Raw genomic sequence first — 121,896 nt, 5'->3', positions numbered from 1 at the left:
GCAGATTAGGGCCTTATGGACCACCATTATGCCTCCGCAGTTTATAACTCTGTTAAACAGGATTTAGAATAGGAGTCTTATGACACCTCCGCTCCTCCCCACTCGTTTGGTTTCCTCTCCGGGACAAGAGAGCGGCCTGTTGGACGAAGGGGAAGGGGTAGGGACAGGGGCGAGGAGAGGGGTAGAGCTGGGGCAGGGCTAGGGAATAGAGGCAGGGCTAGGGAATAGAGGCAGGGCTAGGGAAAAGGGGCAGGGGAGGGAGCAGAGGGCAGATGATAAGCTATCTCGCTACAACACCTGGATTGAACATTGTGAGCCACCATACCGTGACTATATAAACTTCTGGTGAAGGACTGGATCACTGGGTGTGCCTCACATGAGTTTTATCAGCTCACCTCATCTTCCTTCTGTGTGTCCGTCTCGTTCCAGGGCTTTGTTGACTTAGGTGTGTGAGCCGGTGTGCGTTCCGCTGGACCTCCACTCTCCGTCACCATGCACCCCCGGAGGGCTGAGGAGGGTCCGGCCCCGCAGAGCCCACCCCAGGCCCAGTAGCCCGCCGCCAGGGGGCCCTGACGGATGGCCTCCTTGCCCTGGTGTGAGGCAGCGCCGTGCATCCTCCCCACCTTGCCCTCGGCCCTCGGTGCCGCCCGGCCCGCGGCAGTGTGATGAAGACAGCCAGCCGGACCCAGACGCGCCGCAACAGCAGCAGCCCCCCCCCGCACGTCCAGATGAGGCGCTACCGCCCCGCCGGGGTCTACCCCTTCCTCTTCCCCACGGTCATCAGCTCGCTGGGGCGGCCTCCCGCGCCGTCCAGGCTGCACGTCCAGCTGCCTTCCAGCAGCAGCACGCCATCGCCTGCAGGTCAGCTACTCCCAACGCCGCTCTGCTTTGTGGGATTGTAATCCCTTGGTTGCTTGTGTGAAGAAGCACGGTGGTGGCTTCTTGTTTTCACACTTCAGAAGGGCACCAACACCGCTGCTAAGTTAGACTTATCTATACAAATAATGTTCCTGTGATTTATTGAATCAGTAATCAATACTCCAAAAATACCTACAACACTGTACACACACCCACACTGTTAACCCTTCAGCTCAGTCCCAGCATACTTCAGCACTACTGCAGACTGTTTGTTCTGCCTAATGGGCTCATCAATACATATATGATGTATATTGTCAGACCATCGCTCTTATTAACATTTGAAGGGTTTGCAATCAATTTCAGGCAGCCAGGCTAAAGTTCTTGTGTATGAGTGAGCAAGCAGATGGCCTTGTCCAAATAGATCAAGGAATGTGTGTTTCGGTCAGACCCTGTTTTTTTATATCCTGCATTACAGCCTCTATTCTGGGCCTCTCTGATTGGTGGCCCCTCATCTGTGAGGTATTGTCGATACGGACAGATGAATAATAGATTTGGAATAGATTTCTTTTCTGCCCAACACGTCCCTGTGAATGCTCTGCAGAAAAATAACTAGGGGATTCTGTTTCAAGAGTTCAGGGTAGAAGGGAGAGGAAGGAGAGGAGAATGGGGTTTATGGGTACGTGGGTAGGGGTTTGTTAGTCAATCACACCGAATCTAGCAATAACCATCTCAGCAGATAATACAGATATAGACTTGGGTGTGGAGCTGATTATGTCTCACACAGTAATTGGCCTCCGGGTGTTTTTACCCTGCACCGCTGTCATATTTTGACAACGTCCCAGGGTTCCGTTATCTATTTAGCTGTGTGGTGCTGTTCCCCCCCCCCCCCCCCCCGTATACCCCAACCCCCCTCCCCCTAATAAAAATAAATACATTCTCATGAAATCCACCTGTCAGGTTCACCCCGGGGGGAGTTCTGGCTTCCCATGCCCAGGGAGGAGCTGCTCTGAGGCAGCCTGAACTGGAGTCTCTCTGGGGGGGTGTGGAGCTCCGTGGCACTCGTTTGTGAAGTGCAAAGACAGACAGCACAGAGACGGCAGTGCCAGGGCAATTACACTCAGGTGTTAGAGCTGCTTTGTTTACATGTTGCTGTTTCTCTCACTTGGTCTCGGCCGTGGGTGATGCCGTCTCCACGCGTAGCTGAGAGAAAAGTAAGACGTGAACGTCACCTGAACGCTTCGCTCTTTAAAAGCGTTTTCATTTCGATTTGAGACATCGTGTTCTTGCCAAGCTAACCTGAGAATGATGGTGAAGACTATGAAGCATCCCTTTTGCTGATTTTTCTGTTGCTCTATTGAGCCTCAAACTGAGCCCTGTTTCCATTGAGTTCACAGCATGTTGGTGTTTTTTTTGAAGCTGATAATGGAGCTAATATACTAAGCAAACTACTTTGAACGAGTGTGTTGAAGATGGTGTGAAAAGAGAACTGGTGAAAATATATTTCTTTAGTAGCTTAAATGCAGATGGACAGTTAATGCTGTTATTGAGTATATACCATAAAAGCTGTTACAGAAGAAACTGTTCCTCTCATCTCCTTACCCAAGAGTTGGAGTTCACCTTCTTTGTTACACACAGCCTGCATACAGTGCTGTCGCGTTGGGATCTCCATTGACCCAGTCAAGATCAGAGATGCTCTGCGAACAGGGAAGGTGTGTGTGTGAGAATGTACACACACACACACACGCACACACACACGTGTTGTCAATGGTGAAATGTACTATGGCGATAGTTAACACAATGGATGGATGGGTCTCTGTACAGACAGAAGAAAAGAGAGATGTGGTTCCCTGCATGTCAAGGTCTTATTCCTGGTTCCTGCCTTCCCTAACCATCTATCATCTCCACATCTGTCAGAAACTTTCCAGTGGCTCCTCGCCTGTCATCCTTCTTTCACTTCATCCCCCCTCTCCGTCCGTCTGGCAGCCAGGAGGAGGGTTACCTGTGCTCTCCACCTGCCAGAACGCTACCTGTACATGACCCTGCGGAGGCTTAGCACAGCTTTTATCTGACAGCCAGAATGCTGATACTTCCTCATCTATCATAAAAAAACGCTCAGAGCAACATTCCTTTTCTGTGTCCTGGAAATGAAATCTCTCAATTGACAGATAACTTTGAGGATCTTATTTACTTTTATTAAAAACTTGTGAAAAAGTGTGAAACATAGCAGGCTGATATTTTTATGGTCCTACAAAATTCGTTTGCCATGGAGGCATACAAATATTTACACAAATATTTACACTGTCTTAATTTTTTTTGCTCTTTGTTGATTAACTAGAACACACTAAGATACTGAGATACTTTTTTTTTTGCTGCACACAGCAAACTATAACTGGGTTGTCATGGTTCCCATTACATTGTTTTAAGATGACTTGTGTGGCGACAGACAGGACTCAATCTGTTTGTCTTCAATGTTCTGCAAGTAGATTATTCAAAGAGAGATTTAGCATATTTAGCATAACGTGGTTGTCTAACCAGTCAAGTCTAGGAGTTCCGGGTGAACTAATATTTGATCAAATTAACAAATATTGCGTGCAAGGCATAATGGTAGTACATAGTTCAATTATAATTGTTTCCGTCTTTTCAACTGTGACAAAGGCTCAACATTGTTATTGAATCACTTTCACGCTCACCAAGGCCTTTGAACAAGGGCTTTCTTGTGTTGTCGACAGAGAGAAATTATCAAGTAAAGCAACCATGAAGATACTGAACTATTCACTGAACAAACAACAAAATAACATTCTTTAGACTTTTATATTTCAAAATTTTCAAAAATGTCTGAATGTCGACCCTGGGCTGCACTCTGTGATCTCCGTCATAGACTTCAGACACACACACACACAAACCCCTATTAATTCTCATGTTTCCTTTTCTAGTCCCTTCTCCTGCAGTGTTTGATGTTGCCTGTTACTTCGTTAGTTGTTCACAGAATCTTGGCATCCGTGGCAGAGTAGTTAGGTCACGTGTGGTCTGCATCTCTGGCAGAGTGTGAATAATGCAGCGTGCACTCATTACACCATGTGCTAACCCTCTGAATTGAAAATCAATGTGCACACAAGTGGCTGGCAAATGAATGTGTGCTACATGTCACTCTACATGGAGAGAGGTGTGTAGGTGTGTGTGACCGGGCAGGGGGGGGGGGGGGGGCGGGTTGGAAGCTCTAATCACTTTTCATGTAAACAACATACACCCACCATGAGTTCCGCTAATATCCACCCCCCAAAATTCAATGATAATCCTATAATAATCTTCTCTCCTCCACTGCCTGGAATCAGTGCTCTGAGATTTTTTGCGTTCAACCTTTCAGTGCACCCTCTACTACAGTTCACTCACAGTTCACTCATGGCCAGGGGTTTCCTAAATATTCCTCACCGCTGCAAATACTCTGCGAAGAGCTCTACGCTCCTTCACTAGGCAAAGTATGTTTATTCCATGCTCCACATTTTGATCTGTTTTGAATGGGTGTGTCTGATTTTATTCTTGAACTGTGCCACATAACAATTTTCTATGATAACTCTGCATCTGGGAGTGTTCAGAGTCTGTTTTACCCTAGGGGTACACAGCTTCGTCTCCTGCCTTGATGGCTCGCATAAACACACACACACACATAAATGCATGTACGGTCACAAACACATGCATGTATGCACTCACACGCACGCACACATACACACACACACACTTGCTGGGACTCTCACAAACACACACACATCAACACACACACACACATGCATGCACATACTCGGACTTGCAAACACACACACACACACACATCTGGCACACATCTGGAGTTGGCTAATGAGGGGCTTCAGTCTCTGAGGCCCCTACTCTCTGAGGTTGGCCATCAATCCTCTCCAATTCACGAGCCGTCTGGAGACATGAGCTTCATCAGCTCGTCAACAAACTCCAAATACCGTCGATGCTGAGATGACAACATGGCAAAGCCGGGGAAGACAAAGTGAAAAACAAAGTGAAAGGTTTCACCTCGAGGGCACAACGTGCTCCCACTCCCCCCTTCAAAACAAATCACTTTTTTGTGTGTGTGGGGGGGGGTGGCAGGGACTTTTGAATGATGGTGCTTTGATTACGGAGCTTAGCTGTTGTCCCAGGCCCCCCTCGGCCCTCTGGGCGAGGACAGGGGGCCGTGCAGGCTTCTGATCAGGAGAATGTTGCCGAGGAGGAAGTCGCCTGTGTCTATCCATGTATATGGAAAACCATTGTTAATTCCACGGCTGTAACACGGACCACTAGTTAAACCTGTCTATGAACAAACAAGTGCATCTCTCTGTAACACAGACACCAGTATCAGATCATTAGTCCTCTCTGTGTCAGTCTAAGAAAGCCTGGAGCTGGCGCTAATGTAAAGGCCTTCCCTGCCCACGCTCACACTGCTCTCTCCATGGTTGCCACACATAAATCAAGAAAATGGCCTCTTTTGTACGTTCATTAATAGGCACAACATGCGTCCATACAAAACCACGACTATTCTTTGAATGGACTTTGATTGAAAGCCAGCCTTTTTAACGGTAGCATTCTTATTCTCTCCCTGTAGCAGCTTGTCTGGCTGTCCCGGGTTTAATTTATTACCCCTTGAAGATGAGACAATGAAAAAGCAGTTCTCAGCGCCCTGTTTGCTCTGAGAGGCCCGTAGCTACAAAGCAGGCCGGAGAGCATCTCTTTGTTTGGGAGATCCACGGCGATGCAGATCGCTTTAAAGATCACACTTTTTTTTTCGGTGGTGGTGGGTGGTATGGGAGTGGAGTGGAGGAGGGGTTGGTGGGTGGGTGGACTTGGAGCGGGGGAGGAGTCCCAGCCCAACCATGGGGGTAGATTTCATAAGCGGGGGGAAGTGTGAGTAGCGAGAGAAGGGGTGGAGCCACAGGCAGCAAGGGGGGGGGGGGAGAAGAGTCAAACACAGGACACGGTGAACTTGTGGTCCACGCCGCAGAGAATTGATTCTGTATCTTCTGTTTCCATTAACATGTCTGCGTCGTTCCTTTGTGGATGCGAGGCTCTTTGAACATTCTTTTGAAATATCCTGGCGGTTTGATTAGTAGCTGTCACACAGCTGCCCTTGTCATCCCTATTTGGTGCTGTGGAAGTGGTTAAGACTCACGCAACCACAAATAGAACCTGGTCAATGTGAAGGAATGAAGGAAAGAAAAGCTCGGTTTAGAAGGAAGCTGTTTTCACACTCACTATTTTCCCCGCATTTGATCTGGCCTCGGAAAGGGAGAAAGGAAAAAGGCTGAGAAATGAGCTGCGGCCCCAAATCTCTCCTCGCAAAGGAGATCCTGAATGCTGCACGGTGCGTTGAGACCTACAGTAATGTGTGGGACTGAGAGGAGAGCTCCCGCCTGCGCTCAGAGATAAGTAGGCAAGATCTCCAGCCTCAATTACAGAGAGGAAGAGGCATTCACTCTGCTTAATGTGTTGCGCGCAGTCATGCAAAACAGCCCGCACTCCAGAACACACACTCTGCACCCAGACACAGCGCGCGCACAGTGTAGCCTTATGTGCTCGCTGCCGAATCTTCCACAAGTGAATCAGTCATATACCGTCATCTGTCCCCGTACGCTGGGTGTGTGAAAGAGGCCGGTTCCCACAGACAGCCTGAGCTTCTCTGTCTCTCCTGTGATCAGTCACGGTATGGCACACATACTGAGGCACTGTGTGTGTGTGTGTGTGTGTGTGTACCCCAACTGTGGTCCATAGCTAGCATGCAATGCTGGGCCTTTTGTGTACCACCCGGCTATATATATAGCCCCCAGCCACATCACGGCTCATCAATCAGATGCCTGTGTGTGCTCAGCAAGCATGTGGCTAGCGTGGTGGTGTGCTCTGAAGGTAGAGGGCCTGATAGAGGTGGCTTTATCTCCTCGACGGACAGAGCATAGAGGCTTCTTTCTTAGGGGCCTGTACTTCTGCTAGGAGGCTGGAGGGCCCACCATATCCACGAGCACGCACAAGCCATGAACAGATCCCTCTAATTGAGGGCGTTTTTCTTGGGGTCAGGCCAGCAGACTGGCGAGCTGTTTTAGTTTTGAGAGGCTTCAACAAAAGGTTATTTCTGCTCGCGGCTCTTCTCTGGTGGAGGGGGACGGGGCCGCCGTGTTTCTGTGCGGCGATGCAGGGATGCGGGCCTTTTGAAAAGCGCACCGCTGGCGAGGGGTCGTGGAGGCCCGTGCTGCTCTGAGGTCAGATAATGGCTACATGGATGCAGCAGCGCTGCATAGAAACAAAAACTAAAGACAAAGGGGAACGATGGATATCTCGATGGCGGCAATTTCAGTGATTTCACTGTCGTGAATTTGAAGCACTGGCAAGGACATCTGTTACTCCATGCAGGGCTTTACAAGCAGGTTGGAGCTAATTGAGTTGGTTTCTGTTTTGAGTGCCAGCACAACTTCAAATGAAATTCTGAAGGAAAAATTGAAATACTTCTCATTCACAAATGGCTGCTTGGTGGGTTCAAGGTGTTTTTAGAGAGTTTGGTGAAGTGAATGGATCTTAAAGAATCTCATAGCCACATTTTAAATGGCATATTTGAAAAGTTGTATGTTCCATTTAGTCTTTTTCCTCATCTTTTTGCTTCTCTTTGTCACTCTCTCTCTTTATCTCCCTTTCTCTGGCCCCATCTCTGGCTAGAGTACTATCAGCCACAGACAAAGACATGACCCAGTGCCCTAAACCAACTCTGCAGTGAGAAAGCACTAACAACACATTTACTGGGTCGATTGCTTAACCTGCAGAAGTCATGGGCGGAAGTTGAAAGCACGACCCTTTCACATCCAGGGTTCTGTGAGTAGAGTGATATCAACCAGGAGAGAGAGGGAGAGAGAGGGAGAGAGAGGGAGAGAGGAGGAGAGAGAGGAGGAGAGAGAGGGAGAGAGAGGGAGAGAGAGGGAGAGAGAGGGAGAGAGAGGGAGAGAGAGGGAGAGAGAGGGAGAGAGAGGGAGAGAGAGGGAGAGAGGAGGAGAGAGGGAGAGAGAGGGAGAGAGAGGGGGAGAGGGGGACAGGGGGAGAGAGAGGGAGAGGACAAGCAGTTGAAAGTGGAGGAGTACTGTAGGGATTGGGGGATAAAAGAAACTGACTGAAGGCCTTTTTTTACACAGAGATCCCGCAATATGGCTGTTAAGGAGACCCCTCTTTGTGGTGGCTTTGTTTGTTTACACTGTGACTGAACCAAACAAATGTGGCGTGCTGTCCCCCCGTGTGGGGTTTTAAATAGCGTGCCGTCCCTCTCTCGCTCGCTCTCTCTCTGTCTCCCTCCTTCTCACTTTCCCCGTTCTGGCGTTCTGGAATCCGAGGCGTGACGTCAGCATCGGCCTCTAGTGTGTGCAGTCCCACCATGCCGGCTCTCTCTTCTACACCGACGTTGATGCAGCTCCTCTGCTGCCAATACAACAATGACCCCCCCACACACACACACAATCCGTGTTTGTACCTTTTATACAGAACTAGAAGGCGGCGTAAAGGTGCAACATTCCCTCCTTGAACAGGCTGTGCAAAAGGGGCTAGAAACTCCAGTACTGGGATGTGAGTGGGTGGGGGGGTGGAGTGTTGAACAGAGACAAAGAGCGAGAGATAAAGACAGAGAGAGGAGACAAAAGAAAACGGGAGAGTGAGCGGAGAGCAGATTCAGTGGGGGAAGAAGCGTTTTTCCCTGCCCCTCCCCTCCCTTCACCTCCCCTACTCTGGTCTGGTCCGAGCAGGGCACCGGGGTAGGGTCATAGTTGGCCCACAGGAAGGCCCTCCTGCATGCCTGTCCTCTGGGTGACCCCTCCTCCAGGCTCCTCAGAGGGGTGCAGGACTTATTGGGTAATCAGCTCCTGTCAGCACCTTGGTTATGCTGCATGAACTCAATCCAATGACTTGAATGGGAATTCTAATGGCACCTGATGAAAAGTAAGTTTGCTGTAAAAAAAAAAAAAAAAAAGACAAAAAATTGAAACATCCAGCTAAGATATTTGGGAGGCGTTTCCTAGTTCCAACTTCCTGGTACATATTTTGTTTAGGTTCAGCGCGTCAGAATAGTGGTACTGCAGACTGTCTCCATCCGCTCTCTTTCTCTGTCTTTGTCAGCCCTCTCCCTCTCCTCCTATTGCCGTGTGGACGGTCATTGTCCTGCCCGCCTGCCTGCAGTGTGTCAGAGGCTCTCCCCGTTCCCTTCAGGACGGTGAGAGTCCTAGTGAGAGAAAACAGCCCAGGACGAGCACCAATGAAATGTATTGATTTTCTGGCACCAGCCTGCCTAGATTAAGAAATGCCAATAGCAGGATTCCACCCTGACTCTGGTTCATGTTAAGTTCACTTGTCATTTTCTATAATTCAGATAAAATCAAGATGCTTAACCATGATGTAGTTACACTGCCTCGGCTGCCCTGGGGCTTTGTGATTGAATTAGGAGCCTGTGTTCTGCCGTTATGTACTGGACTAACCAGGCTGAAGGATGCATAACACTTAATGGGAGAAAACGTAGTACTTTTCTCAAAGGGTAATTATTAAAAACCTACACCGTCCCTGTTCACAAATCAAGCCATTAGAACTCTCTGAATGTCCTATAATAGCAGTTGTAATTGTTATTTTTATTTGGATGCTTGAACGATGTGATCGTTTATAGTCAACAGCAGAGGAGCTGCAGTGCGATATAAAAAAAAAAAAATCTGTACCGTTTTCTGTCAAAGTCTCTCTCTCTCCTTTGTGTGCTTGTGTGAGAGTGTTAATGTACACATCTACGTGTGTGTGTGTGTGCATGAGGGGCCAGGAGAGCACGTTTGAGATGGCCATCAATAGTAAGAGTGCGGAGGGAGAGATTATGGGACTTTGTGTTCTAATCTCTGTAAAATCACAGGCCTCTGGGGTGAGGTGGGGAGATAGCCGAGCAGCTCTGTGATCAGACAGGCTGGAGCTCACCATGTGAAACCGCCTGAACGCCGGTAATCCCTCCTCGAGCCACAGAGAAGCCGGCCTAGCGGATGGGTAGCTCTCATCAGCCACGCAGCAACCGGGAGGGAGGGGCAGCCCGTCTTGTAAGGACAGGTCAGGACTGGTGGGTGTGAGGGCGGGCGGGCGAGTTTTGGGGCGGCTGCTGTGGAAGGAATGTTGATCTCCGGACTTTTTTGTTGACACTTGGTGCTGACAGGAGAGTGATGATGTGGCTTTGCCCTCTGTCGTCTAGCAACAGAACCAAGGTTTACTGTGTTATTCACAAAATAATAGACCGGTTAACTGCTTTGAACGGGTTTCCTGTTCTGTGAGCTCAACATTTTGGTGAAAAACTAAACATGATCTCTACGCCCCCACCTTTCTCAATGCTTCATCCATCCTAAGACACACACACTAACTTACAAATGAGCCCAAACTACCGCCACACTTGGTACTGTAGGTGGGAGAAGAGTAAACAAAAGGAGCGATCACATTAAAACACTTAGACTGGTTCTGCATCGACCCAGATTTCCAACAGGGGAGTCGTTGCTGTAGGTACTTATGCTGTTAGCTGTAAATGAGCATCCATTATTGCCTGCTAGTTTGTAATGGTTCCCTCCTCCATAGCCCTGGCCTGCGCTACTGCACGTCTGGAATGAGTCAAGATCGCCCACACAGTCGATGTTCATTAGCTTTTGTCCTAAGACAAATGTTCACTGTAAATATTCTGATCATAACATGGGAAGGTCCATTGTCTTCGTGAACTCTTTGTTCACAATCACGTTTCTATCTCTCCTCAGTCCAAGGAGTCCATTGTATAGCGGGACCAATAATGTAATTTGTGATGCAAGCATTATTAGTGGAATTCTATAGCTTTTTTCGGATTAGTGAATCCCATGTCAGTGAATGGTTTAGGAAGGAAGACTCAATTAGTTGTATAAGAAACGTTGGTCATGGCGTATACGGTTCCACTCACACCGTCTCTTTGCCAGTAACCCCAACTGAGACACAGTCTCAACATTGTGGCGATACACATTCCCCCTCATTTCCCCCACACGTTAATAAATAGATGTAGACAGACACAAACACCTTTACAAATTTACCGTTAACGATCTCTGTTAACTCACCTTTTATTTTCTGTTGTTTGAAACAAGGTGTTTCACGCTGCAAAAAAAACAACTTTACTTTTTCAAAGAACTGTCAAGGAATTCAAATGGGATCCTCCACATAAGGTGAAAAGGTCAACTAGAATTGCTAAATATAATTCTGAAAAGGATGTTCAATTGTTCCCTTGGTGACTGAACTTAGCTCGAGAACATTCAAAGCTACTTGGAGCGCACACACACAAGCTTTGGGGATACTTTTTTCAAAGGATGAATTTGGTTTGTGTTTTCTGCATGCAGGGTTTTTCTTGGTGTACTCAGCCAGTCACTCCCAACTTTGTTCACCTGGAACTCATTTAATACTGCCTAGTGAGTGAAGGTTTGTCTTCAGAGTATGTCAGAGAGTGGAGAAGAATGTGAATACAAAAAGAAAAAATACTTTACTTTTGTGCAATGAGAAAGCATTGCTGATAAAGACAAGCAATTGTACAACAACTTGGGTTTGGTTAGCTTTACTTTCTCTGTTTCCAAAACACACATTAGGTCAATTGTTTGAATAAATTCATTAAACAATATATAATCAAATTCCCTAAACATTTGAGACTATACAAATGAATGGGGTTGTTTTCTGCGTTCAGGCAATGAAGGGTGTGGAAACAACGAGTCAGTCTATATTGAGTGGTGGCTTTGCTTTATATTAACTGTTGTTGATTGAGGTACAGGATTCAGTACAGGATTCTGGAAATGTATGAGCAAATGATGATTCCTATTGAAGACTGGGAGAAGCTGGGTTCACTGCAAGTCCTTCTGAAAAATAATCCTAGCTTTTGTCATGCAAGCTCAATTAAATTACATGTGGGCTGAGTGCATGTGCAGATAAGAAATTGTTGTTCAAACTATATAAAAACCATGGAGGAATTAACAAGTTCTATAAAACAGAATCTTCCTATTTATTTGTTACTGAAAGTAAAATTAAAAAATTATGTTAAAGATGCTTGAGGCTGCAGACTATACATTAGGAGTTGTATACACCTCCAAGCATTGACCATGCAAAACTAAACATAAAGATGGCCGAAAGCTGTCTGACCAGTGTGACGCTCTTTAAAGAAAAAAAAGTCAAGCTTTGTCCGGCCTTATTAAATGATCAGCTGTATACTTTTAGCATCACGGGCCGGTGCCTTTGGGCAGTGGCTGCCAAGAGCTGCAGGGCATCGATGCCAAAAGGGGCTTATCTTGATGGACGGGTTCATTATCACCTTCTAATTACAGGTGTATATCCAGGTGTATTCATTACCTGCATGGACTGGCTAATCGGGGTGCGGGACGAGGGGGCGGCGGGAGGGGGGGCTACTGTTACAGTGGGTGAGCAGCGGGGGTCAGGTGGTGTACGTGGGGGGGCTCGGGTACCTTTTCAGCTCGGTTGTCGGTCCTGCTGCAGTATTCATGAGCTCCGTGGGGATAGTTCTCCCCTCAGTGAACAAGCACATCTCTCTCTCTCTCTCTCTCTCTCTCTCTCTCTCTCTCTCTCTCTCTCTCTCTCTCTCTCTCTCTCTCTCTCTCTCTCTCTCTCTCTCTCTCTCTCTCTCTCTCTCTCTCTCTCTCTCTCTCTCTCTCTCTCTCTCTCTCTCTCTCTTTCTCTCTGAAACATCATGTTCATACAAGGACCACCATATCATTCTATTGCAACAAGAAGAGTCAGACAATTTGGACAGGTTACAGAATAGCTGTAACCTGTAGTTTGTCAGATTTGTTTCACGTAATGTGCACCTACCAGTATGACAGCTGTTACTGATAGTTTGGTATTGTAACTGGAGGCTCTGTATCAGTTTCTAGGAATTGACCCTCTTAACATGGCCTGCTGCTGACTTAACGTGTTTGTATCTTACAAGCAATAAACATGCCAGGTAGAACATGTAATCAGTGCTAAAGTTCCCATGGAGTGCAGAGCGTACATGCAGAGCATATGAGCATTAACAAACAAAAAACAAAGGTGTTATAAATTTACATTTGGTCATTTAGCAGACGCTCTTATCCAGAGCGTCATTTTGAAGATGTTAAGATCAGTTCACTATTGACATTTTCTTCTTCATGTTGAAGGACAGCTGTTAACAGCTGTTAATTTGTCTAGTAGAGAACGACCCTTCCACATTAATAACTTATCTTCCTTCTCAATGTCAAATCAGCTTCTTAGTTGGGCTTACTACTGTAACAATATTCACCTTAACGGAAGTATAGCTCAGTAGTAACATGGCAAATTGTTCCTCCTGCCGACCTGGTAACCAGGAAGTGATCTATTTTTTGGAACATCAGCTGAAAGCCTGCGGGTTGTGGCCTGGACAAGAGTTTGGAGCCCATGCAGGGCTGTAATGGGCTGTTTACTCAGTCGTGGTGAGGGGCAGACTCCTACTGCTCCTATCCTGTGACAGAGAGATGGAAAGAGAGAGTGAATGGTGGGAGGGAGTGTGTGTGTGTGTGTGTGTGTGTGTGTGTGTGTGTGTGTGTGTGTGTGTGTGTGTGTGTGTGTGTGTGTGTGTGTGTGTGTGTGAGAGAGACAGAGAGAAAGAGAGAGAGAGAAAGGAATTTCTGCCAACTAGTGTATTTCAGGTAAAGTGTAAATTTATTTGGGATTAATTGGAGCTGTGACTGAATTATAGGCTACTGTATGATTATTAACCCTGGTGTGTGAAACCTGAATTGCCTTTCTGCAGCAAGTTATTCAGTTGCTTGATACTGAAACGTAACACATGCATTAAACCTGAAAGGGTAATAACATAGTAAGATGATGATAATTAGTATGATAGTAACACATCTTAAAGGCTATTTAGGCGTGTGCTAATGTCTATTACCGTTCTGATTGAGAACTTTAGAATACATTTGTGTTGTTGTTTTCATGCAATAATCAACATTTTAATAAATTTACTGTTCATGTTCGTGATAGGGAAGCATTGAGGAGCGATATGCTACCATACTATTCTACACTTCAAGTCATGAAGTGCTGAGTTTAATGCGCACATTTTTACATCGAAAATCCTACGATGGCGAGGCATGCTCAAAAAAATTGGGAAAAACGTTCGTTGTAACTGAATTCTTCTTTTGTTTAACTTTTTGAATTATTTTTCATAATTGCAAGCGAACACTGCCGTAAGAAACACGAATATAAAACTTGAATAAACTGCTGTAAATTGTAGGTAAAACGGGCAAAATCCCGCTTCGTGGGATACATTAAAGATATTTCGAAATTGAAGAAAACTGTTTTGCTTAAGGAAATGTGTTTCTTACTAAATAAAGGGACGTTCTCAGAAGCGTTTCTCTTTTCTGCCTCACTCCCGCTGCAGAAGTGCTGGTGGTTTTGAGGCTGTGTGAGAATCCTGGGACTTGGTGATGTCAGACTGGTTGGGTCATTTGAAGGTTAGCAGCCTCGGAAGGGTTCATAGAAAGTTCACTCGCATATATTAGGCAATTCAATCTTTCATTCTCTGTGACAAAACTAGTAGGAAATGAGCTGCGTGGAGGCAGGATAACCAATTCGTCATCGAAAGGGAGATGTGGTTTTAAATGCGATCTATGATATTTATAAAATAATATTTCAATACCGCGGGCTCGAGCGAGGACTCTCTTGTGTTTGTAAACCTACGGGACGGCAGTGGACAACGTTTCGCGATAAACACGTTGGGATATTACGGAGGTGACTGGCTGACACACCTATCATCACAATAACTTGACAACGCAGTAAAATGGCAAATTACCATTTGGATCAATTTCAAGCTTTTAACAGGGGTGTCTGTCATTATTCATGATTCTACACAAGGAAGAATTGCCTACGAAGATATACGTGCCAAAAAAGGGACAGACTTTGATGGAGTTCTGTGGACTTATGTTTGCAGTTCTTATTCATGCTAAAGGACAAAACATATAAGAGTATACAGTTGCAAAGATCCATCATGTTTGACTGTATGGATGTGCTTGCCGTGAGTCCAGGACAAATGCTGGATTTCTACACTTCGGGTCCCTCTTCGTGTATGCTGCAGGAAAAGGCATTGAAAGCATGCTTCAGCGGACTGACTCAAAGAGATTGGCAGCATCGCCGGAGCGCTCAGTGTAGGTTCAGCCTTTAGTTGTTCAATTGTTTTCTAAATGTAGCCTATATAGGCTAAAGCATGCCTTAATACCATTGGTACAAAACTCCAGTCGGAGTAGATATCGATAAATAACAGGTTACTATCCATGCCACAGGTGTTTCCCACACTTGTCTTATGTCGATATTATTCATCTAGGGCTAAATGTTTAGGCTGAATAAGTGTTTCTTAAATTAGACTAGGATATTGCTTAATTTGCGATTTATGAAAATATTGCAATTTCTGACAAGCACACACAAGTTGAAGACCCTTCCATCCTATTTATTGCTCATTAAATCATGATAATGTGCTAGAAAAGATGTCTGTCACCCAGTGTAGTAGGCTAGTTAGTGTCACTCGTTTAGGTAGGCTACTGGCCTGCCAAGCATAATTAAAATGCACACTGTACAGAGTACAATTAAAACAACTTGAGGGCTTGATCCGACCAATTGAAGCAGCTCACTTACAAGCAAACTAGATCTTACTTAAAGAATCCCTAACAGAACCATATTTTATCCACCGGGTCATAAATTCTGTCCATTGAAGCAGTCTTAACTTACTGATGTAGCCTATGTTCTTTATCTGATTGCATGACCCACACCAGACTAAGGAATGCAAAGAGTAAACACAGGCTGCGCTTTGACACCTCCACCCCAGCACGAGAGATGACAGGGGGCGGCCAGTCACCTAGACCTCGGAGAAGTCCGCGAGTCCGATAGGACGCTCATTTAGATAAATGTCCAGTCGACATTTCAACCGTTAGCTGGCTACAAATGTTAGACTTCAAATCAATCTCTGCATTTTAAACTAGTCACATTAGACGGTTTCTTTTTTATGGAAAGACTAATGGCTTCCATTCATATCCCCTCACAAGTTGCTAAACTGCAACTCATACCGTTTCAGATGGTTAATATGGAAATAGTTGGCTTATCTGTGTTTGTCTGAGCCTTCGCTTATTGTGAAAGCGCGATATCCAAGCACCTGAAGTGTTTGTTTAGCCCTATCCCCTCCTGTTCCGTGATTTATTTTGAAAATATAACGACGGAGTAAAGATAAGCTTAAGCGCTGTCTCACTGGCACTTCCCGGGACATGTTTGCTCGAGGGGCACACATTAGTCTTGAGGGTTTCTTATCAGTGAAGGTAAAGTGGAAAAGGTTGCTACTAGAAGTTCCTCAATCCATTTGCTCTTTACACAAGCAATTTGTTTGATCAAACCGTTTTTCTGGATCATTGTGTCAAAGCTTAGATTTTGTTAGGCTATTTATGTTTTTCTGGTCATAAATGTATTGACAGAACTCGGTGTTAACCAATTCATCAAATACAAAATAATCTAATCGGTAACCCCACAGCAGGGGTGACAATGATTGGTATGATAAACGATATAATTATAGATGCTAAATATAATAACAATATAAAAATAGATCTAGTGATGAAAAGAATCACAAGGTTTGTTTTAGTTCAAGTTCATTATAGTTTCAAGTAGGCTACAACAACAATGTCAAAACATTTGTTTATTGATTTGCTTTGGTTTTAGAAAAAAACTGTAATAATCTTACAAATTGTGTCATTTCAGGCATTAACATATTTACACAAGTGCATTTTTGAGGTGACACAGTAATCCAAAGACTCGTGAGAATGGTGGGCTGAGTTCCTGCATATCTTTGCTGGGATCATATTCGAAAACACAGTTTCCCTGTTAACTCATTTCAGCATGTGTGTTGCTTAAGCAACCAGGAATAATTAAATCATCTTCGGCATTAAAATAAATGACACTGTAATTAAAAATGACACCTAGGTGCCTTTGATTTGCAATTCAGTGCAATTAGAAAATCACTGCCATTAAAAGTAGAGTGCAAATTAGGCTGATAAAAAGACTGAATTCATCAACCAGGCAGTGGATCAGAACAAGATAAAGTTGATTGGAGTTTATTTCTGTATGCTGGTTCACACACATACACATTAGCCTTTTGTGCCATTGTGCTGGAAACCTTTTGCCCTCTCATGTTTGAATAAAGCACAGTATGAATTAGACTTTGATTTGAAAAGCTTCCTGAGCGAGTTCATTGAAATGTTGCCTTATTACATTATTTATTCAGGATAATGGAAAGCCCCTGGGAATTAATTAGCTACATTGTCAGTGAAAGCTTCCCCAACACACTTCTCCTTTTTGGTTGAGATGTTCATTTGGAATGATCAGGATTGTACCAAATTGTAAGGTGTGTTTTTACTGAGAAAATAACCCCCTGTCCATTGTGCCCGAATCATATAATTTGCTCTTGTCACCACCTCAAACATTATCCATGCAGGTTTGACAAAGCTGGGACGAAATCATTTCTATGATGGTATGTTTTGTCACATAGATAATTGTTGTTATTGTTGTTTCAAAGAGACATGGCACGTAGGAGTCTTGTGTTTGTTTACTTAAGCATGTAAGACAGTGCAGTATGTGGTCAGTATGGTGTGCCAGAGATAATTCCCTTTGATTATAATATGTATGCACACACTTGCTTAAAAAATGAGAGCTTAATATTGGCAGTTACACTGGCTGCCCATGAGACTGCATGTCTTCTCACAGTCATTTGAGGTCCACTCTTTGATACAAACAAATCGACAAGATTACAGCATAATATAGTGTTCAGTGTATGTTTGTGATATAGGCTAATTGGAGGGTCTCTGTCTTCAAGGCCATTGGCACAGCTTGCTCACAAAGTTAATTTTGCGTGCCTGCAAAACGACAGCTTAGTGGGATAGGGGGGTGGTGGTGATGGGTGGGGGTGGTAAAAGCTGTGTACAACTTTGAAAGGAGAGGAAGCTGTCTGATGACAGGCCATGCTTCATCTGCATGAAGTGCAGTTGTCTGAACTCCCACTCTTGTGTCAGGAATGTGGGGAGCGTTGGACCGGCTCCTCACAGCACCGGTGCAGTGCCACAGCACGACCACAACTGTCGTGTGAGTGGCGTTGTCTAGAGATTCTCCTCATGGCTTGAGTTGCGGCAAAACAGTGGTAAACCGTATGTCGAGGACTGAAAAATTCCTCCTTTTTTCATGATTCAGTTGATGGTGATGTTGTGTCTGGTTTCTGGTGCTGATAAATAAGAAATATTTGAATTTGATGAATTTTCCAACCTTCAAATAATCCTTCTGCTGAAGTGTGTTATTGGTCCTCTGCAAGACACTCTCGTTTAGGCAGACTTTCCTTACACTGTTGGCTGACTCACCCAGTGTGGAGCTTAGGAAAGAGCAGACTTGACATGTTCTAACAACTTCAGAGCTTTCGTCAGGATCAAATTACCACTTAAAGTTCTGGCTGGGGAGCATAAAATCATAACACAGGCCAGCTTGAAAGGCAACAATTTCCAAGGATAAAAAAAAAAAAAACTATCAAATTTCCCTACTTCCCACTGGAACTCTCCATCCCCCTTCTTTCCCTCTCTTCTTCCCTCTTCGCTCTCTCTTTCTTTTACAACTCATAGTTCCCCACTCTGTCTTTATTAGAGCTTTGAAGTTGGAGCGCACCTGTTGTGCTTGTGCTACATGGAGTTTAGAAGAGATGGGTGCCCTGCGACCCGCCCCCAGCGCAAGTTTGACCTCTCAGCAGAAGTCATATTGGGGTCACGGGGGTTGTAGAGAGGTTAAGGGAAGGGAGCAGTGCTGAGAGTGGTGCTATTTCTCTGAGGGACCCAGTTTCATCCAGCTCTGGTACTCTGATTCAGGCTTTTTCCCCATGTCTTGATCAGTTGAAACATTATACTTTGATGTTATCTTTCGGTGATGTGGCCAGTTTTATGCACAACGTGTCCCCTGAAGCTGTTCAGAAGCCCCCCCCCCCCCACACACACACACACACACACACTTCAACTCCCACCACCCTATAGATTTTACCAAGCCAGTTCCCTTCCTGAGAAGGAACTTTTTTTAGGTGAAATCTTCAAAAACATTTAGTTTTCGGTTTGATGACTGTTTTTCATTGTCCTTTTTTTTCTTTCTTTAAGTGTTTAAGGGGCTTATGTATATCCATCACAATCAAATGTGTAGAGTCTGCGAGTGCTGAGGAAAGCTGGTTCTAATTTGGTGTACTCTGGGTGAACTCTGACGTTTCCTCTGACTCTGGGCCTCGTGGATGTGAGCTATGTGCTCTCCGCTCCTGCAGAGAAGCCGGAGGAAGAGGGAGAAAAACACTTCCAGACTGGATAAACTGTCAGCTGAGTCCAGGAGGGGGACTGTATCCAATGATCCCAACGTTTCAGTGCAATAAACCCCTAATCCTCCAGTACTGTGCCCACCGTTCCACACCCATATCACCACAGCCGCCCCTCGGACCAGACCAAATACACAAATAGCCTGGGGAATAGCATTTCTCGCTGCCCTCCTCTCTTTCTCTCCTCTTTCCTCCCTCTCTCTCCCTCTCACGCTCTTTCACTAACTCCCACTTCACATGCACTCTATCCCTTCTGCTCCTGGTCTCTTACCTGCTCTTCTCCTCCTGGTCTCTTACCTGCTCTTGCGCCTCCATGTGTGTCCTTGTCAGTTTTGGGGGTTTCTAAGCAGATTGTGGAATTCAGAGACAACTGCTCTTCTGTGATTAGTCGCTTAAAGCCGCTTTGACCCAATTCGGTGCCATTGCGATATCATTGTGTTCAATTGCGTGCGGTGTGTGGAACAGAGAACAGACCCTGCCTCAGGTCCCTTGCCATCTGTGTGTCCCGCAGACCATAAGGGATAAGGAGGACTGTGATCTTTTGCCATGTCACTGGCCATAAGTCAGAGTGGAAAAGGTGGACAGGAGGTGTTTCCCCGCAGGATAGGGGCTGAACAGACCCCTACAGAGCCTGCCTGGGTCGCTTCTCCTCGCACAAGCATACGCACACACACGTTGCACACACACGCAGACATCACACACACACACACACACACACATCCGAGTGTTCATGCCCCTTTAGTTATGCTGGACTTGACAAATCAGGAGTTTTGTTTTCACTCCCCACTTTCCCTCCCTGTAAATTCAGAAAAAATGCTTTCAACAAGGTGTGTTTGACCCCCCCTGGCAGGTTCAGCTGGGGGCTAAGAGTTCAGGAGGAGAAACCATCAGACATTTTTCTCTGTCTTCTCTAACCCGCGTTGAGCCGTGCGCCTGTCTGTGGCTGCCCTTCGTGCTTGTAGCGGTGCTGTGTGTGTGTATGTTAACATGCAGGGAAGTTGACTCTGACACGTCCAGGTTTAATCACTCGGAAAATGGAAAAAAGGTCCCTTGCGCCCCACAGGCGATACAGCACAGCCTCTCTCTCTCTCTCTCTCTCTCTCTCTCTCTCTCTCTCACACACACACACACATACTCTCAAAGTGGCAAGGGATGCATCTTCTGTGCCCCATCTGTCTGCAGGTGTCCACAGCGCCTCTTAGAAGCAGCCATGAGTTTCAAATAGGCAGCGGCCAAGCGAACTGTACGCCTGCATGGTGAAATAGGTTGAAGGCAATACCCCTCTCTCCCCTGTGTAGCTATCCAGCCGTCTCAAACGCTCCGAGGGTAGATCAGTTACATGAAGGTTTTTTTTTTTTTTTTTACCAGGCAGGTACAGGAGTATAGTGCTCCATGCCACCTGGGAAGTGTAATATACATTTGTGTTGTGGCTCAGTGGTTACGCCAGGAACCCTGTTTTGTGAACACGGAACACCTTGTTTTACATACTACAGATGATTCCCTTGCGTGGGTTTATAAAACTGGATGAAACCCCCTGTGGAGGGACAGTCTCTTCATATGATTCCAACGGGCTCCAAGCTCACTCTGCTCCCTGCTAGGCACATCAGAGGGAAAACATTTTTTTGGGGCAATGAGATGAACAGCTAACTGACCAGATATAAATGTCTGTCTCATTCAATTAAATCCGGTTCAAGTCAAGTCACTGGAAGTGTCTTTTCATTCTTTTTGCTTTAGAAATCCATCATTTTACCTTCAAATGACTGACTGGACAAGAATGCTTTTTATAATGGCTCGGTTTCATTTGAATGAACAAGCTATCCTGACCTTCGTCCAACAACAAGAACACTCAAACAAAGAGACATGCACACTAACACTTCAATCTTCCCTCTCAGCCATATGGTTCTCCCCTGCATAACACAACCATTTTGCGGTCAAACCTTAATGTTTGGTTGAATCAACAGCCTTTGAGGTTCAATCTAGTAGCAGATTAGATGTAACCACCGGGGGAAGGGAAGGGGTTGCATGGAGTTGGCCTCTAATTATGTGTAACTAAGTTTGCTCTGATGAAGTACGGAAGAATGTAATCCAATGAGTCAACCTGCTGGAAGGACTGTGCCGATCGATGGAAGGGGGACAGGGATAGGACAGCACTCTAGGAAATTGAAAAGAGAACCCACAGTACCTTGTTTGACCCAGACATTCCACTGTGCATTAAAGTGCACCCAAATAGGGCCACAGGTGGGCTTCCCAGAAAATCATTAAGTATGAATGCATACGCATGTGTGTTTCATTTGGAAATGACACAAAGGCCTCGGCCCCATGGCCGCGCATGTACGCAAACCGGAAAAAATATATTCTCGTTTGTAGCAAACAGGGGAAAAAAACGTTGATTCTCAAAACCACAATTTGCCCATGGTCTATTGTCTCGGCAGCATGCCCTGACCTCGCCACTGTCCTCCGAGCCTCGCTCACATCTCTCCTGCCTGTTCCCTCCGCAGCCATCGAGACCCAGAGCACCAGCTCTGAGGAGCTTGTCCCCAGCCCGCCATCTCCGCTGCCCCCACCACGAGTCTACAAGCCCTGCTTCGTGTGCCAGGACAAGTCCTCTGGGTACCACTATGGCGTCAGCGCCTGTGAGGGATGCAAGGTAAGCTTCCGGCTGGCGAACTGAAACAGTTTTTCTCTCAGCGCTTGTTAGGAGCTAACCCTTCAAACACAGTCAGGTATCCATAATTACAGACACATGATTAACAAGGAGTCACTGAGGTAATCCGAAATCATATATTGTCCACCGAATTATTTTATATTGGCTAGTAAGATTTAACAAGAAATCAACAACAGATTCAAAGATGAAGCATGTCCTAAGCATTTTAAATGTGTTGTTTCCCTGAATTCATGGCTTGATGGAGACAAAAGAAAACAGAGACTGAAATAACTTCTCTTATGAAGCACAGTATACAAATGTCCATCTCCTGTTGGGCTGCTGTTTTGAGTAGTGCTCAAAACAGAGCACTTGAAGTGCTTGTGATGAACTCATTAATGTCAACCAGTTTGAATGAATGCTTTCAAAGCTGATGCTGAGTAAACAGCAGCAGTCTGGCCATTAAGAAACTCGGAAACACAGTCTTTGACCTGTATGCTGCAGGTATTATGGAAAGTGCACACAGAGACCAATGTTCTACTCTGCTCAGTATGGATGTACTAGTGTTCTGTAGTGCTCTCATTTACCTTCTCTCTCTCTCTCTCTCTCTCTCTCTCTCTCTCTCTCTCTCTCTCTCTCTCTCTCTCTCTCTCTCTCTCTCTCTCTCTCTCTCTCTCTCTCTCTCTGTGTCTTTCTTTCTTTGTTTCTCTCTCTCTCTGTGTCTTTCTTTCTTTGTTTCTCTCTCTCTCTCTCTCTCTCTCTCTCTCTCTCGCTCTCTCTCTCTGTGTCTTTCTTTCTTTGTTTCTCTCTCTCTCTCTCTCTGTCTTTCTTTCTTTCTTTCTTTGTTTCTCTCTCTCCCTGTCTCTCTGTCTCTCTCTCTCTCTCTGTCCTTGTCTCGCTTTATCTCTCTGTCCCCCTCTCTCCATGTGTAATTGAATAGAAGGAATTCCAGAAATCCTTTGGAGTTTTTAGTGAAGGTGGTGATCAGCTCACTCACAGGGGTTCGGGTCAAACTGAGTTCTCCCTGGACAACCAAGGTGGCCATGAATCCAATGATTTAAGCCTTGGCTTATGCCTTCCGTAACCCCTGACCGTTATCCCACAGCCAACCTCCATTGAGTTATAATATGAATATGTACACTGGAGGGGATTTTGAAGGCAAAGCTACTGCAATGAAAACAGAAAACATTGACACATTGCTTGTAAACACCTACTTTCACACACACACACGCATTTGCACAGACACACACTTTTCTAATGATCATTCTCGTCCTATATCATAACGTCCGAACAATAAACAAACTCCTTTTACCCCCTCTTCCCTTCAAGGCACATGCAGGGTCTATACAGACGTCAACGGCTCCCTGACTGCTTGTGAGAACAGGGGGAACGTGAGATGGTTTAATGGCACATATACCCCCTCAGATTGAGGCACAGATGTAAAAACAGCCAAACTCATGTTCGAATAGCTTTTGATTTCTGTGACATCTTGACTTGGAAGGATTAGGCGACGGATTATAGCTTTGACTGTGTCGTGTTTCAGTCTCCATGGCAAAGGCATTGTAGTCCTGGGTGTAAGGGGCCGGGCCCTGCTATTGGACAGGCTCAACGGAGCGTGCTCCCACAGCTGTAGGGTTTTACACACTCTCCTGAGTTTCACTGGAGAGCTCTGTGAATGATCGAATTACACTTGCAAACAAATAAAGCTTAAGTTAATGTGTGTGTGTGTGTGTGTGTGTGTGTGTGTATGTTTGAGCTTTTAGAGATGTTTTATCCTTGCTCCCAGGTCCCCTTCATTTCCATGATCTGACAGAAGAACACACTCTGTTTGAGATGTGTGGAGGGCATGTGATTTGACTTGGTAAAACGGAGAGCAGACATATGGGTCTCCAGAAGCGCATGCATATGCAAAGACAGCCTGCTACCTCCTCGTTCTCAGTCAGGGAGGCCGCAAAGTCAAGATGGCTCTTTTTCAAGGGGCCTTCCAGTGTTCCTGTCTGCCAATGTCACACAGTGTTGGTGTCACCCTCCTTTGTGTCCTACAGTAAAAGTTAGTTTTACGCTAGTCCCTCAGGCTAGTGGGAATATGCCTTGAATATGGTTTCAGTACCATAAAATCCTGAAATAACTATCAAATGGTAAACACTGTGAAACTAACTTGACGATGCTGGCCAAGGGAAGCTTCAGTGACAGTTAGCGAGGCATGAGAGATAGGGAATCAACTCTTGAATGTTGCTTCTTTTCATGTCGATTACAACATTTATAGGAGTGTATACTTTTCAACAAGTGGAGGTTTCATTAAATGGAGACCATTGTAGGTTTCAGAAGCTTAACTACAATGGAAGCCTATTATTACAAGTCTATTGAAAAACTAACAGGCCATAAATTATTTAAATAGGCACAGTTGAAGTAGACTTGAATAAAATAGCTTGTCACAGGCGTGTAGCTGTTCTTTGGCTACCTATGGTCTGGTGGATTTACTTAGAAAAAGTGGAGACAAGCTCTTATCTATCTCTCTTCAGCTGTCAGAAGCAGAATGGAGCTTTGTGGTGGGCTGCCTGGATGAAAGTCAAAGTGTTTAGGACCCAGTATAGTCTTCAAGGCTGTCTCACCTTCATCACGCTCCTGTGTGTTCCAAGTGAGGCCACTTATGAGGGAACTTGGTTTGGCTGGTACAGTATGCTCTTCAACATGTCTCCGTCGCTGCGGGCCGACTGTATCAGCCTGGGAACATCGGAAGCGGAGGGGAGTCACAGCAGTGTGAATAAGGCACAACTGACTGGTGTGAAACATGTGAAACGTGTGGAACAGTAAGAGGTTGTTTGAAAGGCCTGTCAAATTGTGTATCATGTATAGCCAACTAAGACCCACATGACGGTTTTTGAAAATGTTTCAATGAGCGACAAGGATAAAGTATTTTATTACCTTGTCCTTGCTGACAGTTTTTTTGGCAAAACGCCTGGCCCTTCCCTCCTCTTTTTCTTTAGTACTGTGGCGTGGGTATAAAGGGATTTGTTTGACTGAACCAGGTTGACAAGCAGGAGGGAGGAAGGCCACATCTTCTTTGAATCCATTTTAAGAAAATTAATATCGTGATTTTGTGCTGCCTTCTACACACTTCCGCTAAATCTGTGTCTCAAACATCCATACGCCCCCTCCCCCCCACACACTCACACACAAGTGCACATACTCAAACACACTCACACATCACACACACATGGATGTGGCTCACCCAGAGCTGTTAAGCATGCTCCAGTCTCCCAGGACCTTCTCTCCACACCTCTGTGTTATTGTGTTTTTTCGAATACCATTACTTCCTTCTTGCTGTCTGATAAAGATGTGGAATGAATGATTAAAAGCTTAGTTTTGATGACAGTTTAGAGCGTGAAGAGGGAGAGAGAAAGAGGGGAAAGCAAGAAGAGGGAGAGAGAGGGAGATAGAAAACAGAGGGAGAGAGGGAGAGAGAGGGAGAGAGAGGGAGAGAGAGGGAGAGAGAGGGAGAGGGAGAGAGAGGGAGAGAGAGGGAGATAGAAAACAGAGGAAGAAAGAGAGGGAGAGAGAGAGAGAGAGGGAGAGAGAGAGGGAGAGAGGGAGAGAGAGAGAGAGAGAGAGAGGGGTGTTTAGGATCTGTTAGGGCCTCTCTGAGGCTCTGTTCTGCCTGTCATAATAACGTAGACCCCTCCTTCAGTGCAGGACGGAAGCTGCTAACACACAGTCTATAATGTGATTTGTCAACGTTCTACAACATGAAAGCGCCTGAGTTCTAATAGAGGGAGAAATCAAATGGAGAAGGTCAAGTACGCTCCGCACATGGTCGGGTGTGACGGAAAGTGGATCTGATTATCCTAACTGGGCCTGCCTCCCTCTCCTTTGATGGCATTTTCTGCTCAACTGGTGACATTGTTTTGTGTCCCTTCTCTTCATGGCCAACCCCATCTTACGGAAAATGTTTGTATTCTTTCAGATGTTTTTCAGACTGTCTGAAGCGCGGTTGCCTGGGTATGCGAGTGTCTGAATCTCTGTGTGTGCAAACCCATACATGGGTTAGAGAAATATTTGTATTAGTGTGCGTTTGGTTCTTTTTCCTGAGGTGGGAAAAGTGTGATCTGATTCACAGTGAGGTGTGGACTGTTTGCTTTTGTCCTGAGAGGAGTGTGCCGTAGACTGGGTCCTGTTGCATGTGTGGAGATAATGACTCTCAGACAGTCAAACAAGGCTCTTTATCATGACACCCACTAGGCAAACAAATGTAAACAGTTGAGAGCGTGTTGAACTGGAACAAGTGAAATGGGTGCGAAAATCTCTGTACCTTTTCACACCAATGAGGTCATAAATGGTGCAGTTGATGACTTTTACAGTTTCCCACCTAAGTGTGTTTTCAAATCCCAATTTTAACCTTATGAACTGTGTCACAGTAATATTTCAGGTATGTCCGACGAGTTATTTAAATAATTTCTGCTGTTGGCATCACTAGATGTACTAGTTGTACTAGATGGTACTAGAGGTAAAGACGTACACTCATATAAAGGATAATGTGTGCTTGGAGAGTGTCTTTATGTAAAGTAGTTGCAAACTGTGTCATTCATCCTGTCAGTCGGCTGTTATTATCAGTGTTTGGCCTAGTTAATGGGTGGGGTGGGTCAGCCCATCGATCCTAGACTACCTTTGTGAGAGCGAGCTGTCAAAGATGGCTGTTGAGAGACAACCCCTTACCCCCACCCTTTCCCCCTCAGCCCCCACACGCAGGTCCCTGCGTGGCTGAGGTGAAAACTCACAGCTCAATGGAGACAGACCGTCTGAAGAAGACTGGAGTTACAGTGGAGCGTTTGTGGGTCGGAGGGAGATTCGAAACCCATCGGGGGGGGCCCTCTTCATTCTCTCCACCATCCTGTCTTTCTTCTCTCTCTTTCAGTCTCTTTCCCTCGCTCTCGCTCGCTCCCTCTGTCTCTGATTCCATTCAGGGCAGGCGAGGTGAGTCACCCGCTCCTTTGAAAAGCTTCTGACGGCCTCTCGCTCGCCCTCTCCCTCTTCGCCCTTCCCACCGTATCCCTCATCCCTCCTTCTCTCTCGCTTCGCTTAGCCGGCCCATCTGTGGTTTTCGGGCTCTCCGATGTGCAGATAAGAACTGGTCGGGTTGCGGTGCTGTTTGTTTCCGGATTGGAGAGTCAAGAAAGAGAGGGAAAAATGTGGAGAAAGGAGGATGGATGGATGGCGCTTCTCATCCCTGTTGTGCACTGTTGTGCAGGACCCATTTGACTGCAGCTCTCCAGGGCCTGTACCTCTTATGTGTGTGTCTTATCTGTTGGGGTTTCACGTTCACCACGGCAACAAAGCCGGTCTTTGTGTGGGACGGGCTCCTTTTTTGCTCTCTTATTTACTCTGTCTTTTCAATGGTACCCAGCCTCGGTCGTCACCTCTCCCATGTTCAACAGAGGAACACAGCTCACACAAAGGGTGAACCGCAACCCTCTTCCCCTCCGCTCCCGTAACACAACCTCCATCCTTCCCTCCCTCACTCTTTCCCTCTCGTACCTTTGCCCATGCCCCCCACCCTCTTTGATTGGTGTGTTTCGCCTCTCCAGTGAACTGCAGGTGTAAGTAATAGCCTGGCTAAATTGCACCCCAGCCCAACCCCCGTCTCTTGCTCGTTTTTCTAGATCCCCCCCCCCCCCTTTCCCTTCCCGGGGGGGGGGGGGTCTCCAGTGTCCTCTCCACTTTCCACCACGGCGATAAGATGTCCGCGCGATTAAGAGCGAAAGCTAATCCGCTTCTCTGCCCCTCTGCCCGTACTGAATGCTCAGGCAACACAAAACGCCACAGTTGAGGGGGGGGGGAGGGGGGGGGCAGGGGATGGACAGAGGGTGGGTGGGGGGCGGTGGAGCGTCGAGGGGGCGAGGCCGAGGGGAAGGTGGTTGGGTTGTGGCTGAATAATTGATGGGAAGCGGCACTTTCGTTTTTTAATCTGTAAACGAGAAGGCCTGAGCTGCCCCGGCCGGCGCGGTGACACCCTATCCCTCCCCCATTAAGATAACAAGATGGTGGATAACGATCCCTGATAAGATGCAGTTTATCAGGCGTGGGGGGTGGGGATGGGTGGGGGGGGTGTATGGGAAAGTGTCCAGGGGAAGTGACCCTGTCGGTCTCCCAGGTGGATCAGCCCATGTCCCGGGAGGCCTCGTAGAGGTGTGGGGGGTGGAGGCAGGTGGTGGAGGGTTGATGGGGGGGGGGTGGTATAGTAGGGTTTCAGGTGATCTTGCCCTTAACATTACATCTTGCCAGGGTCTTATCTGGCAAACAGTTTCAGAAACGGATGAGATCTGTCCAGGTCGTGGCAGCGCTAGCCTTGGTAGGAGACAACCATCTGTGTCCCCACAGCCAACTGAGGATTTTATCCTCCATTTTTACGCCAACATGCCCCAATCGCCAACGCTAAGGTACACACAGTGCTCCACTCAAGGGGGTCCTTTAATACTGGGTTGCAAGCTGGAAATGAGAAAACAAGCAGCTCGCAAGCGGGAGAATATCACAGAAGGTCTGCAGTCGAGAGTATGGGGGAAGGAATAAAGAGAGGGAGAGAAGATGGTGAGAGCAGAGGAATGGAGATAGAGGAGGAGGAGGGGTGGAGAGAGACAGAGAGAGACAGAGAGAGACAGAGAGAGACAGAGAGAGACAGAGAGAGACAGAGAGAGACAGAGAGGTGATAAAGTATCTGTGGCTCTATGTCATCACAGACAGTGATAGCTTTTCCTAAGAGGCCCCACATAGATGAAGGGTCTTAGAGTGGACTGCTGCTAAGAAATAGTTTCAGAAAGACTCAATCCTCTATCGCTGTCTCTCACACTCTTTTTCCTTCTCTCTTTCACCCCGCCTCTCTCTCTCTCTTTCTCTCTCTCATTTTATCACTCTCTCTCTCACTCTCTGTCTGTCTCTAATTCGCTCTCTTGTACTTTCCGTCTCTCTCCCTCTCTCTATCTGCTTCTTAATTGACAAGCAGTCTTTTGTGTCCCCACATACTTGGAACCTGGATATATTTGATGCACATAATCACACGCTGCTTCTGGGCCAGCTGGTCTGATATGAACAGGGTTAAACTACCTCAGTGTCCTTGGATCCTTCATCCAACCTGAACACATCTCTCACACACACACACTCAACACACACACACAGCTCCAAGGGCGTCCGCCCTGTCCTCCAGATATTGGGCGTCCATCCTGATTGGTCATCCAGGTTTGAGCAGGATAACTGCCTGCCTGGCCTTGGGTGCTGCAGCCATGCACCACGGCACCATGCACGGCAGCATGCAGAGATGCCCGGCAACGGCCGTCAATCACTGCTAAGAGGAGATGTATAAGAATTCGCTCATCTTACCTCAGCCAGGATAAAGGCCTCTATTAAGAAAATGAGTGATGCCCAGCTGGGGGAGGTGACCTCGGAACGGTCACATGCTGTCAGGGCTGCGACGGGATTGGCTGGTGGATGTGTTGTCCGTGGCGCCGAGGGGGCGGTTCTGCGTTTGACGGATGCGGGAGGCAGGGCCCAGATGGGCTCCAGAGTCAGCCGTTTCAGCCCTGTGATCTAATCTGTTACCCATCATGCACTCTGCTCCTCTAATGAAAACGCAAGGTCCCATCAGTCACAAACGCATATGGGAAATGGAAATGTAAGCCACCCCCCCCTTCACACACACACATACACACACACAATAACCCTCTCCACAGATCTCCTCAGGCAGAGAGATGGACGTCTGTAAATATGTGCAAAGGGCCTGAATGATGGATGATCATAGCTCAGTACCCCAGAGCAAAATCTAATGAATCACAACTGAAACATCTTAAAAGAAGCTGGCTCTTTCTTTGCTAACCTAGCATCTTTCATCCTCCTCAGTGTTGCTGAAACTTCACAGACAACCCCTGTTCAGTTTTTTAAAACTCTAAATCTGATCTGAAAAGCGTGTAGTGTGCTGTGAATTCTGTATAATTCTTCTTCCGTACAGTCATAAATTATTGTACCGTGGAAAGTCACTTCATAATAGTAAATTAGATTACGGGCTGGTCTTGCCATCATTCTGAACGTTCTATAAAAGATATTTACTCACTGTGTGTCTCTTGAGGGGAGCGGAATAAATGTGTAGTTATCATGTGTTCACACTATGGTTGAACCAACCATCAATACTCCTGAGTGATGAATCTTGTAATAATACAAAAGGTGCCTATGGTAAAAGTTGGAAGTAGAAAAAAATAAATTATATATATATATATATATATATATATATATATATATATATATATATATATATAATACAAATTGAGAAAAGGAGTTCTGGCTTTGGACGCCTTTGGTCCTCTAGTTCTGTATGAGGGAGTTGTAAGAAGCTGAAAGTCACCTTGACAAATACAGAGCCCTTATTCCCCACACTCACCAGAACCAAAGCACAGAAACTCATACTCCCATACTGCACCATTCTCTGTAGGTCCTGATCCACTTAGGTGTCCCTGTGTTGTGTGTTCCAGTCCATTCTCATGAGGACCCTGCCTCGTAGCCTAACCCACCTTCCTTTGACGTTTTCCCCCCATAAAGAGCTGCCAGAACCCTCACCTACCCCCCCCCCCCCCCGTTACCCAGGACACAAGGCAGAATACATCTAGCATAACACCTTCACAAGCTCATAGAGGACGATTGAGTCTGACAGGATTACTAGGACTGCATACACTAAATGGGCTTTTGAAGTGGTGTAGCTGCAGAAGATTCAGACCGAATGAGATCAGAACAATGACGATCTAACTCTTCCTCTTCCTGTTCAGCCTTTCCCCTTCCACCCCTCCCCAATGTCACTCTCCCTAACTCTCCCCTTTTCTCTCTCCCTCAAAGGGTTTTTTCCGCAGAAGCATCCAGAAGAACATGGTGTACACGTGTCACAGGGACAAGAACTGCATCATCAACAAGGTGACGAGGAACCGCTGTCAGTACTGCCGCCTGCAGAAATGCTTCGCAGTGGGAATGTCCAAAGAGTGTGAGTCTCAATCCCTAATCCCACACTAATCCCAGCCACACCGCTTCCTAGTCCCCCCGCTTTCCCAGTCACATGGGACTGTCTCCAGTGTGTCCAATCCAACAGTGTCCCGCTCAGGCAGTTTGGGCTGTGGATTAAGTCATTTTCTTTTAATTATATGGCATTTACATGGTGTGTCGACTGACTGTGTGTGTGTGTGTGTGTGTGTGTGTGTGTGTGTGTGTGTGTGTGTGTGTGTGTGTGTGTGTGTGTGTGTGTGTGTGTGTGTGTGTGTGTGTGTGTGTGTGTGTGTGTGGTTGTTATTATGCTCTACAGTATCCATGTGGGATGACAGAATATTGCTCTTGAGATGCTGGCCCTCATCAGTTTCTCTGTGCTGGCCCTCAGAGACAAACCCATACAGACCCAACACAGTGTATACGATTATACAGTAAACTCCGAACTGTTAATTAAGACCCTTTCTAGAGCTGACCTGGAGAGGAAAGGGCCCCAAGCTGGGCCCTTAGGGTTTCTGAAATCTAATTAAAATGTGTCAGATGAGTTTTAATACGTTTTAATTATATTTCTATTTTTTTTACACAAATGTACAGATTTTGTATAGTCACATACTTCATGACAATGTAAATACTTGTTTGTACTTATACTTCGCAAGTATACTTTAAGGGCAGCATTTTGAAAAATCTAATACAGTATCTTGCCATCATAGAACATAGTGGCCTCTTGTGTACAAACTGCAAGGGCTGTCCTCCAAACACAGCATCATGAGAATAGAGTGTTCCATTTCTCTCCAGAGCAGGAGTCACTTGCTAATGTCCAAAATGCTCATGTTGCTCCATTCCATTGTTAGCCACAGGAACAGTTTGCATTTCACAGGTTATTGGCGCCTTTTGATTGCATCAGCAGTTATCGCCCAGGTCCACTTCACACTCCATTAGGCCCGAGGCCAGAGACCATTTATTTCCTTTTGTTGCTGTTCTTTTTTCCCCTCCTCTCCCCCACTGGTAAAAGCAGAACATAGGAGGTGATGTCTTAATACCCCCCCCCCCCCCCGACCCCCACTGGGCTGTGAGCTAGAGAGCCTCCCGTCACGGGTGGGGGGTCATTATGTTGTGTCCCTAACTTCTCCAACCTTCTGTAAGAAGAGGGAATGGAATGCTCTGGAGGGCTGCTGATGGGTTGTCATGTGCAGATATCTGCTGATAACTACTGAAAACAAAGGAACGAATTGTGTGTTAAGAGTGTGTGTGTTAGGTGTGTGTGTGTCTTGGGTGTGTGTGTGTGTTTGGTGTGTGTGCGTGTCCAGCTGCTCCGTTAACTATTCCTATCATCTCTCTCATACGCGGCCATGAGGCCCTGAGCCTCATGAGATCTGATATGACCCAGAATGTATCTGCTGTAAACTGTGAAGGAGGGTGGCTGTCTGTATGTGTCCGTGTGTGTGTGTGTGTGTAAGAGGAGGGGACCGTAAAGACAAAGCTCCATGCATCTGGCCTGACTCATCTGTGTGTCTCCCATCCCTGGCTTCTGCTGTGCTCTCTGGACTGGCGCCAGCCCAGTGTGGAATGCCAGAGGGGGACAGGGAAGTGGGGAGCTGTCATCACAGCCTGGAGCCTGCTCTGCTGTGCACGACTGTCATCACAGCCTGGAGCCTGCTCTGCTGTGCACTGCTCCCTCCCCTGCTCTCTGACATCACATGCAGGACTCAGGAAGACCGAAGGACCGCTGATAATTTCGACTCTCTGACTGGTGTCTGACACACACACATTCTTTTTCACTCTTTTTGTCACATGCACACAATCTCTCCTTCTCTTTCTATCTCACACACACCCGCATGCATGCATGCATTTACACACGCACGCCAAAATATATGCATTTTCACCATACACACAGACACAGAAAACAAACAAACGAACACCCAATCATGCATTTAAACCACGCACACCGCTGTCCTCTGACCAGAGCCAGTCGTCTGGACGGGAGCCAGCTCACCACGGCTAGTTGTATCACTATCACTCTCCCGCCGCAAGGTCATCTTGTCAGCGTGCAGGTGTCCCGTCTGACAGCCATCCCGACAGGGCCATTAGGTTAAACCCTCTCCACGGCCGCCGGCACAACAGAATTATGCATCGTTTCGCGAGACACACCTGGCTTCCGTTGGAAGCAGTCACACAATGTGTTATGGAGACTCGGCTTCTGCTGGAACGCACGCCATTCAGAAATATCGTGTTTATTTACTGGTGCATCTGTCGGAGAGCGCCGAGCACAGATGGCCGGCCCTCGCATGCTCGGGGAAACGGCGTCCGCCACCATCCACGCCGTCTGCTGCAGAATTTCCCTTCCCGAGCATCCATCGTCATCCCCGCAATCGCCGGAGAATCAGCAGACCAGTAAAGTGTCTGGAGGATACTCCACAGCAGCCAGGGAGGGAGGGAGGGGGAGAGAGAGAGGGAGAGGGAGGGAGGGAGGGAGGGAGGGAGAGGGAGGGAGGGAGGGGGAGGGGGGGGAGGGGGGGAGGGGGAGGGGGAGGGGGAGGGGGAGGGGGAGGGAGGGAGGGAGGGAGGGAGGGAGGGAGGGGGGGGGGGAGGGGGAGGGAGGGAGGGGGAGGGGGAGGGGGAGGGAGGGAGGGAGGGAGGGAGGGAGGGAGGGAGGGAGGGAGGGAGGGAGGGAGGGAGGGAGGGAGGGAGGGAGGGAGGGAGGGAGGGGGAGGGGGAGGGGGAGGGGGAGGGGGCTCTACATTTCTCGTGTCCTCGAAATGCCTGCCGTCGAGAGCGGCGGCGACGGACTCGAGTGTCGTCTTTAAACGGCCACTCGGAGCAGAGCTCGACGGCCCTCCACAGCAACACTTGACGACTCGAGGGTGTTTGTGTTCTGAATGGATTCATACGCGTTTTTGTCGGTGTAAAAACCCTTGGTGGTTTCAGACAAGTCCGGACATGCAAATACAAATTATTTTGTGCGAATTTAAATTGAGAGGGTCAAAAAAAAGCAGAGCCTCTCATTGGGATGTTAGGAGCTGTTTTCCTGGGTAGAAAGTCATCAAGATTAGATCCCTGTGCTACTTACATTCACCCCCCCCCCCTCTTTCCGTCTCTGGGAATTAAAAAGCCATCTATTTTCACGGCCTCTTGTCCGATGCATCATTTAGATGTGTCTGCTGGCAGTGACACTCATTTTCTTGGAGTGCAGGGGTAATTGATCGCCCCGGGGGCGTGTGGCCGTCACGTCCCTCTCTTCCTAAATCATGTCCCTCGGCTCACTAGCCTCCTGAGCCACCACCCACCACCCAGCCTTCTATCCAGCTAGCCAGGCACAGTGTGTACCCCATCCTGACAGGTGACCCCCCCCCCTCACCATCTGTGTGTATTTGTGTTTGTTGTTTCTTTAGTGTGTGTTTTATCTGTCTCTGTGTGTGTGTACAAGCCAAGGGGATCCGTCACAGTTTCCAGCTTAGCCCCTACACCGTGATCACCGGCCTTTACCGCTGACGCCAGTGACCCATGTCCTCCAGCAGCTCTTCCCTCCCAGCGAGCCCAGGAGAGGCTCGACGGAGGCCTGCTCTCCCAGCCCGAGGAGCTCCGCTTAGCCAGGCCTCCTCCCCCCCAGCCTGGCCAGCACTGGGCCATGCACTGTTCACATGGAAGGTGAACCCAAAGCTCCACATTTATCTGTGGCCCTGCGGGATCCCAAAACAAGGCTCATGCGTCCTTGTGTGTTATTTTTCTCTATGGTTATCTTCTCAAACGAGGTCCACACAGGCCAAAACAGATGGCGTCCTCAAGAGATGTAAGTGGTTCGCATGCCCCTCAGTCCCCCCCAGAGGGCCCGGAGCGGTCGTCCTTCAGTAGTTTACTGGCTCCGACGTGAATCCCTCAGCGACCTTCTGCTGTGTCTCAGACCTCGGCGCGGCAGCCTGGGCTTACGGAAGACAAGCACAAATAGAGCACAGCCATCAGCCCTGGCCTGTGTCTCATACCCTCATACAGGAACAGCACACACCCACACACACACCCACAGCGCCCTGCGAACGATTCATCTGTGCCTCTTCCTGTGCTGTTAGTGTCGTGGTTCCTCCGTGTTTTCAGGGTTGCCGCTCCGTAAGCGCTTGTGTCGGCGGTGCTTCCACCGCCTCCTTTAAAGAGGTCAGAGTTGACGTGCACTGTGCCGTTGCAGCCCCTCCCTGACAGTGCAATCCCTCCCACCGCTCGGGTCCTGGCGGAGTCATTAGTTGAATCACTATCATCGGGGCTTCGTTTAAATGACCTTACGCACGGATCACGGTGAAAGGCTCTCATTCAGGGTCGGTTATCTACACGGGATCCACATACAGGCCTGACACATCTAGGTCAAGATACAATATGGATTGTTTAATCGCCTGAGTGGTGATGTCACCGCCCTTCCACGGTGACACTAATCCACGCAGAGGTACCCCAGCCCCACCCTGCCAACCAAAACACACGCCTTCCTCGCCTTCCGTAGAGGCCCTTATCCACCTAGCCATTAGGGTGATTGAGTTGACAGTTGTGGGGGATTAAATGCTTATAAAGGGTACTGACAGAACAGTGGACAGGATTCACAGACTGTGGAGCCATATGCAGAGACCATAAACTCCTGGTGGCACACCTCGGCTAAGTCCTCATGGGCTTGTTGTGGTCTAGGAAGTCTGTGCACATTGTCAGTGGTATTGTATGTGTATTGTGTTTATTTATACAGTTTGACCTTCTCAGGCTTTATATGGGACGAGGTTATCCAAACGGGATTATCCCGGTTGTGCCTTCAAAGGCCTACTCCAGAGGCATCACACCCTTTTATAAAGTTCTTACATTTTTCCTATTCTGTATCTAGGCCAGTGCTTATAAAAGCGCTCATGAATATATTTCTCTATACGTAGTTTTATTTCATCTTCTTTTAAGGTTCTGCACGCCAGCTTTGTTCTGTGAATATGAAAGGGTTGCTCGTTGTAAACTAGGGCAGAGGAAGATGCGCGTGTTGTCTTGTGTACCCAGGCTGCGAGGAACTCCCTTGGGGGTTCGTGGCACAGTCAGCGGCCCCCAGACCTGGATCTGACGGGGGTGACTGGGGCTGATCACAGGCCGTCGATGTAGCGATGGCACTCTGTCAGTTCCGGAGCCCAAAGAACCCGGTTACCCTCTGCCCGTCTCTGAAGCCCCCGGGAGGAGAGTTCCTCTGAGAGGGGTTTCTGTGGAGTACCAGAGGACTTTTGGGTCTTTGGTTGTGCCCTGACCCATACCTCAGTGCTTCGGGCTGTCCCACCAAGGAATGTCTGCTGTGTGTGTTTGTCTGGGGCTGAATGTGTCCTTGGTTCTTTCATTCGCAGGTAGGAGATGAACATGTTTCGGAAGAGCAAAGTTAAAGTGTTTGTTGGCCTTCTGATGGTTACAGGTCCCCCCACTTTCTAACAAGGACTAAAAAATAATACCTGTATTTTTTCTGCCTTTAGTTGAGTTCTGATGTATCATTTGTCTGACCTGTTTGAACTGAGGATGTTTTAACATGGCCTTCATGTGAATAGATTTGAATATATATGAGTATCTCATTATGTGAATCCTATTGAATAGACATTTAATAGACAGAGGCACTCAAGGTATCATTGACAATGTACTTGAAGGGCAACTCAGTGAAAGTTTGCAGACCACACAAGTGAAAGCCAGTCTAAATTGTTCCAATGGCTGTCTGCAAACACTGATATTAGCCCTGACATGAGACCAGTCCGTGTATCCATGTGTCAAGAGATGGGTTTTTCCTTGAGAATTCAGAGACATCGTTGACACATAACACCCTTCTTTCATCTTCTCTTCGTCCCCCAGCCGTTCGGAACGACAGAAACAAGAAGAAGAAGGAGAGCCCCAAGGCGGAGCTGGCCGACAGCTACGAGATGACAGCCGAGCTGGAGACCATCATAGAGAAGATCCGCAAGGCTCACCAGGAGACCTTTCCTTCTCTCTGTCAGCTGGGCAAATACACCACGGTGAGACCTCAGCCATGGAACACACGCACGCAAACACATGCATCTGTACACGCACCAAGCAGGTACATGCCCACACATGTACCCAACCCACGTACATGCTAACACTCGACACGACAGATTCCCCTGTAGTAATACACACCGTGGACACTAAATGCTTTGTATGCAGGGATTCAGTTAATGAGCTTCAGACCTGATCGAGGTATTGGCGTACGATCACGTGGAAGTCTCCTGATACCTGATCTGACCACTCAACCCAACTCAACAACCTCCGTTTGACCCCTCTGACCCCTCTGACGGCAGAATGTGTATTTGTTGGATTCCTGCCCGCTAAAGTAACTCTGACTGGAGACTGCACAGATAATCAATGTCATCTACTGTATTCCAAATCCCCCCCTAATACAGGTGGGGCACTCCATTATGAGACCACCTCGCAGCAAATCCTCAATATCGAACTCCACGTTTTCACTCCTTTACACCCCCATTCATGTGAAAACTGAAATCAGACATCCTAGCAAGCTGATCTGAACCATCCGTATTTGAAACGGTGCCCCCACAAGCGTTCAAGCCGTTCTTAGCACTGAGCTACTCCCCGAACCACCTACAGCGTGAACCTCGACGGGCCACTGAATCAAACAGAGTCCCGATGCGCAGCATGTCCACCATGAGGAGACAGACTCAGACAATCTGCTAAAGATCACACTCTGGGCTGGCTCCGTTTGTTTACGCCTGCGTCTCACATGTTGCCACACGCTAAGGAGAAGCGACATGAGAGGGGGCGACTGCGGGTGGGAGAGCCAAGACATCAAACATGAACCCCGGGGAAGTGTCAGCGCCCGGCTGGGTGTGCCTTCACAGGAGCGCGGGCCATCATCACGCCAGCCCCAGAGACTCCTCCCATCCTGCCGCCTCGGCGAAGTGGGATCCTTGCAGGCTGATCCACCCAGCTTGCGTCATGATCTGCTTCCGCCGCTGCATCGGTATCAAAGGCGGGGGGGTTGGCGTTGACGGGTGCCGGGGCTTAGTTGATTACTGTAAACGCCTGTCACTCTGAAGACTTTGTCCTCCTTCCCTTTTCAGCAAGCGTCATAGTTGATTTGGAAATGGACCCCCCCTCCAGCCCTAAGACAAGACTGCTGTCCTTTACCCCCTCACCATCCTCCCCTGCTCTTTCCGCCTGGTCGGGCGCCTGCTACCAGTCAGGCAGGGTGCACGCAGGGCTGTTTCTCCGCCGTGGGATGGCCTCAGATCAGGTTGTCAACTGTGAGGTCTCCGCAGAACAGAACACCTACAGTGAGACAGCCTCAAACCAAGTGTTCTACAGGGCCACAGCCTCAGACAAGGCCTGGCTCCTCTGACTGACGCCTCTCGACATTCATATGGTCGAGCTGCTTTCCCGGGCTGACCTTGGTATCAGTGGGCAGGATGGAGGCAGGACATGTAGCTGTAACAGCTTTCCTGTGCTTGGAGGGGTCCTTGACGATGTGAAAGATCGACGAAAAAACATGAGCGAAAAGTCTCTGGAGCAAATACCTGTGTCTGACATGTACTTGCCCACGGCAGGATAGACTGACATGGAGATAGACTGCCATGCTGCATAACTTTGCTGGGCAGTGTTTTGGGAGGCTTTGACAGGTAAATAGTCAGGAAATGGAGTGTGATTGACAGCTCGATAGCAGGTGGAGATAGCGGAGCTTGCGATTGACAGGTAGGCAAGGCAGACTTTTGTTTTTAGACTGACTTGCATATAGATAGCGCTCAACGTGAGGTAGCAGTGATTGACACAAAGAGTCTATTGTCGGGAATACTTTGGAGCATGGGCGGGGAGATGTGTGTTAGTAATGATGTGGTACACACACACACACACACACACTCCACTACCCTCCCCTTGTCTGCTGGATTAAACAAGTCTCATGACGGATGTCAGGCATGTAGCCTTTGCAAGGGCTGTGTGCGGTTTTAAACAGTCCAACTGTGTAAATAAGGAAACGTTCCTTTTTTTTAGCTGTGATTTTCACAGTTATTTGCTCAGTTCATTTATTTCAAGATAGATAGCCAGATTGTAGTGAAATTGAAGCGAAGCTAAATCGAGGTAGTAAACATTTGCTCAATTCTAGGGGGGGTTTATCGTGTGTTCAGATAACAACATCTCCTTTTTGAATTTGATGTGAGCAACAAACAGCTCGTCTCACCTCGCCACCATCTCACCCGTCAGACCCTCATTTCAACTAATAGAGCCTTTGAGTTGGAGATCGTAACCAAGAGGAAATATATTTGCACAAAGGAAGCCCCAGTCCTGACAGGAGCCAATGTGTGCTAGCAGCTAGACTGTAGTCCCCCCCTGATAAAGCCTTAATCTGGATCAGTGGTAATTATGCTTGCTCACCGACTGTGAGAAGTTCCTCATTATTACAAGCAATTGGTTCCTGACTTGCCTTTTGAGTCCTCCGCACAGGAAACACAAGAGGAGCGCACTCGCCCCTAGATTAGGTTAAAGCTCCAATTATGCGGTGAAATATTCAAATCCTAGTCTGCAGTGATTTAGGAGTTCATTGCTGGGTGAGGGGAGATAGGCGGGTGAGTGAGAGGGCTTAGTTTGACAATGAATAACGCTTCATTGACAGTGATGATGATGAAGAACGACCCCGGCAGTTTAAAAGACAAAATATAACATAAGGGATTTGTGGCCCTCGCCTCAAGGAGGTGTCTGCTGTGTGGATGAGCCGCTGGATATTAGCCATATTAGAGCCATACTCTGCTGTCATCATTCCTCACAGGTAGCTTACTGGTGTGTTTGTTTTCTCTCTCTCTCTCTATCTCTATCTCTCTCTCTTTCTCTGCATGTCCACACACCCAGCCATAGCACCCTGGTGATGAACTAAGCTGCTCTCGTTTCTACATTGGCAGCTTATTTTATAATGTTGCAACTTGTCTAATTTGTTTGGATAAATGCTCTTAAATGAAATTAGAATTCCCCGGCCACTTCCTTGTTTCACTCTATTGAATTATGGGACTCGGGTAATTGACTGAGATTGGAAGGTGGGGGTGGTAGGATGGGGGAGGGAGGGAGGGATAACAGTGAAACGTCCCCCTCCCTCCCTCCTTCCCTGCCTCCTCCTCTCTCCTTCCCTCCCTCTGCCCAGGGGAGACACAAGACGAGTGACTTTAATATCACAGCCCCTCAACGCACGCACACACCCCCCCCTCCCCCTCTCCCCCTCCCCCTCCCCCCTCCGTCGCCACCTCTCCCCCATCACAGGAGGCGTCTGTCAGGAGAATGTGCGTCCGCAGCGGCGCAGTGGCTGCTGCTGCTCGTTGCCAGTGATTTAAGCTCGGCCCTAATGCGCCTCTCACTTAACCCCAGATCATATTTAGTGATCTCTCGCTCCGCGTCTCTGTCTATCTTCCTATCTCTGTCTCTCTCTCTCTGTACTTCTCTCTCTCTCTCGGCCAGACAATGGATTGTTTTCTCCAGTGTCCAGGCTCCCTGCTAACGGCTAACCGCTGGCGCTAACAGCCCCAGGGGATGGATGCTGCGCGGAGCACAATGGGCCGTCTATATGGGCGGCCATTACAATGAGCTGTGTTGTGCTTGAGGGAGATGCTCTCTTCAAGCTCTTCAGACTATAAAGAGCCGGTGACCGGGTGAATATGTCTCTGTTTGTCTGACTGGAGACAGTCAGCTGGAGAGATGGCAGGGCTCACATCCAGGAATTTGTATTTGTCAGACGTCAAAGGAAAAAGCTGTGTCTCCGTGTTCTTTGACCTGCAGCTGACGGTGTCCCGGTTTGGGGACAGAACAGAGAAACATAGTTCAGCCTGCGTTGTCCTGTGGCCCTCGTCACCATTAAGGCCCTGTTTAGCAGAGGCAATCCAGTACAAACAGTATAAAAGGAAACCAAACGCATGCAAACGCATACATATTTATTTCTGTTCCCCCATTGGGGCTAACAAGAGTAGCATGTCTTACCACAGCCTGCGTGTGATTGCCTGTGTGCATGTGTTATGGAGGGAAGGAGAGAGAGACTGGGAGAGAGAGAGAAAGTGATAAAGAGAGAGTAATAGACAGAGGGAGAGAGCGAGGAATGGACAGAGGAAGAGAGAGAGAGAGAGTACGTGTGTGCCCTTGCTATGAACACATGGGGAGGCCCAGTCAGCCTGAACAGATGGGCCATTTCATGTAAACTAACGGAAAACAAACAAACGCTCATCAGCTGCTCCATCCACAGGCTTGCTGAGCAGACAGCCCCAGATCCAGCGCACCATGAGTCACATAGGCCCTGCATAATGGAGCCACTTCCCCATATGATGCTTCCTCGCTCCCGCTCTCTCTTTTCCTCTCTCCCATTGCCTCTTTTGTCTTCCCTCCCTCCCTCCCTCCCTCCCTCTTTCTCTGCCCGACTGAATCTCTCGCTTATCTCTAACGCCAAGCCTCTCTCATCTCTCATTCCCACATTCTGTCCATCCTCCCCTGGTTCCACAGATCTGCTCAGGGTTTTTTCATCTCGTCTGCTGAGTTTGGACTTTCCCTGGCCTTCTAATGCCGCTCTCTTTCACCAAAGACAAACTGCTGATGATGGTGGCCTGAAGAATAACTGTGAATATTAATACAGTATTTAGAGATGATCTGACTGTCAATACGTGGGAGAGACATAAATCCTCACAGAATGTAAAGCGGGAGTTGCTGTCACGTCCGGGCGGCAGAACTTCTGGAGTCTTTTGAACAACTTTATAACAAGGGCATGGAGAAAGATGTTTACCCACCCACATCTCACCTCTCCTGAGACAGGCACTGTGGTATTTTTGGGCCCGTTGAGCCCTCTCTTTCTCTCAACTTCTTTCTCTCTCTCTCTCTCTCTCTCTCTCTCTCTCTCTCTCTCTCTCTCTCTCTCTCTCTCTCTCTCTCTCTCTCTCTCTCTCTCTCTCTCTCTCTCTCTCTCTCTCTCTCTCTCTCTCTCTCTCTCTCTCTCTCTCTCTCTCTCTCTCTCTCTCTCTCTCTCTCTCTCTCTCTCTCTCTCTCTCTCTCTCTCTCTCTCCTCCCTCCTCTCTTTCAATCATATATCTCTCCCCTCTCTCTGTTTATGTCTCGCTCTCATGCCCCCCCCCCTCTCTCCCTCCATCTCTTCCTGTCTGAGTTTGCATAGGGTCTGGCCCATACAGATAGTTTGGCTCTTTTTAATGGTGCCTTTCACTTCAAAGCCCGCAGCGCTACCTGTCACAACTCCAGTGCTGATTCCTATCATGGCGGAGACATCCCACTCAAAATCACTCATTACTGCAGCCAGCCCCAGCCTCACAGCCTCTTCTGCTGTGCTGTGCTCAGTGTATTTACACTAACTATTTCCACAGTGCTCCCCAGCTGCAGTCTTCTGGAGCTGGTATTCTTTATATAAGTTTGACACATATGGAGCAGGGAGATGGGGGAGTGTGTGGGTGAGGGGGGATCATTAGCAGCTCTCAGTGTCTGATGCCATCACCCGCCCCTTCGCCTAACATAATCTCTCTCCCCTCTCTGTCTGTGTGTGCGAATGCATGCGTGTGTGTGTGTGCGTGTGTTACAGAACTCGAGTGCAGACCACCGCGTGCGGCTGGACCTGGGCCTCTGGGACAAGTTCAGTGAGCTGGCCACCAAGTGCATTATCAAAATCGTGGAGTTTGCCAAACGAGTGCCTGGCTTCACCGGTCTGACCATCGCTGACCAGATCACGCTGCTCAAAGCTGCTTGCCTGGACATTCTGGTGGGTGAACAACACTTGAGCACAATTATCTCTGTTGTGAATTACATGTAATTCAGTCGTCCGTCATGTTTAGTGTGTTCGAATCTCTTTTAAATGCATTTGGGCGCTTCAGCAGTTAGACAGTCAATAAGCTCAAACCTGATGGGAATTGGCTTCACCTCAGATCCACCTCTCTTGGATCTTATTGGACGTCTCTCTCAGCCAGCCAATGGGAGATCGGGTCAATTGATCCCTGCGGTCGATCCTTGTGTAGATTAATTGATCTTTACGTAGCCATCTGTGAACAGATCACTGACTCTGGGACATTTCTCAGCTTTTAACTTGGTTTGGGATGGACTGAGCATAGTTCTTCTTGTTTCTGTATATTTTCTGTCTGAAACAGTGTGTGTTTTGTTGGAGCAGGCAGTACAGTAGTTAATGAACTGCCGGCAGCTGAGCGTCTGTTTGTTTGTTTGTATGTTTGGGTGTTGTTGAGGAGCGACTTACTAATGTTGTCCCGGTAATGAGACGGAAAAGAGAAGCGGCTGTTTCTCTTCCTCCACCCTCCCTCCTTTCCTACCTCCCCCTCTCCCCATGCCCACCATCTCTCTCCCTGCTTCTCTCTTCCCCATCTCCTCTCTCTCTCTCTCTCTAACGCTCTCTCTAACTCTCTCTCTCTAACTCTCTCTCTCTAACTCTCTCTCTCTAACTCTCTCTCTCTCTCTCTCTCTCTATCTCTGGGATCTCATGTATGCAGAGCTGAAGCAAAGTTTCCAGACCCAGGAGAGGCATGATTTGATTAGCCCTTCTCAGGGAGGGAGGGAGGGAGGGAGGGAGGGAGGGAGGGAGGGAGGGAGGGAGGGAGGGAGGGAGGGAGGGAGGGAGGGAGGGAGGGAGGGAGGGAGGGAGGGAGGGAGGGAGGGAGGGAGGGAGGGAGGGAGGGAGGGAGGGAGGGAGGGAGGGAGGGAGGGAGGGAGGGAGGGAGGGAGGGACGGAGGGACGGACGGAGGGAGGGACGGACGGACACCGAGAGGGAGGGAGGGACGGAGGGACGGACGGACGGACGGACACACACCGAGAGAGACAGAGAGAGGGGTGGAGCAGGACCAGGATTGACTCCACCTCCATGGGCGATCCCCCCCAGTGCCCTGTCTCAAGCCCACATCATGTGCACTTATCTCCTGCTGCACTCCTCATAGCTGGGGCCCCCAGCACTCTGGCTGACCTGAGAAGGCCCTTCCCTTATCTTGTTTTGTGTCCTATCTCTTTCTTTCTCTCTCTGTCTCTGTCTCTCTGTCTCTGTCTCTCTCTGTCTCTCTCTCTCTATCTATCTCTCTCTCTCTCTCTTTCTCTCTCTGTGTCTGTCTCTCTCTCTCTCTCTCTCTCTCTCTCTATATATATATATATATATATATATATATATATAATCTCCCTCTCTTCTCTCTCTCACTCTCCCCTTCCTTTCTTGTCCCTCTCTCCGTTTCGAGGTATTTGTTTTGAGCTGCTGTGGTTTTGGGCTTTGTCCTCTGATGGTATTACTTTCCGGACTTATTAAAGCACGCAGGCCTGGATGACAAAGCTATGTATCAGAGAAAACAGGGCCTGTTATTATCTCTCTTTGCGTGTGTGTGCATGTATGTGTGTGCTTGGACCAAAATATAGGTTTGCTCTATGATTAGATATGGGGATTTGCTGTAATAGTAGTTGTATTTGTAGTGCTGATGTGGTATTGTCAAAAGTGACAAGCCTCTGGAATTGAACTCTCGGAAGCACCAAGGTGAGAAGTTGAAGACCTGCAGAGATGACTCTGACAGACACACACTGACAGAATTCTATAGTGAAGGGCATGGCTGGCCTATTGTGCTGCGGAGCTGGATTTAAGTTGTGAGAGGGAGGATCAAACGTGTGTATGTGTGTGTGCTAATGTGCTGTTGTGTGTGTGTGTGCGTGTGTGTGTGTGTGTGCGTGTGCAATGCCGGGCCTGGCCAGCCGGTGTGAGTCACCGCCAACAGTCATGTATTATTCTGTTTCATGTTGCGGACGCGCCTGCCACTCACTGTCAGCGCCAGCCCACTCAACCGGCTTCAAAGAGCGCTATAGGCATCACATCCACCAGTCTGCCTCTTCATTAGACTGTCTGTTTCTCCTTCTCACAGACACAAACTAGGAAACAAGTGATAACTCAAAGGTGACTTAGACCTGTACCAGTGGGCAGCACTTCTCTTCAAACTTCCTCCACAGGTTGTTTTGTGTTTCCGGATCCAGATTTGACAGTTGCAGCGTCAACTTTTGTCTTCCATTTCCCTTCCGGAAAACGACCCACTCTCTCCTCCTCGTCCTTGCTCCCACCTCGCAGATCCTGCGCATCTGCACGCGCTACACCCCGGACCAGGACACCATGACCTTCTCAGACGGGCTGACCCTCAACCGGACCCAGATGCACAACGCCGGCTTCGGCCCCCTCACAGACCTGGTGTTCACCTTCGCCAACCAGCTGCTGCCCATCGAGATGGACGACACGGAGACAGGCCTCCTCAGTGCCATCTGTCTCATCTCCGGAGGTGGGCACTGGGGGGCACTTTGCGCGGGGGGGGGGGGGGGGGGGGTTGTGTGTGTGTGTGTGTGGGGGGGGGGTAAAGAGAATAGAAGTAGTAGTTACAATAGATGTTTTGGAACAGCTGTGCCTGACAGTGAATATGAAGGGCAGTCTGATGGTTCACTTCAACACTTCGAGCTTTAAATGTACTCACACACACGACAATCATGATTTTATTATACACACAGGGCTTATAGTAATACAGTCTTAAACAAGTGTCTACCAAGGAGCTGTTCAGTAAATAAGGACTTGTAAGAAAGGCAGATAAGAACCATTGTGAAACCAGGAGGGAGGAGTCTGGATTCCGGTCAAACTAAGGTCACTCTCTATGAGACACGATTATATACAGGGAGCTGACAAGGTGTGTGTGAGACATGATCTGTGTGTGAGAAGGGGTGTGAGATGTGGTGTGTTTGAGATGTGGTGTGTGTGTGTCTGTCTGTGTGTGTGTGTCTTAGCGTCCCTGCCTGTAAAAGTACGTTGTTTTCCTGCTCCTCTCACAGGAAATGAATCTTTTTTTTCCCTTCTTCTTCTGAATGTTTCTCAAGGATACCCAAAGGCATAAGCAACTCATCAGAGCCTGTGCAGATTATTATAGCTCCCCCCCCCCCACACACACCACCACCTCCATTCCTCTGTCTCTACGAGGTGTGTCACTGGTGCATCAGGGCTAAGTTTCCATTCCGAGGCGTGAATCCCCAGAGCCTTGCCAAATATGACATGCTCTTGCGTAATCCAGGAGAGCGTGGCTCTGTGACTCCCCCTGGAATCCCACTCTGTGGCTGGGAGGAGCCAGGGTCTGCAACAGCATGAGCTGATGAGTTGTACAGACACATCAATGTACACACGTGCACACACCCACACGTATGTGCACATGCGCGCACACACAGTGCCACCCTTTGGCCACGAGAGGCACTTCAGGCGTCAGGAATGAAACGACCCAGGTTATCAATAATAACGTGCTTGACTTTGTTTTCGTTTCTAACCAGCTCGCGTTCACAGTAAAAAAAACAATCCTGCAGGTATGATATAGTTGTATAACAGTTTCTGATGATTTCTTCTATGATGTGTGTGTGTGTGTGTGTGTGTGTGTGTGGCTTCAGACCGACAGGACTTGGAGGAGCCCTCCAAGGTGGACCAGCTGCAGGAGCCTCTGCTGGAGGCCCTGAAGATCTACGTGAGGAAGAGGAGGCCCAGCAAGCCCCACATGTTCCCCAAGACCCTCATGAAGATCACCGACCTCCGCAGCATCAGCGCTAAAGGTAGCCCGCCTGCAGTCTCTCTGCACACATGCACATACATGAACACGCACCTCCCTACCTACACAGACAGTACATGTGGACCCAGTAATGCGTAAGAACGACCCTCAAGCTGACCGCGGTCAACTGGACCCTTGAGAGTATTGCGACTTGGTACCTACAGTAGATAAGACGCGTGGTTTTCCATGTGCGCTCTGGCAGGTGCGGAGCGTGTCATCTCGCTGAAGATGGAGATCCCAGGCTCCATGCCGCCGCTCATCCAGGAGATGCTGGAGAACTCCGAGGGCCAGGACGGCCAGAGCGGCGGCAGCCCCGAGGACGGCGAGGCCAGCCCCGACAAGGACAGCCCCAAGGAGGAGGCGGACGAGGAGGACAAGGAGGACAAGGCGGACAAGTGTCCCAAGCCCTCCCCGGAGTCACCTGGGTCATCCGACAGCGAGGAGGCCACAGCCACCCCTAGTGAGGAACCCTAGGGACCCCCCTCCCCCCCTCCAGGGGCCTCCCAGACTCTCTGACATTCCTTTGCACAGAAAAGAAAGAGGGTAGACAGCCGGTAAAGGTGGACCCTCCTCTCCCTCTCTCCCTGTACCCTGAACCTCGGCAACTCACCTTTGCTTACTCTTACGTTATCCTCTCCCTCTTTCTCTTGTTTTCTCTCTCTAAAAAAAAAGACAACACAGAGGCCTAGAAGGACCAGTGCTTTGTGTATAAATCCTGAACTGAGCTCTTCTTGATGTTGTGTCTCTGGGACTGGGGTGTGGCGGGTTTGACCCTTACGGCCACCTGTACAGTGATACTCCTCAGGTCTATGTAAATGACTACCTGCATGATCGGACTCGGGAGTTTGATAAGTGGATTTAATCTCTCTCATTCTTTCAATCTTTCATATCGTTGGCATACATTGTACATACCATTGTATGGTTAGACCTCTTTTTTTATGATGAATTTTGTGGTGCTTTTTTCCATTGTCTTAAATATTATCGTTTGAGGCGATACATTGAGGTTTCAAGAGGGGCAATTGGAAGTCCTTTACAAACTGTTATATAGAATGTTCTTGCATATAGACCGTATGGAAGTCTAATATTTTCTATATGTTCCTATATTTAAATCTTTTTTGTTTTTGTCTTTTATATATCTCTTCTGTTCATGTTTGTACATGAATGAGTCTACATTCACACAGTCAGAATGCAAGGCTTCCCTCCTGCATAAGCAGCAGAACCTTCTCTGCTGTTTCCTCAAAGAAGGGAAGCCCAACTGACAGCCATAGATACAACCTTGCAAAACTGAATCTGACCTTTTACAACTGTTCAGGCCTAAATAAACACAACAAAATCCACCTTGCAGAAAATTACATCACCAGATGAAGAATGTTTTAATCCAAAGATTAAACTCGGTGGAGTCAGTTTAGGTGGAAATGACCGTAGCTTGCTCAATGAGGTCTCCTAAGACTGAATTGATGTGGTGAAATGAATTCTGCACTATGTGCTACTTCAATATGCCAGGCAGGTTCAGTCTAATGAAGGTGTATCTGTGGCTGAAAGCTTCTACAAGCAACTGGGTAAAGCAAAGCGCACATGGGCTCTAGGACATACCTTCAGACGGAGCTCTATGTCTAGAACTTCTATCCCTCCTTTACATAAGTGTCTTTTTATTTTTTACGGTTGAACGCGGGACATTGCAATCCTTAATACATATTCATGACCGAACCGCTTTGTCGGGAAGATTGTACACTAATGTTATCTCTCCTAGTAGATTGGGAAAGATCCACTACAAGCAGTGTGATATTTTTTGCCTTGCTTCTCACGACTGACCACAGTGATGCTAAGGAGATTTCTGATATCCCTCCGCCTCTAAGGACAGGGCAGTATGGCAGGCACGTTGCCTCCCCTTAGGAAAGTAGATCCGACTGGGCCCTTTATCTCAGGGAGTCGGGGGACTCCACTTAACGCCTCGCACTGACCACAATGGTCCTCCTGATATTAATGTCATAGAAAAGCTGCTTTTCTCCAGAGACAAAGTCACAGATTATATTTAACACAAAGAGTTTTAAACCCTCAACTAGAAATCTAAATTTTTAGAAACAGGACCTCTTAAGCCTGTTAGTATCCTTTGTGGTTGGAAGACAAGGGCTGTGTTTCAAATGTTGACCAGTGGATCTGCTGTTGGGCACCATGGGGGGAATTCTTATCGTAGCACTTATACTGTAATTGATGAACCTTGTATGCTATTAAGGCTGAGTGATGCCAACGTGGTGATGATTTGAGGTTAAAAAACGTTCTTTTTACATGAAACCTCACACTCTCAGACAAAAGATAAAGCTATAAGCTAGAGCCACAAAATTAACCCACCACAAGGGAAATGAAGGCTACCACACCTCTGGACCCCTAGAGATGGCCCGCTACCTTCTGCTCAAACTTATCTCCATCTCCAACATGGAAATACATATCATAAGGGAAAACACAACCGTTTCAGTTTCTTTTACCATGTTTGAATGTGAAAATGTTCAAGGAATTGCATAGAAGTGATATGCAGTGTTTAAGGACTACATCTTTTGAAGCAGCTTTTTATCTGTAACTCATGACATCTCAAAAAAAAGGAAAAAGCGCTCTCTCTCGCTGTCGCTGTCTACCTGAGAGACTGGGAGTAGAGCTGGAACAGTGTGTCTATGAAGCTGGAAAACCTTCATGGCCAATGAATGTCCACCCCCCCCCCCACTCCGAGTATCCAGCCAGAAGGTCGCCTGGACTCCGAGGGAGAATTGATCCATTCCACGAGAGAAAAACAAAACAAAAAACATGCTGAATTATTACTCAAGGTTTCATTTTATCTTCTGTTGAATGTCGTACCGATGTAACTGTAATATTGACTATCTCGCTGCGGACATGTTGTGCTGTTGCGTTCCGGTCTGCAGCTCCGTGGCAACGCTGCGCCAGCTGGCCCTTCAGAGCGTCATTTCATAGCCACATCCTCCGGCGGTGGAGTGGGCGTCACGCCCGGGCGTCCACTCCACACGGGTCAGGACATGAGGAACCAGCAGGGGCCACAGTCCCCCAGGTGGGGATGACCAGTCATCTCAGGCCCGAGCCCTGGCTTGTCAAGCTCCCCGCTGGGTCATCTCCCACCACAACAGAGCTGCTTTCCCTCTGGCGCCGGGAAGCCAAGACGCTGTCGCCATTCAATCAAACTCAATCAAAATGGCCGCAGTCTGGTTATGGCTAAGCAGAGTGACTCATTGAAACTAGAAGGGCGCAGAATAGGAACGTCAACCTCGGACTTACTATCTCGAAAGCAGCTCTGTTGTAGGATCTGTTCCAAAGGTTTTGTCGGTCAGTAAACATCACAGGATCTCTCTGGTCGCCTTTCTTCACCAGTCTTGGTAAACCTCACCGTCATATGCAGTGTTGTAAAGTTGTTGTGTTATGAGACATGATCAAATATGGTTGAGTTTTTTTTTCTTTTTCTTATTGGACATGGAGGTTGTGGGGCAGTAGGCTCTATGGCAACTACTGTCCCAGAAGCCCCTTCTCTGCCCTGGAGGGAACCGTCCTTAAAGATGGCAGTGAGGCTCTGCGGTTTGAGCTATCCGTTCCATTCTACATTTTCAATATTGTCTTTGTTTGTGCATTAACAATGCTTTTTATGTTCATATAATGTTTAACTTTACCATGAACTGCCCTGGCAAAGTAATAAAAAATATATATTTATTTTAAAATACAAAAGGTGTTGATGTGTTTTGAGTTGAGATGCCCAGACTGTAGGGTTACTGCTGTCCCATAACCCTGAAGGTGGACCTCAGCATCGCAGAAACGGCTTAATTTGAGGACATTCCGAGGACCCAAGGACAAGAAAGTAATTTACAATTAATTGTTTACTTCCAAGTTCATTGTCAAAAAGGTACATAGGTCTCTTACTTTTAATAGTTAAAATGTGCTAAAGCACAGCAATCTAAAGTTCTAAAAGCCGCTTAGGACAAATACATACCATTTCAATGAGAATAAAAAAAAAAAAAAAAAAAACGGTATATGTATAATAAAAAGTGTAAAACAACTACACAGTATAAAGCATTGAACGTCACCAGTTAAGGAAAAATAAAATGAAGGGAGTGTTGGTAATGTACAAAAGTCTGCGTAGAGGCAGGAGGGGAGGGAACGACACAAACGGGAGTGTCTATGTGGCCGTGGACGTCTAATCGAACATGTCGTACTGGTCCTCGTCTTCGTCCCCGGATTCGGCAAAGTACTTGACCTCCTTCTTGGCGCGGCCCGAGCGGTCCCGGGAGGCTGCGTCCGACAGGCTGAAGCTGTCCACGTCCTCCTCGTCTGATAGGGCGGGCCGGGTCGGGGCTGCCTTCTTCGACTTCTACACACAGACAGACACAGGGCTTTCAGTCACAACATAAACCGTCCCTGGCCGGTAAGTATGCGCCCACAGGAAACAAAGACTCACGCTGACTTTGCTGGTGGGGGCTTTGCCAGCCTTCTTCATGGGACTGTAGTCGTCCTCCCCTGAGCCAGACGGCTTCCTCTTCCTCCCCCTGCCTTTACCTGCGTGGGCCAACATTCACAGGTTACACTCACAGTCACTACCCCAGGAGCTCCGCCCCCCCATCCCCCCCATCCCCCCAGCAGACCCCCAGGCCCTGGCTGTACCTTTGAGTGCTGGTGCAGACTGCTTCTTGGAGCCTGTGTCTGAGTCAGAGTCCCACACAGATTTGTCGGGCTTCTTTGCTTTGGGCGCCGGTGCTTTCCTGGGTTTGGGAGCTGCCTCTGATGGCTTCTTGGCTGTGGCACAAATAACCAATAATAGTGAGCAACGTAGATTTCAGACAAAGAAACTGGGGGAAAAACGAGGTTCCCACATTTCTCTCAGGTTCACAGACATAACCGTGAGCCATATCTACTACGTTCCATATCCCAGCCCTAGTGCTGCTTGGTGTGTGCGTGTTGGGCGCCCTCTAGTGGTTCCTAGGCCTTACCTTTCTTAGCTGGGGCAGGTTTGTCGAAGGCGGAGCTGCTGGAGTAGGAGGAGAAGATGGGTCCGTCTGCGTCCTCGTCGCTGTCAAACTTTGGACCGTCTGGGAAACAAAGTCAACCGTCATTCCCTGGAGACCATCAGGTAACAGACTGAAATAAACGGGTTTCAAATTTGACCGGCAACATTGCGCCGTCTACCGAGGCGGACCGTTAAAAACATCCCGTTTTTTTTATTCTACATTTCTCACGGCCTCACAGCGAGTGACATCACCACCTCCAAAAATACACCGGTGTTTTTCAGTCAAGGAGACGAGCGTCATACTAACCACTGTCATTGCTCTTTTCAGAGAACGCCGATTTGGAGAAGATGTCTGCCTCTTTGTTTTTCTTTGCAGCAGAAATAGACCTTGAGGGAGATGGGAACACGGCACAGTGAGTCACACAGTACCAAGTGCCATCTAATGGAGCCGTAAACAAAATAATAGCAGCAGTAGCAAAGTGGTATTTCTGATGAGTCTTTGTGGGACCCTTGGCCTGATGGACTAGGTTAGGGCGCGGGCAGGGGGAGCGGGTCGTCTTACGTCACGGTGGAGTGTTTGGGAGGCGGGTAGACGTCCTCCTCTTCGTCCTCGTCCTCGTCGTCGTAGCGACTCTTTGTCCCCTCGGACGCAGCAAAGCTGTCTTTGAAGGACTGGACGGGCGAGGAGGCCGCTTCGTCCTCCCCGTTCTCGTCCGCGTCCTCGTCTTCCTCCTCTGAGAAGTCGAAGGTGTACTTGGGCTTGGCGGCTGGTAAGGGGGCACAAAGTGGACCATCAGATGGACTGGCTTTTCAGTCGGATCCCAGTGATCTGGGGCGGGATCAAACCGATGGAATAATCCATCTTCTATTGCATGGGGGTTGCATCATGCTGCTGTATCCGGCCCCATCGAGCCAGCGTCAGCCTGGCTGTCAGACTGATAAAACCCAGAATAGGTTTTCAAGTGATTGTGACCCCAGGCGCTGAAGCAGAGAGGGCTGAGCAGAGGAGGCTAATTCAATGATGCATCAGCGCTCTGGGATGAGTTGTGTGTGGGGTATGGGCGTGGCGTGGTGAAGAGTACCTGATGCCCTCTGGGACTTGGTGTCTCTGGGAATGACCACAGGCTCACTATCCTCTATGTCGCTGTCGGACTTGGACTCATCCTCGGACCAGGGGTTGCGCTTCTTCACCTTCTTGGCGGGGGTTCCTTTGGGGGTTGCTGGTTTCCTGGGAGCCCTGGGGGCGCCTGCCAGGACAAGGAAACAAACCATCGAGCGATGGTATTAAACTTCAAATCAGAGACTGTGCAGTGCTTTCTTGTCCAAGTGTGTGTGTTCATCTAGTAGTGAGGTCATCTAGTAGTGAGGTCATCCAGTAGTGAGTTCAGGAGGGTCAATGGTGTGGCTACAGGAGGACCAACTAACCTGGCTCCTTCTTCTCCCTCTCCTTCTTGACGCGTGGGACCTTGGGCTTGGTGGAGCCGCTGGTGGAGTTGAGGGAGTTCTCCCCCGTGCCCCCCTCGGCTCCCAGGCCTGCCGTCTCATCATCAAACTCCATCTTCACCACCAGGTCAGAGTCGCCCTGGAACGCAGACCCAACACTGTTCACAACACATCCTTCACTTCCACAGTGAGGGGAGCAGTGTCTGGTCCAGGGGGAGATAAGAAGTCGGGGCCTAACTGTAGGTGGTGGAGTTTGTGACTGATGCTCACATTGATTTATTTTGGAAGAAATGTATATTTAACAGATATAATTTAGATTAAACTGCTGGGACAATTCCAATGTACCTTGTACATGTACAATGTACAAAAAACAAAAACTAGAAATTTGCACTGGAACAATTCGGGTCTATCTGGTGCTAACCCATAGCCCAGCCTTACCTTCTTCTTGCGGTTGGTCATCTTTTTGCAAGCGTCGGCCTTCATGGCCTGGGTGATGGTGGGCTCCACCCTGCGGCCGTAGGGCGAGGGCAGGGTCTCCTCCAGGTGCATCTTCTTCACCTTGGGCTTGCCCACCTTGCCCTTCACCAGCTTCACGCCCTTTCCTGAGCTCTGGTCCTCTCGTTCCTGGGCCTCCACGCGCTGGCCAGGGAAAACGGCACGCGCACGGTCACAACCAAAACATCCTTTCTAACTTCTTCTGTAAGAAGAGACTAACTTGGAAGCTATGATCAAAACGGGGGTGTCTCTCCATGAGATGGAGAGGGGCAGAACTCACGTCCAGCTCCTCCACGAACACAGCCAGGTCGCCCTTCCACAGGTCGTCTGGAGACTTCCTCTGCAGGTCACCCAGCTCCGATTTCTGGGGGAACAAACACACGCGTGAGGACAGCGTCCCATGCCCGGACGTCGTCGCTAGGTCAGGCGGCATCCTCATCCATTCTCCCAGCTGATAAACGTCTCACTTAAAGTGACGTGACTGTTCATAACACCGTAGACAGCATCTACCACACGTCACGCTGAGAGGCTGAAAGGGCGTCCGTCTCTTTAAAAAGGGAGCCGTGTGGAGGGGGGCTACCTTGTGGTCCCTCTGCTTGAGGAGCTCGTCCACCTTCTCCTTGGACAGGCACCACAGGGGCATGTTGAGGATGTAGTTGAAGTTGGGTCCCGACGTGGAGCCAGAGTCCACCGAGCTGTCGCTGTCGTTCCCGTCGCGCTCGTCCTCCTCCAGCGCCTGACGCACACACACGCACACACACGCGGAACATCACAGGGTCCAATCAGAACTCAGAACACAGGATGGTCGCGCCGTCTCTGCAAATCACTTGGCTGAATACTGGACTGGAGTAGCAGAGGGGTAAAACCTCAGGTGTTCATCAGATACTGGGGATGTATATTTCAATGTATGTATATCAATGTTTCATATCTGCTGGACCCCCCTTGGACATTGTACTCTCCCCCTATAGAAGCACCTTTTCCTGGGCCTTAGTCCAGGCAACCACCGGGTCCGACTCGTAGCCTTTCTGAACCAGCATTCTGATCAGCTCTCGTTTCGACTTGTTCTCTGCGGGTACACAAAACGTTAACACGTCAGTCCCACGCCAATCATCTCGGGACACATCTTGGAAGGGCTCCAGCGTCATTGACACACAGCCCTGACGTTGTCCTCACCAATTGAAATCCTTCCTTCAATCTTCTCCAGAACGAATCGCGCCTGATTGGACAGTTTGGCTGCTTCGGCCCCGAGGCTGCCGACCAGCCAGTCTTTTCTGAGTCTGTAGTACTGCAGCCGGAGCTCAAAGAACTCCTTCAGAATGTCCTGGACGGAGTCGTACCTCTTCAGACAGCCCATGTGGTCGAACAACACCTACAGGGAAAATGATAGTCTTCATTAGGAATGTTGACATCTGCACTAAGAGTCTTTTCACCAAGTCAGGCCGAAATTGAACAATAATAATCTGTGTGTGTGTGTGTGTGTGTGTGTGTGTGTGTGGCTTGATCATCTTGAGAGCCGAGCAGCGTGCGAAGTACAAAATGGGCCAGGTGTATTGCTGGTTGTGGCAGTGCGTGCGTGCATCCAAACAACTTCATAGCAGTTCGCGAGAAATCCAATCTATATGCTGCCATACTGAGCTGCATTATGCACCTGGCACTACATCGGGATCAATAACTAGGCCGACTACACTGTACAGACCAAAGCACAGCACTGCAGCTGTGAGGACACGGAGGTGTGGAGCGTGGGCTTGACGAGGTACGTGCCATGGAGTTGCAGGTGAGGCTGGACTGCAGCTTGAAGACCTTGTGGAGGCCGGCAGCCTCTGCCTGGGCCAGCTTCTCCTCAGACATGCGCACCACAAACTTGACGGTGGAGTCGGTGTGGTACTCCTTGTAGTCGTTGATGAGGGCGGGGGTCTTCTCTGTCCCTTGCAGCATGGGCTCCAGGACAGACTCCTTATAGGCCTGGAGACACAGGGGTCACAATTGGAGGAAGGGGGAGGTCAGGGGTGAACACGGTGGATAAGACGCATGCATGTAATCTGCAGTGAACGGTGACGGGATATCATACGGTCAGCCTACCTGTGTCCAGGTGCGCACTGGGAGCTCGGTGATCTCGATGGTGTTCTTGTCCAGGACCGACACCTCCCCGCTGACCATGAACTGGTTCTGGCCCAACTCGTGAATAACGCCTTTGAAGTTCTTATAGCTAGGGAGCTTCAGGAGAACAGAGACAATTAGAGGGAGTGAGGCGGAGGTTCCTACAGATTCGTCAAGGCAGATGACTGTATTTCGTGGGTCTTTTCATCCAAAGGCGTGTTGATGGAGGATGTGTACCATTGGCAGGGGGTCCTGGTGGCTGAGCATGCGGTAGATGTTGTTGACGATCTCGCGCACGTCGTAGTTTGGGATCTTGCAGGCCCAGCCTGTCCCGATGCCCTCAGCTCCGTTCACCAGCACCATGGGGATGATGGGAATGTACCACTCTGGCTCCACCTTCTGGTTGTCATCGTACAGGAACTTCAGCAGGCTGGAGTCCAGAGGCGGGAACAGCAGCTTGGCTAAGGGACTGAAGGAGAAACGGAGAAAACAAGAAAACAAAACTAAGGTAGATAAGGATATAAATGGGTATATAAAACGGAGGGGGAAAAAAAAACTAAAAACGTCAAAACTTCCTCACACATGAATCTAACAGTGACCTCACCTGAGCATGGTGAAGATGTAACGAGGGCTGGCAGCGTCCTTGCCCCCGTTGATGCGGGTCCCAAACTGGCCCAGAGGCTGCAGGATGTTGGCGTTGTTGCTGCCCACAAAGTTCTGCGCCAAGTTCACGATGGTCATCATCAGGGCTTGCTGATTGGACAACAACGACATGCACAAGGGGGGGGTATCATGAGGTCCGTCGAGAGCTTTGAGGACTCCCCACAGTCAAACACCCACGCGGCGCTGTCCGCTCCCACAGCAGCCAGTGCTGAGGGAGGGAGCGTGTGGAAGGTGACAGTACCTCTCCATGGTGGTAGGCAGACATCTCGGCCACGGAGCCGGCCAGCTGGGCCACCTTCACCTCCCTCTTGTCGTTCCTCTTCAGGCAGGTGAACAGCACCTTCCTCTGGCCCGGCTTCAGCCCTGCACGTACACCAACACGCGCACAGTTCATACACGTGACGGCATCAACAGTAGACCGCAGCACACACACATATTGTACACACACGAAACCATGGACATCAAGGGTATAGTCGAAAGTTCAGTGTGCAGGGTTTTCCTTTTTTTGTTGGTGCGTTTGTTTCCTATGACACTTCAAAGGCACGTCTCAACAAACAAGCAGAGCAAACACTACAAAGAGCAGCGAGGCGTCCTGGGAGCTGGCGGAGGATACGCACCGTCAACTAAGGACGGGATGGATCTCTCGTTGTCGGAGTTGGAGAAGAGGATCAGCTCTTTGTTGATGAAGTCATTGTAGGATAGATGCCTTGTTTGGGTCCCATAGAGGTATTGCTGGAATAAAAGATAACAAAAAGCACAACTTGAATCAGACACCGCTACGAAGTTGTTTTTATCAGTGTTTTGTCTGAACAGACTCACATGGGACAAACGTGTCTGCTACATAGCAACAACAAACAGCACGGTGGTAAGACAACGTCAACAAAACTGGGGCGATTGGATTGTTATTTGGGTGATTAACATCTCAACGCTCGTATCTGGGGAACGCTACACGCGTCACCAAATGCAAGCGGATCAAAAGGAAAAGGCCCCTGGTCCTACGCCCTGAACGTGTGGTCCAAGAAAATCCCCCCAGAGAAGACGGCACAGGAACATCTCAACAGAAGCATCTCCACACAAACGCCGTCAGCCTTGTGTCATCCCTGCCCCCGCCCCACCTCAGCCCCCGCCCCCGCCCCAGCCCCAGCCCCCCACCTCAGCCCCCGCCCCAGCCCCAGCCCCCCACCTCAGCCCCCGCCCCCACCTCAGCCCCCGCCCCAGCCCCAGCCCCCCACCTCAGCCCCCGCCCCAGCCCCAGCCCCCCACCCCAGCCCCCCACCTCAGCCCCCGCCCCAGCCCCAGCCCCCCACCTCAGCCCCCGCCCCAGCCCCAGCCCCCCACCTCAGCCCCAGCCCCCGCCCCACCTCAGGCAGGCCGTGCATCCTCCTCTGACGCCTGTCCTCCATGAAGTTGGTCAGCCACTCCTTCCTGTCGTCTGTCTTCTTCTTACTGAAGGCCTGCGGGAGACAACACAGGTCAGGGGAGCCGGACGTGTCGGGCTCATCTACCCTAAACCAGGGCCCCAGAAATGGACACGCAGGTCTGGATGTCGTGGAGGGAGAGGGAGGTCTCTCACCAGCGTGATGGCAGCATCGTCCTCGTTCCCCATGTATCGGAACATGATCCGATGCTTCTCCATGTCTGCAAAGTACTCTTTGGCCTCTTTGCTCGTGCTTGTACCCAAACCTGGAGCACAAGAGGAAACACGTCAGGTGATGCACGTCGAAACCCACCAATAGCTCTGGGTCGGCTGTATGGTGAGAACACTCGTTTGAACGTTTCCTGTATGGGCGGGGAACTAACCTTTGTAGTACTTTATATGCCAGGTTTTGAAGTTGTCTGTCTGTTTCTTCCACTCATCAAACTCAGGAATACTGTAGAAGGAGAACTCTTGCTTATTCTTGTTCACCTGCATGGGAAAAGAGAATTAGCGGAAACCTCGAGACAAGCCCAAAGACGCCCTTAAAGAATGACGCGCGTCTTGGTGGAAACCAGTGATCGTGTCCGTGATTGGGTGTTACCTTGACGATGGGTGTGATGAACTCCTCCAAGAAGGTGTGCTTCAGCAGAGACGGCCAGTTGTGGTGGAAGAAGTTGATCAGCAGACCTTTGATATGGGAGCCGTCTTGATCCTGTCAGGAGGGGTCAAAGGAAACAACATGATCCTTCTGGACGACAGACTGAGGAAGTGAGAAGGACAAGAGGAGTGTTGAAGTGATGGGGTGCTGGACCTGATCGGTCATGATCATGATCTTGCCGTAGCGTAGCGTCCTCAGGGACTCTGGGTCTTCGTAACTCTTCTTGTACTGGAGCCCCACGATCTTGATGATGTTGTTGATCTCAGCGTTCTCCATGATCTGGGAATAGAAGGCCAAATATCTGTGTATGGGGGGGGTAATGATACCTTAAGCTGTTGACGCTCACTTAAATGGGGGGGGGGGCTGAGGTATATGTTGCTCTTTACTCTAGTAAAGCATAACTTATCACATCAATAAGACTGTGCCATCTAACTTTCACAGCTTTGACAGCACTGCCACACTGTGGACACTGTATGCTGGTGTTGTGGTGGGGACATTACTGTATGCTGGTGTTGTGGGGGACATTACAGTATGCTGGTGTTGTGGGGGGACATTACTGTATGCTGGTGTTGTGGGGGGACATTACTGTATGCTGGTGTTGTGGTGGGGACATTACTGTATGCTGGTGTTGTGGGGGGACATTACTGTATGCTGGTGTTGTGGTGGGACATTACTGTATGCTGGTGTTGTGGGGGGACATTACTGTATGCTGGTGTTGTGGTGGGGACATTACTGTATGCTGGTGTTGTGGTGGGGACATTACTGTATGCTGGTGTTGTGGGGGGACATTACTGTATTCTGGTGTTGTGGGGGGACATTACTGTATGCTGGTGTTGTGGTGGGGACATTACTGTATGCTGGTGTTGTGGTGGGGACATTACTGTATGCTGGTGTTGTGGGGGGACATTACTGTATGCTGGTGTTGTGGGGGGACATTACTGTATGCTGGTGTTGTGGGGGGGACATTACTGTATGCTGGTGTTGTGGTGGGGACATTACTGTATGCTGGTGTTGTGGGGGGGACATTACTGTATGCTGGTGTTGTGGGGGGACATTACTGTATGCTGGTGTTGTGGGGGGACATTACTGTATGCTGGTATTGTGGTGGGGTGATGGTCGCACACCTGCTTGTGGGTGGCCTCTCGGACGTTCAAGATCTTTCCTCTGAGGGGGAAGACTCCGTAGCGGTCTCGTCCAATCACGCCCAGGCCCGAGACGGCCAGAGACTTGGCTGAGTCCCCCTCTGTCAGGATCAGCGTGCACTCAGACGAGTGTTTCCCACCTGGGCCACAAACACACACAACACTTTCAGATTGCACTGTTTGGAATCTTACCACACCGTAGCTTCCCACCCCCCAATGTTTGTCCACAGGACGTTACTTTATGGATGAAATAACCAGGTAGAAACAGGCCAAGTCAGACCTCAAACTAACACTCATTTAGAGGAGAAGGAAGTTGAGTATTACTCACCAGCATCGTTGGCGTCATCCAGTTTGGGGATTCCTTTGATCTTGCTGTGCTTCACAGAGGAGCACTTCTTGTTCAGTTGAGTCTGGGCCTTAAACTTCACCCAGTTCAAGATGCTCTCCACTATTCCACAGTTGGTAGCCTGGGGGAAACATGAAGGCTTAAATGACACTCCATTCGTTGTTCGGGTCAGGTTAAATAATTAACAGCTGAAGTAAAGAAGGTTGTGAAGGTCGGTGGCGGAAGATAGCCTTACCGCCCTAATGAACTTGTCGGACAGGGGACATTTGGAGCCAAAGCTCTTGGTCTGCAGGGTCATGTTCTCCTTGGTCTGGGAGTCGAAGGTGGGGTTCTCGATCAGCGCATTCACAAACACCCAGATATGGTTCTTCACCTGGATGGGACAAAACGGGAGTGAGTACCACACTGACAAAAGACCGCAATCAAACAGTTCTTGCAGTGTAAGAAGTATCAAATGCTAGAGGATAATGTTTCCATCACATTCTAGAGGAGAGGCTTCACCTGGAAGGGTTTCACCGTAACTCCAGCTTTGTTCTTTTTCTTCACCACTTCAATCAGCTTGGCAACGATTTGGTCCACCACATAGTCAATGTGCCGGCCACCCTGGAGAAACACAATATTACATGAGAACACAAACAATTCGACAAATGAAGTGACAACCTTTGTACCGCAGAAAACATGTGCATTTGCACATGCAGGAAGGGTTTCCTGGGCAGAGTGTCTACCTACCTTTGTGGTGGCGATGCTGTTGACGAAGCTGATCTGCTGGAAGCCCTTCTCGCTCATGGTGAGACACACCTCCCAGCGCTCGTTCACAGCCTCGTTCACCACCTTCAGGGCCACGCCCGTCTCGTCCAGCTTGTCCTTCACATACAGGTCCACGTAGCTGCGGAACCCCGTCACCTGGGAGACACCCGCAGGGCCCAGTTAGCGTACGGCGGGCAAACCTGTGACTCCGAGGGACCGAGAGGGGTTACACTTACAGGCAGTTTCTTCCCATTGAGCATGACCTTGACACCCTTGCAGGAGCCGGCGATGTCGTAGGCCCTCCGGGTGACCAGGGCCACTATGTCTTTGTCCAGCTTGTCCATCTTGAATTTGGACAAGTCCGGCTGGAACGTGACACAAGTGAAATCCTCCCCGTCAAAGAACTTGATTTTGGGGTCGGCTGTCTTGGTCATGTTGTTCTGCCAAGTCTGGTGGAGAGCGAGAGAGAGAGAGACAGAGTGTGTTTATGTGACCATGACACACTCAGCATCTGGGGAATGCTAGGACAATGAGATTAACTCTCGGATGTAAGAGGGAAATGATCACATGAACATTCGGGAGATTGGGAGTGATTAATGGCAGGTCACAGAAATAGCCAACATGCCCAGAGGAGATCCTTTCTGGCCAGGACACGACAGAGACCACACCCGACTGTGATAATCAATATGCTACTTACCCGGCTCCTACACTTCACAAATGACCCTACAAGACAGCAACTGATGCTAAGCTGTTTGAGAACACTACAAAGCATGTCAAAGAGTCACTGATTGAGATCAGACACTGTAGCGTGTGTGCTGGGTGTATGTGTACCTGCTTGAAGCTGTGTTTGTACTCTTTACAGGCGGTTTCCACTGAAAACTTTGTGCTGAAGATGTTGCAGAGTTTAGCACCATAGCCGTTCCTCCCACCTGAAAGCAAAATCACCATGGGTCAAGTTTGAGTGGCTGTACTTTGGCTTTCAAAACAGGGACATGCAGCAGAATACGATCCTTCCTTCAAGGAAAACCCATCAACCAGACCACTCAATATAATTTTGTGAAATATGGCTCCTGGTTTGGCTGACCTGTGACCTTCTTCTCCTCGTCGTCGTAGTTGCTGGAGGTGAGGAGGTGTCCGAAGATGAGAGCGGGGACGTACATCTTCTCGTCCTTGTGTTCCACCACGGGGATTCCTTTTCCATTGTTCCAGATGGAAATGGTGTTGGACTCACTGCGGAGGACAAGGGGGAACAGTAGGATGGACGCGAATGAATGAACTACACCTCCACTTCACTCACAATCGAAATAACCACCCGCAATTTTACGGCGACACCACATGCGTCGCAGACACTGTGATATCGCGATGACAGGACTATCATTAAAATGCATACAACAAATATGCCAAGCTTCTGATGAGTTAGTGTGTGGAGACGGTCTTTCGTATTCATAGGCGGCCGTGTTAATGGCAGCCCTTGGGGAGGTGGGGTCAGTGATGTCACAGGCCGTGCAGAGCGACTGCAAGTCGGAGCAGGCCTCCCGCAGAGAAGCCTGTGAAGGACGCTGGGGCGGCTTCAGCAGGCGGCTGGGGATGCAGCCAGCGTAGGTGAACAGCATGTGGAACGAGGACTGCATTCCAGAGCAGCCTCATTAAAGCGCTCCGAGACCCATCAGCTCTCCACGGCCTGTCTCCTCCCCCTCTCTCTCCCTCTCTCGCAGTGTCCTCACCCTCCATCTCCTTCACAGTCTCCTCACTTTCTATCTTTCTCCATCTCTTTCTCTCTCTCTCTCTCTCTCTCTCTCTCTCTGTGTGTATGTCCCCGGTATCTTTACTAAGCCTTCCACACACCCCCGCAACTTACGGATCGATTGTAATCTTTATGGTGGACATGTTCTTGTCCCGTTGTTTGTTGTCTGCCGCGTTCACTGTGGGAGAAAAAACAGCAATGTCAAAATAAGAAAGTGTGTGCTAACAGGAACCGTAATCAGGATCAGTTCTTAATGGTCTAGTTTGAGCCTGTCAGTAGTGGCTTTCTGTTGTAGTTGTGAACAGACCCTGTGTGGATCTACTTTATGAGTTTAGGCTCATCTCCTCTGTATTACATGGACGTGGTCTGAATATCTGTGCAGGAAAGTGAGTTTAATCACTATATTACTGCAATAAGAACGCAAAGATATCCCAGAAGTATGTCGGACATAATATTTTTTGCATTGGCAAGGGGCGAACCCAACATGAGTTGTTGTTTTGTAGAGTCCTTTGTTAAGTATTAACGAGGCAGGTAAGTAGCATAATGACATTGGTCCCTGAATACTTCATCAGTGGACCATACAAACAAAACATTTCCCAGGCCCTGCCAGAGACAGGGATGCTGGTATTAATCAGATCCAGTCACATCCCATAAGACTACACTGAGACAACTCTCTATTCTATCCAAATGACTGTGGAGCAGCTGCCTAAACAGCACACAGGAGCAGGCTCATAAAGCAGGGCGCCAATTTCACACACAGGCCCCTTCGGACCGTTCAACTGCATAAGTGCAAAGTCAACAAACAGGTTGTACTCATTGACACTTTTTGAACGTTAAATTTCCAAAAATAAAACACTCACCCAGGATTTCATCAAAGATTTTGTATAATCCGGGCACATATGTTATTTCTCGCTGGTTCATTCCGACGTCTTCATCGAAAACCCACATTTGCTGAAAAAGGCAGAGAACAGGCATATTCAGAGCAGGCTTATTGAAATCTTCCTGAATGTCATCTGGGACGATACTGGGGAGCCATGTAAGGACCACATGCATGTGTCCAAGCCTACCTGAGTGACAGGTTCCACAGAGCCGATGTAGGTGTCTGGGCGGAGCAGGATGTGCTCCAGCTGGGTCTTCTTCTGGTACACCCGTTCCACGGATATCTTCTTGGAACTGTCCTTCTTGCTGCTCTCATTCTTGCCACCCTCGCCCCTGCCGTTGGCCTCCTCTTTTTTGGCGGCATTGTTCTTTTCAAAGAGGGTCTGTTATTAGACACATGCGCACAACTTTTGTTAAAAAACACTAAAGGTGAATTTCTGAACTCTGTGGCAGTTGATAAGCAGAGCTACCAACAGGATTGACGACCACTCCTCTCTATGGATTGGTTTGCTGCCTGGCTGAGAGGATGAAACGTGTTTAGCGTTTTCAATGTACCAGCTCAGTTGTCGCCAAAGATAAGTGTCTAATTTAAAAAGACCCTGGTCAGGCTGAATTTTTTATTGGTGCGACTTTAAAAATGATTTACAGTATACCTGTATTCAGTTAGGCCATCTGTTTTTAAGTTCACTAGTTCGGAGGAATGCACCTTATACCTACAGAAGCCACATTGCCTGAACCATGAGACTAAAAGCATTTCGTGTGTCTGAATGGACAGAAAAATGTATCCTTGATCCATTACGGTAGCAAGACAGTGCCTTCCACAACCTCAATTGCTCGTACATATGCGTGGCCAGCTGGCCTATTGTTATCGGTTAGGAGAAAAGTGACAGACAGAGGGGCACTAAATAAATTGTGCTAACGCGGAGGACGCCTGAACTGCCACTGAGTAAAGTGAGTAGTTACTTTGAACACTGATAATGACAAAGCTTTTTTTTAAACATGTCACTATACCTTATATATATTGTGAATTAGAGATGGAAAGACTCAGCTCAGCTATAATTCCTTGATAGATCCCAGTATAGTAGCTATCTAATATAACAAAGAACTTTTAGCAGCTTGCGGAATCTGAATTCGCTTCAGTTTAGCTACATTCCTCACTGAAAAGCAGTCACTATTTCTCAATACAAGATGAAATAGGTGATCACATAATTGAAATTTGTGATCAAATAACTCATGATCACGACAGCTAGCTAGCTAATTGGCAAATGTTTTACTCAGCCTGTACAAAATCATAAATTAATCCCATTGGCTTGTAATGGCCGGTGTAGCGCTGGCTACAGTAGCGTTGAGCTAGCAAGGCTACGAAGCTAACAGACAACACTATCACATCCCACACTGTCTTGTGCATCTTTCTGACTGAATATATCGGTTACTGATAAAGAGTCCAGTCCATTAACACTGCATTAAACATCGTAACTTACCACCCAAGTCAGACCCCCGCTTCCTGCTGCGCCGTTGGACATCGTCCTTTTGTGTCTCACTAGATTTTCGAGATGTACGCCTTTACCTTGCAAAAATTACTTCAGGTCCGGCGAAAAATGTGTCCATAAATTTCGCAATTCTCTCAAATACACAATCCCATTTAGATGTGTTTATTTGTTTATGTTCTTCATCGGTCCCTTCAAGAAATCTTCATATGGCATCAAAACACTGCCAACAAGCAGGGGAGTTAGATCGCGGCTATTGTTAAAATCGACAAGCGGTGGCACACTGTAGGCCTAAACTTCTAACAAAGGCAAAGCTTGCATCCTCTAAGTATTAAGTATAAATACTGTACAAAATTAAAACATTAAATACTTCATATTGTACAAAAACAAATACGCTACTGTACAAATAAATGCCCTAATAACGCAGGTTCACTTCAGTAGTTATATTTTCATTCAGAAACAATACGCCGGTTCAAGCCTCCTTTTGGCTCCACCATCAGAAGTCCGCACGGTCGGCGACAATCCCCTTCGCCGAACGGACCAATCTCGAGCCTCATTTTGAGAGGCGCCGGTAAATAAGCCAATAGGAAAATAGATCTGTGGCTGTACTTGCAGTGTGTAAACGGCAGTCCTCAAGACACTGCAATCATTTGTTACTTTGTTTCGTCCCATCATGAAACGCTTTTAACTTGAACCCATTGAACTAGTAAAAATGACCTTTATTGCACATTGGGTAAACGAAGAGAAAGGATATATTTTATGTCATGGATGGCGCTATTTTAAGTGAATTTGAGGTATCATGCACCACACATGCAAGGTCACCATTAGACACTGCTTAGTGGTGTATAATAACATGATAAAAGACACCATGAATTATAACAGCTGACGACGCCATATCATTATGTTTCGTCATTATTGTCTTTTGTCCATTTTACTTGATACATGATTTTACAAGATGCGTTTGTCTGTGGCTTATAACATAAGTTAGGAATGACCCTGGGTCATGCCGTTTACCATTACTGGCATATATAAGTTAAAACCAAGCAGCATTATTTTTAATTGATCATACCTACAACTAATACATTCTACACAAAGACCACATAAATATTCTGGTATAAGTGTTGCAAAAATAACCTATACATCCACAAAAAGAAAAACAGTTTCAGACTATAAACTAAGTCTCCACCATCAAGCATTCTCTAGGTCTATGAGGATTTCAAAGGAGGATTCCTCCAGCTCCTTCAAACTCCGTCTGAACAGCTGGGTGTGTTGCCATGACGACTCTCCTTCCCCGCCACTGAGCTCTGCTTCCACGACCAGTTCGGTAGAGCCGGAGAGACTTGCAACCGAAAGCATCTCACCGTCTGCGTGTTCAAATGAGTGAGTGAGAGAGATTCTGTCTGCTCTGACAATCCGACAGCACTTTTCCTTTGAACTATCGAGTGGTAATGGCACCCCCACCAATGAAGGATGGGATTCCAGGCACCCTTCCCCCGAGACTCATCCTGTAGCTCTGTCATTCATCTGCCAATCACATTCTAAAAGCCCTCTCAGCTGGCAGGTATCCTGGCTGTAACACCCCTTACAAAAAAAAACACAGTGATAGCATACCTCCAGAGAACTCTGTGATGTCCTGGCCTGAGCGCAGGCTCCAGCAGACCCTCCCTGAGTGAAAGGTCTGGCTACACGCTCTGACAGAGACCGTCTTTATCTTCATCCCCACTGGGGCACAGTCAAGCTTCCAGCTCACACTTCCTAAGGCAGAGCCCTCCGTTCTAGCGATGTAGACCTGGAAACACAGATCATGCTTACTGACAAAAGCAGAAGATTTGAAGTACACAAAACTACACTCCAACTTATGTTAAGTCAACATCCAAAGGAAGATGAAAACACTTTATATATATATATTCAATGGGTGAAGTCAGAGGACAAATAGTAGATTGAAGATAGAACAAACCATTTGCCAGTCGTTCTCCACCTTCCTGAAAACAGACTCCTTCTTCCACACACCCTTTTCCCAGCCTGGTATGTCTTCGTCGCCATTGGACACCCGGCAATACCGGTCCTTTGTTGCATTGTAGCGGAGGTGGAATATCCTCTCACTCTTCTCTCTCTCAGTGGGAATGAACACAAACCCTTGAGCCTTCGGGACAACAAACATTTTGTAGTGACAAACCCGGTCATACAAGAGAATCTATGCCACAAGGAGAAGAAACAAGTGAATGCTAGCTCTTTGTATCACAGTAACTGACCTGTGGGGGGGGCCTGGCTCCAACTTCTCCTCGGGCTGATCTCCAGGCCAGTGATCCAGAGTTGCGCCCCCCCAGATCTCCTGGTTTGGGGGTCTTAGGAGATATAAACTCCACCAGCTCCACTAGTAGCCTGTCTATCAGCTCCTTCTTCCTGTCTGGGCTAAGGGACAGCTGCTTCTACAGACAAACACAGCCAAATGAGAGAGATTGCAAACAGCGTGAGATGAGCTACACCAACCTTTTTTCTTCATCACCCTATATGCTAACACTGCCATGCCGCTAATTATTGGTGGGGCCGTTTCAATGGTCTCTTGACGCTGGTAGAGACACCAGACATAATGTATCTCCCTATATATAGTGTTAAGATCTCTACTATATCGTACTCCAGAGTGCTGTGTCAGGATGGATCTCAGAGCAAATGTTTGCAGGTGAGGCAGACATACCACAGCATTGAGCCCATTTAAGGTGTGTAGCAGCCAGGGTTCCTGGACCTGAGTCCGCCTTGATAGGACTTCCCGATGCTTACAGGAATACCTCCAGGTCACGTCAACCACCTGCACCAGGCCAAAGGCAGCCATTTCAATAAACATCGACGTGAACCATGAATGCTTTCTTCTTATAAAAAAACAACATGCTTCACGTACCTGGTCCTTTGAGAAAGCAAGAACATAGGACAGTTTCTTCCCCCAGCCAATCTCATACAGTAAAGGCGTGTCACAGGCATTCTCACAGGAGTCACAGTGGAGCCAGCGGTGCTGGGAGATAGAGTACACCTCTGTCCACACATGGTCTGGAATGAACAAAAAGAACTTTCTAGGCACTCCACCAGACGTGGTCAGGCAAACATGTAGCTTTATGTTGGAATGTACAGTACCTGTGCTGTCCCAAATATATCTGGCCTCCAGGCCTATGGCCCTGCAGCACAGGGTGAAACAGTTGGCCCACTCGCCACAGCGACCCCTCCTGGTCTCAAGCAGTTTCTCAGGATTATTATACCTGCAACGATAATGTTACCTGTAGCTCCCAGGCACTGAGACTATATGACACATATACAAAGGCGCAGACTTGCTAAACGGACCTGGGGAACCTGGTGGACAGCTGGCAGGCAGGACAGAAGTGGTTCTCCACACGCTGAGCCCCCCAGCGCAGGTCATCAGCAGACGGGGCTAGAGCCCCAGAGGACTGGGTCTGACCTCCACATCGACTACAGGGAAGGCAGTCGACCCAGGTGAAAAACTCCTGTTTGAACCAGCGAAGCAGCTCCAGAGTCAGTAGGTCATCCTCTCTCAAATTGCACTCTAGAAAAAGGAAAGGTAGGAATCCAGTCAACTTAAAACAAGAAGGAATATCACTGAAGTTCACATTGAAAAAAAGTTACATATAGTGTTCAAATGGACTGTCAGATGGTTTTCAGTTATGTACTAAGCATGGCAACTACGTAAATCAGCTTTTTGTATTCAGCCACAGTTCAGTAAAACTAGTTATACTGGACTGAACAATAGTGGTGGATCTGTGAAGGTTTTACCTGGATCTTCCTGTATGGCCAGCTGTAACTTCTCCTTGGCATTGGAAGACAGCTGCTGGTGTGGTATGCAGGTTTGGGCCTTGATCTGCAGCTCAGGGTTCTCATACAACATTACATGCTGGAAGTTAGCTTGAAGGGTTCTGAGGAAAGTCATACTGTTCTCCTGGCAGAGATAAAGAGAAAATATTGTTTTTAAAGAGAGAGAAACCGAGTGGTCAATCCCACATCACAACAAGAAATGTTGGGACTGAATGACAAATGAGTTCATTCTTGAGACGTAAGCATTACCAAGGATGGTGCTTGTACTGGAGCGGGTGTAGATAGTTGGCTGGGCGCCACGGGGCCACCCTGTGCAGAGGCAGGTGCACTGTTTGTCTGAAGAGATGGAATGGGCTGCCTTGCTCTTAGTCTCTGGTCCCGCTCAGCAGCAATGGTTTCCCGTATTTGCTTTAACTGTTCCACTGACGCAGACTTGGGAAACACCAGGTGAGTTTCAGCCTTGTGAGAGAAGATATTTTGTGAAAAGATTTTAATGTTATTAATGTTTATTTCATTTTAATATTATGTATTGTTAATCTGTCAACCCTATGTTTGACATTATAGTGAATTGGATTGTGAAAATGTATCTATTGGTACTCCGATACAGTTTATGACTGTACGCTACCTCTTCAAACCCCATTTCGAAAAGACATTCCACTGCACCTCTGATGGGCAAAAGTTTAGTGGAGAATGTACGATTTTCAATACGAATGGATCTGTATTTGTCTTCATCAGGATTTCTGCAACGACAGACAAGTCAAAGTTAACTTTATTGTTGTAAAGCCATATGATATAATCATGCATTGATTGACGATTTCTGTAGCAAGAGTCTCTACTAGGTAGCATGCAGAAAAAATTGACGACAGTTCCATAAAAAAGGAAGACGAGTGGTAGCAAGTTTAGCCTGCTAGGTAGCTACAAGCTAACTTTCGAATTTAGAAATAAATTGCACAGATATTACCTAATGATGTTGTCAGCATAAGTTATTAACAACTTAGCGACGTCCAAGAATACTTCGTTAGTATTTTCGCATAACGTGGAGACTCCTTGCGATCCAGCCATACTATCTGAGGTATCTAGTCTAAACGAGAAAAAAAAAGCACAGCTGAAAGTCCCCTCTGACTCAAGCTTCCTGATAAAATACGTAACCAATACGTCACACAAGTCTCCTTGTTTATTATCTACCGGATCTGATGTGTCACATGGCATTGGCCCAATCCTGCGATTTGCGATTGGGCTCAGTGCACCGCGGGCCGGAAAATATAAACTAAACGAATTACTTCAAACGAAGTGGGCTTAAAGCAACGGTGGTTTCAAAGCCTGAATATTTTTAAGTATTTCTGATACGACTGTCACTTAGAATTTGTATTATATTAATCAATAGACAAGTAAAAAAAAACTGTTTAAACAAACTTTTGATTAGTATGAAAACAATTTAGAATGCACCTCTCATTTCAACGTTTCAAAACAGGCAATTCACATTACCAAGGTCTTGCATAATTAAGTGTAGTGTGATCTGAACGTGAGTCAACACCAACTACCACAACGAGTGAAGTCAAAATCGACAATGTGAGTAGAATTACAGACACGTGAGACATCATAGACTTCACAACAAATGTCTGACGTAAGGAAATGTACTTTACACATGGATACCATGTCTTGAGGCCATGTTGTGCTGGTGTCACAGTGACTTTAAACAGTTCAATAAAATAGCTTTCCTCAATATAGCTACCGCTATATATTTGTCTGGCTAGACAGAAATTCACAACAGATATTTGTGTACTGTCGCAAGCTATTGACATTAGCTTATGACTCCTCTTCACCATAGGCTCGACTGAGGAAGCAAAAGACAAAAGATGTTTCTCTCATGTTGGACAAAGCTGCTGTTCACGTCACAGCACACCAGGAGGAAACTTCTGAAAAACAGCACCCGCTCCTTACAACACTTGAGACAATTCACATCTGGCAAGACTCGAAAAGTTGTAATCACTGGCATAGGCCTCGTGTGCCCTCTTGGAACAGGGACTGCAACCGTGTGGGAGCGTTTAATCAGTGGTGCAAGTGGCATTGTTGCTCTTCAATCGGAGGAGTACCGAACTGTCCCATGTAAAGTGGCAGCCATGGTACCCAAAGGAGATGAGGAGTGGCAGTTTAAAGGGGAGAGGTTTGCCACTCGTGGGGAGATCAACAGTATGTCGCCAGCCTCTGTAATGGCACTTGGTGCTGCCCAGCTGGCACTGGAGGACTCTGGTTGGTATCCCAAGAGTCTAGAGGAGCAGTTGAACACGGGTGTAGCTGTGGGCATGGGCATGGTGTCTCTAGAAGAGATCGCCCGTACCTCTGCCACCTTCCAAGCTAAGGGCTACAGCAAAGTCAGTCCCTTCTTTGTCCCCCGCATCCTGGTAAACATGGCCGCCGGCCACATCAGTATAAAACACAAGTTGAAGGGTCCCAACCACGCTGTGTCCACAGCCTGCACCACAGGAGCACACGCTATCGGGGATGCCTCCAGGTTCATTGCCTATGGGGACGCCGTGGCCATGGTTGCTGGGGGCACAGAGGCCTGCATCGGTCCCCTGGCAATTGCAGGCTTCGCCAGAGCACGGGCCCTGGCCACCAAGTGGAACGACAACCCCAGGTTGTCATCGCGGCCGTTTCACCCTGAGAGAGAGGGCTTTGTGATGGGGGAGGGGGCTTCAGTGGTCGTCCTGGAGGAGATGGACCATGCCAAGCAGAGGGGGGCCAGGATCTATGCCGAGGTGCTGGGGTACGGCTTGTCAGGGGACGCCAGCCACATCACTGCACCCACTGCAGATGGAGACGGGGCTTTTAGGTAGCCATTTTTTTCACCACAGAAATACCAGAAGACCCATGCAGTTGTTAGCTAGATATATAACATAGATATCCTTAACTACAAAAAAATATCCTTAACGACAAAAAAAGACAATTAGCCTAACAGTCCATGCAAACACTCAGATTACAGTAAATGATTGGATCCGCGGTTAGGTACTACACGCACGGGATTCTTTGTGTCATGTGTGTGTTGTCTCCACAGGTGCATGTCCGCAGCCCTCCGCAACGCAGGCGTTGATCCTGCAGATGTGACGTACGTGAACGCACACGCTACCTCCACGCCACTGGGGGACGCTGCAGAGAACGCAGCCATCAAGAGACTCTTCCAGCAGCATAGCCGCTCTCTGGCCGTGTCCTCCACCAAGGGAGCTACGGGGCATCTCCTAGGGGCGGCAGGTGCCCTGGAGGCATCCTTCACTGCCCTGGCATGCTACCATGGAGTTCTGCCACCCACGCTAAACCTGGATCACACAGATCCAGAGTTTGACCTGAATTATGTGCCCTGCACGGCTCAGCAGTGGAAGACGAAGGGGCGGCGGATCGCTCTCACAAACTCGTTTGGATTTGGTGGCACAAATGCCTCCCTTTGTCTTGCCAGTGTGTAGAAGAAGAAGGGGGGAAAAAAGCATTTGAGCCCATCCCTTGAATGCTAATGCAAAATTGTTTTGAGACTTGTGGAGACCAGCAGATGGTGCTGGCTCACTGAGAGCTGCTGTTTCACTGTGATAAACTCTAGGTCGTAATGTGTAATTTCTCTGAACTTCCTCTCCACCTGGGGCATTCACATACACTGTAGTCAGATTAGGTCCTCTCAATTCACACTGCAGCCTTGAGGCATAGGTATTATACTGCAGTCAGTTTCAGTTTCGCTATTCACACTGTGCAGCTTTAAAAGCAGTAAGTGAGTGTGTTCTGATGATTCATTGGGTTTTGTGTGACATAGTCATTTATTGTGAGTGACCTGTTGATTAAAAAAATAGTGCAGGTATTAAGTGAGATCTGAGCTATTGATCTGTGGAGTCAGGCCATTTAAGTTACCATGGTAATAACAATAAATGGTCAAAATAAAAAAAACTGAGTTCAGTGATGTGATTGGCAAGGTTAAATAGGGAGAAATAGTGACTCACAATTTTCAAGGAGATGGAGAAGTTATCATGATATTTCAGTATGAGTGACCAACAATCAGTGATTCTCTTTTAAAGAAAAACATCTACAGTCTTATCCATAGGGACACTTGTTTGCGATTGCTCACAGAAAATGTAATATTATTTTGGGAACTATAATTATCCTTGTAGTATTATTCCCCACAGGATGTTAGATGTTGAGTCATGTGGTCTAGGAGGTTGAGTATGTATATACTGTGTGCATGTGTTTGTCTTCCCTCCAAACGACTGGTAAAGTGGTTGATGTGACAAATATGTCAAATCTTTGCATGCATAGATTTATTTTCCATGTAGGTTGCTGACGCATGTAGGCCAGTTTAATGTAAAAACCCTTGAATACTTGTTCAGTCACGACTCTGAGGGATAGCAGATGCAATGTGACACAAGTATGATGAATTGAATGGGAAAGTCTTTTTCTAAAGGCCATTTTTAGGGATGGTGTTTTATTAACTCTTACGGATGTCCTATTCTGTTAATGAAGAAATGAATAATTAATTCTTTTTTTTAATTTGAAATTATTTGACAGGGACAAATGATAATGACATTTCAAGGGGGAGGCTGGGTGTGGAGGAGGGATTGAAAGAGGATAGCCCTGGATCTGCATATTGAAGCTGTCCTGAAGCTTTAGGGACTTTTTTCTGAGATTTTCGATGGACCCAGACTGTAAATTAAAGCTATGTTTCAATGTTCGAAAGCATCTCTCTTAAGGAAAGTTAACACCAAGCCAGTGTCTGCTATTATATTTCATGTAGTCTTCTGAATGATTCCTGTACCATTGGGAAACCACATTGAATGGGGACAGATGGATCCTTTCAATATGTCCCATTGTTGCACATGCATTGTCCTCTGTCCTTGGCACATACAGTAGATGTGGCACTCAGAATTCCTCTGGCCTGTCTGTTCTGTGCCATCGTTTAAGTGGATGGTACTTCATTGATCTGCAACCTCCTTGCACCTCCAGTCAAAACCTCCATTAATCCTCCCCTCCTCCCTGTATACGGTATCCATCATAACTGCCACGCCCAAACCTGGAGTTTTGATCTCCATTAATGACGATGACTTCGATTCATGTCATTTCCTCTTTTTTTTACATCCACGCTCTCCAATTAGGAGACATCCAAGCTGAATTATGCTCACCATGGCAACAGAGTCAGCATGTATTCCCTTTGATATGATCCTGTCCCACAGGGAGCAGGGTTTATCAGCAGACTAAAATTAGAGTGTCTCTTTCCCTCACTGTCTTGGGCATAACTGCATGGCCCTCAATCCAATGGTCTAGTAATGGACTACACAGGAAGGTGTAGATGATCACCAAGAGACACAATCGCTATTGTCATTTACAACCATAACAGCATCGAGCCAATAGGGCTAGAAGGCACTGACATTATACTGAACACATTAACAACAGGGAGCCTGCATTTTTCAGAGGACATTGTTCAGATAGTTACTTCTGTGCTGGTTGGCTTTCCACCCAAATAAACACACACACACACATACTATCACAATATAAGGCCAATATGGTCATTTCCGTTGTTAACTTAATGTTGGGATGTTGACTTCACTCTAGTGTGAGCTACTGTCTTCATAACCTTGGGCAATCTTTAAGCAGGTGCTTTGATAACCACAACCCCTGCCTCCCAACTGATTTTCATTCTTCTACTTTACCTTGAAAGCTAACATTCTCTTCATAAATGGTGATCATAAGTTCCTGTTTGTATGGGTCCCAATGAACACAGAATGAGGATTTACCTTCTTCTTTCTGTCAGTATGCTTCTGTAGTATGTCAAGAGATTTCATATTCATAACCCTTCCGGGTTACTGTCTTCCCTGTAATTAGTGCCCCTATGTGAGGGACGCACAATTGATTTATTGAACCAAAATCATATTTGATGATGTACACTGCTGAGAAAACACAACTGTCTGTTAACATCCCAGCTGAACATCTGGTAGATATCGGCAGCTTGGTAGCCTTTTATCACATTTTCCATCAATAATCAAAAATAATGATATGATCGAAATCTCACCATTCATCATGACCTATATTAATATCATGTAATGGAGATAATACACTACATTGTAAGAGCTACTACGAGCAAAAACCCCAATGTCAGGACATAGAACACAACAGTAATGGAATGTTTGTTTCAGGGATCGCTCAGAGTACTAATTCCATCATCTGCAAACGTTAAGTGCTTTTCTCTGATAAAGACTAGTTCGAGCAGACATAAATATTGTCCATTCCTCTTTGCTGCATGTGTTGCAATTTACATACCTTTTTCAAACAAAATAATCCATACAAAACCCAAGTTACTAAGTGATAGTGGTTTTAGGAGTCTTTGAACAGAAGACCTCTTCCTTTCTAACAGTACCTGTTGATTTGGTTCAACAGACTCTCCAATCCCACATCCATGACCTTTACTCAGTAGCTAGCCCTCTGTCTTGTCATTCTAAACCACCATTCTATTGAACAGCAGAATAAACTGACTGTATGAGCCTGGCAGCTCAGTAAACACCACCTGATTAACCCAAACAAGCAAAACATGCTTGGATTGTAAACCCAATTGAGTAATCGGTTCTGTACGGTAGTGGTATCTATTTTAAACATCTTTCTTATTTCCGCCTCGGATAATTGGCCAGATTGTGGTGAGAAGGCACAGACGAGTTACACTCCAGAGGACTTTCCCATCTGCTTCCCTTTACATGGAACCCCCAGGTCTCCTGAGATGATATGTCATTTATACAGTACAGGCTCACTGACCATCCCCCATGTATGACCTACTCATCACTCTCCTGTGTGGAATTTATATCTTTTCTGTCTCCTCAACAGGTTTGAAAGTTATTTCCATTTCACAAAATAAGACACCTAGTTGTTCATTTTACCCCTAGTTAGGCCAACAGAACCTTCAGAGATTTCACAGATGTTCCCCAGACCAGGTTCTGTAGTTGTCTGCCTGGAACTGTCTATATAAAATGTTATCTACATGTCCTTTGTGTGTGTAGTGAAGAACAGGAGGTACGATTCATGGATGAAGGTTATTTCATTCATCCCTCTTCAGCATTGGTCAAACTGATGTCTCCGTTAGTACAGCAAGCAATTTCCTGTTGAGTAGCACAAACTATATTTGTGCTGCACACATACCTCACAATGACCTGGATGGCTATTCACAGTTACATTATCACACACTGTTGTTGAACTCCCAGTTGTCACTGCATTCCAAATATGAAAACATTGGGGCTGTAAAATTTAAGTAAAATATACACACGTCATTGTTCAGAGCTATTGAACTTCTAAATACTGTAGTCATTCTAAAATTGGACTCAATCAACCTATGTCTGCAGGATAGTGATGAAAGAGGCAGTATAATAAATATTCTTATTGAGTCTTTTGTGAGGCCACTGAATGAGTTAATCTGGATATATTGTCCACACTGTATTGCTGTTATTCATTGTTTGCTCCTGCTACAGCACCAACCATGGCTTCCCTGCTACCCAGAACAGAAAGTTCTTATGGACTCGTTATCTGAGGCCAGTGGACAGAAGATAGCTTTCTACGTCATGGCATGATTAAAGCTTTGTACTGTGCCCCTTGGAAACTGCAGTCCACTTAAAAATGTAACTGTCATTGTGGTTGAGGTCATAGCAGTTCACTGTCTTCTTAATTGCATGAATCTCTGGATCACCAATAATTTCTCCAATGTATATTAGCATCTGCATTTTCTGTTCTTCTCCTACAACAAAAAGTAATAGTCATATTGTTGCGAACCCAAAAAACATCAACAGACATAGAACATGTGACAGAACCATGTCAGGTAAGTAAGAAATAGCCTTCATATCGATTGTATTACTAATCAGAGTCTAAACTTGCAGAGAGTTTGAATAAGTCTGTACACTGCAACTCTTGGACAAAATAACCTCTCAAGATTACCTTGCAGACAATTTATTATGAATGATATGACAATGGATTGGGTTTTGCCATTTTGTGGTAATATGCAGCCGACAGATATGAACCCCATCAGTATCAGTAAAGACAGCATTTTTATGTTTTCAAGGATGAAAAAGCCAAACTTGGGTGAACAAGGCACGTTATAATGAGGAGCGGATGGAAATCCCGACATTTAAAGCACGGGGATGTTAGACAGCCCTGTGCTTTGACAGAGGTGCCATGAGACATGAGTTTCAGAGATGAATGTAGGAGCAGAATCCTTATCCCAGATTTTAAATGAGCCAATAACGTTAAATTCTCCATGTAACAGAGAAAGAAAGTCAGTGGGCTGCTCTTTACCGGCCATGCAAATTAGTAGCTTTTTCTTTAAAGTAATCACTCATAACATGTGAACCTATTTCCTGTTTATCACGGCTATCTAACGTATCATTCTTCCATTACCAGGCTGGCTATTAGACAGAAACCACTTTCTACCAACATTACACTTCACACAATGACAATAGCCTTGGCTCTCAAACTAGATTTCCTGAAAAATACAAAAGTAAACTCATCACAAAACTTTGACTATTTGATAATTTGCCTTGGAGGCAAGAATTACTCAATCAAAGCATACTAATGGGTAACTAACTAACTAACCAACCAACCCTAAAGGGGGGGTTACCACCTAAAGATTCTGCCTTAAAATGTGAAGATTCAAAGATATTAAAAACATTGTGGCCCTTATATTTGTGTTAGGCCAGTTTGGTACTGCTGTTTTCGGACAAGAGCGATGAACAACATTGTTGAACTAGCGTTGAATATTGTTCAACTCCCTCCTCCATTCATCCTTTTTTTTCTTCACCTGGCCAAGCCTCAATCCCATTTCATGTCCACAGTCTGAAATATCCACTGGGTGTTTAGGCCAAACCCACAGCTGTGAAATGAGCCTGCAGTATGAAAGGATGTCAGGTCTTATTAATGCAGGTGAGAAGAGATGAGGGATCCCAGCTGTAGCTGAGGGCGCAGTCAATATAGAGATTATTACTAGATGATATTCAGGGAAAAACCCTGGCCGAATCGACTCTGAAAGATGTCGGCCAAGAAGATAAACTCCATGACTGAGGGTAGCGATTTCCTACATGTCTATAGAGTGGTTCTGAGGGTTTAAGATGTTTCAAGAGTGAGCACACTGCCTCAAATGGATGTCTCGGTGAAATAACCATTTCCACTGATACGATGTAATAGCAATATGCTGATTGTCCATTAAGATGAGATACCACTCTGCCAGGAATTCTGGAGTAAGTCATGGGTTATGTTTTACTGCCAATTCTATTTGATCTTCACTAATGGAATAGATTCAGTCATGGTAGTGAAGCATAGTCATGCATTAGCTAAGTTTGGTTTTGGTTCAAATGCCGCTCCAACTTCAAAATCACAAACACGGAAAAGGGTCTGATAATATCGACACTCTTATGCAGACACATACACACAAACTCACACAAATACACTTACCTACACCTACTGTACATGCCACAAAGCAAATGGTTTGTCCCACAAATTTACATTAAGAATAATTGTCACAAGCCATATGCAATTCCATACATCTTTCTGACATACAATTTATTATTTATTTGCTGTCTCTTATATTTTATTGCAGAGAGGCACTCCAGTTAGTCTGGTGACTCGTGTATTCTATGGCCCAGCGACCCAAAGATGCTGCATAACCTGCAAGATTCTTCACTCCTGGCCAAGATTCTCCTTAGGAAGATCTCGTCTACTCCATGGCCCAGTTACCTGAAGACCTGCAGCCCTCCTCGGGGTAGGGTGACTGAGACACACCAGAGACTCTCTCACAACGTTACAACACCACAGAACAGTTTGAAGTGCCGTTGGTCTGACCAGGTCCTGGACTCTGCAGCTGAAGAACCTGGAGCAGAGGTCACTTCACATAAACAACCTCACATTTGAAAAGTGTCACGCTGTAGACAAATCAAATATTATTCAAGGTAAACTCCCTCCCTCCAGTTAGCATAAAGTAATGGCCTAATTGATGAACTTTACGAAAAAAGGGACAATGCTCCTAATTTCCTGTCCTTGACAGTTGTGCTAAATGTTCCATAAAGCATGGCCTGCCCAGAGGAGAGGAAGGATTACATTGTAAAGTGAGATGGTTGGATAATCATGTCTTCTCACAGGTTTAATTGCTCTTTGAGCTTTGGTACTATTTTAACTTTCTATAATGAATGCACACACGGGAGAGTGTATGGATGTGTGTGTCTATCTGTGTGTGTGTGTGTGTGTGTGTGTGTGTGCACAGTGTGTCCCATTGGTAGGCACTGTACTTTCCTAAGGGAAGTCCTGCCTTTATAAAGCCTTTTCCATGTTGCTTAATGCCTATCCGTTGTATTCTAGACCAAAATATAACCCATTTAATTAACTCTGTGTGTTTCTGTCTTTGGTGACTATCATGAGCTATGCACACAGTCTTTCACTGTTTCAAAACAACATTGAGATAAAGACAAATGGGAGTGTGGTTTAACGAATGTGCCCTGTATGTTATTGACGTAGACACTCTCTAGATACCAGACTGACAAATTGTTCCAGTATGTCTTGTTTATTAAGGGTATCTCCCCACCTTAGTCATCATTATGTGTACACTATGGATTTTCTTTTTTTGTTGCAAAAACATAAAAACATTATGACTCTGAGCACTGCACTGGCAGTAAAATGATGTCATAAACATCTCTTAGGCAACAGCAAAAACAACTCATCCTTAGAGCCCAAACAAGTAGCTACAAAACTAACTGTCCCTCTGTAGTATTTTCATATGCGAGGAGAGTAAAAATGCCAAGCAATGAAAGTATTAGAGCTAATAAAGCATCGGGACTAGGAATACAGATTTGGCTTTAAACACTACAATAACCATATAGGCTATAATCTGAGAAAATGTAGTAATCGTTTCACCTTTTCCTGACTTTTAGTAAGCGCAATAGAAACCCATTTGACTGGCTGGTGTGTAATTAACGGCTCAGTATGCAAACAGTCTTTACAAAGCATAACCTTTTATGGAAAGAAAATAACTTACGACCAGGCAGGCCCTCTTAAGTTAATCACTGGATGATTTGTGCTGGTGTTTCGTATACCCCCACTTCACACTGTGTTCAGGTCTATTAAACACAGAGGGTAGTGTATAAGTAGCAAGGCAATTTATCACATCATAAAAAATGGTGCTGTTTAATTGACGGTCATACACATACGGCCTGTTTGAACATCAGCATGAGTCCAAAGGCTTTAAGCTATACTATAAATGAGAAAGAACAATATTTGTTTAGATAAAAACCTAATTGCAGATTAAAAAAAAGAAAGAACTGTACACAACTATGTCTCAGTGAGTCAAATTCAATCACAGTTCAGTTGGCTTAATTTCTGTATCCCCTAAATTATTGTCCAGAGTCCTAAGTACATCCATTCAAGAGGAAGTGCATCATGGCTAATTCCCCTGGACTGGATTGACTGGAATGAAGACCATGTGGCAGGTCAAGGGCCCCTGTCACAGAACAGCATGACAACTCTACCAGGCAGCAATGTTGGTAACATTGAGGTTGTTTGTTTACACCCCACACCCTCACACTCTAATTTCAAGCCAAACCAATAGTAAAAGAGAAACACACTACAGAAGCTATACCTTTTCTTGTTGATAAAACTAGTACAAATTGGGCTCTTTTGTTCTCTGTGATAGTCTTTTTAAGGCTGACACACTTCATCTACATGCCAGCATCAATACATGGTCATAAAATAAGTTACAACATGCACATTCTAGATGAGCTGTTTCCACACAATACATAGTTGAATGAAAGGGAGGTAAAGGCGTGGATAAATAAAGTGGGCAAATGTTAAAGGATTATCAGTACAATTATTTATAAAGTCACAATTTGGGCAACACCTACGTAAGCTACTTGTCTGGTCTTCCCTGGTTACATTTATGAATATACGCCGCGCTATACAGGGTGAACATCGCGCCGCGCCAGAGCCTGTCTCGCGAACCCCTCCCTTGGCAGACTAGGCACTCCTCTTGTTTGAATAACCAACAAGGACCAACAAGCAATATGACAATGTGAAATCGAACTGCGACTTATCCATATCTTGGCTGGGAGGATACAACTCTTCTGTCGAAAGTAAGACTAAATCAGCTACGTAGTATCAACGTCTGGAATTCGGCTGTCTATGACTGTTTTTTCTGCAGGTGAGGAAACATATGTCGCCTGTTGCTCCGTTCGCTCATACACAGCATAGCCTACGTCTATAATTTCATGCCGGCTCTCTTTCTCTCCCTCTCTCTTTATTTGTATTTAATGTGATGATACAATAGGTTAATTTAACAGTCAAAATATTAAGAATAGACTGTGCGTTTGTTTGTGCAAAATTATACCAGCTAATGCATTAAGAATATTTTATCTGTGGCGGACTGTCACAGCAACTGAATCACCCAAATGGCATATGTTGTTCGTCATGTCTATATTAGCGTCTTTTGTTGTTTATGTCCTTTGATAATGCTATGTATTATATTTTTTTTTACCAATATCAATTGCTCTAGTAAAAAAAAAAAAAAAAATAGTTTCATGGGTGTCAACCATGCAGCAATGAAATAGATAGTACATTGCCTGTATGCGTTTTCCTTGAATAGAACGACAACCAGAGATGCCAGTGCCTCTGCTACACGAGTTCACCTTGGTTACGAGGTGTCTCAGACACCTCAGTCCTTGTGAATGTGATTTAATTCAATGTCCTTATCGACATGGCAAGGAATAACTTAAAGAAGCAACAATGTCCACATGAAAGGAAACTGAGTTGGAGTGAATTGCATTTATATCATTAGTGCACACTCGGGATCTGTGAAGTTCAATGGAATTAGTTCCGTATTAAGTCACATCATTTTTATGAAAAATTATCATGGAACAAGAGTCAATTGCTAACAAATTTCTCATGACTGAAACTCATGTCTGGGTCTGGTTACCCTGCAACTGAAATCATTGACTTTGATGTACAGTAATGCATGGTGCCGTCATTCATACCCAAGGGTCCTTTTATAGCAAGTAGGAATATAAATATACCCCAACCCCTGAAAGACATACTGAGGTGAATGTGGCTTTATCTGGCCTCATCTTGGGTTCACATAACAAAGCATGCATTATCTGGACTTGCTGGGGATGGGTTATGAAGACTGATGGTTTTCCCTGGGTTGACAGGCTCAGCTGTTGAGGATGTTTGCATTTTACATGTCTTCCTCCTCTCCTTACCTTGTGATTCAACCCCTTTGTTGACATTTCTAAGAAGGATAGAAAAAGAACAATAAAAGAATGGAGACACATTTTATACAGTAGCTTTTCAAGTGTTTATGAAGACCTTGCTTGATTATACTAGATTGTGGGCTTCTCCAATATCGTAGAACGATCAAATCTACATTATAATTGCAGACATGTTTTTTTTTTGCATTTGAAAGTCTGTCTTTATAGCATGGTTAATTGTCTGAATTCTGCAATAATGCGCTTTATCAATGCCAGAGATTCCAGGCGAACATGGGTCATTATTCTAAAATAACTGACTGTTTGGTTGGACTCTGGTAGATATGAAAGTCCTCCTAAACCACTAGTGACAGATACATGCCATTTCTGAGGGCTCTTCTATTGATGGATTCATATTCCATGAAGAGGGTCCAATTGACAATTGCACAGGCTTTGCCAGTTGCATTTTTGGACACTTTAATGGACAGTGACTCCCTTTAAACAAAGTATATCACCTCAGTCCAACTGACATACATTATTGTTGGTCACACATGGAGCAGCCCAAGGCATCCCTGTCAGTGAACAGTGTGCACCACATACAAAAGCACAGCGCAGGTTGTAATAAAACCAGTAGAATGACAGTTCCTGAAGCTTAAAAGGTTTTGCCTGTTGGGTTGCAGCTGCCCGTATCACCATGGGGAACAAGGCCTCAGACAACACAGATTCTCCCTGCCTTCTCCTCATAACATGTCCTGCCTTCCTGCCCTCTTCTCACAGCATGAAATGAACAAAGCAGTGAGGGCCAGTAGGGTATCCCAGACACATATGGTAGATAACATCATTCCTCAGTGCAGAGGAAAAGGAAATAGGCATCCATGGACAATCAGTGTATGTCCACTGGTCTGATTCACGGTGACTCTACAGTTGTAATCCAATGGAAAGCTGACTGTGCTGTCCAGAGTTTTAAGGAATTCATATATTATGTCATTTGTCCTTCTCAAATTCTGCGACTAATGTGAAGACATACTATCGGTGATAAAAAGGGACGTTGTGTGTTTCTGTATCGAGTGAGTGGATTCCGATCATACTGTATGTTTTTATTGTTTTTTATTGTATTATTTCATTGTTATACCATTCGAAGGCTGTTTGTAGACCTGACTTGCGTGACAAGAGTATGTGTGAAAGATAGCTGTGAGGGGGAAGTGGCAGAATTGATCAGCCATGTTTAGCACCTCATATGCACGGAGGTGGCTTTTACCAGCATAATACGTTTTGGTTCCTCCGTTGACGTTGTGTAGGATTGTTATGAATGGTAATACAAGTAAACATTACAGTCCTCATCATCTCAAACTGCCTGTCCCTGAGCCATAATGTCAACCTCACCCACTCCTACAGTATTCATCTACATATAATAACGGGTCATTGCTTTGCATGCAAATGTTTCCATGACAATAGATGTTAAAGTTCCTAATAATTGTGCACAGCCCTAAAAATGATGCATGATCTAGGATGCTATTTAAACCTAAGGGTTCACTGATGTTTCTCATCGCATCCATTCACCGACATAACCATACAACGATTTACTCCATGTTCATCTGGGTCTGTCTTGTTTCAGGTAGGGGTACGGAATGATATCATCTGGTCACGCTTTCCTGGTGAGACTGGGAATACTGTGAGAGAGATCTCGTCTCCAGCATGGGGTGTGCATGAGTGGCCAGTGGCTTGTGTTGGGGTCCAGGCCCCTGGCGGGATGCTGACGGCTGGTCGGTATGACTCCGCTGGACCTGTGGTTGTCACGCTCCATTCCCATGTGCCTGCTCCTCCAGAGCCTGCTGCTCATGGCCCTGTGCTTCCACTCGGCCAGCATGTGCCCCAAGGGCTGCACCTGCAAACGTGCCGACCCCCTCCTCCATGGACTCAACGTCACCTGCAGCCAGTCCCGGCTGAAAGAGATCCCCCCAGACCTTCCCTCCGACACCGCCCTCCTCAGACTTGACCACAACCAGATCAGCGCCGTCCCCGACCGCGCCTTCCAGGGCCTCAGGCTGCTGCGGGAGCTCAACCTGTCTTACAATGCTGTGGAAACCCTGGGGGAGGGCTCCTTTGGTGGCGTGGAGGCTACATTACAGCTGCTGGATCTCTCCCACAACCGCATCACTAATGTACACAAGGACGCTTTCGCCCGGCTCAAGGCTCGTGTGCTGGTAGACGATAACCCCTGGCACTGTGACTGTGCACTCCAGCAGGCGCTGGGCGGCATGGCCCACAACCACGAGGCTGCGGCCCGGGTCCTCTGTCGGAGCTCGGAGCTTCGTGACCAAGAGGGACGGCCCTTTCTGGCAGTGGACACGGACCTCTGTAACCTGGCCAAGAGGACCACTGACTACGCCATGCTGGTGACAATGTTTGGCTGGTTTGCCATGGTCATTTCATACGTGGTGTATTATGTTCGTCAAAACCAGGAAGACGCCCGCCGCCACCTTGAGTACCTCAAGTCTCTTCCCAGCAAGCCCAAGAAACCAGACGAGGCAGAAGACATCAGCACAGTTGTGTGACATCACGTAACATGTGACTGCATGAAAAACTAACCCTACATGGGGAGAAAAAATGTGATAGGACCCACATTTCTAGTAATGTTACCAACAGTCTTCTGTCAAACTGTGTTGTGTTTTGTCCTCACTGTGATATGATATGATACAAATAAAATCGGGATACTGGGCAGTACAATATTCTAAACAAATATTTATAAATCGTTGAGATACTTTTTTGATGACTCCAGAGAAATACCCACTTTTAGCATTGACTTTAATCAAAAAAAATTCAAACAAATTAAGTATTGATTCACTTAGGATAATGGCAGGAAATGTATTATCTACGTATCAACGTTTCTAAAATGTGTTAAACTCTGATTTTGGAGTGCTTTAAATTTTTTATCTCAGGTTTGAACTTGTATCTTTTTAAAATCTTAAACATTTTAGAAATATCAAATTCTGGGAAAAATATATTATCGGACAACAACTTTTGTAAGGCATAACCTGCACACTTGTAGGTTACTGTGCACTTCCTCATTAAAATTACTTTTATAAACCATGGGCCCAAACACAATGAAATTACCTTTAATCTCCATATAACAGGGAATGGAATGGTTTACATGCATAATTCATGACCTCACTGATGTTGGCAGCAGAACACTGGTATGATGTACAGTACAATGCACTCCTTCCTTCATTTTGTGAAGTTAACGAACTGTACTGTATGTTCTTGTTGTCTGTAAATGACAAAGCTAATTTGTTGCATCTTTGTTGATGTGGGATGGTCACATGACAAAGCACAGTGGTTTATGGTAGATGTCAAACGTCATCCAAAAGAGTCTGAGGATTAAGTGAACTCTTAGTGTTTGTGGTTATCCAGTCCAAGTCAATGAGAATCAGTAGTGTTAATTGTTACATGTTAGTGCATTTGAAAAACTGAAACACAAGGTGCAGCAGTTTCCTAAGTATTGTTCTGAAGTTCACTTTTACCACAATGCTTCCTGTGAAAGAAATTCAACTTCGCAGATTGAGTTACACCGTAAATTTGTTCACAAACAAAAAATGCTATATTTTCAAATGAGATTGTAGACTGTAATCATTTCAGCTATGAAATATCAACATCCGTATTCCATCCATGTATTCAGTCCTGCAGAGATGCACGCGTCATTTACCTTGCATTTAATAACACTGTGTGTACAGTAATGTTCCAGGCAGAGTATGAAAAGAAAATTGCAGCTGTCATTTTGTAATAGCTTCACAGTTACAAGCTCTGTAAGACACACCCAAAAGAGAGAGAGAGAGAGAGAGAGAGAGAGAGAGAGAGAGAGAGAGAGGACAATCTACGCAAAAGAGGACAATAGAATGAGATGATCACGGGAGATCAAATGAAAAAAGAAGACTTGCTGGATGTCATTTGGCCTTTTTTGGGGATCATACACAAACAATAATTTGAGTATTTCTAGAGCGCAGCTTTTTCGGCTACAATGAAGTCATACATAGGCCTGTGGGATAAGGAGTTTTACACTCCACAATTGTTATGCTTGAAGAGCTACAGACTGTCAGTTGAAGACATGATATGAACATACATAGCTAGAATGCACATAACACAGTGCACATGTAAATAGAAACATTGTAGTCATGTGAATGACTTGAAATCCCTTTAAATAGTTGTTCTTGAATGTGCTGTAGACATTTGCCTTGTCTTGCAGATGAGACCTCAAAATGTCCATGAAGGGTTCAGGGGTTGTCCTTTATTGCATGTTCTGCACACGAAGCACAGTGTAGCCAAGAACTTGAGAGCATTTCTAAGTGCCTGAAATACTTCTCTCACACTCTTTCTTTCCATTCAACCTAACTTCATTTTACTCGCTCCTTCCCGAACATGAAAGCACAGCCTTTTACTGGCAAATGTTCATGCATTTTGGAATCCAATCATGTCCAGGAGGATTTCTCAATCCATCCCACAGAAGAATTACTCAATGAATTTGTTATATTTTATGGCTCTGTAGTACTGAAATTGACCATCATATCATATCACAGCTAAACCTTCTTTCGTAAACATCAAAGCTGCTTTGTGATGGTCTTTTTACCAGTATTATTTTCAGCAGGCAGACGTTACAATGTCTGATGTTTTGAAACGTGATCATATTTAAGACCTGGAACTGACTTCCATTAATACATTGTAAAGGCATGTCATAGAGTAAAGAAAATAAAGGAAATGTGTCAATTATAATTTAATTGTTTTGTTTTTAACTTTGTTTGGGGCATATGATGTCATATCTACACTACGCAAATAAGGATCTACTGTATGAACTCACATAAGGAGATACTTTTCAGGTAGTATGATTTAATTTAGAATGTACAACACCTATCCTGTTATTTGATCATGAGTCCACTGTGATTACAGAAGATAGCAGTTGCTTTATTCAGCAGCTGCATAGCCCTCAGCATTATTGCTTTAATTCATACATTCAGGACAAAAACAATTCATTTTCCGCTTAACACAATGTTTATCTTGGAATAATTCGAAGATTTCGCCTTTTCTTTGTCCTAAAAATTTGCGAATGACCAGTAATATCGGTCACAAAATGCAAAGTACAACATGAATAAGGCATGTCAAGAAAACTGACAATGAGCCAATCTGTGGTGAATTGCAAGGACGACAATGGCGTTTGAAGTGAGACAAGAGGCCGCTTCAAAGGTTTTGCTAAAAGCTCCAATGCTGCCATACATGAGTGCTCAAACAATTACTTGTGTTTTTCCTTGACAGAGGTACATCTATACAATTACCTTCCGCTGTCAGCTGTTAAGGCCTGGCTGCCTGTTATGGATTGTCTCTTGAATTATAAACTGTCACAAGACTAAACTTAGACCTTAGACCTATTTATAACCAAGAGGAGGTTTACCCAGAGTTATGCTTCAAAGTCACTAGAAGGCCCCAAGCACACACATGTAGTAAGCAGTAAAAAAGGTTCGACAGTGAGGAGGTGGGAAATCTCTTCTGGTTTGTTAATTTGTGAACTTGATACAACAGGTATTTTGAGCAACTTGATTACATTATATTTCAAATAAAATATTTTTTAGTTTAAGGATGGACATCAGTTACAAAACAATCTTTAAATTACATTATTTTTTGTAGTCAGTCCTCTATTTAAAATATACTGAACAACATAGCTGCTTGTTTTTCCAGTATACTGTAGCGGAGACAGAGATGACCATAACTTTGCTGCTGTATAAGATCCCCTCTATGAGTTTGTAAAATTGATTACTAATATAAAATAAGAGCAACCGTCGTAGTCGTGTTTTGTGGAGTCTGTCACTTCTGGACAATATTGAATAATATTGAATTAAAAAAGGCTCTCAAGCAGATGATAGCGATGGAATCCAATTTAAAATGCTCTGATCCATCACAGGTTTTTTTTTACTCTTATGGAGTAATATGTTGACTTTGAAATATGACGTTACCATTCGTAAAAATTTGTTTTAGTACAGTTAAACACCAGCATACTAGTTAATATGACCTCTACTGTATGTTAAAATACTAGCATTTACATTACACTTTAATACTTCTTGTTTAAGGTTTAAGACTTCTGTAGCAACAGTTAAATGGAAAAACATGAGCCATCGTCCCTTGCATAACACCATGTTGTGATTGTTTGTTTTTTAGACAGGGCTGGCTGGTCTCCCAGTGCGTTGCTAAGGGGAACATTTCTATGCATAATCACACACACTGTCACTAAAGAGGGGCCAGTGGTCTGGGGGCTCCAGGGGGCGCTCAGGTGCCAGGAGCCAGCAGCCAGCAGCAGGTCCTGTCACTGGTGCTCTTTAAATACCTCTCCTCTGGGCATCGTCTGCCATTCACACAGAGACTCCGTAAGCCTGGTAAGTGACACCATGGCCTCTGGTTACCGTGGCCGCAGCCTCTACAGGGAGAAAGGTTGTCAACGCAGATGCCTACATTTTTTCCACCCTGTTATTTCAACACAGTACCTTCCAACCAGGTGGGATTCCCAGACCCAAGACCTCCTCTTAGTATATGTGGCTGACCATGAGTCGTACAGTCCTGAAATGTTGTAGGAAGTCATAGGAGTTATACTGTGTGTCAAATGTGTTCCTCTATCTATAGACACATTGTAATGGTGGCAAATCAATACAATCCCCATTAGACATTAATTTCAAAAGTATTTTCTTTAGACTATTTCTATGGACCATAAAGTGTAACTGGATTTTTTAGAAAGAGTATATTGCTTTTGACCAGATTGTTATCAGTTGATGGCATGCTGTTAGGTGGCCATGATAACAGTGTATCTTTACTGTTTAAAGATCCAAGGGGAACCTTTTGGGATGATGATGTTATGATGACGTAGTAAGATATGCATAGTCAAAATAGCTAAACTGACAATACCTAATGTCCTTGTCTGCAAATGTAACATTTGGTCATAATCTTGAATGTGAATGTACTGGCATAAGGTTAATTTGGGACATTTTCATTAATGTGAATTGGCAGTAATGTGAGTTTTTAGTAATTAAGTTATCGGTTGTTTTAATTTGTCCCCGAGAATTTGCCCTGAGTTGTGTGTTGCTGTTCCAAACCATGCTCTTTAGTCTGATTTGGGACTGCAACTGATACTTTTACCTCCCGTCTGTAAATTCAGTCAAAAGTAATGACAACACTTTTAAAAACAGTCTCAACATTGCATTGAACCTTTTTTTCATATTGTCAAGGAACAGCCTTGTTTTACTCAATCTTGCAACTAACAGATTAACATGTTAACTTCTTAATGTCATTTTCAAGACAAGTATACAAGTTGCCATTAATCTTACCTTTAATGTTTCCTTTAACGAGACATAAGTTTTATGTCATTCAAAAATATACACCAGTCTCAAACTCAATGACGTCAAGATACGTTGAATTACCTTTAGCAGTCACTTTGTATCATGTAAACACACATTACAGTACCTATGTTTAAACCAGTGCAAGTATTAAAGTGATATCAGTGGATAAAAAAAATTAAACCTCGGGGGAATGTTGGTTGGTGGAATTCTAAGAAACATTGTTTTAATTAGCATGAATAAGCCTTTCAAATAAAAAAGATGAAAGCCGTCACGTAATACGCGGTCAAAGCAGCTCTCCTCGCACCTTATCAGAGCGTTGCAGCCCAGCCTCACTATGTCTGTCAGAGACGTCACTGGGCCATGGGAGGCAGGTAGAGCACTGTGGATTAGCAATATTTACCAACTGGTTATACCTGGCTACAACGTAAGACAGAACCATCCATTCTTGAACTATGACAATGTGATAAAGGAACCAGTTAACCTCTATTGTGTCACAGGCTGGTTCCAAATGTTCCATTTTATGAAATGGGCAGCAGGACATATCTGTTTTTTGGATAAGATAATCCTTTAATAGTCCCACAATGGGGAAATTTGCAAATGAGCCATTCTGCGTTTGCATGCCATCACAACATCATGATACCAAAGGTTTATTAGTTCACTCAAGTATTGCCAATTGACACTAAAAGTAAACATGTATTTGTGCTGTGGATGTTCTCATAGCAACAATCCCATTCCTTTGGGCTGCTGAGAATGAAAAACTTCAGTATCAACTTTTTCAGTTTAGCATTTAGTTTGACACACTTTTCCAAACGTAATATGTCGGACGTCTGCATTAACTGTGAGGATACATGTTTATTCTGAAGAAACTGCCTTATTTCATGCTCAAATGAAAATTGGTATGCACACACGTGCATTTCATATCTATCATGATTACTGGGGATCTTGACATCTCACAAAATGCTGTCTTAAGCAGGAATACATAAGTTTTCTTGTACATTTTCCTCTTGTGGGTTGTCAGAATCATTAAATCGGGATTATAGTCAACTGCACAGTCAATTTCTTCTGAATGAGAGCCTGCTGACCATGAAGATCCTCAACAAGGTACGTGAGTGGAGCCGTTTTTGAGTGGTTTTCACACCCGCCGACTGCAAACACTCGACTGGTTTCTCTCACCCTCTCATGTTCATCTTTGCAACCTCCCGTGGCTCCAGGGGGAAACCAAGAGGTGTGAAACCTCATTAAAATAATTCACTCAACATAGAATCTTGTTATACACTTGTTGCTTTATCTGGCTACAAAAAACATGGCATGCTCAATAAATGTATTTAGCAAAATCCTGTTTAAATGGGACCAATTAGAGAGACATTCCTTCCAGATACCCGCTACAAAATAAAGAGTTACACAGGACAGGAGCAGGACATTTCATAAATTGCATTAAAAAAATCTAAAGGTAAAACTTCAAGGACCCATAAGGTAACAGATGGATGTTGCTGTATAGACAACATTTGGAAAAACTCGTTTTATTTTATTTTTTATACGTAGCTCCAATTGACTCAAAATGTCATACACATGTAGACTTGATGTCTTTCCAGTCCAGAAAGAATCATATCATACAAAATGGCTGAAAGGGGTGTATTTATGTAAAAATCCACTTTGCCTCAATATCCAGGAGCATATTGAATCGGATACAGTATCAAATGAATGGCCGTGTCCAGAAGGCTGACATTTTGTCCGGATATACAGATATACAGTTTCAACAAACTCTCATTCAGAAGCAGCAAAAACCTCTTTTGTGAGTAGCCTTCAGTTGCTTTGACAGCCACTCTCAAATATGGACAAGTTCCATTTACATTTAGCCTTCTGTGTATATATGCGTGATGTGTGTGTGTTGATCGTTAGCTTCCCGACAGACTTTGTTGTTGGTTCCAAAGACCAATATGTAAATTCCAGGGCCACTATTTGTGGAGGAATTCTTCTGTTTGCTTTCATGTGTGATTTAGGCAGCTTGTTAGCAGAAATCCTTAACAACTAAGCAGCAGAATGTTTTGTCAGTTGGCACAGAAATGGCTCAAAAACGTGTCTGGCTATGCAAGGACTTTAGAAACTAAATTCTCATTTAGCTTTTGTTTTATCAAGACACCTCTGCACTCTGGTGACGAGTCTCGTTTCCTCCACTCGATAATTAATTTACCAACAGGAAACAGGGGAATTTTAGTATAATTTACAGTAAATAAAGAGCTTTTACAGGCTTGTTGCCATTCCAATATCTCAAGAAAACTGACAAGGGAGAAGTTATGCTTCTGACATTATCACACCTTTTTCTTTTGACATATTGCCTACTGGAAGTCTGAAGTGTTTGATTTGATTTTGACATCTTTCACAAGCTTAGATGTATTCTTGTAATTGACGCATAGGATAGCACACATGGCTTCTACTGTGGAAGAGTAGACCTGCAGGCAAATACACTGGCTATATGTTAGTGTGAGAGGATGCAGATGACATTACCATAGCATTCTAACGTGTCTGTCTCACATTAAAGAACCATGAAGAGGTGGAAATAAACAGGATCATGCTAAGCTCTGTCTATCCCCGTGTCAGAACTGAGCTGGCTTACATCTATTTCAACAGCATTCCAGACCATGGCTGCACAGGGATAGTTTTTTCAAAGAACCTAAACTACTTTTCAGGTATCTATTCTTCAGTCAGGCCAAGAACCAAGGGGTTAAGAAACAAGGCTCACTGTCAGCAATTTCTTAAGCCCTTAGTAACCTATTTGTGGCTCTACCCACTTCAGATTTTTAGGGATGTGATCTTGATCACATGAAAGCTGAAGCTAGAACTGGTATACAGTACAGCTTTTACTGTACCCCTACCTTTGTACCCATCCCCTGAATTGAAGAAGAGATTAGAAAGATCATGCATCGCACAGAAAAATAAAAAAGTTACATTCTTTTTTAAAGGAGCCAGGAACAGAATACTGGTTATTCAAGGGACACCATTGGGTTTTTAATCACTGTGAGCTCCTCCAGGCCACTGGGATCCAAGATTTTCCTGTAGAGAAATTAAGTGTTGGCGCAAAGAAGTAACCTTTCTGTTTTCAACTCATCTCTCTACTTCTGTGTTTACATGGACGATACCAAGAAGGTTAGCCTCAGGAAAACCAACTGAAAGAATCCCTTAACTATGGATGCGAGAAAAAAAAAAAAAAACACTCTCCAATGAAAATCAATAATGACAACAAGCTTTCAGTGTCCCACCCTGGGGAACTTCAAAGGGATGCAGTTGGAACTGGTAACAGGGAATGAGCAATGCGGCAGTGACAACTGGATTCACATAACAGAGGTATTGCTTTCATGTGAGAACACCAGGCATATTTCTACCCCACAATTCCATTCCATGCAGATAAACGGTAGGTTAATGGTGTCCATATCTGGATAGATCAAGAATATAAAAGTATATATATATATATATATATGGATGCATTGCATCCATTGCAGTGGGTGAGAAAAATAAAGGTTACCAGCATATTTGACACCATGGCAGATAGAAATTGACCAGGCCTGATTGAACTGTAGCGTTTGTACTGTAGTTCATCTCTCAAGAAGCCTGTTTGTAAAAAAAAGATATGTGGCTCTGCGGGAGGGGCAAACCTTTTTTTCATCCTTTTATTAGGGCCTAGGCTGGGTGTATTGCAGTTGACAGGACAGTCTCTGTTGCTTCATTAAGAAAGAAAAAATGTCTGCCGCGCTTCTGCACATTAACATGCTCTGTAGGACTGGAAGGTTCTGGGGGGGACAGGTATCAGAGCTTTCAGTGGTGTGCTCTGGAGCAATGCCCTTTCTTTGACAATATCTTGTTTTAAACATGAGCCTTTCATACATTTCCTAATGAGCTGCAGCTGAGGTGGACAAGCCGCGCCTCTAATAGCACAAAACATTGCACACACACAGGTTCATGTTCATGGATGTGTGAATGCACATGTACATGCCTGCTCTGACACTCAAGTTCAAGTTCAAGTTCAAGTTTATTATCATTTACTCATAAACAGCATTTATCAGTAATGAAATTCTTTGTGCTCAATGTCTGTTCAATTTAAAGAATAAATAAATTTAATTCTGGAGAATGGAGAAAAAGGGTAGGAAAAAGAGAAAAAAATTGTAGTGCAAAAAGATTTTTCAAGGACAGTTCAGCATCCTGATGGCATGTGGGTAAAAACTATCCCTGTATCTGCTGGTACGGGATCTTATACTCTTGTATCGCCTTCCAGAAGGCAGGAGGGAGAAATACAAATACATGCATCAGAGTGGACCAAGGATATTGCTTAACTATTTATTGTGTGGGTGACATTGATACCGGTTGAAAAACAAATCAAAGGAGAGTTGCCTATACTCACGTATGTTTTCCAGCTAATAATAGGCCCACACTGACACCTTGGTTCTAGGCTTGTTTGTGTGTTTGGCTTGCATTCAAGACAGATTAACAGTCTCCCTTTGAAGAAGACTATGGTGTGAAAATATTAGCCAGAGCAGGTCTATGGAGAGATTTGATAGAAAGCAGTCAACATCACACTTGCTGGGAATGGATAAGGTTTATGACTCTAACAATGGCCGCCTGCAGGAGGGCCTATTTCCAGCCCCACATTTAAATGTGTTGCTGTCACTGTTCATTCCTACAATGGTGGCAGTTAATTTATTCCTAACACTGACATCTTGTGTGTGTTGCATGCCATAGCTAACACATACAAATATATATTTTAGTAGGGTCTGCTAACAATTTCTTTTTTAATTGTTTAAAAAAAACTAATATCAAATTGTCACTTAATGGTTTTATGGGTGTGGCACGTAATCAATCACATGATCTGTGTAATTAGTCCTCTTAGACCAGACTTTGACAATTTAGCCACAGTGTTTTTGTTCATCAAAGAGCAGCGACACACCTGGGGCTCACAAAATCAGTATCCAGATCTCCTTCGTACCAAATATGTGAAGCGACATTTTCATTCCCTGCTGTGCCACATTCAATTTGATCTATTTGCCTGGTAGGGGGTGTCAGGGGTGTTTTGAACTGTACCTGTTTTCCAATATACCTCCATTGCATTGGTGCTCCCTGCAAGATGCTATTGGTTGTGGATTTATATATATATTATATTTTTTAGGGGAAAGAGGGCAACATTTGTACTGACAAGAAGCTTATTTTTCTGCCAAAGCCACTGTCTGTATTATTTGTATTTTCTGTCATTTTCAAAGATGACAACCAGAGTACTCATAAATGTTTTGACCTACAACTTGTTTGTAGTGCTATAATATAACAGTGGTGTTGTGTTGTAAAAATCAATGACTACTCTGTTAGTCAAAATAAATGTGTAATGGAGATGACTGTTTGATCACTGCAATTGTGTCTTGTAAACCCCTGAGGGTTGGGCACCTTAGGATGACACGAAAAAAAAGAATCAACCAATACGCGTGAGTATTATCCATGGGGGGTTGACTCAAATAGGTTTTGGCGTTACGTTATACATGTATATGATTTGAAATACCACATCTTTAGCATATAATTGTCCCATGTGGTTAAGTGATCATGTCCACCGACAGATGGCACAATTGTCTATATTATTGCTCACAAATGTGCGCTTTATCGTATGTTAATGTTTTTTAACCACACATTTCGCTTTGTTTTTCATGTATCCCAAACCAATTCAGATATGTAAATGTTTTCCTAATGTGAGAATCAGTTTGTTTTGCATTGTTTAATATGTTTTTACCTAGGACATAACGTTATTTATCTATATGCTATACATTTGTTGGATTGCTGCATTGCTGTTTGCAATTTGAAATAAATAAACCAGTTCGCACTTAACGATGGCTAAACTCCCTGTCTGGTCTGTAGAGCGAGTCTGGTTACCTCTTTACCATAGACTGTATGCTCTTTACTCATCCCACTTCTTCCACGCCATGACGCCAGAGAATCTCGCGATGAATTACTGATTCGTTCCATGGTTATTCACCAAGGGGACCATACGCATTTTTCTCTGACCTACTTGCATTAGCTAGACCGTAAACATTTCTGCCATTACGCGAAATAAGTTGCGTAGCTACATTATTGAGTTTAGTTGACTTCTGTGAGTTTGTGAGGGAATGTCGAACGGGGAAAGATCGGTTGAGGTAGCTGGGAACGGCAACATAATGGGTGAGTCTAGCTTTTTTGGCTTAACGCATCAACTAAGTAGTGGAAGTTTAGTTTTGTGTCCTATCTGGAGAGTTAACTAGCTAACATGTTTCTTTTTATGTTTTTATATTTGGTCCAAAGCAAAACATTTTTGGTGATCACTTGAAAATTAACGACCAGAAATCTTCCCGAATGAGGTCCAGAAGTTGGCTAGCTAACTAGTACTGCCAGCAACCTACGCTAGGCTAGCTTGCTATCCAGCGTCGAGCTGATGCATTTCCTGTGTTTAAATTTCTTTTTTTAAATCGCAGTTAAGACTGCTCAATAAATATTAGCTAATGAATGTTGCATGTGTGCTCAGTCACCGAGCTAACAGTCCAACGATGTTGCTGTCATTTCTAATTATTATTAATTGGTAGATTATACTACCTAAGTAAGCCAGCTTGCGTAAATACTACTGACTGTTTTAACTTGATTCAAGCCTCACACGAAAGTAACCCCCCACATTCGATACGTTTTTCTTTGTTGCAGACATTCTAAACATCCATTCAATTTTGCTTACTTTGATCTGATTGTCATCATTAACAGTAACAGCAAACTTTGGTTAGGTAATGCAAGCTTGTCTTCGGTACAAAAACATTCTCAATCAGCCTATGTAATGAATCTCAAAATCTCTATGCTAGCTAGGTGGGGTTCTATGACATTGCTTTTGTTCAAATATTAGAGCACCGTGTCTACCAAGTTAAACCAGTTGAAATGTATTCCAATAGTCAAGTGTCATAAATGACGTTATCAATAATGAATAAGATGACCTATGTTTAATTGGGGCCAAATGACGTTAATGCTCCTTGCTCAATGAATTATTACTCTTGAATTGATCACATGGATGTCCTGAATTAATATTAGAGACTGTAGATCAAACTCTCATCCTCATGGAAGAGTAAACTGCTAACCAGCTAGGTCGCTACATAAAACATGACATTTACAAAAGCTTCAGACACAACTACACAGAGCCATGATGACAACCTTTTTTATAGGGCCTAATTTAAACCAATTTCCCTCTAAATGGAATCCATGAAATGTTTCCCAGTGTACTTACATGTCACCTACAGCGACACAGCATCGACCTACAGATGACACGTCTTTCAACACTCGGATGATGTCAGTGATGACACAACCGAGTCCTTGGCAGTTAGCCTAGTTCAGGTGCCAACCTCTTTCAGGGTCTGAGCAGAGAGGGAGGGAGGGTGGGGGGGGGGGGGTGCGCAATTACCATTATTGGTGAGACAAGAGAAAGATGGAGGGAGAGAGTGCACTGTGAATTGTGTACTTAAGAGGAAAGCCTGTTGAACTAGCAGCATAGCTTGACACCATGGGGGTCGTGGGATGGGTCAGTCTTTCCTCTGAGTTGAAAGCATGGTGAGATCTGGAGCTTCTGATGTATTCCAGCTCGTCACTCTGCTCCTGGTTCTACCCGGGGCTTAGTTTGACACGCCTCCTTCTAACCTCATACCCTCCAAAGCAGACAAGCGTCTAACCACATCTCTTCCTGCAGTTTACCCACAGCTGAATAACAACCTCAAATAAAAGGCTGGACGTGTTTTTAGCCAACACCGTGACGGTGCTGAGGTAGTCAACATGGATGCCTATCATGGTGTCTGTTGAATTGAATTGCCTGTCTGGAAGCTCATTCTGGCCTTGACGATGGTATTTCAAATATTTCAAGGGTGTTGCCTGCAATATGGCCTGACTTCCTTAAGTCGTTTAATGCTATGGTTCAGTGTGCGTAAGGAAACATAGGGTTTGGACATTGTTTTTGGCTCTTGGAGTGAATTTTTAAACCTTTTACCTCTGTAAGCATATAGAGAATAGCCTACATGAGAGACAGAATCAGTGTAGAATAGCGTGTCAAGAGTGTGGTTAGGACATTAAATGGGACAAATGACTGTGTACGTGACAGGTCTATCCTTCAAAAGATCAGCACTCCCTCACCAGAAACAGCAACAGTAGGAACTAGGAAGTACTCTAAAGTGTATGCAAATGCTTGGTAGACTTGTCTCACACTTACTCTACCCATGAGCTAATATACTTAGCTGCCATTTTATCTGAGAATGTGGCAACAGTAGTGAGCAACAGTCATGGTTTAATGGCTGTCATGATGACATTGTCAAGTAGCTTTCTTCCTGTCTCTGTGTAAACTGTGTCCGTGGCCCGAGCTACAGTGGGCTTCAGATGGCAAGCAGATGATTTTTTTTCCGTCTGTGAACTGAATGCATTGTGTGGCTGACTCTACACTTCTGTGATGACTGCTATCCTATTCAGGGGAAGACCCATTCTCTGGGCTTTTCATGTCAGTTTACTGGCGGCCTAAGAGCAGTTAAAGAGACGGAGGGTTCCAACTGGATTTCCAGACTTGCATAGTTTAACAAATTCTCTCATTTAGATCCAACAAATAACTCAATAAATCATAGTCTCGCTTCTCTTCAAATAGATTTGAACATACTTAAAAAGAATGGAGAGTTTTAGTGCTCATCCTATGGTTATGAATTGAAATGTGTGGATTGTGCGTTGTTTGTTGTGTCTAATGTAAGCCTTGTCTCTGTCTTTCTCTATCATGTACGCTTGCCTTCTGGGGACTGTCATTCTCCCCATCAAACTACGTGACCTGCACTGCCAACAATACAGCTGTAAGTACTATCCTTGACTGCATCACTGCCCTGAACCTCTGGGCTATGGGTTTGTTGCGACTCACTGGGACAGAAATGATGCAGGATACATTTGGCCCACTTTAGCCCCAGTTTGTTGGGGACTTGATCCACCTGTCAGTTTAGAATGTTTTGACTGGCCAATAATATTACAGCTGCTGCAACACTACCTGTCCCTCAAGGGTCTGCCTATTAGTGGCCAGTTCCTTTTGTTTTGTCTCGTTACCGGTCTGCCATTTGTGAAAAGCATTAACTGTGTTTGGTTTCGGTCTACAGCAACAGAAGAACCTGGAGGGTTATGTTGGCTTTGCAAATCTTCCCAACCAAGTTTACAGAAAGTCGGTGAAAAGAGGCTTTGAGTTCACTCTCATGGTCGTGGGTGAGTTGTTTTTTGTGGCCTGTTTTTATGTTATGTCCCCCTGAGACAAAAAGGATATTCATTTTTGAAAAGGAAAGTAGACGTTTTTACTGCCCTGTAGAAGCAGTTTTAATGTTATTGCATGAATCCTTGAAATCTGTGTGAAAAATGTGCGATTGTCAGTCAGAAAAGAGTTGAAAAAAATGTTGTGTACACATCTGCACCAATATGTGGATACGTATCAGTCTGCCCCCACTTCACTGTCATGTGTCCAGCTATATTACATTTCATAGGGCCGTCATGGCGGACCAATGGCAGCTGGCTGCCTAAATGCATTAGCCATGGGTTTTAGTCAAATAGGAGGACAACTTGCACGTAAAGTGAGAGTCTGGGAAACAAATGTTTGCCTTTATGCAACTGCCTGCCACAATCTGTACCATGGAATGCGTTTCGTTGTGTCAGCATGTTCTTGGTGTGCGTCATGTCAGACTAAAGTGTGTGTTTTAGACTGTGAGTGTGTATGTCTGCAACATTTAGATTGTTAGGAGTTTCCTGCAATTCCGTCCCCGAGGCGAGTGCCGGGATACAAAGACATGGCAGTTAGACCTGCCATTTTCTTCCCTGAAAGCTCTGCACAGACACCTGGGCAGGAAGTGGCTGGTCTACAAATGTCCCTGCCCTGTGATGTCATTTTCCTGTCCCCTTTGCCAGTGGTCAGCCGGCCTGTGCCCACCTGCCTCTGGGGAGGGGGGAGGGGGGAGGACTGGCATTCCAGCCCAGTCTGTCTGATCTCAGCACACTGATGTGGTCCCACCCTGGAGTTTCCCCCACTCTCTCTCTCTCTCTCTCTCTCGCACTCTCTCTCTCTCTCTCTCTCTCTCTCGCACTCTCTCTCTCTCTCTCTCTCTCTCTCTCTCTCTCTCTCTCTCGTTGTCTCTTGTTTTCTCTCTCTTTTACTCCCTCTCTCTTTTACTCTCTGTCTTGTCTCTTTCTCAGGAAAAAGGCTGTTAGAGCTGTTAGATGGCAATTTTGCCTGTAGCATGTCATTAGAATTGCAGGGTAATTGGTAAAGTTGATCTCATGTCATGCCGAGAGAGATGCAGCTTCAGATCATTTGCTGTCGGCACTGTGGTGTGCACTCGCGTCCTGTGTGTTTGTGTGTGTGTTAAAGGTGGGGGAAGTGTGTATTTTTGCGAGGTTTTATGCAGTGTTCCTGTTTGCGATTGGGAAGTATGCACAGAGGTCCCAGGTCTGATGCTTGGCAGACGACGGACATTTACCCAAACACTTTGGCTAGTAAAGGTCAGTGCTTGGCAATGATTTACACGTCTACAAGAACTGATCTTGATGCTGGCTGGAGGAAGCTCATTGTGTTTGGCCTCACTTTATCCAAACATTTATGAATACAGTGCTCTGCCTCTTGCCCCCATTGCCCAAGAATGCACCCCCATATAAAGAAGATGGCTGCTAAAATTCCAGGGATTTGACTCTCTCCATCTTTAAAATAAATGGATTTGACAGATATGTACAGACACCTTTTTCACGTGTTAGACTTGTTTTATTGGCTTTTAACCCCTTTTTGAGGGAAAGTCCCCACAAAGTGAGCTCTCTTTCAAGACGTACCCACAAGGTAAAAAACGGAGAAAGCTGAATGATTGCCTTGCCTCTTACTATGCAGAATTCCCCCTTTCTCACAACAGAACAAGACGCTTTTCATTTCAGCCGTGTGTTTTATTTTTTGTGTGTATGTTGCTGTGCTAGCACAGTCAAATGAATTAACATGGAGCTATCTCTCTCCCCCTGTAAGCTAAACTTTCCTTGCTTCCCCCCTCCACTAGCCCCTCGCATGTAGTGGGAAGTTGCTTTGAAAAAGCCCCCACGGTTTACACAGCTGCTGGATATTTCCTTTAAAGGAAGTGTGCTGGCCGCTGAGCGGGCCAAGGCAGAGGGCCCTGGCGAGTTCCTCACAGCCCAGAGAACTGCCCCTCACAGCGCAGAGAACTGCCCCTCACAGCCCAGAGAACTGCCCCTCACAGCCCAGAGAACTGCCCCTCACAGCCCAGAGAACTGCCCCTGACAGCCCAGAGAACTGCCCCTGACAGCCCAGAGAACTGCCCCTGACAGCCCAGAGAACTGCCCCTCAAGGTTCGCGTAAAACTGAATCATTTTACCCGTTACATTCATAGCTATGGTTACATAGTTAACGCTTTGTAGCCTTGGAGATCAATCGGAGAAACTGACTGTTTAAAATGTTCAATATGTGACGACAACAGCGCCAGTAGAAATTTCTCCTGGTAGGCGACACTTCCAAGCGACGGTTAAGTGTCGACCGTGACGTCATTTCTGTCGGCGACCTTTTCAAAAGTGTCTGCGACCTAAGTATAAATTGGGCTTAAGTCACTGCATTGATTGCCTTCTTTGATTGCATAATGTAACACTGAATGCAAGAAATAGGTGAAATCTGTGTGTTAATTCAATTCATTGAGATCACAGATGTGACCTGGCTGCAGCTTTTCGAAAACCTGATTCAACTTGCTTTTAAAAACTAGTCGATTAGTCGCATGCAACAAAGAGCACTGGAATAGATTCCATCCTCAGGCTGTCCATGAAGTGTGAATCCGTCAAATGGGATTGGACAATCCCCATACATTTGTTCTAGGTAAAGGGTCATTCTGGTGGGCGTGGAGCTGTAGTCAGAAATCAGAGCTCTTCCACTGTGGGCTGCACGCTGTCTGGGTCTCACTGTTGGCTGCCATTACATTTGGGAATGCCGAGATGCTTCCTGTTTTGCATGCATGTGATCCCAGACCTGAATGGACTGCGTGTGAATCTGGTCTGGTGTTCTTCTGGCCTCCCAGCAGGAGGGAGGTTGTGATGGCTCTTCTCTCCTGAGGACGGGGCCTGTTCTCCTCCCCATGGTTCTCCAGGTTCCTGGTCTGCTTCACTGACACCCCACCCAGAGCAGAGCATCCCCCCGTAGCCGCTTGGCCCTGTCATTCTGTCAGCTCTTGTAGTTTTCCTAATTCAAGCTGACATTTTAAGGCGAGAGTATTTCTCCCGCTGTTTTCACAAGACCACCACCCTCTCGTTCCACGGCAGAATTCAACTGGAGAACCAGCCCGAATCCTGATTCCCTCAGGCGAAAAGGGAAAAAGGAGAAATATCCAGACAGAAATGGGCCTCGGATTTCTCGCGCAGACCAGCTAAGACAGCTCAAACGTTTCCGTTTTGATTGTGAGGTCAGTGTGGCTCTCGCCCCGTGGAAAATATTTACGATTTTGAAAGGGCGTGTTGAGCGAAGCTCTTTTTCAGTAGGAGAGGCAGAGCCACTGAGAAAGAGAGAGAAAAAGCCTCTTTTGTGTGGCTGTGTTTTTTTCCTCTTGTCGTCGTTTTCCCCAGTGGCTCTCTTAATTGGCAGTGGTGGTGGAGTCAGGGCAAGGCTGCTCTCTCTCAAAGGTCAGGATCTACCCTGCGCAGCGCTGGGGCGCGCTCAGTGCCAGGCCCAGCGCAGGCCCGCCTCTCCCCTCCACACTGCTGCCTTTGTTCAGGCGCCTCATTGGCCCCCCACTCCCCGCCGTTGCCATGCACACTGCCGGTGGTGTTGGGTTACCACGGCTGCACACAAGGAGCCACCTGGGATTGTTCTCCGTGGCTGCCCTGACAATGCTGCTCTGGCACGCTGTGGAAATGGAGCCTATAGTGGATGGAATGCTCTCAGCTGAAAGCACATGCGCATTCTCGAGTCAATCGAAGCAAACTCCTGGATGGAAACCCTCTGGTTCCAGTCCCAGCCATGTTCCTGGCCCTCACACAAGGGGTTTTGCGCCTACTGTTTTAGCACGCCCTAGGCTATTCTGAATGTCCTCTGCCCTGGCCTTCTGAAAAAGGATGACTTCCATTCATGTTGGCTAGCTGTGACTGCAGACTGCTACACTGACAGTGAGATCACTGGCTTGTCGCGCATGTTGCCATTAAAACAAAGGATTAGAAGTCGAGCTTAGCGTGAAATACACATTTCAAAGAATCTCTGAACCTCTCTCCCTTTTTTTCGTTTTTCTCTCTCTGTCTCCCTGTCTTCCTCTCTCAGGGGAATCTGGGCTCGGAAAGTCAACGTTGATCAACTCCCTCTTCCTGACAGACTTGTACTCTCCTGAATATCCCGGCCCCTCAAACAGAATCAAGAAGACTGTACAGGTAAGCAATGTCATCTGTTCCTCGATGGTTGTAGCTGTCTGTCCACTGATGCACACCCCTATCTCTGCGGACTGTCAAACAGATGAATACATCTACCCTTCCCATGACAGGAAATCTCCTCTTTTTTCCTTCTTTTTTTTTCTCAGAAGGAAAAATATTTGAACTCGCTAGCCTTTGTAAAAAAAAAAAAATATGAAGACAGTTTTTCTGTTAGTGTGTGCTATGGCCAATTTGTTGGTCCTTTAAGGCCAATGTTCCTCTCTATGGCATCTTTGATGGTGAATCAGCCTACCAGATTAGTGTTAATACTACAGAATCTGAACAGCTTGTACCGTACGTAGGTGGGCTACTGGGGTTTAGGCTTGGGGTGTGTGTGTGGGTGTCTGTTACGGTAAGGTTTGACCCGGCTCAGAAATACCTTCGCCGTGACATTGGCCAGATTAACTGTCAGGGCCCGAGGCTATCGCAGCACAGGTGTGCCCAGACTGGCTTGTTTTCAGATTTCCACGTCTCGTCAGCTCCATTAACTGCTAGCTTGTTGACGTGCTCCTTTGTCTCCTGTTACCATCCCTGTGGAAGACAAAACAACCTGTTCATCTGCCTCAACCATCATTGACTCGAAACCAAAAAGACACACAATACTGTAGTTACATTAGTGTCACAGTATTGAATTCCTCATTTTTTTTTTGGTCAATGACCGTGTTTTACAGCTTCAATTGAATGTTCTGAGAAGGACACATCCTCCTTCTTGAGTCTATACAAGTCGAGGAGATCCTCGAGGTCCCAACCACAGACATTCCTCTGTGTGTATGAAATGGCACGCATGCATCTGGGCAGTGTAAACCAGCCAGGACAGTCCAGTCCAGTAAACAGCCATCCCAGAGCCTCCTAGCCTGGTTAGCAGCGCTGCCAAGCCCCCGTCAGGCTGCAGTATGTGTTCCTTCATCACTCCTGTGGACCAGTTAACTAATCACACCTGACCACAGAGTGACCCTCTGCTCTGCTCAGCCAGGCAGAAGAGCATGACTCCGTTTAGGAAATGGATACCCCCTTCCAGAAAGAACTCCCTGTTGAATCAGTCTGTTTGGACCCGGGTCTCTTAGACGGTCATTGAATAGGCTGCCAGAATGCTTTTCCGTTTTTTTTTTTGTATCTGTGGCGTTTTGGGATTCTGTGGGGCTTTGGTTTTGACGTTATTACTAATATGAATAATTGTTCATATTTTCTACAATTTGTTGATCTGCTCCTCTCTGGGTGACCCGGTTATTGCGTTTTGAAGGATTAACTCAATATCAGTCGGATTAAGTCAGACCAGGGCTGATCTGGCCGCATGGCACCGGTTCAAATTCCAACCAACACTGCACGCCTGGCTGGGTGTGATGAGCCTGGACCCTCTGTCCACCTGATCCCAGTCAGCCCTGGACAGGATCAGGACCCCCCCTTCCCCCCCACCATCTCAAGCTCCTGAGCTCCTCTCTGACTCCACTCCACTTCCCCCATGCCTAGATCTCTCCTCTGCCTGTCGGTCTCCACAGCCTCCCAAGAGGAGGCTCTCCTCCGCTCTCCCTCTTTCCTGCTGGGGCCTGGTCACTGAAGCCGCACTGAGCGTCGGGGGAGAGAGAGAGCGCACAGAGGGAGGCTGGCGGGGGGGAGGGGCATCTTGTGACGCGAAGAGTGAGGGAAGCGAGGCAACACAACCGGATCAGGTGGAGGGGACAGACTTAGGAGTGAGTCGGCGGCCCACGCCGGTTTGCGTGTGTGTGAGAGAGAGCGTGGGCTTCCGACTGAATGAGTCTATATCTGGAGGTGGCTCGAATGTGAAACTAGCCAATGACTGCAGAGGAAAGTGTGTGTGTGTGTGGCATGCATGTGAGCCTGCTGACAGCAGCAGTGATGAACCTCCTGGCTGGAGACAGCCCAGAGCTTGCCAAGACTGCATGCCCAACCGTCTCACCTCCACCACAATATTTCTACCTCTGTGCTCTACAGGACGGCTACTGTAAGCCCTGGATGTGAGACGCTGTTACTGTCCCTCACTCAGTCCTGGAAGACGTCTCCTCCTCATTCACTTCTGAAGATGTTGAGATAGCCTTCTAGCGTTCATCCTTCAAATATGGAACTAATTGCCTGTTTGGCCCCAACACTGTGTAATGTTTAACTGGTTTACATGATGTGCCAGTTTACAATATGTGCAGAGTCTCTCAGCTAAGTGGACGATTTCCCAAGAGACAGACAGGCAGACAGACAGACAGGCAGACAGACGGTCGGAGGGTTAGACATGGAGAGACTGCTGTTGGATACAGCCACATCTCGATGACAGTTGTTCTCAATCACTCTATTTAATGTGTCAAGTATGGCAGGCGGGCCAATGCCCGGCGTTGAAAGCCATAAACAGCCTGTGAGTTGTTTGCGAGTGTGTGTGTGTGTGTGTGTGTGTGAGTGAGCACCTTTGGGACAGGCTGCGCTGGGGCTCTCCTTGCGCCTCCAGCGCTCCAAACAGACCGTTTCCTGTGGTGATTGAGCAGGGGATAAAAACGTGGCTGTCTTTTATCACTGTCCCAGCGGCATGCTTCTGCTCTTCTCCCATCAGGCCGCATCCCTCCACCCACACACACACACACACACACACACACACACCCAAAAGAAGAGAGAGAAACTACTCCTGCTAACACTAGAACACCAGCCCCCACTCAATGGGGGATTTTTCCCCAAACCTTTCATGGTTTTATGTCATACGCCTATCTAGCTAAAATATCTATCGAGCTAATATCTATCCGGCTATTGTCTTTTCTGTTTGTTCGAGGATGTCCAGTGTCCTCTTGGAGGGAGCTGGGTATCGCTGTGCACACGCTCCCTGCTGGGAGGACTGTGGCATGTGTCAACCATGCCTCTAATGAGCGTCACTGCGACGCTCTGCTCACATGCCTATGCAGGGCGTCAGTCAGGTGTCGAGCCCCGCCCAGCTGCAGACAGGTTTTGGGGCGGGGCGGGGGGTAGGACACCACAGTGGAATCCACAGTGTGGGAGTTGCTTGTTTTTCGTGTGCTGTCGGTGCGGTGGTACAAGTTTGAGCAATCGTCTTTTGAGCTTTTGTGTGTGTGTGTGTGTGTGGCGGATGGGGGAAGAGAAGCGTCTAGCCTGGAGGAAGACCAAGGGTCAGGCTGCACCGTGCAGACTGATGCGGTTTACCACAGGCTTGGCGGTGCCAGGCAACCGTGCTGAAGTAGGAACAGGAAGTAGTGCTATTCGAGCGGTTAGCCATCCATGTGTTTGCCGTGACGGGGCGCTGAGCTCCCAGTGTCGCCGTGTCGACGGCTCAGCGGCTTCACTTCGCGTCTGCCTTCTGATCAGCCGCTTCTGTCTGCCCCCTCCTGGGTAAATCTCCTCTAATCTGCAGGGAGCACTGCGACCGCCAGCCGTCTGCTCCGTTTTCACCCACAACCTGGGCCGGGTTACCTGCCCACTACCCGGCTTAAACCGCTATTAAAAGTATAAATTAGATTTGTGTGTGCCGTGTGCGTTAGTTCGATTTCTCCCGCTTGTTTTGGCTGCCGGAGGAAGTGTTATTGCAAAGTATGTCTCCAGACTGCTGATAACGTTGGCCTAGGAGTGCTCCCCAAAGGCAGGCTGGGAACTGGACGTTTCGTGTTTATCCTTGAAGAGCCAGAGGAGGAATATCAAGAATGAATAGTCTAGAATGAATAGTCATTCTTGTGGGTGGTAGGGTGCTGGGGTGGGGTATCCTTTTTTTTTACCCCCTCCTCTCTCCCTTCTCCCCCCCCCCCGCCCCCCTCCCCCCATTTCTCCGGGAACCACAAACTAATTACATTTCAAATAATTGTGGCCGCTTTTGTTTCCAAGTCGTGGCAGAGGGATGGGATGAAACCCAGAGGAATGCATTGTGTAATGAAAAACAGTCCCATAATCCATTTGGAGGTCTGAGGAGGAGGAGGGGGGGGGGGAGGGCCTGATAGGGGTTGAATATGTTCTTGAATGGATGAGCCACGGCTGGAAAGTTGTGTGTGTGTCTGTGTGTTCTACATTGACTAGAGCAGTGTCTGGGGTCTACGTAAGGGTTGACATGTGCTGGACAGGACAGAGTGAATGACTGACCAGGCCGGCCCAACCTTGGCACAGCACCCTGTCCCCCTGTGCCTGAGCCGGCCACAGCAGGGCGGTCACAGGTCACTTCCTCCTCTCTGTGAGCTAATCGCGGTCGCTCACTTTACCAGCATGTCTGAGTTCTGTCTGATTCATCGCAGAGAGGCAGAGAGGCAGAGAGGCAGAGAGGCAGAGAGGCAGAGAGGCAGAGAGGCAGAGAGGCAGAGAGGCAGAGAGGCAGAGAGGCAGAGAGGCAGAGAGGCAGAGAGGCAGAGAGGCAGAGAGGCAGAGAGGCAGAGAGGCAGAGAGGCAGAGAGAACTGAGCAGAGAGAACTGAGCAGAGAGAACTGAGCAGAGAGAACTGAGCAGAGAGAACTGAGCAGAGAGAACTGAGCAGAGAGAACTGAGCAGAGAGAACTGAGCAGAGAGAACTGAGCAGAGAGAACTGAGCAGAGAGAACTGAGCAGAGAGAACTGAGCAGAGAGAACTGAGCAGAGAGAACTGAGCAGAGAGAACTGAGCAGAGAGAACTGAGCAGAGAGAACTGAGCAGAGAGAACTGAGCAGAGAGAAAGAAGAGGGCTGGAGAAAGGAAGGGCGAGAGAGGGACGGAGGGAGGGAGAGTGTACAGTGTACAGAAGGCTTCTTTTACGGGCATCTCGTCCCCCTGGTCTCCAGCTCTGCTTCCCCCAGAGGACCCAACCATCTGTACATGTCTAACTCATACCAGACTGGGAGGGGCTCACACGTTTGACAAGAAGGCCCATGGTATGTTGTTTTTGCCAATTCAGCAAGCCGAGCTTCATGTCAGTTCATCATTCGTTGCTCCCATTCATGCCATTGTAAAAGTGCGCCCCTGCCTTTAGCTTTGAATGACGACGATGGGTGTGTGTCATAGTACACGGACCCTGCTCTGAGAAGCGGCGTTCTCCGGGCCCCATGTGACCTCTTCTGGGACGCTCCGCCCACCCGCAGCCTGGTGTGGGGGTCAAGAGGTCGCGAGGAGGATCACGCCGCTCTGTCTGATGCATTCCTGTGAACCTTTTCAGGAGGTCAGGGGGCTTCTACGGCACTGGAACGTCCTGACTGGAATTCCTACCTTCAGAAACGTTCTAGAATATGATGGATGTCAGGGGGGGGGGGGGGGGTCGTACAGTTTCACACCGACAGGAAAGCAGCACCCAGGAGGGATCCGCCGGCCCGCCGACGCCAGGTGCCTGTCGGTAGGGACGTGTGTCGTCACGCTCGTCAGTAAAAGGCCTGGGTGCATTCCAGACGGCTGATGGATATGAGGGACTCCGGCAGATTTACTGCCTGACATTTTTTTGTTGTTGTCAACTGTGATAATTTCTTCCACTCGACCCGCAGTTTTTGCCTACATTTGGCACTTTTTTAAAGTAGAGCTGAGTGTAGCTTGGTCCTGTGAATAGCCTGGTCGTGTGTGTAGCTTGGTCCTGTGTGTGTAGCTTGGTCCTGTGTGTAGCCTGGTCCTGTGTGTAGCCTGGTCCTGTGTGTAGCCTGGTCCTGTGTGTGTAGCCTGGTCCTGTGTGTAGCCTGGTCCTGTGTGTAGCCTGGTCCTGTGTGTGTAGCCTGGTCCTGTGTGTAGCCTGGTCGTGTGTGTGTAGCCTGGTCCTGTGTGTAGCCTGGTCGTGTGTGTGTGTAGCCTGGTCCTGTGTGTAGCCTGGTCGTGTGTGTAGCTTGGTCCTGTGTGTAGCCTGGTCCTGTGTGTGTGTGTGTAGCCTGGTCCTGTGTGTAGCCTGGTCCTGTGTGTGTGTAGCCTGGTCCTGTGTGTAGCAGGGCTTTGCTGGGGGGAGGCATGCACAGAGCAAGGCTTTAGCCCTGCAGGCAATGTACCAGAGAACCATCCTGCTGCTGGCCTCAAGCCCAGCCTCGCTATCAGCCCAGCCCCAGTATCCAGCCTCATAATGGCCTCAGCCTCAACCCAGACCACGGGCATTCTGTGGCGCAGGCTCAGTTTAGCTGAGGTTACGCTCAAGTGTGGCCTGTCTTTGTCTCTTGGCATCGAGACACTTTCTCCAAATGGTATATAACACCACTCTGTCACAGTCTGCTTTAGCTCGCGTCAGGAGAAAAGAACACAACAGTGTTCACCCACAGCAGCAGACGGTTCCCTGGTGTTTTGGGAGCATATTTGAGGTCTCTTTTATAGAAGGGCGTCTCAGACGAGAGGAACTGGAAGGCTTACTCCCAACAGATCCGCTTGTTTATCTGGCCCACGTGCTCGTCCTGGGTGGAGTCTGAGCGTGCGAGAGGATCCTGTGGGCCGGCTGATTGAATCAAAGCTGCCGCATCATCTGCTGATCACGAGTGCTGGACCCCCCCCCCCCCCATGCTGATTAACGCTCCGGTCGTCCTGGGCCCCTGATCAATGTAGAGGCAGGAGGCTGGAGGCAGCCTCAGGGCTGGAGGCCTGCTGAGGCCCAGGGCTGTCCTTGGGCTGCGGCCTCCAGCAGGACTCGTGGGCCTCTCTCAGCAGAGCTGCTGTGGGATCCTGGGTGTCGTGTACCAAGCAGAAGGATTGTGGGCCTCCTCTGTACTGTGGCTTCTGCACTAAGGAGGTGGAGTCAGGTGGCTGAGCGGTTAGGGAATCGGTCTTGTAATCAGAAGATTGCCGGGTCGATTCCCGGCTGTGCAAAATGACGTTGTGTCCTTGGGCAAGGCACTTCACCCTACTTGCCTCGGGGGAATGTCCCTGTACTTACTGTAAGTCGCTCTGGATAAGAGCGTCTGCTAAATGACTAAATGTAAATGTAAGAACAAATATACAGATCTTGACAATATCTAAATCATTTTGCGTGAAAATTCTCTGAAATAATTTGATATTTAGGCATTTCAAGATCAATATTTCAGTGAAACTTATTTATTTTCTTAAATCAAGTAGCATTAGTTTCTTGAAACATCATGGTCTGTTTTTAACAAGAACTCTTATTGATGATGCATCGTCGAAAAACAAGTCCCTATCGTCCTAACAAGCCTCTCACTGAAATGTTGGTAGGTTATTTTGTCTTATTTTAAGTGTAATGCAATGTTTTTTACTTGAAGCAAGACAAATATATCTGCTAAGATTGAGAGTTGCTGTCGTGTGTGGTCTGCCAAGTGTGCAGGCTGTCCATCTGTTGCTCTGCGTCTGGGTAATACCGTTCCTTGGCATTAACTAGCAACCCCGCAGAACTGCACTGCCACAAACTCCGAATCGTGCACTACTTTTCTTTTCTGCTCCGCTTCCTGTATGTTGCTTTGCATAAAGGCGTCTTCTACGCCAATCCAACTCAAATGGCCCTCGCTCCATGTGAGTTGTCCCAGGTGGAGCAGTCCAAGGTGCTGGTCAAGGAGGGAGGAGTCCAGCTCCTGCTCACCATCGTGGACACGCCAGGGTTCGGCGACGCCGTGGACAACAGCAACTGGTGAGCAGAGATGACCAGGCTTGTAGTTTGAGCCCGTATTGTCTCCCTGAAATCCTTGAGCCGTAGCTGACGCCTGAACCCAGTCGTGAGCTCCCATCTCTCCCCCTTCAGCTGGCAGCCGGTCATCGACCACATCGACAGCAAGTTCGAGGATTACCTCAACGCCGAGTCCAGGGTGAACCGACGCCAGATGCCCGACAACAGAGTCCACTGCTGCCTGTACTTCATCGCCCCCTCTGGACACGGGTAGGTACTGCGGGAACAGACCACGGGAGCGCCTTGTGGTTGTCGGCGGTAGCAGAGCAGGAGTCGGGGCCCCGTCGCCTCAGGCCGCGTTCTGCGCTATGCGGAGCAAGGGTCTGGTCCGTGGGTCACCTGAGGGCCTTATGAAACAGGCCTGACACCATCAGTCACAAGAGGGAGAGGAATGTCACTCACTCGGCATGTGTTTTGCTGTTGTTCCTCCATCATCCCTCTCAGGCCATGAGTCAAGTCAGTCAGTTAGTCACCCCCCCCCCCTCCCCCCCTCCCCGCTGGGGCAGCTAGGTTGGAGGCAGAGGAAACATTAGTATAATCTGCTTCAGCTCCCCAGGCTGGCCCTCTTTGTGTCTTGGCTCCTCTCTGCTCTGTTAACACAGCTGTCCTTGTGGCCCGTCCCCACACCGGACAGCTCTGTGCTCTCCACAACAAAAGCTGCTGTGTGTGTGTGTGTGTGTGTGTGTGTGTGTGTGTGACTGCTGTCTGTGCTCACTCATGAGGACACAGGCGCCGTATGCCTCCATTCACTGCAGCGTCTGTATGTGACCAGAAGACCGGACTGGTTGTGTTACTGTGTATTTGTGTGTGTGTGTGTGTGTGTGTGTGTATGATGCTCGGGAATGTTGTTTCACAAACTCAAGTGGAGCAATAACACACTGAGAACATTTTGAAGGATACAGAATCCTTGACCCCCCCTCTCTCTTCTCAGAGATTTACAGTGTTTGCTGTTTGGTCCAGATGTGCCGTTTGCACTCCTGCCTGCCACTGAAACATGTCTTCCTCTCCAGAAGCCCCTCCAGCCAGGGGGGCCATGCAGAGTTCTAACCCTGCCCCATGCAGCTTCGCTTCAGAGCCAGCAAGCTTAACCTGCTCCCTCAAGCTCTCACTTAACTCAAGTCCCCTCGCTGAAACCTTAAACCGCCTCTCTTTCTTTCTTTTTTTCGGTCTCTCTCTCTTCCTCTTTCTGTCTCTCTCTCTCTCCCCAGACTGAAGCCTCTTGATATAGAGTTCATGAAGCGGTTACATGAAAAAGTCAACATCATCCCGCTCATCGCAAAAGCCGACACAATGACTCCAGAGGAGTGCCAGCAGTTCAAGAAGCAGGTGTGTGTGTGTGTGTGTTTGTGGGGTGGGGGGTAGCTAATGACTAATGGCTAGTGACTAATAGTCTGTGGGTGCCTTCTTTTTTTTACACATCATGTATGCAGTAATAATGATTGCGTGTGCGTGATGAATAAGCACCCTGTTTCCTCTGAATATTGACTGACCTCCAGTGTAAGAATTGATGTTTCTGCTCTGGCCTAAATCAGAGACAACCCCAGAGAGGACGGTGTGTTTGTTAACTCTCCCTCTCCTGTGTGTCTCTCTGTCTCTCTCTCTCTTGTCTCTCTCTTTCTCTCCTGTGTGTCTCTCTGTGTGTCTCTCTCTCTGTCTCTCTCTCTCTCCTGTGTGTCTCTCCTGTCTCTCTCTCCCTGTCCTGTGTGTCCCTCTGTTTCTCTCTCCTGTCTCTCTCTCTGTCCTGTGTGTCTCTCTGTCTCTCTCTCCTGTCTCTCCTGTGTGTGTCTCTCTCTCCTGTGTGTCTCTCTGTCTCTTGCCTCTCTCTCCTGTGTGTCTCTCTGTGTCTCTCTCTCTCTCTCCTGTGTGTCTCTCTCTCTTGTGTGTCTCTCTGTGTAGATTATGAAAGAAATCCAAGAGCACAAAATTAAGATCTACGAGTTCCCGGAGACTGACGATGAGGAGGAGAATAAGTTGGTGAAGAAGATCAAGGTTTGGATCTGACGTGTCAAAATCTGTTCCAAAAAAGATATCTATCTATGGCTGACATCTGTCAGTCCCCAGTTCAGGCTACACTCGAGCGACCGTACCCAGACACATTGATAGGAGGGTTTTAGCAGGAGGTAGAACTAGTACACATTAGCACATGACCTGTGCTGTCCCAGCATGCTTTGCAATTACATTACCGTGCCTCACTTTCTAGGGTGCACGCACACGTCATGTGCAGCATTAGCCAACGGTTTTCAGCCTGTGGAAGAAAAGAATCCCAGGAAAGAAGAGAGACTTAACTCATGTTCTGTCCCCGCTCCTGTGTTTTCAACACGACAGCATTTCATCAATGTCTGGGTGTATGTCTGGCTGTGTGACTATATGAATGTGTAGCGTTGTGGAACGGTGTATTTATATCCCGTGTGTGTGTGTCAGCTGTTCCAACTCTTGTGTTCGTGTATCTCCCACTTTGCAGGATCGTTTACCACTGGCCGTCGTCGGTAGCAACACCATCATCGAGGTCAACGGAAAGCGTGTGCGGGGGAGGCAGTACCCCTGGGGCGTGGCAGAAGGTGAGAGGGCAGAGGTCACAGGCTCTGGCTTGTCCTGACTATTGATGGACACACACACACACACACAGTACCCTCAGGGTGTTCCGCAATAGAGGCTTAGCCTCATCCACTTCTGTGGGTTTCAGTTTGGAGGTCACGTGTTGCTGTGGAGAGAAGCAGTAACTCAAACAGCTGTAGTCCCGCAGTAACATGACCCACTATGGGGGTCATAGTACCCTACACTCGATGAGTACATTGCACGTGGTTGTGTGCTTTGTGTGTGTGTGTGTGTCTTGACTGCATTAGCCTAGCCTTCGTGCTCTTCTGAGGTCACAGAGATAAGATCCGTTTGAACTGCAGCCCCCCCCTTGTACCTGAAGTGAAGCTGACTTGTGACTGATGGAGTCACCTCTGAAGCATGCTGTGTTATCTGGCTGCCCCAACGCTATCTCTCTGTCTGTCTCGCTCTCCCTTCCTCTATCCTTCTCTCGCTCTCCCTCCCTCTATCCTTCTCTCTCTCTCTCTCTCTCTCTCTCTCTCTCTCTCTGTTTCTCTCTCTCTCCCTCTCTCTGTGTCCCCCCCCTCTCTCTCTCTCTGTTTCTCTCTCTCTCTCTCTCTCTGTTTCTCTCTCTCTCTCTCCCTCTCTCTGTGTCCCCCCTCTCTCTCTCTGTGTCTCTTTCTCTCAGGGGGATGTCTGTTTGTGTGTGTCTGACCACCAACCACAGAGCTTATCTCCTGACACAACGACCAAGGAATGCAGGGTTGCAAATGTACAGCCACACTAGTTCATCTTGTATACAGTGTCAGTAATTAGCTAACCATGAAGCAATTTCTAATCAGGAAAAGCGGGACATAAACTAAATACTCAATTGAAACTCAGTTCCGAGTATCCAGTTCTATTACGTTTACTCTCTTTGAGTTTAGAATGTGTAGTTCTGCACTGTTTCGAGTTTAGAATGTGCGGTTTTAAGCAGGCCTCGTCGAACCAGACAGAAGGATTCTCGAACACAGGATGTGAGCATGCTCTTTGATCGTCAGACAGGAAGCTGCAGTAGCGCCTCTGCGAGATGACGTCGTCATCAAACACGACCGCTCCTCTGTCTACCCAGTGAAGGCATCCTGTGTGAGGTCGTCGCACGCTCGCAGACACGTGGCCGGGGCTGATGGCGAGTTGAAATCCTCGAAGGGGCGTTGAGCTGTGTGCTCTAGTCTGATGTAGACGTGCGAGGCTTCACCCAGTCTGACGCAAGCCCAGGTTCCTGTCCTCTCCCCACGACGAGCTGCACGCAAACCCTGAGGGGACCACGACAATAAGAGTCGACGTGTTCATAAAGTGTCTGACCCCTGACCCTAGCGCTCCTTCTCCTCGGAGGTCCCGGGTCAGCGTGTGTGCTCAGGAGCGGGCGGTCTCGGCTCAGGGCTGTTGAAGCGCCGCGGCGTCCTTGACTGGATAAGAAGCCGCTGACTTGGGTCTCTGCTGCTTCATTTCAAATGCTTTATCAGGCCCAGGGACTGTGGCTGCGGTAGAACTGTGTGTGTGTGTGTGTGTGTGTGCGCGCCACCCTGTACTATGATGAATATGGCATGTCTGCCTCCCATGGGAGTGAGTTTCGGAATACCTCAGATGTTTGTGGGAGCGCGTCAGGCTGAAGGAGAAAGGGCGGGAGAGCGAGGGCAAGGCCACTCAGCTGCTAAGCTCTCCACTCCAGAAACACCTCAGGGAAGTGTGTCAGTCAGTCACAGTGGGTGAATGTGAGTAATCAAGGAAGCTCAGAGCAGGCTGGCGTGTAAGCGCCACCTGCAGGCAGTTCCCAGTATTACATCCCGCCCATGCACCCTGCTGTACTCTGGACCTGTGCCCAGTCCTCTCTCTAGTTCCGGGGGCCATGCACGGCCCGCTCTCCCTCCCTCTCTCTCTCTCCCCCTCTTTCGCTCCTCTCCCGACGGCTGCAGCACAGGAAGCTTCTCCTGGCTCAGCCCAGGGTGTGGACCTGCCACAGTTCCTCACTAGTACAACCACAGTCAACTTTTAACCCGTCCTCTCTCTCTCTCTCTCTCTCTCTCTCTCTCTCTCTCTCTCTCTCTCTCTCTCTCTCTCTCTCCCCTGCCTTGCTCTCGTTCTCACCCTCACTCTCTGTATTTCTTGCTCTCTGTCTTGCAGTGGAGAACGGCGAACACTGCGACTTCACAATCCTGCGGAACATGCTCATCAGGTACACGCACAACCCACCCAAGCGAGCGTTTGAATCCACCCACTTGTTCACTCGTTCCTTATTCCCCACATTCGATGGATCTTGCACGTTTATTTGTGACTGATAAGACACGTAAACAAGTCACGTTTCAGCATCCACGCAAGATTAAACACAAATTAAGTTAACAGATGTTTTCAGTTATTTTTTATAGTTCAGGCCATGCTTTTGCAAGGGGGAAATGTGGTTGCTTGCTCCACCAGTTAGTTTTTTGACAGTTATAGAAGTGACAGTTGAAACTCCAGCCATCAAACATGGTGCTTGTTAGCTAGCCAAACCAAACAAGGCGCCACACAAAAGCCACACGCATTCCCTGCGTCACAACCACGCCGAGCGCCGGCCTGATAAAGGCGGCGTCGGCACCAGATGGCAGAGAGAGGCGCGGCGGCGGCGGCTCAGCGCCCGCCCGCCTCTCACCCCCCCCCCCCCCCCCCCTGTGTGACGTTCCAGAACCCACATGCAGGACCTGAAGGACGTGACCAACAACGTCCACTACGAGAACTACCGCAGCAGGAAGCTGGCGGCCGTCACCTACAACGGAGGCGTGGACAACAACAAGAGCAAAGGCCAGCTCACCAAGTAAGCAGCCAGGCAGCCTGAAGGCTCAGAGCGTATGGGCCCGTCACTGAGGTCTGTTTTCATAACGTCAACAGAGCGTGTGAACGACTTGGACTGGTACCACATGGAGACAGGTTTTCCCCCTCAGATTTCCCCCCCCCCCCCAGATTGTGCTGTATCGTGACCCGTCGAATCCCTGAGTGGCAGCACTTGCGGTCACAGGAGTGTGCCTCGGAGACAAAGAGGAGGGAGGGGGGGGGGGGTCAAAGGTCATGCTAAACTAATTGGTTAATGCTGAGACTAAAGCCCAGAGCCGAGCCTGTGGTGTAACCACCCAGAACAGTGCAGAGAGCAGCCTTGTGGCCCTCACTGACCCTCACCTAACACGGACGAGCAGACGGACTGACACAGCAGAACCACAGGCTTGTCAGAGCACAGAGTACAGGCACCCCACACATCACTTCACCCATAGACTCCCTCAGCCAATCACGTATCAGTAGCGCTTTAGTCAGTCACACAGCACTCGGCTAAATAGTTCACTAACGCATGAGAGTCATTGCAGCATGCTAAGTTGTATATATGTGTTTTTATTTTTTAGATCTGACTCAGTTGACGGCATGTAAGTGTCATTTCAGTTCCTCATGAACTCTGTTAGGTTAGCTCGTTTCCATCTCTCTCCTCTCTTTCTCTCACTGCCTTGTGTAGCTATCTGTCTCTGGACCCCCCCCCCCAATGCTGAAAATTGATACCAAACATTTCTAGCAAAAATGGCAACGTTGGGAAGTAGAGTACGAATAGTTTCCCCACATGGTCTGAGTTCTAGATCCTGTGCCCGCCGCCCAATGTGCTTTGCTCCCTGTTTCTGCTCATTCAGACGATGCCGCTTGTTGCGGGTCACTAACTCTGCCAAGGCTTGGCTTACTAACCCAGGCGGTTGCCGTTTCACGTGGGCCTTCCTCCTCCTTCCTCTCTCCTCTCTCCTCTTCCCCCTCACACACAGCCAGGCCTGGTGCTTGTGTGTGAAGGACAGATGGGTTCCTCTCTGTAGAAGACATGTCAGAGAGAGACTCTGTTGGGACTCCAGACTAATGTGCATGTGTTGTGTGTGTGTGGATGTTGGCTCTGTGGCTGTGTGTGTGTCGTGTGTGTGCGTGTGTGTGCGTGCAGGAGCCCCCTGGCGCAGATGGAGGAGGAGCGGAGGGAGCACGTGGCCAAGATGAAAAAGATGGAGATGGAGATGGAGCAGGTGTTTGAGATGAAGGTCAAGGAGAAGATCCAGAAGCTCAAAGACTCCGAGGCCGAGGTAAGACCACCCCCGGAGGCCTCTCTGGGCCGTCCGTCTCCATGTTACAGTACCCCCTGGTGCGGAGCGTGTTGACCTGACCCCCCTGGCCGTGTGCTGTGGGGCCTGCAGCTGCAGCGGCGTCACGAGCAGATGAAGAAGAACCTGGAGGCCCAGCACAAGGAGCTGGAGGAGAAGAAGCGTCAGCACGACGAGGAGAAGGCCAACTGGGAGGCGCAGCAGAGGCTGCTGGAGCAGCAGAAACTCGACGCCTCCAGGTAAAACGACAACAAGAACCGCCGCCGACACTCGCATGACACTGCACCTCGGCCTGGCAGTCAGATGATGTATAGTGTAGAAGTGTGTCGTTTGTAGACACGCACTCGTAGAGACTGTGGGGGGGGGGGCTGCGTGGCTGCTTGGACAACGCACCAAGCAACACAAACAGCTCTTTTATTTAGTTTCTCCCTCTCTGAGAAATGACTGTAACAAATTCCTTTCTCTCTCTCTCTCTCTCTCTCTCTCTCTCTCTCTCTCTTCCCCCCCCCCCTGTTGTGTGGCAGGACCTTGGAAAAGAACAAGAAGAAGAAGATCTTTTAAAAGGGTGTTGGAGGAGCACCGTAACAATGTACTAGTTGCCAATTTGCCAGCCTGGACAGTAGGTCTGTCTGTCGACCAACGATGTCATCTGTGTGACCTGATACTGTGTGTGTGTGCGTGATGTGTGTGTGTGAAGGCCTGAGGGACAACGTCGTCTGTGGACTGTGGCTTTATTTGGGGGGCGGGGGGGGGGGGTTGTCCTCTGGTACGCCCACTGTGCACCTGGACAACACTCCAATCTGTCTCTCTCACTTTCTGTGCTCTCTGGTTTTTTTTTTGCGTTCTCTCCATCCCTCTCCCTGTCTTTCTTTTTATCTGTCTAAACCCAAAGATCTATGTTCTGTTGTCTTCTAGGATGGACAGGAAGACGGTTGCACAATCCTGTTTTAGGACTGATTAGAGGTCACAAGCACAAGAATTAACTGAAAAACAAGAGGTAGTTATTCCGAATGTGGGTTTTTTTTCCCACTGCGTCATAAAGGTAAACAGGATCTATTGGATTTGAACCCAGAATGCCAGAAAGTCCTTCTTCTCTCTCCTCCGGTAGATTGCTAGGTAACCGTGGAGACTGCACTACTCTGCGCAGTGTTCTTTTTAACGCCAAATGACCAAACTAAGGAGTAGGCCTCTCACGTAAGGCACGTTGACAGAGCGCATAGGGCTGAAGCTCACCTCAGGCGTCGTTTTATAACTTGTTTTAGTTGAGTTAAGGCTTCATGTTTTTCTCCCAAGCTGTTATTTTCTTCCATTTCTTGTAATTTAAATTATATATCCATGGACCCCCAGTGTATAACATCAGTCATGTAACATTTTCATAATTGTGTTGTTTTTGTTTTGTTTTTATATATATATTGGCCCTACTTCAGTAATCATTTGTTTTGTTTCATGTATTTTAGCCATCGTTTCCCAATTCTGTCCCACGGGGGTTTTCGTGCATGCTGGACATAACTCACTTAGGGATCAACAACAAGGAAATGCCCATACAGTGTTCATTGTATGTGGTTTTCCACTGCTTGTAGATCTCTGCTGCATTGGGCCTTGACCATGGCTCACCCACAGCCTGAACTGTTGAGGTGCACTGTTGAACCCCCTGGACTAGGGTTGGGAAACCCCCTGTTAGATGAGGCGGAGGGGTGGGGGGGGGTGCTGTTGACCAGACTGTTGCAGTACAGCCCCGTCAGCCAATCAGTCGACTCCCCTGAGGGAATCCTAGACATGCTGGGTCACCTGACTGCATCAGCTGACCTGCCACCTCAGCCAGCCTCCTTCACATTTAGCTCTGTTCATGTACTGCATCCCTGTATTTTTTATGTCTTTTATTTGATTTTTACTGTACAAAGTCACATAATAAACTTGTGATGATAAAATGAAGTGTTAGTATTTGTTCTGTTGTCAGTGAAACGAAGGGACCAGAAAATGTGAGGAAGAGGTCTTTGACCAGTAGGGGGAGCCAGATGACTTTTAACTAAGACGCACCTCTTCCAGGAAAGAATGGATTACCAATGTTATCAAGGCCTTCCTGTCTTGTCTGATAGCCCTGACCTTCTGGACTTTATAACTTGATTAAAAAGTGTTTTGTCATTATGTACTCAGACCTCTATCTTAGAGGGAACCATGGACTGTGCATGAGTTTACCGGAGTGCACGTTATATACACATACATTTTCTCATTCACCCACCAAGCCTGTCTTCCAGACTTGAACACTAGTGTTTCTTTTTAGACAGCCTTCAGATAGCAGGACAATCAAGGAATTGACCCATAAAGTGCCCATTAAGCACAAATCATCTGATGTTTCATTCAGATTTGATTCTTGATTTTATCTTTGACTTTTTTTCAGTTCTCAATGCTCCAAATCCCTAGAATACATTTTCCTTGTATGCCTTACCCCCACCATCTTCTCTCATTCAAACAAACATGGTCCTTTGGACTTCCCTCCCAGCTTAGTGGGACACATGCTCTGCCCCGGTCACTCTGGCATCACGCCACAGATCCCTTGTCAGAAGACCATGTTCGCCCACTTCTGCCCCCACCGATTGGTTGACAGTTTGCCTGGACATCCAGGTAAACCAATCAGAAGGGGGCTCTAAATCTTCAGAGGTTTAGGCCACATAGTGAGGTTCTGACAGAACATTTTAAACAGGAAAGCATTCTCCAATATTGTATTCCCTTTGATAGTCCTTGTCAGTATATTTATGATTGAAATCCCTTTGAATAGAGACTGACTGTGAAAAGAGTATGTGGCCTCACGATAGTGTTGAAATCTAACTTGCAATTTATTTATTCGAAACAGTAACGAGAGACAGTATAAGTACTCGTCTGCCAAAGTGAAGATTTGTCCCCTTTGGACGCAGACAACCAGCCTTGGGCCTTTGGTTCAGCCAAGTCAAACTGGACAAAGGGCAAGGAGGCTCAGACATGTCACCCTGCTGGACAGTGTAGATAGTGTGGCTCAGACATGTCACCCTGCTGGACAGTGTAGCTGGTGTGGCTCAGACATGTCACCCTGCTGGACAGTGTAGATAGTGAGGCTCAGACATGTCACCCTGCTGGACAGTGTAGATAGTGAGGCTCAGACATGTCACCCTGCTGGACAGTGTAGATAGTGTGGCTCAGACATGTCACCCTGCTGGACAGTGTAGCTGGTGTGGCTCAGACATGTCACCCTGCTGGACAGTGTAGATAGTGTGGCTCAGACATGTCACCCTGCTGGACAGTGTAGCTGGTGTGGCTCAGACATGTCACCCTGCTGGACAGTGTAGCTGGTGTGGCTCAGACATGTCACCCTGCTGGACAGTGTAGCTGGTGTGGCTCAGACATGTCACCCTGCTGGACAGTGTAGCTGGTGTGGCTCAGACATGTCACCCTGCTGGACAGTGTAGCTGGTGTGGCTCAGACATGTCACCCTGCTGGACAGTGTAGATAGTGTGGCTCAGACATGTCACCCTGCTGGACAGTGTAGCTGGTGTGGCTCAGACATGTCACCCTGCTGGACAGTGTAGCTGGTGTGGCTCAGACATGTCACCCTGCTGGACAGTGTAGATAGTGTGGCTCAGACATGTCACCCTGCTGGACAGTGTAGCTGGTGTGGCTCAGACATGTCACCCTGCTGGACAGTGTAGATAGTGTGGCTCAGACGTCCCTGCCTCAGCACTGCTACAGAAGGCGGCGAGCTGACGTTCAGACAAATACACTGGAGTTTGGTCTCTGTAATCTTGATTTGATAAAACCCTGGATCGAATCCAGTTTCATGGTTATCAGTAAGATATCACCTCTCTACAATCCCCTTGAGACCCCCCTCCCCCAACACAACCTTGCTGTGGTGGAGTGCCCGTGAGGCTCCACGTTCTGCCCTGTGTGGATTGTTAGACTGATTATCCATCCTGTCAGAGGCCCCAGACCGCCTGTTACCACAGAGCTGGGTCCATTGCTGAGTTATGTCACTTTCTCCAACACTCTGATCTCCTCCGGCTGACGCCTTCCCAGCACTCTCGGCTCCCCCAGCCAAACTGCTAGCCCCAAAGCTGAGTGTTTCACGGGGACCTCTCGCTGAACGTGGCCCCCTTGGCTAGCACAGTCTGTTCTGGCTGCCTGATTAGTCGTTTAACAATGACCTCCTTGGGTCGGCGGTCCAATGAAGCTGGAATCGGCCCATGCAGACAGACAAAAGGTGGGAAGATTTAACGTTGGGACTGTCAGCATACTTGAGCTCCCTTCTGGTTGAACTCTTGGTTTCACAGCACCGACGAGGCAACACATTCCAGAACGCTCATGCGCTCGCAAACATGATTCAAACCTGCACATGCACACACACACTCCCACACCCACTGGGCAACAGAACCGGGATGTGCAGCACATCATTCAGACCGTGTGGCCAAAGGCACTGGACCCACAGAGGGGTCAGGGGCAAAGTTCTATGCTGTCTGAAGCATTTCTCCCCCTGTGGTCTGTGCCATGGAGACTAGTGTATTGTAAGCCAGAAATCCCATTACACCACTGGCCCTGCTGGCAGTTACTCTTACCGTGTGTGTTTGAGCATGTGCAGGTTTAAATCATGTGGGTGTCGTCAAGTTGGCTATGAAATGTTTCATCATTATATTGTCTGAGTCATGAAGAAGAATGTATGTCTGGGCCTCCTTTAGACTAACTCCATCTCCATGTACCAACAGCCCCAGGTAGGCCAAGCCCAGCCTCCAGCCTCGAGCTGCCTCAACGGGGAGATTAGTACATGAATATTGGAACAAACTGGTACAGCGTGGGGCACTAGCAGGGAGACTGGATCCCTTGGCATCAGCACGTTTATCACTTTCATATGGCTTTATGAAACCTAATCCTCTTACGTGTTTTGGCCTGACCGGTAATCACATTAGGATTGTTTTGCTTCACTCTGACCCCTTGACTGAGGTCATCATGTTTGAACGCATCCTGTTTTGCGTTTCCTGTTATCTGTCTGCATCTTCGGCATTGCCTGTTGATATTCCTCAGTAATCCCCGGCCCTTGATGTGATGTAAGTAGAGGGTTCAGGCAAAGGTGGATGTCCTGGTTGAGTCCTGACTCTGAAACGCCCTGACGCTAAACACAGAAGTGTGATATGATCCGTGACTCTCCCAGTCTTAACTGTGCTGATGGGAGTTTGCAGATAGCTGGCTTCCTATATATACCTGTTGTCATGTTGATCCTGCGACCTGATTGAGTTATTAGTTTTCATTTTAA

General features: G+C 47.0%; 6 protein-coding genes across 13 annotated transcripts; 4 read left to right on the top strand and 2 right to left on the bottom strand.

Moving 5' to 3' along the window:
• The first annotated feature begins 14,362 nt into the window (after positions 1-14,362).
• Positions 14,363-50,177, top strand: LOC146295277 (retinoic acid receptor beta-like). The gene is made up of 8 exons (XM_084696094.1): positions 14,363-15,041; positions 21,757-21,905; positions 30,768-30,909; positions 36,735-36,895; positions 42,454-42,630; positions 44,966-45,170; positions 46,309-46,467; positions 46,666-50,177. Exons 1-8 carry the CDS (start codon positions 14,837-14,839, stop codon positions 46,935-46,937), a joined length of 1,470 nt encoding a protein of 489 aa, XP_084552220.1. The 5' UTR covers positions 14,363-14,836; the 3' UTR covers positions 46,938-50,177.
• A 137-nt stretch (positions 50,178-50,314) lies between these two features.
• top2b (DNA topoisomerase II beta) lies at positions 50,315-65,110 on the bottom strand. Of its 2 annotated transcripts, none has more exons than XM_084696089.1 (36): positions 64,569-65,110; positions 63,276-63,470; positions 63,069-63,159; positions 62,323-62,386; positions 61,549-61,694; positions 61,296-61,393; positions 60,701-60,913; positions 60,447-60,620; positions 60,219-60,320; positions 59,953-60,090; positions 59,700-59,838; positions 59,354-59,511; positions 58,383-58,508; positions 58,173-58,283; positions 57,955-58,060; positions 57,728-57,837; positions 57,516-57,608; positions 56,772-56,886; positions 56,396-56,517; positions 56,096-56,244; positions 55,729-55,960; positions 55,474-55,608; positions 55,156-55,356; positions 54,568-54,763; positions 54,369-54,460; positions 53,975-54,130; positions 53,675-53,758; positions 53,338-53,538; positions 52,882-53,038; positions 52,539-52,703; positions 52,019-52,223; positions 51,764-51,843; positions 51,440-51,538; positions 51,114-51,245; positions 50,911-51,008; positions 50,315-50,823 (listed from the first exon to the last, which is right to left on the bottom strand). In XM_084696089.1, exons 1-36 carry the CDS (start codon positions 64,608-64,610, stop codon positions 50,650-50,652), a joined length of 4,899 nt encoding a protein of 1,632 aa, XP_084552215.1. In that variant the 5' UTR covers positions 64,611-65,110; the 3' UTR covers positions 50,315-50,649. The 2 variants fall into 2 exon arrangements, with proteins under 2 accessions (XP_084552215.1, XP_084552216.1); XM_084696090.1 differs by having other exon boundaries at positions 63,276-63,455.
• A 162-nt stretch (positions 65,111-65,272) lies between these two features.
• Positions 65,273-69,507, bottom strand: ngly1 (N-glycanase 1). Of its 2 annotated transcripts, none has more exons than XM_084696092.1 (12): positions 69,352-69,507; positions 69,016-69,130; positions 68,640-68,849; positions 68,352-68,514; positions 67,905-68,124; positions 67,701-67,822; positions 67,471-67,616; positions 67,270-67,380; positions 66,827-67,003; positions 66,532-66,717; positions 66,186-66,363; positions 65,273-65,938 (listed from the first exon to the last, which is right to left on the bottom strand). In XM_084696092.1, exons 1-12 carry the CDS (start codon positions 69,450-69,452, stop codon positions 65,763-65,765), a joined length of 1,905 nt encoding a protein of 634 aa, XP_084552218.1. In that variant the 5' UTR covers positions 69,453-69,507; the 3' UTR covers positions 65,273-65,762. The 2 variants fall into 2 exon arrangements, with proteins under 2 accessions (XP_084552218.1, XP_084552219.1); XM_084696093.1 differs by having other exon boundaries at positions 66,827-67,000.
• Positions 69,508-69,671: 164 nt separating this feature from the next.
• Positions 69,672-73,407, top strand: oxsm (3-oxoacyl-ACP synthase, mitochondrial). Of its 2 annotated transcripts, none has more exons than XM_084696095.1 (3): positions 69,672-69,959; positions 70,219-71,223; positions 71,446-73,407. In XM_084696095.1, exons 2-3 carry the CDS (start codon positions 70,247-70,249, stop codon positions 71,846-71,848), a joined length of 1,380 nt encoding a protein of 459 aa, XP_084552221.1. In that variant the 5' UTR covers positions 69,672-69,959; positions 70,219-70,246; the 3' UTR covers positions 71,849-73,407. The 2 variants fall into 2 exon arrangements, with proteins under 2 accessions (XP_084552221.1, XP_084552222.1); XM_084696096.1 differs by having other exon boundaries at positions 69,945-70,014.
• A 9,972-nt stretch (positions 73,408-83,379) lies between these two features.
• lrrc3b (leucine rich repeat containing 3B) lies at positions 83,380-84,325 on the top strand. The gene has a single exon (XM_084695925.1). The coding sequence runs from the start codon at positions 83,380-83,382 to the stop codon at positions 84,163-84,165; it is 786 nt and encodes a 261-aa protein (XP_084552051.1). The 3' UTR covers positions 84,166-84,325.
• Positions 84,326-94,940: 10,615 nt separating this feature from the next.
• septin7a (septin 7a) lies at positions 94,941-118,552 on the top strand. 5 transcript variants are annotated; one of them, XM_084696086.1, is made up of 14 exons: positions 94,941-95,163; positions 97,517-97,518; positions 98,124-98,226; positions 102,293-102,399; positions 109,823-109,923; positions 110,035-110,169; positions 111,168-111,285; positions 111,856-111,948; positions 112,421-112,517; positions 114,658-114,709; positions 115,196-115,324; positions 116,471-116,606; positions 116,718-116,863; positions 117,149-118,552. In XM_084696086.1, the coding sequence occupies exons 1-14, from the start codon at positions 95,112-95,114 to the stop codon at positions 117,183-117,185; spliced, it is 1,308 nt and encodes a 435-aa protein (XP_084552212.1). In that variant the 5' UTR covers positions 94,941-95,111; the 3' UTR covers positions 117,186-118,552. The 5 variants fall into 5 exon arrangements, with proteins under 5 accessions (XP_084552212.1, XP_084552210.1, XP_084552211.1 ...); XM_084696084.1 differs by lacking the exons at positions 94,941-95,163; positions 97,517-97,518 and adding an exon at positions 115,902-115,922; XM_084696082.1 differs by lacking the exons at positions 94,941-95,163; positions 97,517-97,518 and adding an exon at positions 115,902-115,922 and having other exon boundaries at positions 98,130-98,226; positions 109,814-109,923.
• Positions 118,553-121,896: the final 3,344 nt, after the last annotated feature.

This window comes from Hypomesus nipponensis, chromosome 4 (genome assembly GCF_054491055.1).
Source record: "Hypomesus nipponensis isolate SF chromosome 4, ASM5449105v1, whole genome shotgun sequence".
In the NCBI taxonomy this organism is placed as follows: domain Eukaryota; kingdom Metazoa; phylum Chordata; class Actinopteri; order Osmeriformes; family Osmeridae; genus Hypomesus; species Hypomesus nipponensis.
The sequence above is the reverse complement of the archived record's forward strand: the minus strand, read 5'-3'. Positions and strand labels throughout refer to the sequence as shown.

Bases quoted from the DNA above. Each gene is read 5' to 3' on its own strand.
- LOC146295277 (XM_084696094.1), top strand. From the start codon at position 14,837: ATGCTAAAGGACAAAACATATAAGAGTATACAGTTGCAAAGATCCATC. The intron at 21,906-30,767 runs GTAAGCTTCCGG...TCTCCCTCAAAG, and splicing joins GCGCCTGTGAGGGATGCAAG to GGTTTTTTCCGCAGAAGCAT. The intron at 30,910-36,734 runs GTGAGTCTCAAT...TTCGTCCCCCAG, and splicing joins AGTGGGAATGTCCAAAGAGT to CCGTTCGGAACGACAGAAAC.
- top2b (XM_084696089.1), bottom strand. From the start codon at position 64,610: ATGTCCAACGGCGCAGCAGGAAGCGGGGGTCTGACTTGGGTG. The intron at 56,518-56,771 runs GTGCGTATCCTC...GTGTACGTGCAG, and splicing joins CATCCCGTCCTTAGTTGACG to GGCTGAAGCCGGGCCAGAGG. The intron at 54,461-54,567 runs GTGAGGACAACG...GTGTACCCGCAG, and splicing joins TGAAGGAAGGATTTCAATTG to AGAACAAGTCGAAACGAGAG.
- ngly1 (XM_084696092.1), bottom strand. From the start codon at position 69,452: ATGGCTGGATCGCAAGGAGTCTCCACGTTATGCGAAAATACTAACGAA. The intron at 67,381-67,470 runs GTACGTGAAGCA...GGCCTGGTGCAG, and splicing joins TTGCTTTCTCAAAGGACCAG to GTGGTTGACGTGACCTGGAG. The intron at 65,939-66,185 runs GTATGCTATCAC...TTGAACACGCAG, and splicing joins CATCACAGAGTTCTCTGGAG to ACGGTGAGATGCTTTCGGTT.
- oxsm (XM_084696095.1), top strand. From the start codon at position 70,247: ATGTTTCTCTCATGTTGGACAAAGCTGCTGTTCACGTCACAGCACACC. The intron at 71,224-71,445 runs GTAGCCATTTTT...TTGTCTCCACAG, and splicing joins GATGGAGACGGGGCTTTTAG to GTGCATGTCCGCAGCCCTCC.
- lrrc3b (XM_084695925.1), top strand. From the start codon at position 83,380: ATGACTCCGCTGGACCTGTGGTTGTCACGCTCCATTCCCATGTGCCTG.
- septin7a (XM_084696086.1), top strand. From the start codon at position 95,112: ATGTCGAACGGGGAAAGATCGGTTGAGGTAGCTGGGAACGGCAACATA. The intron at 109,924-110,034 runs GTGAGCAGAGAT...CTCCCCCTTCAG, and splicing joins GCCGTGGACAACAGCAACTG to CTGGCAGCCGGTCATCGACC. The intron at 115,325-116,470 runs GTAAGCAGCCAG...GTGTGCGTGCAG, and splicing joins AGCAAAGGCCAGCTCACCAA to GAGCCCCCTGGCGCAGATGG.